This window comes from Crassostrea angulata, chromosome 6 (genome assembly GCF_025612915.1).
Source record: "Crassostrea angulata isolate pt1a10 chromosome 6, ASM2561291v2, whole genome shotgun sequence".
In the NCBI taxonomy this organism is placed as follows: Eukaryota; Metazoa; Mollusca; class Bivalvia; order Ostreida; family Ostreidae; genus Magallana; species Magallana angulata.
This window is the reverse complement of record NC_069116.1, coordinates 27,641,304-27,783,589: the sequence shown is the minus strand read 5'-3', so window position 1 is coordinate 27,783,589 and position 142,286 is coordinate 27,641,304. Positions and strand designations below refer to the sequence as shown.

Sequence of the window (142,286 nt, the reverse complement as noted above, 5' to 3'; positions counted from 1 at the left end):
ATTTACAACAATCAACGCTTTTTAATTTATTGGAAAGGATTTAAAGAAATAAAATAATTCTGTGTATTATTTCATTCCTTGCAATGATTCTTAACAATATATTTCATTTAAAAATATTTGAAATGTCAACAATTTAATTTACAACAAATAACGCTTTTGTAAATGGGAATACTTAATTTATAAACGAAAATATGCAATTTATTCTGATTAGCCAAAAAAGAAAAAATCCACATCCTCTGTATATCTAACAGTTATTCGTGTTGGAAAATATGACATTTTTAGACCCCTTCCCCTACCCTAAAACACCCACACAGACACAGGCAAAACACAATGTGAGCCAGAGTTATATCATAAATATATATATATAATAGGACGCTAACGATGAAAAATTGACTTTTTATGCATTTGGTTTACGAGTAATAGGAGCTCATTCATGACGCTTATGTGCTTTTTAAAGAACATCTTGAATACAAGTACTAAAATTCCAAATATAGAGAGCCGCTCCCTTTCTTGGTAATGTGTACATGTATAGGATTATTTTTTTTCAATAATGATAAAAAATCCACTGCACCCCAAAAAGAATGTTGACGAAGCAAGCTCTATATGCGCGTCATGTCGAAGGTGCAGGGAAAGAAAGGGAAATAGAGGTTCTCTTAACCCCCCCCCCCCCTTACCCCTAATCTATATAGCTAATGAAATTTTGTTTAAAATATCAATTTGGATAAATTAAAAAAAAAGCTATTTATATAACAGTATGTTAATTACATGGTTTTTTACATAAATATGTTTTTGAAGATAGCACAACAGTATTATACCTTTTATTTTTATTTTATTTCAACAAAAGTAGCTGAAATTAAAATCTGTTTCTTTGCCAAATCATGGGGGGTTCTAAAACTTCAAAGAATTCCACCTTTTCAGAACGGAATAATAAACGTCAGTGATTTACGTAAAATTATACATTTGCCTCATAAAATTCAATCGAAGCAAAGTTGGGAATTCAAATAAGTTTGTCTAACAACTAGCGACCACACACACCAAATCCCCAAACTGCGCGCTGGGGCTGAAACCAGAGAACTGTGCACAGGTTATTACCAACCAAACACTCTCTGATTAGGCAATTACCCCTGAAACGCACACGTCTGTTGCCATCATGTGCTGCCTATAAACATATGATTAACACAAAACAATGGTAGCAAGTTTGTCACCAATGGTGGCAACCGGGGGGACGACGAGTCTAGGCGGTCAAACGCGCCCTCGTGACGATAGCGCCGGCTTGTGCTCGGGTCGCGACATCGAACGCGCCAATCGCCACTTGGCTCTTTTATGTTTAGTGATAATAAGACTTAGCACGTTTAATAATTTGCATATACATGTACCATTTTAATCTCCAGATTTAAATAATTAATCATGATAAAAAAGAGACTTGCCTTATTTATGTTACATCTCAATGAAATCTATATATAATGATATTCATATAGGTGCGATTTTTAAAGGGATAAAAATGTACCGTTTTGCCTTGAAATTTCTTTCTTTTTTGTTAATATTAAAAGAAAAAACATTTAACACGTAACGTTATTACAATTATCACTACGGGTACTTCGAATTTTTAATTTTTCGATCACGTGAAATTACATCAAATAAAATGTAAACTTTCTCGTTTTTACAGATAAAAAGCATTGAAACAACAATTAATCTTTAAGGAATGGATTACTCCTTAATAATTCGGAATTGTTTTTATTCGCTCAATATTTTTCTAAAAAATCGGGAGTTTAATTTTAACAATGAAATATTATAATTTCTGAAAATAAATAGAAAAAGTTACTTTTATAAAAATAAAACTTAAAGGGGCATGGTCACGATTTTGGCCAAAAATTATTTTCCCGATTTTATTGTTTACAATGCTTCAGTAAGGCATTTTAAATAGGCAACCGAAATTTAAGTGTCATTCGTTGAGTTATAAGCGAGTTACAGAGCTTGCAATTCTTTGCTATGTAAACAAAGCTTTTATTTACATTTTGAACGTTTGAAGTGAAAACTCCATTTTTAGACCAAAAATGAATGTGGTAAACGTTAAGATATGTTTATTTTTGATTTGAATTTGAAGATGGAAAAATCAACTTGAAAAAGATCTTTTACCGGTATAGTGAACTAATGTAAACAAAAACAGGGCACGAGCCTTGTTTACATGACAAAGAATTGTGAGCCCTGTATCTTGCTTATAACTTCACTACTGGCTCTCCAATTTCATTTGGTCATTCGAAATGCATTTCTAAAGCATTGTAAATAATTAAAACAGAAAAATAGAATTTGACTAAAATCGTGACCATGCCCCTTTAAACAAATCGATAACGTTCATTTTTCGCCCCAAATAATATTTAGCATTTTGGAAGCTTGTGATGCATATACTTACATTGTGTGAATAATTTCACATATAATACGGAAAACGTTTGGTTGCGTAAATCAGTATTTCACTCAAGGAGGCTGAATGGTCAGCTAATTAGCCATAAGTTCTACCTTAGAATTTTAACGTTAAAACTGGAATATTTATCTACATCTTTATACAGAATTCCTCTTCTTAAGGAGATCAATACAGTCCCACTAATGCACCCATTTTTAAAATCATGATCATATGATTCCGTTTAATGCATTGGGGGCCCTTGATTAATGAATAAACATGATGCAAACATATATTTGCATTGAACATCTTAGCCAACAACTTTATAAGATATCATTCATATAAGTATTCCAAAATCAGAATGAAAGCAGAATAAACAGACATTTAAAGAGTGGTTTTATTTTCCTTCTTTTTATTTTAAAATGACATGTCCTATATGTTAAAATCACTATCTACATGTAATATATACAATCTACTATGTACACATCTCGTTCCTTTCTCCCACACCTTACTTACACATACACACTTCTTGGTCTTTGCAGAAATGCCATGTTTGTGACCCGATAAAACACGATGAAGCAAGCGAATTATTTACAGCACATGATGAAAAAATAAAACTGTCCCACTGTCTATGGTTGAAATGCCCTGAATGTAACTGCTATTTAAAAAATCATCAGCCCCAATATATCTTTCAGTCTGCAAGTCCCCCCTACCCTAAAAAAAAACCCCATAAACAAACAGAAAGCAACATTTTTTTAAGACCCTAAATTCTGCATATGTTTAAACTGGTTTCATTCAGGAGACAAGTTGGCGGTTTTCAAGAAATGATGTTGGACATCCATGTTTGTATAATCATATATCACAATCAACAGTCACATGAAATATATATGCTGTATATGCATAATTATGAATGGACAACCTGAGAATGATGTTGGATTTGATAAAACAAACACACGAAAACATATTTTAAAAAGAGTCTCACAATGTACAAATAAAACTATCAAATTAAAATGTCCGAGGTTCAAAATGATTTAAATGTACACAGCTTATAAACAGTCTACAGTTATTCATTATTGCATCTTGTTAAAGCAAGTAAATGTGTAACATTGTTTGGCGATGAATTCACAGCATAGATTGTATTTAAAAACAAAATAACAAAAATGTGTATGGAGATTCCAACAGTTTTTCACTGATAGGTTGTAGAAAAACAATTTTTATAAAAACATTTGGGGTGGGGTGGGGGGGAGGGAATGGGGTGTGTGTGTGTACAATACTGTTTTTCTGTAGGAATTTTGTTATACAACATTCAAAATATTTAAATTTTGGAACATTTTGTCTTTTTTTTTTTAATTTTAAATTGGGTGGAAAAAAGAGTGTTGCACATACCGGGTAGTTTTTTTTTATTCTGTAGGAATTTTGTTTTACAAAATTTCCAAATACACTAGTTATGAATATCAAACTTTACATGACAAATATTTTTAAGCCACTTACTGCATTGTTTGAAAAAAATTGTTCAAATACAGAACATAATCAAAATCAAGTCATGATAATTACTATTTTACACTAAAATCAAAAGTTGACGAATTAAGTCATTTCCCTTAAATGTTGATAATTAAAAAAAAATATTATGCATGATCTCTTAGTCATTTGGTGCGACATGTTCTACAGAGAGACAATATAAAGCTTCACAACACTTTTGATTTGTAAGATCATGTCCTCTACGAAAAGCACTCAAAAAAATTTACAAAGAAATTATTAATACTTCAGGGAACATAGACTCTTCTGGAAAATGTCAATATATCATTTGAAAAAATGATCAAGACACCGGAACAGCACAACAAAATGCACAGGTATAAATTATAATATGGTTTTTTGATATAGTATGTTTTCCCCCTAAATTTTCTAAACAATCAGTGAATGTCACATGAAGGACAGGTGGTGGGTGTGTTCTCAACGTCAGGGGACCATAGTGACAAAACTCCGAGGTCTGCCCTCGGAAAAAGGAACACAGTCTTACTACACTGTGAATACCAGGGACATTAATGGAGGGGGATGAGGCGGATCTGAGAGATTTAAAGGTGCAAAGGAACATATATAGACGTCCCATGGCCACTGTTTGCGCAGAGGTCCTATCACTCCAATGTTTGTTTAGAGGTCCTATTGATACAATGTTTGTGTAGAGGTCCTAAAGGCATTTGTCCTATCAGTCTTATGATTGTGTAAAGGTTCTAGCAGTCCTATGATTGTGTAGAGGTCCTATGTATGTGAAAAGGTCCTGGGGGCATTAGGTTTGTGAATAAGTCCTAGGGGCACTAGGTTTGTGAAAAGGTCCTAGGGGCACTATGTTTGTGACTGGACAGCCTGCTTCACACAAGCAGCCAGAAGTTCATCCACTTGGTCTCCATCTGCCTCAGGATCGATGTCAAACTCCTGTAAAATAATATGTACAAAAATCTCTTTAAATCATATTCAACATAGAAGTACTGGTACTTACAATACTATTAATCACTTTTTATACATGTTATAAGAACACAACCAAATTCTCACTAATACTGGTAAACATCAGTCTTTCCTCTTCCTATCCTTAATCTGCATATTGCAAGAAAAATGATTTACACTAACTGATGGTGAAGAATTCTAATTTGATACAGTTTACTACCAGGTATATCATGCTAATCTGTATATTGCACAGAAATTACTAGAAAACTTGTGAGAATGAATAAAATGGATAACTGTCGTATCCAACACTTCCACGAAAAATTAATAATAAGGGCAATACAACTCCCACTTTCAACATCACAGTGAGAGGAAACATAGCTGGTTTTCAATTTTATAAAATACATTGTACATCTTTAAAGAGAGGCACAAGGCAGTTTGCCTTTCTACATATTACCACTTGATCGACTCCATATCTCAATTAGATGCAGCGTATGCTGCCAAGACGCTTGTTGACTACTTCTCCTCTCTCCTTTTTTATGGGGAAACACAATCTGACTACACCTGGGCGAGTACTGAAAGGACCCAGCATCCTGCATATATAACAACCACCAGAGGATCTTTAACAGATATTTGTAACAGTGTGACAACAGGATCAATTTAACGTTTGGGTGGTCAACAGTCACATTAACACTCCAGCATGGAGATCCGTCTTGGATCACATTCTAAGGGTGAGAAAAAGTGCATGTCATCCTTCATCCTCGAGACAACCTCCACGGATGACATTCCCATAATTATTCCAGTATATCTTTCAGTTTAAGAATTTCCCAGTGAAGAAAAAAAAGGTCAGCGTTTTTGAAAGAATAGATCAAAAGGTCCCTCAGAAAGTTATGTTCCAATTGTTTAACCTCTCTTGATGTCTAGACTTGAGTATCATGGGCATTTCCATTTCCTTTTGTCTTTTACTCAAGAGACAAAGCAAATTACTTTTTAATCTTCCGAATTCTCAGCAGTTCTTTAACATAGCCTTAAAATATTGCCTCTCTTTTCTATTCTTGTGCAAGGTGACAAATTGATGGTGAATGATCTTAGAATGACAAAATGACTCAATATTTCACCCCATAAACAATGCAGTTACCACCAAGAGATTAATACATCCCCCCCCCAAAAAAAAACCCCCAAAAAACAAAACAAAACAACAAAACATAGCATTCTCTTGTATAGTCTTATTTTGATTTTTTATTTAAAGTGAACATTTTTTTTTGAGTCTTCTCCAAAAAGTCTCAGGAATCTTCATGAAGAATGTGCAGTGTCTGTTTTTGTAAACAAGAGTAAATTTCTGTTTTCTCAATAAAATACAAAAACCAAAAACATGACTCTCAGCTGGGTATTACAGCCTGACCAATTTCAAGAGAAATAAAATAGATATTTTTTGATGTGATATAATCAAATTTAAGCTGCGCTGCAAGCCTCTGAAGGAAAACAATTTATCACTGCATCAAATTTGATTCTTGTAGGAAACATAAAGCAGTACTTATATACAAAACACTGTGAACTGAAATAACCTCTGAGATTGTACTAGAAGAAAGAATTAATTTTTACCTATTCAGTCATTAAAGTTTAGATACTAGTACAGCTGTATCCCTAATTTGGTTATGTTTTGCCTTTTGAACTTAATGAAGGCCTTTGGTTAAGGTTACAGCCACCCTATCATTGTTTGGTTCATTCGTTTTTTTATAATGTACTGTATACTCTCACAAATCTTGGATAAAGGAAGGAATTAGTATCCCCCTCCCCATTATAAAAAGTGTAAAAAAAGACTGTAAGCCACCAGTACTACAATTTCAATTACCATACGTGTAAAATAATGCTCAAGAAATACTGTGAAATGAAACTTCTCAAAGCATAAGAAATACTGTGAAAATAAACCTTCTTGATGTAATATCAGAGAAATCAATGCCCTATGTGAAGACTTTAAATAAATTTGGTGGAATAGGTAAACACAACATAAAGATTCTGTGTCTGTAACATATACATTAAGGACCTATAAAATTTTCCAATGAATCTACAATAAACATATCAGCTTTAATATGCTGCCTTAAATTCTATCTTACTGTAATCGCCAAAAAAAAAAGTTGTCGTCTTTAAAGGCTTTAATTTAAATCTATTACAATAAACTATAAAATGACAATGCTGTTATCGGAGCAAAGAGACGGAACTGTTAAACATAAGCACATTGTTGGTGAAGTCAAACATCAGCTATCCTCTAACAATGTTCCGGATGTAACCGAATCTGAGCAAGAACCATTTAATACAATTGTGCCAAGCCAACAGAATGCTATAAACCCGATGAAAGGACAAACTCTCTGCTAAATTGGGGAGGAATTCTTGTAGGTCTTTGATGATTATATACACATCAACACTTGTAATGGACATTGTGCCCTCTTTATGGCAAGTCACCTTTCTATGATCATCAAATTTGCACGGAATACCAGTATATTTGTTCAGAACATGTATTTCTAAGCTTATTATGTCAAGTGATGACTCTGACTTGCCATAGGATAAATTTCAGTACAGTTATACTCATATCAAATAAGCATTAACAAGGAAAGCGAAACAAAGCATTATATATTTAGACAACTCTCATATTGCTGCCATTTTATTAGCAGCATTTCACAACAGATTAGAATTAGTTTTAAAACAGTATTACCCAGCCTCGGATTTCAAAGGTGTTTGTCATTCCTTATAAAAGTTTTCCAATAAAATACAGGTGTTCAAAATAAAATGTCCAGTGTTGATTTCATCACCCTTTAACTATAAGACTTCTGAACACGCATGCAATGACTGAATCAAAGAACATAAATCTAATCTTTCATCATGTTGATAACATAAAATCTTAAGGACATAGATCATGACAAAAGTTGTTTTTGAATCACGAGGGAAGATGTTATTTTTCATGAAGTAGAACACTAGTTGACAATGGCTAAAGAAAGACTTCGTACTTCTTTTTTTGTTTTTTGTTTAAATCAGACAAAAGGCTTGATTAAGTTCATGGCCGACGATGACTAAGAAAACACTGAATTACTTTATATTCCAGTTTCTTCAAATTGGTAAGTCACCTCAGCGTCTTTTTTAAGACGCAAAGTCTTTGAAACTTTTTGTCTTTCAGTCGAGAAACAGGGTTTTTTAGGGGGGAAAAATAACATAAAGAAATGTCCTGTTAATTTTTTCACAACATTAACAACAAGCAATTACACAGATTCTTATCAACCCACTCTGACAACAGACTCCCATGTCGCCAAACGGCTGCAGTCGCTTATGCCGAATATGTAGCAACCAACAGATTTTTTTCTCCAAAATCGATCTAACATCCCTCCCAGAATTAGGAAAGTATTATCCAGCGATGGGAAAGAAATGCTATCGCTCCTTTTAGCAGAAGAGTTTGTGTTCGGAAAATAATGGTCCCTGGGTGCACATCAATCATGGAGGAAGCAACAGACGACATTATCTGCAGGACGGAGGTGGCAAAATTTGCCATTGCAAGCCAGGATGTACGCCAATTAATTCTGTATTGGAAGATGGTGTATTGATATTGGCTATTAATGCTGACAATAATATGAATATTGATGCTGTAATGTATAGTCTTGTCTGAAGAGGGCCTCTCTCTTGTGTTCTTTGGAATTTTACTGCCCAAATCATGCAAAGGGGGGTCCTAGCAAAGAGATAAGTGCACCCAATAACGGAGCAGAAACCAGGTCTCCATCATCTCTAGATGGAGTTAAAAGTCAGCCCCATATATCACAGTAAAAAGCAGTGGGTGTTTTGGAGGGTTCTTACATCAACTTTCACAAGATACCAAGACCAAGCACTGTTAAATTTCACATGTGATTTTTCCACATTACAAGTGCTGTTGATAAGCTGTAAACTCTAAACTGTTAAATCTGATGGATGCCCAACATGCTTTCTGATTTTCATGGATTTACTCTCATTGTTCCTGCTGAGATTGCTCAGAACAAAAGAGGATTTAATTTTGTTATCGCATTACCCATTTGCTAATATCCTATTAGTTCAAAAAACAACAAATAACAATTCTTTAAGCATTAAATCACACCTAACTGACAATTAAAATAGAATTATTATGGAAACTGAGATGATGATACATATTTTTAGGATAAAATTTCAGGTACAATGGATTATAGAAACAGTTTGATTTTATAGGTAATGTGACAAAACAGAAATCACATCTCCATCTCTAGTTAAAATATTACAAAGGGTTTACAAGATGCACTGAATTCACCCCCCCCTTTTCTTGTTCTTTTAAAAGAAGGCATACGGGCACAACACTTATCTATGCAATATTATTTCAATAAATTAGCAATAAATTAATTTTCAAATAAAATACAGAACATAGATGTTTCTAATATAGCAAATTAACTTCACACAAATATTAACATAGTTTTTATTACAAAGATCAAAGGCCTGAAGGGCCATAATGGCTTACGGGTTTGATATGACTATATTTACATGGATCGAGTATGATTCCCTCTATTTCTTACAGAAACTTTAGTTTATTTATAGCTCTATAGAAAGTAACTAGCTACATGTAATTCATAGATCTATAGAAACTAACAGGACCAATATCAACATGCCCCATTTGTTGATTGGTCGAACCTTAGTGACCGAAACAGACAGGATTATAATCTAGACGCCTCTTTTATCAGTTGGTTGAAACCACCATTGCTTTAAGGAAAATCATAGACTGCATAAAATAATAATGATGATGTCAGACTCAAACTCCAATATGAGACAATTTGTTTCTTTTTTTTTATCCAACGACTGAAGTACATTGACTGTAAATTCATTCAACTACATGTATATCGCACACAAAAACACTTAAAACCAACATGCTCTCAAATATCAGTATACCTTGTATTCCTACGCACTATGAACTTGCGCGAGAGTTGGTGCACGGTGCAAGGTAACAGCGCCACAGCCAGCGCGAAATCAGTGCGTAAAAATAATATAACCAAATGATGAAATGTAATGCACGTTATGTACTATAATTAATATGAATTCTCATGAAATCTAAACCAACAAGTATTATTCCATTTTATTTGTATTTCATAAATGTATATTTATTCATATTTTTCTGGGTTTTTTCTACCTTCTTAAGAGGCTGACCTTCACAAGCTTTTATAAGAATACAGATTCACAAGGCAGTTCTAACACCTTCTGTTTTATTTTTTCCCCTTTGTACAGAGATAAACTCTTTGGAAGGGGGGGGGGGGGGCAAGAAACAGACAGAACTTATTACAGCAAACTTGTTTTCACACCAAATTTAATTAAAATTAATTACTGCACTATAACTTTGCAGTCAGTCTTGTGTACACAGTCATTTTCAGAGGCATACTATACGATGTCTGTGTTGTGACATCGCTTCCGTATATGACTTGCAATCAAGCTTAACTGTATATTGTTTTCTTATTTGAGTACATTTGGTCTCAAGTTTCCAATATTTTTACGACAAATAAACAGTTCAATCATAGCACAACCAAGGTAACTCCATCGAGGGAATATTGTGCTATTTTTAGATCTTGGAAAATCCCCAACATTCGATAATGGCGGAGGTGTCGAAGAAGGCACATTATATTAAAACAAGTAGTAATTGCCCCTCTATTTATGCATCTATTACCGATTTATAATCCCAGTTTCAATATATCTCAATCATAAGTTCAGTTCTTTAACCGTTAAACACTTTCCCCCTTGCTGAGTTCGATGTCGATCGAAGTTAGCGACGCACTCTGCGGGTGCAAACGTTTTCATGAAAATTTAACGAAATAACGACTACTTTACATTTACTTATCACTGTTAGGATCTGAAATAATTGGGAAAAGATTTTTTGCTTATAATACATGCAAGTATGCATAGTGGAAAGCATGGCGGCACTGTGTGATGCATAGCAGGGGCCTATACCTCTATGCAAAAACACTGCAGTTAATATTCATTCGCGTTAGATATCGAGCTTATTTAAATAAAGTCAATTCATATTGGTTACAATAACATAAGTGATAATAACATATGGAAAATATAATCTTGCTTAAAGATATTTATTATGAACAACAAACAGTTAACTTTGCAACATTCGAATAGAACTATTTTTTGTCGCGCATGTTCAGATAACTGAACTCTTTGCCGTAAAGATTATCCGGCAACTAGATGGCCGTAAGCCATAAAAAATCCTTCTATTCTTTATACTGGTGAAACACTTTCAAAAAAAAATATTTTTCAATACCCGGTATATAAGTAAAGTTTTAGACCTCAATGTGTCACCTTCACATGCCCAAAAAATGACTAATGTAGAAAGTTGGTTCCATATTATCTCTGGATTTCTTTCATGAATACTCTTTTATCCAAAAGCCTTTTAACATTACAATTATAAAACATTCTAGTCCCTTTTTTGCTTCAGGATATTTTTGTGTACACCCCCCCCTTTTCGTCTTCAGTAGGTCTAGCATTACCTCATTGATTGACTTGAGGAGCTTGGCGATGAGCTTGCGGACAGATGATAGTTTGGACACAGCTGCCTCACTCTCCTGCTTTTTCTGAGCTGCCTCTGTTTGGAAGTTCCCGACCAACTACAAGTAATCAATCTCAACCCCTCAGCATCCAAGGCATTTTCATAAGATTGTTATGAAAATATTTGCAACAATCTATAAATAACTTACATGTATTGTGTTTCATTAATATTTATTTTCATGATTTTTTTTTTCACACTTGCAACTCTCCAAAATGAAAAAAAAAGTCTACACAAAAATCATGCATACAATGAAAAATATTGGAAGATCATATTCATATCAAAGTAAATAATGCTGTGATCTACAAGATTTATTGATGTATGAAATTCTAACATGTTCTTTTCCATTTTCCTTATTAAAACAGATATAATGTCACCAATCTATAACCATACACAACATTATAATTATAGAAACTCTTACTTTACGCAGTCCTTTCTCATAATGGTCAAAGAAATCATCCAATGGGAAGTTGGCGAGTTCTTGCGGAGTCATGGTAGTAATGGTGTCTTTATCCATCACCCACTGTGGCGGCAGGAAGTATCGCAAACAGGTCCTACAACAGTCGCAACTCGGTATAAAACATCTTATGATACCTGCTTCATCAAAATCTAAAGACATCAAAAAAATTTAACCACAATATGTATCCATGATCACTCCCTCCCAAGTTTGCATATACTGTAGATTCCTAATTAAACGCGAAGAATTAATATCCGCCTAAAATCGCGAGAAGCAACCCTCGCAGATTTTAAAATCTCGCTTTCATTTTTTAGAAGTTTTGAACTATAGGAAAAGTTAACAAAAAATTGGTGATCGCGAATTGATATTCTTGCCATTTGACACAAAACAAATATCCCTTTCAAATTACGATATATTAATGCATTTCATCTAGCTGAGCTAGACCACATGAATTGTATAACTTATAAAATTCATAGATTGAATATGATCAATGTCAAAACATATAAGGTAATAAGTTTTACATCTCTGTTGTTCAAATTGATTAAACTAATTTAAACTTTTAAGATTCTCCAGTTTGGGACACATTTGGAATATGATCAGCATCAGATTAATTCATGAGTTATGCTTCATTCATGATGTGCAGTAGATATTTTACCCTTGCTATATTGTTTAGAACATTACACACATTCATTCTTACTTAATTTGTCTTTACATATCATTAGGAACTTGTGCAAAAAAAAAAGAAAAGAAAACTAAGTATCTTAGAAAAGTCATTATTCTTCCTTCAAGGTTAAAACTTATTTTGTAAGCAACCCCATCTAATTTATCATTTATATATGATGATACAGAAAATGTTTCCACGCAACATAAAACTTAACAAGAGGCCCAGTGGCCACATCGCTCACCTGAGGAACAATAGGTATGATAAAATCAGCTTAATGGAGTCATAATACAAACAATCTGGACAATGTACAATTAATACATGTAGATCCTGTATAAATAAAATCCATTTTTTCCACCTGGATATTCTTATGTTTATAATCATTAGTCCCTTTTCTAACATGATGATTTTATAGTCATATCACATGTTAAGTATTGCAGTCCTCAAAAAGATCCCTTACAATTGTTTATATATGGGATATTAAGCTACATCAAACTCTGAACCTTCTTGTGAGGCCAAAGAATTGTCCTGGAGCCAAAGTCTTAACAATTATAAAGAATCAGCTGGCTGATTAGTTTCTGAGAAGAAGATTTTAAAAGATTGACTCTATATATTCCTATGTAAAACTTTAACACCCCCCCCCCCAATGTGGGCTCACCCTACCCCCAGGGATCATGTTTTCACAACTTTGAATCTACACTGCCTGAGGATGCTTCGACACGAGTTTCAGCTTTCCTGGCTGATTAGTTTCTGAGAAGATTTTTAAATATTTACTCTATATATTCCTATGTAAAACTTCGACCCCCCATCGTGGCCCCACCCTACCCCCGGGGGTCATGATTTTCACAACTTTGAATCTACACTGCCTGAGGATACTTCCACACAAGTTTCAGCTTTCCTGGCTGATTAGTTTCTGAGAAGATTTTTAAATATTTACTCTATATATTCCTATGTAAAACTTCGACCCCCCCCCCCATTGTGGCCCCCACCCTACCCCCAGGGATCATGATTTTCACAACTTTGAATCTGCACTACCTGATGATACTTCCACACAAGTTTCAGCTTTCCTGGCTGATTAGTTTCTGAGAAGAAGATTTTTAAATATTTACTCTATATATTCCTATGTAAAACTTCGACCCCCCCATTGTGGCCCCACCCTACCCCTTGGGATCATGATTTTCACAACTTTGAATCTACACTGCCTGAGGATGCTTCCACACGAGTTTCAGCTTTCCTGGCTGATTGGTTTCTGAGAAGAAGATTTTCAAAGATTTACTCTATATATTCCTATGTAAAACTTCAACCCCCGTTGTGGCCCCACCCTACCCCCAGGGGTCATGATTTTCACAATTTTGAATCTGCACTACCTGAGGATACTTCCACACAAGTTTCAGCTTTCCTGGCTGATTAGTTTCTGAGAAGAAGAATTTTAAAGATTTACTCTATATATTCCTTTGTAAAACTTCGACCCTCCATTGTCCCCCACCCTACCCCCAGGGATCATGATTTTCACAACTTTGAATCTGCACTACCTGAGGATGCTTCCACATAAGTTTCAGCTTTCCTGGCTAATTAGTTTCTGAGAAGAAGATTTTAAAGATTTACTCTATGTATATAAATTCCTATGTAAAACTTCGAACCCCCATTGTAGCCCCACCCTAACCCTGGGGGTCATGATATTCACAACTTTGAATCTACACTACCTGGGGATGCTTCCTCACAAGTTTCAGCTTTCCTGGCTGATTAGTTTCTGAGAGAATTTTTAAATATTTACTCTATATATACCTATGTAAAACTTCGACCACCCCATTGTTGCCCCACCCTACCCCCGGGGGTCATGATTTTCACAACTTTGAATCTGCACTACCTGATGATACTTCCACACAAGTTTCAGCTTTCCTGGCTGATTAGTTTCTGAGAAGAAGATTTTTAAAGATTTACTCAATATATTCCTATGTAAAACTTCGACCACCCCATTGTGGCCCCACCCTACCCCCGGGGAACATGATTTTCACAACTTTGAATCTACACTACCTGAGGATGCTTCCACACAAGTTTCAGCTTTCCTGGCTGATTAGTTTCTGAGAAGAGGATTTTCAAAGATTTACTCAATATATTCCTATGTAAAACTTCGACCACCCCATTGTGGCCCCACCCTACCCCCGGGGAACATGATTTTCACAACTTTGAATCTACACTACCTGAGGATGCTTCCACACAAGTTTCAGCTTTTCTGGCTGATTAGTTTCTGAGAAGAAGATTTTTAAAGATTTACTCAATATATTCCTATGTAAAACTTCGACCCCCCATTGTGGCCCCACCCTACCCCCGGGGGTCATGATTTTCACAACTTTGAATCTACACTACCTGAGGATGCTTCCACACAAGTTTCAGCTTTCCTGACTGATTAGTTTCTGAGAAGAAGATTTTTAAAGATTTACTCAATATATTCCTATGTAAAACTTCGACCCCCCATTGTGGCCCCACCCTACCCCGTGGGTACATGATTTTCACAACTTCGAATCTACACTACCTGAGGATGCTTCCACACAAGTTTCAGCTTTTCTGGCTGATTAGTTTCTGAGAAGAAGATTTTTAAAGATTTACTCTATATATTCCTATGTAAAACTTCGACGCCCCATTGTGGCCCCACCCTACCCCCAGGGATCATGAATTTCACAACTTTGAATCTACACTACCTGAGGATGCTTCCACACAAATTTCAGCTTTCCTGGCTGATTAGTTTCTGAGAAGAAGAATTTTAAAGATTTACTCTATATATTCCTATGTAAAACTTTGACCCCCCATTGTGGCCCCACCCTACCCCCGGGGGTCATGAATTTCACAACTTTGAATCTACACTACCTGAGAATGCTTCCACACAAGTTTCAGCTTTCCTGGCTTTTTGGTTCTTGAGAAGAAGATTTTTGAAAATTTCTCGAAATTTTTCATTAATTTTTAATTATCTCCCCTTAAAAACGAGTGTGGCCCTTAATTTTCACAACTTTGAATCCCCTTTGCCTAAGGATGATTTGTGCCAAGTTTGGTTGAAATTGGCCCAGTAGTTCTTGAGAAGATGTTGAAAATGTGAAAAGTTTACGGACAGATGGACGGACAGACAGACGGACGACAGACAAAATGTGATCAGAATAGCTCACTTGAGCTTTCAGCTCAGGTGAGCTAAAAAGTGCAATCTAGTTTGCTATCCTATTTCACCCACATTTTTTTTTTGAAAAAAGTTAAAATATGCTGTGTAATTAATATGGTGATACATGTACTTTTGACGTCAGGAAAAAAAAACGGCATTGACCTTCATTCCTAAATATGTGGTATCTGATTTAGCTTATCAATTTCTTGATACTTGTGTCCTCTCTTTGTTTACAGAGTTTCTAGTATCAGATTCACTGATGTGTGGTAGATATTCTACTCCTGTTATTGTTTTGCACATAACCTGCATTTGATTCATTCACGATCTGTAGATATTTTAGAGCTTTCGTGTCTACACCAGAGTACAAGAGGAGGACAATGGCTGGAGTAATCTAACCTGTAACCGTTGGCGATTTCCTCCGTCACCTGATCAGATGAGGTTGCCACTGCAGTAGTTGCCGTTGACGAAGAAGGCGTCTCCGCTGCTGTGTCTTGCGAGGAAGCAGGAGATGCTTGGACATGATTGGTCGACTCTGAAGGAGGGTGACCGTTCTTTTTTTGAGGAAAGAAAAATCAAGATCAGTTATAATAACATTTCACATGTGGTTTTATACTGAGTTTTTAAAGTAAAAATTAAAACAGAAAAAAATCGTACAATGTATTCATAAAAAATATAATCTTTTGAAAACAAACAACATATGTCTTCACAAAATCTAAAATAACTAACATACTCACAAGAAGTTTAATATCTGTACTACTTTTGTCAAACCTAAAAAAATAAGACAAAAGTAATGAATTATCATGTGTGTCCACAGAATAAAAATTGTTTTTCCCTTGTAGTATTATTCATTTGTATTGTGATATAGAATGGTTGTATTTTAGAGACTTGTGTAGATTATTTGACTTTTTCCTTATATTTCCTTTTACTCATGTTTTGTGGTTTAAAGTTGAAGAGCTTGACAAGGCTAATGAAACAGGACAATATGGTCCCCTACTCTGTTCAACAAAGACAGCAAGGCAACCTGCAATACTCCACAATGCAGAAGATAAACACTAATACACCACCTCATTGAAAGGAAAGTGGAGCCAACACAACTTAATTAAGTTCTTTAGAGTGTCTCTGGAACGTGCCACAGATATGACCTGGTGGAGAAAACATCACTCCTGACTCAGCTTGGCTGTCCCCATCGACACCCCGGTCCCCACAAAACAGTCCAAATCTGGGGGTCAGACAAACAAGGAGGCCCAGAAACCCTGCCAGGAGAATATACGGCTTTCCTAATCTGTGGTCAATGCTGTCCCCATACAAAGTACGGCAACTTACAAAAGGGGTAGGGATTATCCCCCCAAGGGGTCTCCTCTACAACCCCCTTTATAATCACCTCATTATATACACCGCATATTAGCAATTTGGTTTATTATCATTACAGGGCCGCCTCCCCCGATAGGCCAGGAATGCCGATGTACAGATCAGGAGCTGAACAGCATATTGATGGTGGGGTGATAATTGTGACCTACCCTGGCTAATTCTGGGTATGGCACACGTGGCCACACATCACTGATTGATGGCCGAGGTGTATGGCATCTGACACCGGTGCCGTAATCTCTGGCCTGCTCACCTTTTGTTCCAAGGTGATATCAATATTTTCAAACAGATTCCAAATATTGTAATTTGTCACCTCCAGGCTGACATTACTGTTGACCAGGTATATTACGGAGGGAATGATGAAAAGTTATGGGTACGTCACGCAGATATTAATATTTTTCATAAGCTGTATCCATCAGTGATTGATATTACTGATATAACGATCCTTAATCACTGAGAGGTGGCTAGCAGATCACAATTTACACACCTTTAAACATTAACTACTACTATTTCAAAATATTGGCATTCCCTAAATTAGATTTCAATAAGATGTCTCAAATGTCTATGCAGATTAAAAACCAAATTGGAGCACATCAGTGGACTATGAACTTGATAGGCATCTTATTTTCTTGTGAAAATGATGAAGAAACATAATTCTATACAAGACTACAAGTAGTTATGCATTCTTATGCAATAAGACAAAGTTATTTTTTGAAAAATGATCTCTGAAACCCGACTTTCAATATGTTAAGAAATACAATGAACACTTGTTTTAATATTTTTGTATTTTGATAAATAATTACTTTATAGTTTTACTTTTAAATTAAAAAAAAAATCAAAATGCAAATAAAATCAAAAATTATTTACTGATTCAATGAAAAGTCTGAGATGGAAACACAGAAAACAGAGCAACAAAAAGACAAAAGACAACCAAATCCCCAACTGAGGGCAAATGCATTTGTATGTGCAAGAGAAAAAAGTATGAAACATCTGATTAAAATTTCATCAGTGTCGAGACATGGGTGCAATTTTGTCTCATCAAATGACCACAGAGCTTGGTCCTGGTGTCATGTGATACTCCCGTTGGAGGAGACGATCACTTTGCTACCAATCACTTCAGCCCCAGAGTCAGTATCAATGACCGCACTGGCTCATCAACAAAGCCCAGATCAAACGCTTCCCCCTTCAGCAGGGGAGCTTAATCAGGTCCGAAAGTTATCTTTTGATCAGAGCAGATTCCAAGAGTACCCTTTATTCATTACTTTATAATTCATGAATTGCCCAAAAAATAAATCGAAACCCATTCAAAGTATAGTTACATTGAAACAAATGAACAATCAAAGGTCAACACAACTCTGAATAAGTATTCTCATAAAGTTGAATAAATGAATGTTTAAAGATTGACACAGAAGAGTCTTTAAGGGTCAGAATTTTTTGAGATTGAATATAACTTGGAGTACTTTTAAACAAATGTACCATGAATAACTGTGTGTCATTATGCAATTTAAAGAAAAACAATATTCTTGTCCCAATATTACTGTCAAGAAACATGATGAGTATTTGGCATGACACTGTGACACATCCAGTTTCAGTAGCCCAGTACGCGGATCAGACAGAACAAAAATGGATATTCCATCCCTCACTCTCTCCCGAACAGTAGTTTTTTGTTGCAATAAATAACATTATCCTACAGCGAAATAATAGTGCCAGGTCCCAACAGAGATTTGAAGCATTATGAAGTACGTTTCTAAATAAAATCCTTCAGCATTTGCTAATATCAGCAAATTACACATAGGGGACAGTGCTAATTGTTTCACATAGACATAAAATTATATTGCTTACAATTGGTTAAAATTTACAACTCGTCTGTGGATGGTACTCGTAAATTTTTAATCACTTTCGCAAAGAAATAAACTCTTTATTCCCATTTGCCGAGGAGTTGTGTCAGAAGCGGCGAAAATGCATGAAATTCTCGCCAGATCTAGCCCAAACAATAATAAGGAAAACACATCCTCTGATACGCAAGCAGCTAAATTTTACAAGTTAGGTGTAGGAACATCTCCAAAAGAAAAACATCTCTCACTTCTTGCCCCTAGTCAAACATATTTCATGTCCCGAAAGAAAATAATTCTTAGGAGAATTCACAAGAGATCTCAGTATCTATCTGGAGGCAAGGTGTCAATCAAAAAATGGATTATCTGGTCATAATTCTGGAGGACTGAGGATTCGAGAATCGAAACAGCTGTCAGGGATAATTTGGAAAGAGACACACAATATTCACAAGCTTGGTGTGAAAACATTCAACGGTAATGAAGGCAAAGTTTGATTAACTGTGTAGGGGGAAAAAACAGAAAAAGGAAGAATGGACTAATCAAGGATTTCCTGACACATCGATACATTCTGATAATAAAACTTTATTCTGTTTAATGCAAATCAACTACCGGTATTATAAAGATTTGAAAAATAAATTGAGGTGGAGGTGGGGGAATATAGCAGGCAATGCAAGAAGTGGCATCTATGAAATGGAAATTATGTTGGCCTGGTAGGTGAAAGGCCTCCTGATCAAGTTTTCTTTCAAAGAAAAAGTGCAGGCATTATGGCACTTTAATCAAATCCAGGGGACATTCCTGTCTAATTTGTACGTTTCTCCATTTAAATGACCAAGAGGTGGTCCGCTATGTAGAAAGCGGTGATGAGCGTACATTTAAATGTCAGCATCAAGCTGAGAAATGAAAGCGTCAAGAAGTCGTCTGACAATAGACACAAAGGACTGGGTGGAGGGATGACTGACCCCAGCGGGTCTTGAGAGGGACCGGTCTAACGGTATAATGCTATCTGATGATGTCACCGGTGTAGTTCACTGTATACAAACTCTACAGCTTAGGACTAATGTCACAAAGAGAGTAGAGCTGGAAAAGGTCTTATCAAGATGGTAATGGAATTACTGTTAACCTGTCATGGTGGCAGTCTTTCACTTATAACAAGAAGTTACAGTGACGGGACAGGAATTTTGTTTAGAGGTGACTCACTGATGAAAGGGAAGAAACCCCTGCATATTTTTAAATTTATGTTGAACAACTACTGTATGTAATTCACAAGCAAGCTAATATCTATTGATTTTTAGTATATCAAAAGCTTTTGACACAAATGAAACAAAATTAATAAGATACATGATGTACAAAATCCATATAAAAGTCCATCTAAAAATACTAAAGAAAAAGAAATTTATTGGGAAAAAAAAAAACCAACGGTGGGCAGTCCTGGACATGAGGCGCAGTAAATCACAGAAACAGAAGATATAGAATTTTTCAGTATACAGAATGTGCCCCGTTGCTTATATTAAACAGAACCTGACAAATCTGGCAGAAATCCCAATAGGTTGGGCTGATCAAGTGGAGGTCTTGTGACAGTGTGAAATCAACTAGTGCAACTAGAACATTGAAAATTAAGTACAAAGAACTCACTGTATGATTACTGTGATGATGTTTTTTTTTTTTCCATTTGATTGCCTTAAACACTGCCTCTTACATTTCTCAGGGATGAGAATTGCTGATCTGATTTTTTTCTAAATCATACCTGTTAACCATTCAAAGCTGCTATGTGGGAAAAATCTCCCCTTACTAACTTGGCTAAAGGGGAGATTTTGCGTAAACAACGTTTTTTTCTCAAGAAATGCAAATATACAAATAATATACCGGTATGTTAGATACCTTATTTTACAATTGTAATGCATTTGCAATCATTTTACATTTGATCATTTCTATGACTGCCAGTTTGTAATTACAATTTGTGTTGCAATATTCAGAAAATTAACCATTATTAGTTTGCATGGTATAATACAAGAAGCAAATGGTGTCACTTTTTATTAAAAGTGTTATAACGGTTTGAGGCCAAAATCACAGAAAAACCCTCAGTGGTTGTTGAAATTTGCATGTAAAGATTTAGTAGTGGCTGGGGGTTTATGGGAAGACATATACGTTAGTGGGAGAATTTAGTCTCCCGCACAAGAAATTGGCTGGATGCGGGAAATTTAAGATTTTTAAGCCGTTTTATGGGAGTCTCCCGCACAATGCAGAAGGGTTAACAGGTATGTAAATGAATGTGTCCCACTTGTCACATTTTAAGTCCACTGTGCACATGATCATTTTCTTAAAAATTAATATCATTTTAATTTATTATATAACCATCAATTTTCCTTTCTTGTTATTGCTGTTAATTTTGACCCAATTTTCCAGATCACCACACTGTGGTTTGCTACTCTCTGAAACTTATGATGAAGTACACAATAAATAATGTCTGGTTTTTTTTTTTTAAAAGAGTTCATTAATTAAAAGATGAAAAGATCATTTAGTTCAAAAGTTGAACAATTTAGAATTGATTAAACAAAAACATCTTTGTTTTCTTTACCTTTAAATCATAATAAATATATCATCATAAAAGAAACTTGATCCAAAGAGTCAGATCAGGTGTAGTTGCCAGGCACAGATCATCATATCAAACTCCACACTTTGTGTCTAGTTTAATCTGATGATCCACCCCGGCAACTTTTTTTTTATACAGAATTTTACCTTTGAGCCCTCTTTCTTAAAAACTACTGGGTATATCACTAACCCCCATATTTTATTTTGCCTTTTAAATACTGAGGAGATAACTAATCAAACTGTGTAAGACTTATCAAATTAAATTTGATATTCAGAAAACCTGTATTTCAAATTAGATGGTTACTTTTGAAAAATTTAGCTAGTTTGAAGTGCAAAAAGGTCAATAAAGAAAATATGCAGAATTTTTTATTCTTCATCATATTCAAACTTATTACTGGGCATAATCCAAAACAATACTTAGTGTAATTAATCTGCTAATTTAAAACTAGAGGTACTGTGAGCAAGCTCACAATTGATACCCCCCGCTAAGATAAAAATCATAATGCGTGTATTTTTCCAATTATAGGAAATATTGGATGAATTTATTTCACCGTCCATTTTCTATAAATAACAACTGCTCTATTTTTTTTTAGAACTGTTGGTCATAAGCAATATTTGTGTGAAGTAAGAACATTCAAAGCTTCTCCCTAAGAAAGACAATGACCGGACATAAATTTTGCACTTTTTCTGCCAGTGACCTTAACCATGCCCAAATGACCTTGGGTCAAGGTCATGACCCACCCTTTGGTCCTAAGCAATATTTGTGTGAAGTTAGAACATTCAATGCTTCTCCATAAGAAAGATAATGACCGGACACGAATTTTGCACTATTTTCCCAACGACCTTGACCTTGCCCAAATGACCTTGGATCAAGGTCATGACATACCTTAGGTAATAAGCAATCTTTGTGTGAAGTAAGAACTTCCAATAACTCTCCATGAGAAAGGTATGGACTGGACACGAATTTTGTATTTTTTCTGCCAGTGACCTTAACCATGCCCAAATGACCTTGGGTCAAGGTCATGACACACCCTTAGGTCATAAGCAATCTTTGTGTGAAGTGAGAACTTCCAATAATTCTCCGTAAGAAAGATATGGACCGGACACGAATTTTGTATTTTTTTCTGCCAGTGACCTTGACCTTGCCCAAATGACCTTGGGTCAAGGTCATGACACACCCTTAGGTCATAAGCAATCTTTGTGTGAAGTAAGAACTTCCAATGTTTCTCCATAAGAAAGATATGGACCGGACACGATTGCACAGACAGACGGGCGGACAGACGGACGGACGGACAAGGTGATTCTTATATACTCCCCCAAACTTCGTTTGCGGGGGGTATAATTACTGGTTACATGTCAATGCAGCTAAAAAATTAAATTACATTAGCTTTTAACACAGAGGGTTGAACACTAACCCCTTTTTTCTTTGTATTTTCAAGTATGTTTGCTCTACAGATTTCAATGATGTATTTCTCAATAAATTAAATTGAAAACATCATATCTTAAAAAAAATTTAAATAGTTATTTAAAATAATCTAAAAGAGAATGAAATATCATTAGCCATGAACTTCATATATTTTAGAGTAATGCTACTTTAAGACGTACTGCTATATAAAGAATAGCTAGCATACTGTGTTTTTTATATTTTCAGTGAATGTTTAGTGAATTTTAAACAACCAAATTTGGCATATTAATTTTTTTGGAAATTTGCTGATTCACCATAAAAGCCTATATTTTCAATGTGTCAACAGTAATGCATGAATAACTGTACAATATACAATGCACATAGTTTGACAATGCACTGAACAACACCTTTCAGTTTCCCTTACAGAAAGACAGACGTTTAATTTTTCAATGGCCACTGCCCCTTTCTCTTTTAGTCACATTGTTTGATTGTTCAGAGTATACACATTGTATCACAATCAAAGAATGTATCCCAGTACCCATATGTAATAACATAATATACTTTTTCAATGAGAGATTTATTTGTAATCTCATCCATAACTTTTCAGGAGGCAAACAGTGTCCTTGCAAATCAATGCTTGATAGCATGGTTCACAAGTTAAATAATTTTGCCATTGAAAACTACTTCAATACAATTGATTTACAAAAAAAAAATAGTTGCTAACAGAATTTTGCTTGCAGTGCATCAAAAGGAAAGCAAAACATGAACAATTCTGAAAGATATCTGAGCCCTGTCAACAGCTTGTGAGGATGCAGAACCAAATACTGGTTACAGGTATCGAAATAACCAAAGCAAAATAAACAGCTGGTCCATGCATTCCTTTCCAACTCATTTTGACAATTTATTGTACATGTACTTGTAAATTTGACACTATAAGGGACTGTGATTTACAAAGTACATAATTGCAAGTATTTCATAAATAATGAATGCATGCATATATATACATGTACGAGGGTTGTTCGGAAATTATTGAGACATTTACTCTTATTTCCTTGGGGAAAAAGATAGATCCTTGAAATTTCACCAAAACGTACACCAGGATAGAGTTTATCAATGTAAAAAAATTAGTGTCCATAGCATGATTAGATCATTCCTGGTAAACTGACCAAATTGCCATCGCCCAGTGACCCGGCGCAACCGCAAACTTACCGCAACGTCATTTTGACGCATCTGTCTGATCCTACGTTTTAAAAACCTAACAAACAAAGGGAAATTAAAATTTATTCTTCATTTTTCATCTTTTGTTTACATTTCAAGATGTCAACATTCGCATATTCCCCCCATTCTTGATTTTTGTGAAAAAAATCGGGTCATTTCTAACTGAAAGTCCAATTACTGTGAAATGTCTCCTACAGTGATTCTGTGTACATATTTTAGAACTGTTTACATCAGTTAGTGTGTAAAAAGTACTTGATATTTAGTCACTTTGTCTGAATTCTAGCTAAACAATAAGTGAAAAAAGACGATAAACTGAAGTTCTTTATCCCTTGCCATCGTATAGTTTTTGTTAAAGCAATGGGGTGGCATTAAAAGGTCCTTTTCCGAAATTTCCATCAATATGATGTATAATCGCTGCGCCGCCTTGACGTCAAATTTCTATATACTGTCGTTTTCAAATTCCTATTGCTTGGTAAATATATCTGTACCATATCCGTATTTCAACTCAAACACTCGTGAAACTTGATCAAAATTTAGTCACAATAAATAGCTAAATGAACATGTATAATCTGATTTCTTTTACGATAAGCTGTAAGTTTGCGGACACTTAGATAGACGATGTTTTAGTTTTCTTATTCTCCGAGTTTATGCTTGCGCCGGGTACCCCGACCACCGATTTGTGTATCTACCGTTGTAAAAAAAATATTAAACATTTTTTAAATATTCCTTTCTTTAATTATTTGTTAAGGTTTCTTCAATGTTCATGCCAATTTTCACCATAATTCGTCACTTAGAAATGGAAATATCCGTGTTGTCTCAATAATTTCCGAACAACCCTCGTATATATAACAATTACAATAGCGCCCTAAAATTAAACAAAATATGTTTAAAGAAGCCTGTGAAGTCCTGTGAATACAATTTTGTTGAACTGCTCAGAGCAGAATTTTTATCAATGATAATGAATTCCTTGGACTCACCATTTATCGTATTTGTCCCTCGGATTGTTGTCAAACTTCACTTTCCATTTGTTGTCAGCGTGGTTCACTTTGACTACTCGTCCCGTGTACCTGAAATAGAAACAGTTTTGTTATGTCACCTTTCTAAATTGACTACATCCAGTAAATCTCTTTCCGTCTCACACTCTGTCCAGTAAGTTAACTACTTGTCGTTAATCAATTAATATCTTTTTACTGGACAGCACAAGAGAGCCAGCATGACAAAGATAATGATTTTATAATTCTAAGATATTTATTTGAACACCATGTACCGTATTTTTTGGAAATTAGGTCAATACTTTTTTTTCCTGACACGTGGACCTCGCCCTATTCATCGTTTCGCCCTATTTATGTTTCTTTTTTGTTGGAAAATTTGATATGAAATTTTGCAAAAATTGATGCAACCCTCCAATAAAATCATGAGTGCTTACTATAATACTGCTTGAATTTCTGTGTAAAAATCGTATGGATTTTAATCAATATACTGTAGTAATTTATCATTTAAACAAATTAAATGTGAATAAAATTATTTCTTCTTACATTTCTTACTTAGATCGTTGACTGAATCATCTTTCAATCATTATTACATGGTGTCATGCATTTTGATCGTGTGCTTACGATAAACAGGAAATTGATATCGCGTGGTAAAAGTAAAATGAGAACCGTACAAAGGGTAAATACGGGGGGAAAATATCGTCGGGTAGAAATAAAAAAAAACAATTTGTGTTTTTTCTGTATATTCAAAATAAAACTCTCAATGAAATCTTAGCCAGGTGTCTCTGAAATGTGCTACCGTAGTCATGCCTCCAGGCTAGGTTACTATCCCCCGGTTTACACCAGTTTGTACACATGGCAGGGAAGTAATAAAAAATGATCTTAAATTAACCCGGCCGTACTGAATTAATTGGTTTGAAAATTTTGATGCAATTTCAGACATTTTCTGACGATGTTTTTAAGAAATGCATTTTATTTCCCTTTTGTTTAAAACTGTGAAATAAGATTAAAGGCTACCATATGATAACGTTATTGGTTTAAACCATTTATTCATTAAAACTAGCGGTAATTTTTCGACCAATTCTTCGAAGTCGACCTATTTATTCTTTTTTTTCTTTTTTGGCTAAAAACAACCTCCATCGCCCAATAAACCATATCGACCTAATTTTTGAAAAATACGGTATATTTATTTGTACATCCTAACACAAAGGGAGAAAATTCTATAAAACTTTCTTGAAAATGACAGATCCATTGCTTGTTTGTTTTTTTTCATTAAAATACAAACTGTTGATCAGAATGGACAAGGATGATATCTTTAATTCTCAATACATCAAACCACAGGTTTTCGTGAAAATTTCATGCAGCTGACCCCAAATATTCTTACTGTATAAAAATGATGGATACCTAGGGGAAGGGGGGGATTTCAAATCCTATCTACCTTTGCGCTTGCTTATTTCATGTAGCAACACAGACAAACATGATTTTAACCAAAACAGTTTTGCTGATTAAAATGTTCCCATATTTTATATCAAGTTCATGTCTTCAATATTTATACACCAAAATGCAAAACTGATCACTACTGGCCATTACAAATGCAAAACTGATTTCAACTGCTCTACCTTATTGACAGTGCCTGGTAAATAAAATACAGCATACTGATATAAAAATATCAATATCAGACATAATTTGTATTTTGAGACTAAAACCTTTTTTTTTTTTTTATATGAAAAGGGTATAATTTGATCCCTACCGTTTCCAGCTCATTCCTGTACTTTTGCCAATACTTCCAATAATGTGTACTTGTTGAAATTCAATGTCATGTGAGACTTAAAACTTACCATTTTTTACTGACTTGGACTTCTACTTTGGTCCCGATGTCACCTATTGAAATACATTAATAAATTTAGGTACACAATTTTGATAAATTAAAAGAAAGGCAAATCCACCATTTTTGGAGCAATTTGTGCTTCACTTACTGTCACTATCAGCATCTGTTGAGGATAAACGAGCATGTATATCATTATCTTTCATTTCTTCGTCACACGATGACTACAAGGAAAGTAACAATTTTTGTCAATTTTGACACACATTTGTATTTTCATTTAAATGATATGTCATGAAAAATTCAAATATAATTTTGTGGGTGGGTGTGTGTGTAGGAGGGGTTGTTGCCCCAAATTTTGTAGATTTAGCATTAGTGGTTTTCTGACCACCTTAACCCTATTGTAGGATTTCTCTTCTACATGCATTTAAATGAATTGGTTATGTATATCTTGATGAACAGAAGATTGAGGTATGTTTGTGCTCATATCCTGTTGGTGGATCCTAAACCTTAAGCTACAAGTATTTGTGAACATTTCAAATCTTGATATTTGGTACTACACTGATAGAATGCCTACTGTATCAGCGATGGAGTTACTGAATGCAGATCTCCGGCCACGTTTAATGGGTGGTGACTCATCTTCTGTGTCATCAGCTTGCGTCGTCACAGACTTGTGTTTGTTAGAGTTCACATTGTCACTTTCAGAGTCCACAGAAGATGTGGCTTTGGATCTTTTGGCAGGACTAACTGGCTCATCAGAATCACTGGCAATCTGTGACTTCCTCTTCCCAGTGGAATTCACTTCCTCTTTATCATTAGAATTCTGTTCAAACACAAAGTTTATACACAATTTAAAACTTCAAATATTGCAGCAATTGTTTAAGACATATACATGGTAAACAAAGTATTGAACTATAAGTTCAAGTCTTCATATATATATGTAAAATTTCATGAAATATATGAACAAATGCTTTTTTTAATTGAAACCTTATTGAAATTAATTTTCTTCAAAAAGCCAAAAATCATAATTATGATAACTTGGCTATTGAGGCACTGGTCTATATGAATAATGTAAGGCATAACTCATATTGCAGAAAACCTATAATTGCAAGTTTGCTGTTGTGATATGCTGATTCCAGAATAAATGCACTAGGTACCTGTTGAGCTCCTATATCAGTCAGTGTGACTCGGGGATTCTTCAGTGATGACTGGGACACTGCTGAAGATCGGATGGCTTTTGACATAGATGAATTGTTGACTGTGGTCTTGGTTTTTGAGGCTGGGGTGGATGCTGCCCTCTTTTTTGCTGCAACAGCTGCTTCCTATAATATCCAAATTCTCCCAGTTTTACTTACAAATAAATTTAAGAAAATAGTACTGCTTATACATCTGTGAACACAGAAATATGTAAACGACAATGAAAGAAAATCAATAAGTGATAAGAGTACAGCATACCCTGGCTTTCCTTTCGCGTTCAGCCTTTTCCCGCTCTTTCCTGGCTCTCTCCAGTCTCTCATTTTTCTCCCATTCCTTCCTCTCTCGTTCCCTCTCTGCTTCTTCTTTCCTTCTCTTCTCTTCCCGTTTCCTCTTCTCTGCCTCCTTTTTCCTCCTCTCCTCTTCTTCCCTCTGTTGCCTCTCTTCTTCTTCTCGTCGTTTCCTTTCCATTTCAGCTGCCTGCCGTGATGAAGTCACTGACTTGGATTTCTATGAGGATATAGACCAACAATTACTTTACTTTATTCCATGTTTTGATCTAAATCAAATGTTTTGTGTGTGTCACACTACAGATTGAATTAATTTATAAAAATGCATTAAAAGTACATACATTCATTTTTTGAAGTAGTTCTTGTTTTTTCTTTATCTCCTACAAAAAAGAAAGAAGATGGATTAATAAATCACACACAGAAAAAACAACTTACTCAACTGTTTCCATGTTAATATACATGTACATGTATGTCTACACATTACTTTTTTAATTCTCAGTGTACCATTATGTATAGATATATGTAAATTTCATATTAAAACATCTAATGTACACCTGAAATTTTTTATGACGAGTGTAATGCATAAAATATAAATTTGAAAAACAGTAAAAAATTGGATAGGGAAAATGTGGAATCTAGAGCTCATAAAAAGTTAAAATGTGTTGAAATAAAACCCAGAGGCCACAAATCTCTAAATATCTGAAGCCGTACCTCCTCTATGTCTTTTGTTTTCTGCTCCTTTGTTTTGACTTCTTTCTTCAGAATGCCCTCCGGTATGTTCATTTTTTGTTCTATTGCTGAGCATCTTAATGGAAAATAACAATATTAACACATGTATGAGAGTATACAATTTCAATCAACATAATCAAAATATTTGTGAGCCAGTGCTCACTAGAGATTTCTGAGAATACTGCTCCAATGTAAATATACAAAATAAGCAAAGTCAACATTCAACAAGAAGTTGACATTAAAATTCTTAAAAAAAAAAAATCCACCATATGGCACACCTTAACAAGGCGCATGTTAAAATTTCAAGCACCTGCGATTAATAATTGCTGAGAAAAATGTGACAGAAATTTGTTACAGACACACAGAAAGGGTAAAACAGTACACCCTACTCCATCAAAGCGAAGGTATAAATATAAAATGCATTTAACTACTTGCTTTACTCTAATTCCTATACTCCTTATACAGAGGTTCTGAGTATCTTGCTAGATCAGACTATCCAACACTTACAAAATACTGTAGATTCCTTATTTTACGCCAGTACTAGATTCTGTCATTTTGCATAACAATGCAAAAATTAAACATTGTGAACGCTAAATTTCTATCTTAGTTTCATAAAGTTCAAAAATTGTCTGGAAAAAAAAAATAGATTTTAAAACCTGCTAGGTGTGCCTCTCACAATTTTATGTTGATTCTTATTGCTCACGTTTAATTAGGAATCTACAGTATTTGCTACCAATAAAACCATTCAAATCTGTTTTCTTATCAATGCAGATTCATAATTCAAAACATATTTTCATACTTGTTGTGTTGAACATCCGGATTCATTGCACAGACCCAGTCATCCTCAAAATCTTTGCCAATATTATTGGATGAGAATGGTAAAGTTCGCCACCGCAAGCAATTATCTGAAACAATAGTCAAACTGTGATCGATAATGTTTACTTGATTAATGCTAGTTTTATGCCAACTTGCAACATCACATTAGATCAAATATCATACTATTGATTATGAATATGATATATCAATTTTTTTCTTTCATTAAATTCTAAGGAGTCTTATTCAAAACTTACCACATTGTAAGGTAACATTGATTTGCATGGCCCTCTTTCTGACAAACTTCAAATCTTGTGATGGCGGATCTTTCCACTTTTGTGATATATAACCAAAATTCTCCCTGTAAATTAAAATGCTGCAGGTCATGTTCATATTTCATAGCAATCAAAACAGTTATAGTCATTCTTTACACGCCCAAATCAGAAAGCTTTAACCCTAGTTTCATAAACCTTAATAGTATGTGTAATTATGGATTTATGAATTGAAAATACTTACCAGAATTTTGTAACGCCTTGCTGAACTAAAATGATACAATAATAAATTATCAACACAGTATGTAAGATTTAATTAAAAAAACTACACCATTGTAGATAATCTTAACGGTAGTCAAAAAGGAATCATTTCAAAACTTTAGAGTCAACATACAGTTTGATAAGGTACATGTATATATATCAATACAAAATATATGTATATGTTAATGTAATAAAAGATCAAAAGTGTATCTATATCTGCAACAACAGAGTTCAATTACACAAATTACAAATACAGTGCAGTTTTATACAAAATGCCCTAAACCTTACATATACAATAGAAAATGGCAAGTCATTAAGAATAGACTTAAACATGTCAAGTGTCGTGACCCTACATTTAATGACCTACTGTGTGAATAAGTAAAACTTCCTTGGCGTCATTTTCTTGTGGACTGTCATTTTTTCAAAAAAATTTGTATAGATTTGCTTCTATATACCATGAATTAAGACTTTGTTTCAAAATTCGTTGGAGGTGTAAATTTTGTAAGAAAGGAGTACCCATGAAATTCACATAAATAGAGCCATCTTGCACAAATACATGTATTAAGGATTCCACAGTAAATCACAGACAGAGAGACAGACTAACCCACGCCTATGTCCTTCCAGTACTGCACCATGTGTTCTCCCATGGCCTTTAGCAGGTGTCGGTATTCCTTGGCATCAGCAAAGTCTTGTTTGTTGTGGGTGGGTTCCAGCACTAGGTAGGGAATATCCACCACACCCACCACCCCGCTACAGAATCTGTAAATGCCAAAGAAATCAATAGAGATGGCAAAGGTCCAAGGGAACTGATATCCCATTAATGACTTATGCAAAGCCTCTACCAAAATTTTGCACATGCATGTACAGGTACTAAAGCTCTTATAGGTAAAAATAATTGCTTTTATGTAATTGCCCAACCAAGTAAACTGTACCTGTATGAGAAAAATAAATTGACAAAAACCCTGAAGCAAACAAAAAAATTGGTAAAACATGCTATGTTCGTTGTGGTAATTATTCAACCATCTAATAACTGGTTGAAACTCTCTTTCTTTATCATGATAAAATATTTAAATATCTCAGACAAAATCAAACTCATTTCAAGAGATTAAAACTGGATAAAATGTTTATACATAGAAACTTTTTCATTTAATAAGTCATTGTTTCTCTTAATTTTCAGGCAACTTAGAATCAAAGAAAAAATTGACAAACTAACGGTAACTTGCAACATTTTACCTAAAAACTAAAGAGGAAGATCTCTATCCACAAAAAACCCAGAAACTTTTATCTTACGAAAGCAATACAAATAGGTATTGATTTAATTACCACATTTTATCTGCAAATTAAGAGAAGCATAACAAAATGTGTTCACAATCAAACCACCTACATACATGTTCATGCATGGAAAGGGAGAGAATCTATGCAATAAAACAAAAGCCTTTATACTTCCATCATAATTATATACTACCTACCTGCGCACAGGTAAATGTTTTCCACTAAGAAGGCAAGGAAACAATGAAACCAGGTGTTGGGTTAAATGGGACAAATAATTCAAAATAACACAGAACAGGGCACCACAAAATACATGTAGCAGTATGCAATGATGGGTAGAAGCTATGCATGTTTCAAGAAAGCCATGCATTTTCTAAAGCTAATACTGCATAAAAATTAGGTCTAATAATCAGCTACATTGTATTTGTTGTCAACTATTTGTTACCTCAAAATCAAATAAACCATACACATATCATTTAAATAATAAAATGGCAGCTATTTACTATTACACACAATACCTCTCTATCAAACTACAGACCATTTACATCCCGCATAGCCCATCCATACCTTACACAGTCTAACTTCTGAGCAGTTTACTACTTACACTCCCCCCTCCATCTGTGGTCCAACTTTCTCGTACATTTTGATCAGACGACTGCAGTTGTACACAAACACACCATCATGGGCTCGATTCTCCAGGTTTATACCAAAAATAAAGTTCAGAAGTTTGGGGTCCTTGAGAGCTCTACAAGATTACATGAGTTGTAAAACATACTGATCTGATAAATTTCAGTAAAAAGCTACCCTTCAGTATTCGAATTCATCTTCATATTTGTTGATAAATTTAACTGTACAATATCAAACTGATAGTTGTGACTTTTCTAAATCTTAAAGCTCAAATCCATCTGTACTTAAACTTTAAATGTACTTAAAATAATATTCTTAAAAGAAAAAAATTCTTTCCCACTCACTTGCTTTTCCTTTCTGCTACCTGCTTTTTTAAGAGTGCATCTCTCTTCATTTCTGCTGCATGCTCCTGTGCTTTTCTTAGCTCAGTCTACAACAACAATCATAAAAGTTTTAAATATTCTTTTTTCTAATTAATTTCTTTAAAATTGAAACTTTCTGCATAGCGTCAATTTTCAAACAGATCAAAGGGGTGACCAGTCATGAACAACTGGGTATTTACTGAGGGTGTACAATGTTTTGTTTATGTTTTTGCCCCTAGGATATGTCCAAGATAATCAGCATGAATAAGTGACATGGACAATGGCTTCGAAAGGGCCACAGAGGTGATAAAAATAAAGGTGAACGATTCTTCAAGATGAGTGTTTTTTTTTAAATTAGTAGTATTAAACCATGTCTCTTAAATGCTTATTAATTACGAAAAACACTTGATAGGCTGACTCAATCAGGCCCGGAATCAGCATCTATCGTGTAGATCTATTAATAACATCTGTAATGGCAGCGTACAAGGATATGGTGACTGTACAGGTCTGATTGACAAATAAACAGTTCATAGTGATTTAAATGGCCAATTTAAAACTATATATCTATCAGAGGATTAAGAGCAAAACATTTTCTGCTAAATACACTCCAACAATAATTTCTACATACTGTTGTAACCTAACAGAACAAGCATTCTGAGAGTATTGCATAAGCAATACACGTCCCCAACCGATTTGTGGAAATTGTGAAAACAATGCACTGTTATGCAGAACATTGAACTCGAACATTACAATATTGGAATATAAAAAATTGATTTTCTCGAAAATATGTCAACCAGACGCTACAAAAGTGTAAACTTGATCTGTAGTTTGACATTTTGAAGCTGTTTTAGCAAAGGAGTAAGTGCGGTTTTATGCATTTTTTGCCCCCAGAATTAAAGTTTTATAAAGAACTTTAAAAATAAGGTGGAAGATAGTTGAAATCATCTTGAAATTAAGGGTGTACAAAGTTAACACCACAGTGACGTTATAATGTAGAAATGACGTCATAAAGATTGCCTTATTTTGATAAATTGATGTTTTGTAGCAAAATATGGGTGTTTTCTGATGGTTTTTCGACTGGGAAACATCAAACGCAGGCTTGCTCAAGTACCATTTTTTATCATAAGGTGTATAGTTATCTAAAGAAAAACATATGTTAAAATCATACTTGAGCAGACCTGCGCTCTATACTTCCGAATGCAAAATATAAAGCAAAAATGACAATATTTTCATTTTTTTGCATGTTTGCAGGAATTAGGTCATTTAGGTGACATCTTAGATAAACAGCAAATGAGCAATGGTGACAAAAATCATGATTAAAGTGATAGGCGTCTACTAAACATTGATTTATGAAGATTTGGGTTTTATTCGATACTATTTAAAAATTGGTTAAAATTGGGGGCAGATATTTGACCATACCGCACATAGTCCTTTCATATTATTCCTCAAACGCATAAAGAAAAAAAGTGTGGAAAACTGAAGTGGGACAGACAGACGGACTGACGGATGGACAGACGGACTGACAGACGCAGAGGAAAGCTATAGTCCCCTCCGGTGAAAACCGGTAGGGGACTAATAAAGGCTTTGTACTGAATTACGATAGCCAATGCATGACATGATTTTTTAAAAAACACCACAATTTCATTGTGGTGTTTAATACGAACCCCTTTCTCACACAGAATTATTTTAGAAAAATATTCAGCAAATACAGTATATATTTGTCAAATTTCACAGTGAATGAAAAAAAAATCAATAGACTTAATTGCAGACTGCATGAAATGTTACAGTAGGGATATCATCTACAAAATTTGACCCCAATAAAGGGAACAGATTGTTTACTAGTGTTAGATCAATATTCGACTTTCAAAAAAACTGCACATGATCAAAGTTGGCTGTAATTTAATACTACCTAGTTTGTGTCATGTCAGGGGTTCAGTGAAAAAACAAAACACATGTTCATCATTTTTCAATATATACCGAAAATGCAGCGCAATATAAAAAGTTACATCCTGTAATCAAATACTAGTAATTCATATCTGACCAATTTTCTGTTCAACAGTATGTGAAAAACCACAATAAAACATGGTTGACTCTCCATCCAAACACATACACAGGTATTTTGAGTTAATTAATTAAAGATATTACATGTACCATAAATAAATTGCAGTACTAAGGACCTACCCTTTGTGCTTTTGTTACAGCATCCCCATACTTGTTTTCTAGAAATCTAGGAAGATAAAGAAAGCAAATTTATAAGAACAAATGCATGAAAATTTCATGCATCCGAATAAACTTTAAACACAGTCAAATTAATAAATTTCCACATAAATTTCTCTTAGCTCACTAATAAAAACTGCACACTTATAAAAAATTTCATTCCAGAAATAACAATGTCATGCCTAACGTTTGTAACAAATATGTTTTGATAGTTCTGTTTGCTAAAATATAAGCTGTCTCTCTCATTGATAAACCAATTAACTGTAGTTGGTTTCTTCTGCACACTCACTTGGCTTTACTCTCTGCCTCCCTCGATTTGGCTTCAGCTTGTTTAGCCTCTTCTTTTGCCTTTTGGTGCTCAATCTCTGACCGTGCTTTGAATCGGTTTGAAGAATACTTATATAGTTTTGGTTTATATAAACAACACGCTAGTTTTTTAGTCCGCACTTTTTTCCCCTGTAAGTAAATTTTCATCCTAGGATCCACATATAATATTGCTGTGTAGGCTCTGAATGATTTCTTCTCTGGCATTAAACTGAAAGCACCAGAATTTAAATGCTTATTACAAAAGCTTACATCAAAAGCAATTACAGGAGTTTACATGCAAGTTTATAAACATTCTCTTTGATTTCAGTCAAATCCATACATTTACAGAAAAAAAATATAGTATCTACATGTAAATGTATCTATATATTCAATTTGCTATTGTTATAATCAAGTGAAATTACAAAACACTATAAAAATATGCCCAGTAAAAACTATACACGATTTATAAAGTTCCTATAATCTCCAATGTATTTCTTACCCCTCATCGGAATCAAAGTCGGACTCTGGATTGGCAAGAAGAATGTCTGTTGGATCTGACAACACATCCAGCTCTGGATCTCCACTGTCTAACAGTTTCATATTATACACTATCACTACAGTTCCTGTGTTGCCCTCGATTTTATCAAACTGAGCAAAGAACTCATCCTCCGTCTTGAAAGGAGAATACTTCAGTATGATTTCCATTTCTAATCTTTGCTGTAGAAGGAAAAGAAGAGAGAAAGTCAACAAAATATGTCCTTCAAGTTCATCATTTATCTATCTTATGTCATATATATATATCTAATACATAGTACATACTTTAAAATAATTTACAAAAAAATTTGCTTTTATAAAGAAAATTTCCTGTTTTCTTATATGCAGTTACCTTTTCTTTGGCTTTTGCACCTGTTACAAGTATATTCCTTGTATTTGTTTCAAAGGATGGAATAGGGACAATAACCTATAAAAGAAAGTACATGTACTAGTAATCAAGTTCATATCACAGTATATCAAGATAGGTAAAATATCAGGTATATATGATATACAGCTTTGTTAAATCAAACCATTTCCTGTGGCTATGAAGTATATGTAAGAACAAAGCTTACTTTCTGAAAACTTGTAGTTTATACATATATAAATTCTTGTGTAAATTAGATAATTAAGTAAACTGTATTTGTTTGACTTTATATCAGGGAGCCTGAAAATATTTATTTGCAATAAAGAATAACAACAACACATATATTTGTTTATCCACAATGATTCAATATTTAGTTGTTTCTTTTATTTTCTTATGATTTGAATGTCAACTTCAACTTCACCCATATAATGTCACAGAAATAAATAACATATAAAAGAAGCAATAACCTTCCCTCCTGAACCCTAATATTTTCCCTTCATTCCACCCCTGCCCCTCACCCTTTACCTTTAAACTTTACATCATACTAAAGCATATTCTTCCTTAAGTTTGTTTCTTACTCTGATCATTTTTCAACTGACCTCGTCAATGTGTTCCTCTTCGTGAAACGATCTTGACAAAAACAGACAGGTCATCGTTGCTCCTTTCTTTGTGAAAAGAATGAGGTCATTGCCAATCCTCATGGAACCCCTGTAAGAGTTAATAATGCATTAGTGGGGAGGATTATCGTGTTGCTCAAAATCAAAATAAGTTGAAGTTTGAAAAGCCGTTCAGCAAAGTCATCTAACTGAAGGGAAAAATTCTTAATCAATTAAACAGGATGGCAGAACCCAACATTAAGACATAAATACAGGGATGTTACCCAATATATTACTTGATGGATATATATATATATAAACTATCTTTTTTTACAAGTGATTTCACAACACAGTCTAATAGGAATTAGAAATCACTTCCTTATAGCATTCAAATTGTTGTCTTTATCTTTATGTGCAGCAATTTCCATAGGTTCAATAAGGACTTTGCAGGGGGCACAAATCATTTATGGTTAAGCAGAAATTTTATTACAGGTATAAATGTATTGATCATATCAAAGTTTTCCGGTATATGTTTAAGCATCTGAACTTAGTAGATCTGAATAAAATAATAATTCTTCCTAAACTTACGATTTCAATCCATTCCCATACATTCCAATATGGGACTCATCTAAGGACCTCTTTGTGGATCTTCCAAATGTAATGATATCTGCTGTTTCATCTGAAAATATTTTTTTTAAAATAGAATGTTAAGGGTTTTTTCCCACAAAGAAAAGTACTGCACACTGTTGTCAGTGTGTTTTACACAATAATCCGACAATGAGAAGCATGATAAAGAATTGTGATCATATAGAAGTTTAAACATTGTAGCCTTCAACTTACTTGGATCCATTCCTTCCCCATCATCAACAAAAAACAACATGTATCCCCCTCGCAAACTTTCATCTGGCTCTGGATGGAAGAAATTATCATTCATTATCAACAATTACATGAATACTACCAACACTGGTTATTTCCTTAATCCTATATTACCATACAAAAATCAATATCCCGTACAATGAACAATATTCTTATTTTTTTTTTCTTTTTAACAATGAAACTTTTCATAAAGATAAATGACAATGTCACTCTTTATATGATTAAAAGTTCGTTGGCTGCATTGCATGAAAATTTAATGAAATGGCAAACCTGAGAATATGTCCATTCTTGTAGCACTTGCATCTCTGAAAATTAAAAAAGTATGTCAAAGTATATGGCATTATCAAAATGATGACTTTAAATATAGAATGTCTGGGACATTAGTAAAATATATGGTTAAATAATATAATACCCTGGAGCAACCACAAATTAAGTCAGTTATCTATCAAATTCTGAAGACTGTAGGATTAAAGATTATTCAAAAAAAGTTATTAATTAGTTTTCAGCCTTGTGAAAATAAAAATCAAACAGAACTATAATTGATATCAATCATGTTTTTCACCATGACATATATTTGGTGAAATACTTACCTAGCATTGTCAACCAATTCAGCCAGTGCACCAAACAAAAACTCATGGGTAGTTCTGAAAATTTAAAAGACTACTCTTTAATACACTAAAACACAAATAATATTTAAAACAATTTGAAACTTGAACAACTGTTTAAGAAACACTTTTGAAAATCAGATTTTGTAATCTTATCAAGATACATCATCAAAAGCTTGCTATATCTCATTAAAAATCAAGATCTGCAAATGACAACCTAGAGATTCTTTAGTTAACGTTTGAAATTCTTCATTTCAGTCAATTGAAAGATGTCTCAGCAAATATTGTGTGTGCATTCCCAATCAAACTATAGCAGACTCATACAAGGGTATGTACAAAGCTGTAAGCAAACAATATGCTATGAAACTGGAACTTACGAGTTTGTGTGTAAATATTCAAAGCTTAATTGTGCACGACTCAGTGCATTATAATTAGTGCTGGCCATTTCCCTCCTTGGGTTGCTTCTGAACGTCTTGCGTTATCAATAGTGTATCAATGTGCGCGAAAACTGTCTAGACTGAAATGCAAAATGTCCTCGCAAGTTTCTTTACGTCTTTGCAAGAACATTATCCTGCACATGCAGCTTTTCTCGATCTACGTATCTGAATTCATAATTCCAAGAATTATCAATTAAGCATGCAATGACTTAGTGAGATATTTCTGTATCTTTACAAAACTAAACACAGCCTCATGTAACCAAATCACACCATTTCCTGTTTATTAGACAAATTCATACACGTCTTATACGGATGCTTTTTATAATGATGATCTATTATAACAAAATTATAAAATTATAAAAAGAAGTATAACTTGCAATTTTACAAAGTAATTCTCAAATATGTATATGCAGAATTTATTCAGAGTGCGTATGTATATGTAATAAAGGGACTACTTTATTTAGTGTCCTGACATAGTATTCAAATATGAAAAAACGAAAACAAAAATACAAGAATAATTGACGATTTCTCAAAATTCCAATTAAATAACCAATACTTTTTTGTACTATATGATTTAAATTCATCAAACAAAGAGAATAAAAATAATATTTAAATTTATATGTTTAATTTTCGTTTATTAAAATACATATACATTCGTATTTATGTTTTGAATAAAATGGAAGACGAGTCCGACTCCGATAGCTCAGTGGATGAATTAAAAATTCAACAACTAAAAGAGGCAGCGGTATGCGCTGAATCCATCGTTACAGAATGCAAAAGTAAGATAGTTATACTGGTGCCATTATTTATTTCTTTTATTTGAAGGATGAATATATCACAAACACGTTACAGTCCGAATTTTCTTGATATGTATATGTATGCATTCCGTCAACAGTCGGTCATCATTGCAAGCTCATTGACAACTTATTCTATTGATTGTTTCGCAAAATTCAAAATAAAAAGAAATTAATGATCTTATGAAACACTATCCAAAATCGCATACAACGTTTTATCATTTAGACTTTTTGAAACGAAGATCAAGATGATTCAGCATTTTCTAAAAGACTTCTGGCACCTTTAATATCGACATAATAGCTATTTTCTTTTTGCTTTAAGCCTTAAAAAAAAAAGAAGAAAAATGCTCTCCTTTTATATGATTGCATGCATATTGCCGATAAGTTGGCCACATTTCACATGCTTAATTTTTTTTTATCCCTCAAAGTTTGCTCATTTTACATTAGTAACTTCAATGTATGATGTCTTAGAAATACTTTGTAAAGTCATAAAAATTTATTGTTTATATACATGTTTAAAGAAACTAGCACCTTCTTTTTGACAAGGCTTCACACATGTATAGATTGGTCCCTCACCTAATGCTTGAAAGATGTTTGTTGGTCCCAAGTTGTTTCGAAAATGTTTCTGATACTTCTCAAAGTTCATGGAGAAACATCTTATCAATTCAATGCCTGTATAAATATATATCTTACCTCCTGCTAAATTGTAAGGAAATCATTGGCTAACAGCAGTCACGCGGAGACCGTGTATGTTCCATACACAGTCAGTACGAAATATATCTCCCCTTGAGCATTATGACGTCATTCTTAGAGTATCGTGACGTCAGGTTTTATATCCCAATTAAAACTTGTAACTTTGTTATAAAATGCTTGATTTTCATTGTTTAATTATCTCAATGTCATTTACACAAAGGCAGTCATTAAGATATAATCGTTACATAGCCATGTAGTGACCGGGTACAGGATGATACCTGGTTTGTAAATTTCATACCTGGCTCGGCTTGGCCTCGCCAGGTATGAAATTTACTAACCAGATATCAACCCGTACTAGTCATAAATGACTATATAACTATTATTATTTGAGCAGAGATGCCCTGTTTTGAGTTAACAAATGTACTATAATTCTAGTCCAAACCAGACTGTATGGTCATGATGATGGATTACAATTTATAGATATTTTATCAAATATCTGATTATGAATAGATTGTCTTTTCTTTTTGGAATTGAAATGATGAATTGCATACATGTATCAGAATACATTGTAATTCTCATATTTCATTGCACTTTTCTTTTTGAAGAGACAGAAAACAAAGGTTATAAAAAACAGATGCCAGCATCTCTGAGGTGAGAAGACCAAATATTATTTTTTTTTTAAAAACTGCAATAGATTTAAATTTATATTTTCTTCCTCAAAATTAAAAAAAAAAATTAATTACTTTGTTATTTTATATTTTACATTGATGCCTTTCTTGTGGTTAAAAGGCTAGTTTTCATTTTGTCTTCAAAAGTCAAGCTTCCTCTCTTTAGGGTTTTCACCTCTGCAATGAACAGGGAAAAATTGAAAATCAAAAGGCAATGTTAGTGGAAGTGTAAAATATTTAAACAATGTGCTCAATGTGTAAATTTGCTTTAGGTCATCATCTCCTGTGGCTGAAACGAATCCTCTGAATACAACACCAGAATTTCGTGATTTTGTCGCCAAAAAGTTGTCAGAACTATTGGACCAGTCAGTAGTACATGTGTATTGTTATTTAATCATAGTAATATATAAAAAGGCTGAATAATTTCAATTTATTTATTCTACTTTAATGGCAGAAATCTGAAAGAAAAAGATGAGGCAGAAAAAAAGAAACTTGAAAATGGAGAACAAGACACAGGTACAGTATCTTGTTTCAAGTTTAATTTTACATCTCTTAATTTCTGCAGAACTGTAGCTCCATGAGAAATTCAAGTTTACGGACTGCATGGGAGCTACAGTTCCATCCATGCAAAAAACTGTTAATTTGTTGCACACAAAAAGTTGCGCATGTTTTTGGACCTATTAAACTAAGAATTCTGCAACTAATCTTTTATCCATTCTGCTCTCGCAGTTTTAGTGTTGATTATAATGAATTAGAATTCAATGTACATGTACATAAAAATCTGCATTCTTAGTTTCTATCAATGAAGTTCTTTTACCCCTTACAGGTAAATATATATTGAAATAGCTTACAATGATTGTAAAAAATAAACAAAGACTTTAATAAATGCAAGTTATGTACATTTTCTGCAATGCTTTTTACCTTCATAAAAGCTTTCACTAATGAGAAGATGAACTGAGTTGTGATGAAATGCAAAGCTGAATGAATTTGTTTTAGGTATAAGGCTTTTTGCTTCCTCCACCACCACAATAAGAGATAGCGGTGAAGATGGAAAAATACAAATGAAACAGAAGCCACCTGTGGTCAAGAGAAGGAAACTGAGTAGCAGCAGTGACAGGTAATAGAACCAATTTAACAAGACCTTGCATGGACTTTCAGTTGGATGTAGCTATCTATATCTTGCATCAAAACAAGTTTAAAATGACGCAGTTTCAAGCGAAATATGCACCGATTACGTAGTCTTAGCTCAAGAGCCAGACAAATCTTGTTGATTTCAAAGAGCCATTGCTGGTTGGCCTGCAATGAAATAGACAGGCCTACGTCACATTGCTGTTTGAAACAACTACCCAAAGTCCAAGCTCTCGTTAAAATTGCTCTAAACAGCATGCTCTGATAAAAACAGATATACATGTTTAAACAATACAGTGTCAAATCAAATGTTGTAAATACACTGAATCTCGATCACATGATACATGTAAATGTATTTCACAAACCCCATTGCAGAAATTTAGGAGGATGATACAATGGCATATCCATAATTTATCTGCAAAATTTATCTGTAAAAAAAAAATAACATATTGATTCATCAAGCTTTTCTATTCTATATATGTGTCTTGTCTATTGTTTTAAAAGAAAAAAACAAAACAAGGGAGTTAATTTTGCAAAATAGTTCGCGTTTGGCCTTAACATTTTTATAGAAAAACACCAGATTTAGCACAAAGGATACTTTGTGACTTAATCATGACTTTACAGTGTGCCATGACTCTGTCTCAAGGTCATTTTACTAATGTCAAGGTCATGTCATCAACAAAGCATCTATCAAAATGAGGCCCATCCGAGAGGTGGGGGGGGGGGGGGTTAGTCCTTTTTGGACAACTAATGTTTAGTTTATATGATATATCAATGTTTGAAAATTATAGATTGCTTAGATATATAGACTACAAAAATTGTTTTATTTTACATTTAGTTCTGATGAAGAAATGAGAATAGCTGAGGCAGCCATATCTGTTGAACAGATCATGAAAGAAAGTAAAACTCCTCATAATGGAACTCAAGAAAAAAGTCAAAAGACAATAGAAACTGTCAGTGAGAAAGATTCAGAGGAAGTGTTAAACCAAGTCAAAAAGAAGAAAAAGCGCAAGAAAAAGAAAAGTGAAATTAAAATACATGTATCATGATTTTTAGAGGTTTTCTGTTGTTGTCCATTAAACACTAAGAGGTGGACCTATACCTAACCTAAAAAGTATGTGCACAGAAATGAAGGAAAGATTTTGAAAGTTTAGTTGATGAGGAAAGAGTAAATTATTATGATGTGTCTTTTTACCATAATGAACTCCAATGATACCTCAAACAACATACGCAATACCACTAGGCCACACATACAACAATTTTATAGGATATCTTTCCAATATTTGTGGCTATACTAGATTGTTTTTGAAGAGTCTCTATTGAAATATTAGTCTAATTTTTAGTACGATGATCAAAATATAAACCAAAATCGATTCAACGTAACGTGTACTACAATACCTGTAGAACATAATTTTAATAGAGTTTGGTTTAAAGTGGTTCATATATACATGTAGTTAAATATCTAACTTTTTATTGCATATTAACTATTTTCCTATATACCTGAAAATTAATGATGTCGTGTAAAGCCTCAGTCACAACTGGTCGTACGTGCTTGTACGGGCGGATTTTCATGAAAATTTTGCGAGACTCGCAAGTGCATCTTAAGATCCTGGAAGGATCGACGTACGCTTCCCGTAAGCACGCACGGTGGATGTTGGACATGCACAACAATTACCATGGTTTCCATGCGAGATCTAAAAATGTACGCTGAGTTGCGCTTCACCCAAGGAAGCCGTAACACGGCCGTAGTGCACCCCTGTTGTAGTTGAGGCAAAATGTACATGTTTTCAGTTTGAGACTGTAATCATCGTTTCGAACAAGAAATTAGGGAGAGTAGTTCTAGAGCAAGGCAATAGAATAACCTCGAGGACAAACAAAGTAAAGAAATCTAAAAATTTCAAACAATAATGTTTCATGCGCGTATAAAGGTAGCTAACACATTGCAGAAACAATGCTAGCAAAGTACATAACCCGCATGAAACACCAACGATGCATTTTACCTATTTATGTTTACTGAATCATGTCGTGAATTATCCGTAAAGAGTTATTAAAATTCTAAATCTCATTATTGCCGATCAGAAAGTTAAACAGAAGGGACAGCTGATTCTCCTTATACGAGGGTCAATCAAAAAATACGAAGACTTTTGTCATAGCTATGTTACTTAACGTCATATCATTACTAAATTTGGTAGTCATAACTTAGCAATAGTTTTAAACAATTTACAAGAAAAAAGTTAATAAATTACTTTATTTCTAAGAATTATTTAGAATCTTATCCTGCAAAAATGAGGTCACGGCGCACGGTCAAAATTTGTGTAATGTCATCAATAAACCATATAATGTTGAAATTAATATCTCTATAAATTGGGCTTAAAACCAAATAATATTGAAACCTCATATTAAGTATAGTCATGGTATTCTATGTTCCAAATAATGACAGGATATACCGTTTTGTCGAACAGGTATTAGTAACTAAAGACAGATAGTCCTCTTTAGAATTGACTAAAAACATCGACGTCGCCGGACGTCACGGCGCAACGAGAAGTACAGACAAAATGGATTTAACTCTGGAAAAAGCCGATACATGCTGTGAAAATGCTCAATGGTGCAAAAAACAAGTCAACATTTATTTGCAAGTTTGTGTTTAACTGTAATAAATTTTGTGGGGTGGTGGTAATTGTATTTTGAATATAAAACAGTCTGAAAGAGAGTAAAATATCTGTAAATACATGTAGTTGGTCTACAAATAAGTAACGTCAACCGACGTTCAGGGTTATCCATACTGTAAACTAAAAGATACACGGTTAGAAAATGAAAACTTTGAAGAACTAAATTACGATTTTCGAACAAATGTGTGCAAATAAGATGTTAAGTGGTTCAGTGCCATTTTAAATTGTAAGGAGAAAGGTACAAGAGACTAAGCGTGATATAAAGATGAGGTATATCTATAAACTGTGCGTGTTTAATCTTGACGTCATGTTTTGAACGTTACCGTGCGCCGTGGTGACAAAGACTAAATTTGGGTAGTTTATCTTTTAAGGAGCCCATGGGCCATAAAAGTTAGACGATCTCATTTTTTTTCATCTCAGTCTCACTTTAAAAAAAAAGATAAAAGTATGAGATAGTGGGAAAAGTGAGACTGAGATTAAAAGTGAGCATGTATAACTCTTACGATCCCGGGGCCTAGTCCTCTTAACTAGAAAAGTGATGGGTCATCTCATATTCAAGATATTCGACTTTTAATTGACTTGAATTTTAACCTGTTAACTGTCTGAGCACAGTGAACATTCAAGTTATTTAAAAGTGGAATACCTTGGATAGGGGAAAACCCATATCTATTCTGATCAGACATGTAAAAGATGCCAGCTCCAGTTCTATAGATCTTGGCAGAATCCTCCGTGAAGTTACCAGTCAAATAATTTTTTTTTTTTTTTTTTGTTTTTAAGTTAATATCACTAAAATTGTTAAGAGACTGATATGTATATTTTAAATAGTTCTTAATGTCCGTAACAGGCACGTAGCATCGGGGGGGGCGGGGGGGGGGGGGGGGCAGGGGGGGCCTGGCCCCTCCCCCCCCCCCCCCCCACTTTTTCTCGCAGCAACAATTTTTTTTTAAAATTTACATATAAAAAATGGAATTATCATTGAGTTGGGCCCCCCCCCACTTTTTTGGGAGTATGTAAAAATTGATATGAAAAATAAGGAAATGAGTAGTGAAATTGAAGTTATATAGCAAGCCCCCCCCCCCCCCCCCCCCAGATTAGGATTTTGAAGATTTTGGGAAACATAACATTTTCCTTTTTTTTTTTTTTTTTTTTTTTTGGCTTGTCAAGATTTTTTGGATGAGTCTGCCCCCCCCCCCCCCCCACTTTCAAAAACGATGCTACGTGCCTGCGTAACAAGTACTACCACCAGTCTTGCGTCACTAGCAAACAGTGAACACATCTGTGCTTAAACAAACTTTACGAGTGCAATAGTTGCATTCCCATTCCGTCATTAATTAAAAAAGAAAATAATAGAAAAAACACCCCACTTTTACACAGTAAAAAATTAAAAGAGACTGTGTGATAAACAACGAACAATAATCGTGAAAGAAACATTATTGTAATAATACATGTACATGTATCAGCAATATTTATTAGTGAAAAAATCGAATCGTAGAAGAGCCTATATTTTCGTGAAAAGCTAGCGTAAAATATTTTTCCTTCTACTTATTATATATAAATCGATATGTCTATGTATATTCTATTCTAAAAACTTAAAAAAAACTCAATAAATTCTGTTTATTCATACAGGAAATTTTTTAATCAGTCTGTCTTCCTTGAACATTTGTTCTTTTTCTCATTTCCCCCCCTCTAATTTGTACTGTACGTTTACCTCTGATACTATATCTACATTTGTAAATATTTATACATATAATATATAATTATATGTGCCTCTGTGCCGTCACGTTGACGGTTTTGAGTAAATGTCCCTTCTGGTATAGGTCTATTTCATTTTATCAAATCAAATGTCCTTTCTGATATATTTCATTTTATCAAATCAAATATACAACATGACTACTTTAAAGTAGTCGTGTTGTATATTTGATTTGATAAAATGAAATATTTACATTTACTTTCTTTCCCCCTATCAAATTGCATTCATTTATTTGAGTGATATTTACGCATAACACAGAAGACCCAATCACCAAATCTGGTGCGTATGAATACAGTCTTCCTTTAGTATTTTTCGAAGAACATGACTCACTCTCCTCGCGACTTCAAGCCAGATCACGACCTGATATTATACTTACGCTGATAAATACTTCTTGATGTAAACATATTTTAACAGTAAAATGAATTCAATTGATTTATTTCTTAGAATACCAAAAGTAAATCATCAAATTACAGAATGAAAAATAAAATTCTCTTATAAGTTATCAAATTTCTGTGCACTTTTTTTGTCAGCATGATTCGGCTGTTCCAATGGCTCTTCCGTTAATTACACATTACTCGTTGAATAAGGCAGAGATTTTAAAAAATAAATCATGTTTTCGGAAAGAGAATTAATGTCAAAAAACGTAAATATAAGCATTGAATCATTATTTTTTGAAAGATGCGGTCTCATAACTGCAGCGGTGTGTGCAAACAAATTTTCATAACGCGCTAGCGCGCGTTATTCAATTTGTATGCACACACCGTTGCAGTTATGGGACCACATCTTTCAAAAAATAATGATTCAATGCTTAAATATATCAGAAAGGACATAAAGATGAATTGAATTGTTTGAATCGCAGTACCAACATCTGCGTCGTGGGTCACTTGCCAGTCGTATCGACGTCTTACTTTGCCTCACGACAGCTGCATAAAACAAGTACATGTATTAGTTTCCCCGTTCAGTAGAAGATATTTTTTAGACAACTACTAGAATTAAGCTTATTAAAAATCCGTTGTAACCAAGTGAAGATTGAAATGTCAAAAAAAAGATCTCTAATAGGAGGGACTGTAACACTTATTGCTGCTCTGGTGAATAAACTGGTATTAATTATAGACCCTTGTTATTTGTTGTTTCAAATAAAGTTGAAAACCCCCCCACAAACTTTCATGTATGCTAAGCCCTTACAATATGTGATAGTTAATTGTTTATGATTTTAATATGTTTGACACCTGTTCTGTCTGGATTCCACTGATTCCGTGGTCAATGGTTGATTGCTCAGCAAGTGTGTCCATGATGATCGCTCACCGCTTGGTGCACCTCACTGTCCACGTGACCTAGAGCAAGGACTACGCACTGTTCTGGACAGTCTTCGGGGGACAGGACACGGTCTACCAGAACAGGTTGATTTTAAATCATAGAAGTGGAAAAACATTCAAAAGGTACGTAAATTTTCAAATATTTCTGCACTAAATGCTCGCTCTTTTATGTCGTTTGACGATTTATTTTTGCGTTTAACAGTCGATCTGTACAATAATCAAAAGCTTTTTCAATCTTGGGATATGGTATTTCTCTATATAAGAATTTATAAAACAGATTTAGAATCGATAAATCAAACTTTTTCAAGGGGATTCGAGAGCTAATTTTGTCGGTGAGATCAAGTGCTTATTTCCGTCAACTTTACTCGGTGAATCTAATAGGTTTAAATTTTCACGGGGTGGGGGGGGGGGGGGGGGTTATATACGAATCTTCCGACACACCTCTCTAGATCCGATGCAGCTATCGTCTCTTTGAATGCGCTATTAACTTTTTTGTATATAAAATAATTTCTTTTATTTACACTGCCTTTCTTTCATATTACATGTAGAAGAAATTCCTTATTCTTTCCCCGCCTGTGCTCATGCTGACAAATCATGCTGGGAAATCCTTTTCAACGAATACTCCTTAAAAACAATATCAATGCAACCCGGTTCTTCAATGGTAAGTTACATTACTCAGCTGTTGCTTTAAATACATGCAGTTATAATCTGAACGGTAGCATCAGATGGGGTTAGGGAAGGAGACGGGGGGGGGGGTCCATCAATTATTTTCGAAACAATTTTTTCTATTGATTAAACAGCTGTTAAATATATACATGTATAGAAAAATATTTTTTTAACGGCCTCGCCCACGCATTAATATTAGGATTTTGAAGATGATCGGCAAATTTCGTCTATTTTTTGCTTGTAAAGATCCATGGTAGTTTTGCCCCCCCCCCCCCCCCCCCCCCCTTTTCAAAGACAATGCTACGTGTGTCTGATAATTTAAACCCATATTGTATTTATTAAAACGGAATGTATAGCAAATATGTGGTAAGTGAACTTCTATACGCAGCTAATGCCTAAGTTGGGACATGTTTAAACGTCAACAGGAAAAAAAAAACATCGAGAAAACAAATTTTCAAATTCAAAAGTTTCTTACCTCTGAGGGTGCCGTCTGAGAGCCCACAAATTTAAATGAGTAGTCAAACTAGACACATATAATAAAAGTATAATTTTTTTAAATAGATCTTGAATCTACCTAGCCTCCCCAGCAATCACCCCCCCCCCCCCCAAAAAAAAATGCAATATCATTTTATCTTTTGTAGAATTCAATAATTATTTGATTAAATACATCCCTTACACCAATATCTAAACCCGTTCAAATTTTCAGGACATCTACTGTACGTAGAATAATCTACATGTGGTATAAAATACAAAATTTAATGTCTTAATCAAATAAAAAAATTTCTCAGATAGGCCATTTTCCCTCTTACAAATGCATATTGATCCAAATTCGATCACCGATTACTTGCTGTTTGTTTAATCATCAATAATTATAACTTATGGTATTTTAAAGGTGAGCTTATTTTTTGGGGAAAAATAACTCTATAAAAAATGTAATATTATAGAACAACTCTACGTGATGAACAATATTCGTTGATAAATTTAAAGCACTTCATTAATATTATTGATGTTGGATGACAAATCTTGTGGGGGTTCTACATGTACCCCCTCATCCTCCTAACTATAACCATATTTTATTTAGTTTTATTGTTGTTATTTCGATCTGTACATGTGGGTGTACTTGCAAACATTTACAGTTTTTGTATACACTATACAGTATATTGTATGAGATTGAAGCCATTTGTTCAAATTTTAGAGGTTTCGAATGTTTCAATCTGATTTATAAGAGTTTGTGGAATTTTTTTTTTCTTTTTCTGGCAGGCGTTATCTATTTAGTCATTTTCATTGCTTTATGTGATCTGTGCAATGAACCTGAGAAGAAAATTGGCATTAAACGATTAACATTCTCAATTATGAAGATCTTAATTAGGTCACCTGTGTCACTCAGGTGACCTATTGCCATTGGTCTTTGTCCGTCGGCGTTCATCATCTGGTCATAATTTTACATTTTTAAAACTTTTCCTTGAAAACTACAAGGTCAATTGTTACCATTTTTAGCTTTGTAGATTCAAGTTTGTTTTGAAATCATCATCCCCGGGGGTGGGGGGGGGGGGTGTAGTTGGGGGGCCACAAAAAAGGGATGGGGCAAATTTTTACATAGGAGTTTATAGAGAAAAAACTACTTCTCAACCATTTAGCCAGAAAAGCTGTGAATTAGCATGGTGCATCTTATGATACATATACAGCTGGAGGAGGTTAAGGTTTTTGGAGCAGGTTCAAGTTTTTGGAGCAGGTGCCCTTTGATGTTTATATCCAAGTTATTATTTGTTCTGTCTTTACCAGGCTTAGATGAATAATGCATCTTGTGATACTGATTCACTCGAAAAGCTTTGATGCTAAATCTAAGCGATAGGTTTCGGATATGCTGGAGGAGGTTATGTTTTTTGGAGCAGGTCACATGTTTAGGTATTTAATGGTCCTTACTAATTCAAACTTCCTTGGTTGATTAATCAAAGAGCTAGCTCGAGCTTGTTACATAATGATGTCAGTCTTGTTCAAACCTAGTCGGACTTGCACATTTTTAAAATATAACTATTAAATCAAATATTGGGGTGGCTTCAAATACAGCACTTGATCTCCGTTTTGTTGAAGGTGGAGCAGGTGTAAGTTTTCTGAGTACCAGTAGTTAAATTCAGATTTATATGTTGAAATAATTCTGTCCCGACCAACTTTCAAGGTTCATGTAAATCTGGATATGAAACATAAGGCTAGCTTCAGATACAGAGCCTGATCTCCATTATCAAGATGCAACAGCACAGGTCTTCGAGGACAGGACTCCCTCCACCCCCTAGATTAGTTGATTCTCCTGCTAGAAATTCCTTAAAAGCATGTTTACACCATATCTCTTTCCAAATATCTGAAAATTAAAGGAAAATAATCGATTTTTGTGTATCCACTTTATTTATTCAACAAAAATGATATTATCGCAGTTAATACAACATCTTTTGGAGATGTTATGTGTACACCATTATATGATAAAATTTGAGAAGTCTTTTTGCATGCAAATACATGTAAACCAGTTTTCTCTGATGTATCCTACCACAGTGACAGAAAGATGTTTACTTCCATCACAGTTACTTACCAGAGTGGCATACCTTTCTTTTTGAAATGCCGGTTGGGGATAGTTTTATATAAATCATTTATTTTAATTAATTTTTAGATATTTGAAATGGGACATGTTGTGTACGTGACTTTAAAGAAATTTTCTATCAAAAATGAGATTCAACTACTCTGGGAGTAGATATTGGGGTTGGAAGTTGGGGATGGAGGAGGTCCTGTCCTCAAGCATCTGTGTGAAGATGCTGAAAAAACCTTGTCCTACCTCACTCAAACTTGCTTTATAGATTTGACTTTTGATATGTGTTATATCATTATTCCTATGATATTATATCAAATAATATATTTTATCATATAATATTGTATCAAATCAATTGATGCAATATTGTATTGTATTATACAATATCATATCATATAATACAATATCATGATTATTTTAATAGAATACAATATTAATTATAAATCTTCATACAATGTCATGATACAATATACATTTATTGCATGATTGTGAGGGAAATTTGAAGATTCATTCCTTATGATTTTTCTTGGGGATTAAATTTTCATATTTCCCTTACAATCATGCAATAAATATTTTATTATACCAAACGACAAGTGAGAATAAGAATACATTTAATCGTTTTTCAATTCTAGAAAAGCAATAATGAAGTGAATGTTTAGTGGTTTCTTTCTACTATTATGTCAGTTTTCTGATGTAGAAAGGAATTATAACAATATTTTTATTAGATTTAATCATTAATCACAATTTGTATGCTCACCCTTGAGATTTTTCAGAAGCATTGAATGACAATTCGAAGGGGTGGGATATGATGAAAATATGACAATGACAGGGAAATATGAAGTGTTATTGCCCGTACACATGACTGTCTAGAGCAAATCAGATGCCACAATATACATTTATAGAATAATCATATTGAGGTATAGCAATATCATATTGTATCATGATATTATACAACAGTGTATTATATCACATGATATCATATCATATGACACAAAATTATATAATTTGATACAATATTGTATAGTAGTGCAATATTAAGAAATATTGTATCGTACAGAACAAGGGTTGTCCAAAAAGTTCGTGGACAATTTGTCAAAAATGTACATTGTTCTAATTTTTATACATATACATTATTAAACTCACGATCTATATTAAAATATTATAATACTTTCCTGATACATGTAATGGCCCGTTATTTTGAATAAAATTACATGTGTCCACGAACTTTTTGGACAACCCTTTAACAATATGAAATTTATTGACAAACCGCATATTAACATACAATATGTTAATAGAGGTAAAAAACTGATTTTCATATGATATAATGATAAAGGTGATCTGACAAAGTAGATGACTTGTCTAGGTGAGCTCTGTAATCTTGGATTGCTTTTGTTTTCTGTTTATTTAATTTTTGTGTGTGTGAAAAATGTTCTTTTTTTCCTTTTAATGGAAACAGCCATAGATTTTTTGTTTGACATGTCCCCTTTTTAGCTCACCGAGACGAAGTCGTGGGAGCTTATAGTTATACCCTATCAGCATCTGGACCTGGTTAAAGTTTTTTGTTGCAGGTCCTGTATCTAAGTTATTACTTGTCCTTTCTTGACCAAACTTGCATGGGTGATGCATCTGGACATACTTATGGACTTGAATGACTTGGATGCTGAATCTGGGCCATGAATTTCAGATGCTGGGGGAGGTTATGGTGTTTGGAGCAGGTGAAAGTTTTTGGTGCAGGTGCCCTTTCGATAGCCATTTCTAACTTACTACTAGTCCGAACTTCACCAAACTTATCTTATAATACTGATGCACTTGACAGGCTCGAATGCTGAAACTAAGACAATTTTTTGGAGCAGCTAGATGCCCTCTGGTGAATATATTTAAGTCACTATTGGTCCTAACTTCACCAAACTTGCATTAATGTTGCGTCTTATGATATTGATGCACTTGACATGCTTGAATACTGAATCTGAGCCATAGGTTTCAGATGCTGAATGGGGTTAAAAGTTTTTTATGCTGGTAAAAGTTTTTGGAGCAGGTGCCCTTTGATGATTATATCTTATAGTTATTACTGGTCCTAACTTCACCACACTTGCATGGATGGTGCGTCTTATGATACTGAACTGATGCACCTGACTCTTCCAGCATCTGAAACCTATGGCAGATCTGATCTGCCATAGGTTTCAGATGCTGGAAGAGTTTAAAGTTTTTAGAGCTGGTTAAATTTTTGGAGCAAGTGACCTCTGATGATTATATCTTATTTGATACTGGTCCTATCTTTACCAAACTTGCATGGATGGTGCCTCTTATAACACTGATCCTTTTGACAGACTTGATTGCTGAATCTGAGCCATAGGTTTTGGATGCTTGATGGGTTCAGTTTTTTAGAATAGGTCACATTTTTAATAGATATTGATAGTACTATTACAAACTTGCATAGTTGATTTAACTATTATATAAGTGAATTGCAGAGGTAGCTTAAGATGCAGAGCCTGACCTCAATTATCATGGATGCTAAAAAAAAACCTCCTACCTCACTCAAACTTGCTTGATAGATGTGTTTGTTGTGAAATGATATTACATGATTCCTATGATATAGTATTGTATGATATGATATACTATAGTTTTATATGATACAATATTATATCATAAATTATATTGTAAAATTATTATGATGAATTATATGAATTTGTATATCATGATATGATATTGCATCATGGTATTGTTATGTAAAGTATTATATATTGTTATATTCAGTGGTATATTCTCACTATATAACTCTATATATCTATATAGACAATTCAATAATTGTAATTTTAGCTGGAACAAAAATTATTGACAGGTCAATATTTTTTTAATATTGACCGGCTAGGAATAATATCTAGAGAACATTCCCTTTATTTCAATTAATCGCCTCTGATTTTTTGATTCGTAAATGGTGACATAAATTAATCTTCGCGACTCCAAAACAAGGTGACGGTATAATATTGTCAATCTGTCATTGAAGGCAAGTAAACAACAAACGCACAATGCAACAGTTTGTTATCATAACGGGGATATTGAATTGTGAAGTAAAATCAGGTAAAACATCTTTAGCTTATTTCCTATGGAAGGTGGAATATCACCAGTGACCTTCTGATGCCAGCGATTTTTTTGGAAATTAACTTTGCGCAAAATTAAATTTTTGAATTCTATGTAGAGCCAAGAAAATTACGGCGATCTGTTTTCAAATTTTTTCTTGATTTTTGGTTTGTTCCTTCTTATAACAAAACAAATATTGACTAGGGTTGGCAATGGGTAACACAACGAATTGTTACATGTGCATAAATATTATGCGCGTACGGTTCGCCTAAAAATTCACGCCATTTCTGTATATAAAAGCAGTAAAAATTTCTCTGAATTAAGACATTCAGTATAACAAATTAAATAGAGCCTGTTTGGGGTGATAACAGTTGAAATTGACATTGGTGACGTATAGTATCTAAGACGAATATATTGCCCTCCGCTTTTCATTGGGCATTATTTTGTCCCTTTGGGGCTAATATAATCAATGTTGCACTCAACCACAGTCAATATTTGTATAATACAATATTGTATAATATGATATTGTATTACATATTTTTGAATCACATGATATTGTATCATATGATATTATACAATGTTGTATCAAATTATATCCTATATATACATTTCATATTATACATCATATATCATATGATACAATATTTTTATTACTCTAGCATACAATATAATATCATATATTACAATATTATGATGTATTATGTGCTATGATATTGTATCATATGATACTCATAATATTTATACTATATGATTCTATATTGTATTAATATATCTTATGATATATATACTATATGATATATAATATACAATATTATACTATATTATTGTTATGATATAGATACTATATGTATGGTGGCATATCTCTGTCCCTTGTGTGCAAGTTATTTTTCGATCAAATATGTCAACATGCAAGATAAATATGTTGACATGCAAAATAATTATGTCAACATGCAACATAACTATGTTGACATGCAAGAAAATTGCAATCAAATAAGAATTATGAAAGTTTTCAAAAAATCTCAAATATCACCAGCATGTGAGTTCCAAGATGCTAGATGCTACTTTCATGTTAACATGCACAGGGGCCAAGCCCGTTTTGACATTAATTTCAATGTAACCATAAATAAAATGGGCTTGGCCCCTGTGTAAACATGCAAGAAAAATATGCTGACATCAAACTTATCTATGTCAACATGCAACTTGGTTATGTTCACATGCTACTTATTTATGTCGACATGCAACTTAGTTATGTTCACATGCTACTTATTTATGTGGACATGCAACTTAGTTATGTTCACATGCTACATATTTATGTCAACATGCAACTTAGTTATGTTTGCATGCAAGATAAATATGTTGACATGGAACTTTTAAAGTTGCATGTCGACATAAATATGTTGCATGTCAACATAATTATCTTGCATGTTAATATAACTAAGTTGCATGTCGACATGAATAAGTAGCATGTCAACATATTTATCTTACATTTAGCATCTTGGTGTCACACGTTGGCGATATTTAAGAATTTTAAAAGATTTTTTCATGTTGACATAACTATCTTGCCTGTCAACATACTTATCTTGCATGTCGACATATTTGATAGAAAAATGACTCGCACACAAGGGGCAGAGGCATGCCACCATATGTACATGATACTATATTGTATCATATATTTTATGATATTGTATTATGTGATCAAATACTATATTGTGTAACATGATACAATAACCTATCATATTATGAGATACAGTATCACATCTTGATACATTGTCATATCATATGTAACAATACCATATTGTATCATTATATATAACAGTATTTTATTGTATGATTTGATATATATTACATAGTATCATAGGATGAAGTATCATATTTTATATTATTGTAGTGAATATAAATATTGTATCTTATAATACGGTATGATATTAACATGTTACTATCAAACAATTTTTGTAACATATGATATGTACAATATTGTGTCAAAACAGTATCCATGAATATCCACGATCATTAACAATGATATTCATATAATGTAATAAAGGTGATGCCTCATAAAGGTGATGCCTCATAAGGGTGATGCCTCGTCTCGATGAGCTTTGTAATCTGTGATTACCTATGTTTATTCATCAAGTGCAAATACCAGTGTTTTCCCAAGCATGATTCGCCTAGGTAATTTTTCATCTACAATTAAACTTTATGCAAAATTTTAATTTTTCACCTACGCCAAGCATTTAGAGAAAATAGACACGATTTATTAGATATCAATATCATGCATTTATTCACATCAAATTTTAAACTTTTCAGTGCGTTACTTGCAACCAAAATAGATTTTTCTACTTTTCCTAAAAAATACAAAAAAGTTCATATACAAAAATTAAGGGCATATATTCTTCTTTGAACAATGCAATCTTGCTTAAAAAATGATACTCTAACGATTCATAAGATAAATTTTGGTGTAGCATTCCTCCTAAAATATTTCACAGCCATAATATTTTGAACTTCAATTTTTTATAGGAGGGGTTCAATTTTTCGCCGCAAAGTACTGAACCTTGGTTTAAAATATCGCATAATATTTTGAAAATTTTCAGAGTATCAAAATATCATATGACACTGGCTTCTTGAATAGTCATATTCACCAGACCCTTAGGAATGCAATTAAATTGTATATTATAAATTAATCTTTTCTGTATTCATAGTTTGTGAAGGAGGATATTTGTATTAAGGTGGAATAACACATTATCACAACATGGCTGACCTCTGATTGAAACAATTGTTTTTAATGATTTTATCGACGGTAACATACTCCATAGCCTAGTGGATAAAGTGTCCGGTTTATGATCCGTACATCCCGAGTTCGAATACCGCAGGGGTATTTGTTGCTGCTTAGTGAATTGAATTTTTTAAATACCCGGTATTCATTTTTTTATCCTCAAATTGCAAATTTTTCACTTATTTGACATATGTACAGTCTATTTATCTTTATATTTTTCATAATAAAAATTTTTTTCTGTTAATTTGAGTGACTTTCAGGTGTGTTATTCCACCTTAAGGTCAAGATCTAGTAAATGAAAGGTGCCTACAGGTTAATGAAATTCAAAATATAAATTCTTTTAATGATGCTTCATATCAATATATATGCTTTATAGGGTGTACCGGGGCTTAAATTTTTGGTAAACACAATGAAAAATCATGATTTTAACCACCATTTTCTATAAAATATGAACGATAAAAGTAACAAATCTCGGAGTTTTGTCCATTTTTGACTAATGAAATATATAATATATAGAATGCCCACAGTCTCTCCAAAAACGACATTACCGTAAACAAGCTCTTGACCTTCTCATTAAAATGATGTCAAATTGAATATATAGGTACCGGGATTACTTTATCTGTGATTAAATATAGAATGTCAAAATATTGTTTTATTTTCTACATAATTCTTTAAAAGCCGTAAAATATGGGAAAAGAATCATCAAATCAATTATATTAAGTCATAATGGTTCTAGCACCAAAAAGATAGTCTTGAATCATTTACTAGATCTTGACCTTAATTTTTTCATTATGAGAAATTAGCAATATGTATTTAACAATGAAATTCTAGATACAGTTGAACTTCGATATCTCGAACACTGATATCTTAAATACAATGGATATGTCAAAGTGATTTGTAAGTCCCAACTACTTACTTTTTAAAGTAATTTACCGGTACTCTCGATATCTCGAATACTCGGATATCTTGAAGTTTTTAAACAGATCTAGTTTGAGATAATGAAGTTTCACTGTATATTCATGTACTTAATTATTCATGTTCATTACATTTGTAGTTACCCAAGAGAATCAGGCATCGGAACCTATAGTGGAGCATCAAGAATAACCAGTACATGTACAAAGGATTCATTAGGGTTAAATTGTGTTTTAATGTTTCAATTCTTGACAAAAATATAGACTTGCCATTAAACTCGAATATTAAATAGCTATGGAGCTTAGAAAATAATCCAAAAGACTGTACTGTAGTTTGTTTTAGACTTGGATATTTATATGTTTGAAGTTATTTTAATAAAGTTTTTGTTTTGTTGTTATCTTTTCACTCTTACTGTAAATTCCTTATTTTACGCGAGTACTTAATTCCACGATTCCACTGTTTTGTATCAAATAACAAGGATATAATCACGATCACCAATTTTTTGTGTTAATTTCTTATAGTTCAAAAGTGTCTGAAAAATAAAAGCGAGACTTGTGAGGGTTGCTTCTTGCAATTTTACGTGGAAATTAATTCCTCACGTTTATTCAGGAATTTACAGTACTCTCGGTTGCCCCACTCTTCCCCTTTCACTCGCATCAACTCTTCCTCTCTATTACTCTCTCCCACTCTTTCAGTGGGTGAGTGAGAAAGGAAGAGAGAGTAGGGGAGAGTGGAGGTAGGGAGAGGGAGTGAGGTGAGAGAGAGTGGGGAGTGAGGTGAAAGAGTAGGTAGGGAGGTGAGAGAGAGTGGGTAGCGAGGTGAAGTGGGAAATGAGGTGAGAGAGATTGAGGAGAGAGAGAGGGGAGTATGATGAGAGAGAATGGGGGAATGAGGTGAGAGAGTGGGGGAATGAGGTGAGAGAGAGTTGGGAGTAAGGTGAGAGAGAGTGGGGAGTAAGGTGATAGAGATTGGGGAGTGAGAGCAGAGTGAGTAGAGAGGGGGGAGTAAGGTGAGAGTGGGGAGTGAGGTGAGAGAAAAAAAGTGGAGAGTGAGGTGAGAGAGTGGGGAGTAAGGTGAGAGAGAGAGAGTGAGGAAAGAGTGTGGGGAGTCAGGTGGGGGAGAGAGTGTGGGGAGTAAGGCGAGAGAGAGAGGAGTAAGGTGAGAGAGAGAGTGGGGAGTCAGGTGGGGGGAGAGAGATGGTAGTAAGGTGAGAGAGTGTGTGTGGGGAGTTAGCTGAGGTGAGAGAGTGGGGGAGTGAGGCGAGAGAGTTAAGTGAGTGAGGTGAGAGCGAGTGGGGGGTGAGGTGAGAGAGATAGTGGGGAGTGAGGTGAAAGAGAGAGAGTGGGGAATTAGAGAGAGAGAAGTGAGGTGAAAGAGTGTGGGGAGTGAGGTGAGAGAGGGAGTGGGGTGAGGTGAGCGAGAGTGAGGTGAGAGTTGTGAATGAGTGAGGTGAGAGAGAGTGAGGTGAGAGAGTGTGGGGAGTGAGGTGAGAGAGGGATTGAGGTGAGAGAGTGTGGGGAGTGAGGTGAGAGATGGAGTGAGGTGAGAGAGTAGGGGAGTAAGGTAAGGTGAGAGAGTGGTGAGAGCAAGTTGGGGTGAGGTGAGAGAGAGTGGGGAGTGAGGTGAGAGTTGGGAGTGAGGTGAGAGAGAGTGGGGAGTGAGGTGAGAGCGAGTAAGTGGGGAATGAGGTGAGAGAGAGTGAGGTGAGAGTTGTGAGTGAAATAGAGTAAGGTGAGAGAGTGTTGGGAGTGAGGTGAGAGCAAGTGAGTGTGAGGTGAGAGAGAGTGGGGAGTGAGGTGAGAGAGATAGTGGGAGTGAGTGAGAGAGAGTGTGAGGTGAGAGTGGGGAGTGAGGTGAGAGAGATAGTGGGAGTGAGGTTAGAGAGTGGGGAATGAGAGAGAGAGAGGAAAATGAGTTGAAAGAGGGTGGGGAGTGAGGTGAGAGTGAGTTGGGATGAGGTGAGAGAGTGGGGAGTGAGTGATAGAGATAATGGGAGTGGGTAAGAGAGTGGGGATTGAGAGAGGGGAGTGAGGTGGAGGAGTGAGGTGAGAGAGAGTGGGTGAGTGAGCTGAGAGAGGGAGTTAGGTGAGAGAGTGGGGAATGAGAGAGAAAGGGGGATTGAGGTGAGAGAGTGTGGAATGAGAGGGAGAGGGGAGTGAGGTGAGAGAGTGTGGGGAGTGAGGTGAGAGAGTGTGGGGAGTGGGGTGAGAGAAGGGGAGTGAGGTGAGAGAGAGAGTGGGAAGTGAGATGAGAGAGTGGAGAGTGGTGAGAGAGAATTGGGAGTGAGGTGAGAGAGTGGGGAATGAGAGAGAGAGAGGGGGAGTGAGGTGTGAGAGAGAGTGGGAAGTGAGGTGAGAGTTGGGAGTGAGATGATAGAGTGGGGAATGAGAGAGAGAGGGGGTGAGGTGAAAGAGAGTGGAGGAGTGAGGTGAGAAAGTGGGGGAGTGAGGTAGAGAGTAGGGAATGTGAGAAAGTGGGGGAGTGAGGTAGAGAGTAGGGAATGAGAGAGAGAGAGAGGGAAGTGAGGTGAAAGAGAGCGGAGGAGTGAGGTGAGAAAGTGGGGGAGTAAGGTGAGAGAGAGTGGGGAGTGAGATGAGAGAGTGTGGAGTGAGATGAGAGAGAGAATTGGAATGAGGTGAATGCGATCGGGGGGAGAGAGAGAGTGGGGTGAAAATGGGGAGTGAGGTGAGAAAGTGGGGGAGTACGGTGAGAGAGAGTGGGGAGTGAGATGAGAGAGTGGGGAATGAGATGAGAGAGAGAATGGGAATGAGGTGAGAGCAAGTGGGGAAGAGAGAGTGAGGTGATAATGAGGAGTGAGGTGAGAGAGTGTGGGGAGTATGGCATTAGCGAGTGGGGGGGGTGATGTAAAGAGAGTTGGGAGTGAGTGAGAGAGAGTGGGGAATGAGGGGGTGGAGTGAGTTGAGAGAGACAGTTGGGAGAGAGTGGGAAAGAAGTGAGAGAGTGGGGAATGAGAGACAGAGAGAGGGGAGTGAGGTGAAAGAGAGTGAAGGAGAGAGAGGGGAGTGAGGTGAGAAAGTGGGGGAGTAAGGTGAGAGAGAGTGGGGAGTGAGATGAGAGAGTGGGGAGTGAGATGAGAGAGAGAATTGGAATGAGGTGAGAGCGAGTGGGGGAGAGAGAGAGTGAGGTGAGAATGGGGAGTGAGGTGAGAAAGTGGGGGAGTAAGGTGAGAGAGAATTGGGACTGAGATGAGAGAGTGGGGAGTGAGATGAGAGAAAGAATGGGAATGAGGTGAGAGCAGGTGGGGAAGAGAGAGTGAGGTGATAATGAGGAGTGAGGTGAGAGAGAGTGTGGGGAGTGAGGCATGAGCGAGTGGGGGTGAGGTGAGAGAGAGTTGGGAGTGAGTGAGAGAGAGTGGGGAATGAGGTGGTGGAGTGAGGTGAGAGATAGTGGGGAGAGAGTGAGAAAGAGGTGAGAGAGTGGGGAATGAGAGAGAGAGAGAAAGGGTAGTGAGGTGAAAGAGAGTGAAGAAGAGAGAGAGGGGAGTGAGGTGAGAAAGTGGGGGAGTTAGGTGAGAGAGAGTGGGGAGTGAGATGAGAGAGTAGGGAGTGAGATGAGAGAGAGAGTGGGAATGAGAGAGAGGGGAGTGAAGTGAGAGTGTGGGCAGTGAGGTGAGAGAGAGTGTGGGGAGTGAGGTGAGAGTGAATTGGGGATGAGGTGAGTGAGATTGAGGAGTGAGGTGAGAGACAATAGGGAGTGAGAGAGAGTGAGGTGAGAGGGTGTGGAGTGAGGTGATGAGAGTGATGTGAGAGAGAGAGAGTGGGGGTGAGTGAGAGAGTGGGAAGTGGAGAGAGAGAGAGTGGGAAGTGAGGTGAGGTGAGAGGGAGAGAGTGGTGGAGTGAATTGAGAGAGTGGGGGAGTGAGGTGAAAGAGAGAGTGGGGAGTGAGGCAAGAGAGAAAGAGTGGGGAATGAGAGAGAGAGAGAGAGTGAGGAGAGAAGGGTGAGTAAGGTGAGAGTGGGGAATGAGATGAGAGAAAGAAAGTGGGGAGAGAGTGGGGAGTAAGGTGAGAGAGATTGAGGAGTTAGGCGGGAGAGAAAAGGGAGTGAGGTGAGAGAGAGAGAGTAGGGAGTGAGGTGGGAGAGAATAGGGAGTGAGAGAGTAGGGAGTGAGGTGAGAGAGAGACTGAGGAGTGAGATGAGAGAAAATAGGGAGTGAGAGAGTGGGGAGTGAGGTGAGAGTGAGATGAGAGAGAGAGTGGGGAGTGAGGTGAGAGAGAGAGAGTGGGGTGAGGTGAGAGAGTGGAGGAATGAGATGAGAGAGTGGGAAAGAGAGAGTGAGGTGAGAGTGGAAGGGGGGTGAGAGAGAGTGGGAAGCAATGTCAGAGAGAGAGAGTGGAGGAATGAGATGAGAGAGTGGGGAAAGTGAGAGTGGGGAGTGAGGTGAGAGAGTGGGGGAGTGAGGTGAGAGAAAGTTGGGAGTGAGGTGAAAGAGAGAGATAGTGGCGAGGGAGTTAGTGGGGAGTTAGATGAGAGAGAGAGAGAGAGAGCACAATGATGTTGGAGAGTGAAAGGTAGAAAAAGGTGAGAGTGCATAGGGAGAGTAATTCAAGAGAGTGAAGTGAGATAGAGGTTAGAGTGAGATAAGAATAGAGAGGAGAGTGAGTTAAGGGAGAGTGGGGAGAGGGAAAATTGAGAAGGTGAGTAGGGAGAGAGAGTGGGAGAGAGAGAGAGAGGAGAATGAGATGAGGAGAGAGTGAGTGGGAAGAGTGGGGTGAGAGAAAGAAAGAGGGAAGAGTTAGATGGGAGAGTGAGGTAAGGTGTGGGAGTGAGATGAGAGAGTGGGGAGTGACGTGAGAGAGAAAGAGTGTGTGTGTGTGGGAGAGAGGGAGTGAGATGTGAGAGAGTGAGGTGGAAGAGAGAAGGAGAGAGTGAGGTGAGAATGTGGGAAGATAGGAAGGTGAGAGTGGGGAAAGTGATTTGAGGGAAAGGGTAAGATGGTGGGGTGAGAGAGAGAACCAGAGTGGGGAGATAGTAAGGTGTGAGGTGAGAGGGAAGTTGAGGTTAGTGAGGAGAGAGTGAAGTGAGGTGAGAGTGGGGAGAGTGATGCAAGGAATGTATAGTATACATTAGAGATTTTCATACATAGAAATTGACAAACTCATTATTCCCGTCTTAAAACCTGTGCCGGTATTTATTTTCTCTGATTAAACTGCATGTATTTAAGGCTATCATGTCTAACAATTGGTGTTTTTGCAACTCATTTGTCAATTTGGTACAAATGTCAAGAGAGCATATCGCTTTTCAGTTAACTCTTTTATGTTCAGTACATCAAACTGAAGCGCATCTAGCAGCCTAAGCCATTCAACTTCCTATTTCTGAGTTGGTCCAAATAAAAGTGATTGCAGTTTTCGAATACCGGTATGTATTGGTAATCAGCTTGAAGACTTAGTCAACTATCTTTGACGACTCCATCATGGAAAACACAACAATCAACAAATTCATCACTTTGTACCTAAATTCTAATCTTATTGCCAAATTCCAGGCTTATAGTAATATCAAAACACAGACAGATTGATTTCCTTTTATGTGAATTTATTGTAACTGTAGAAAGAGAAATTTCAACAAAAGCTTGAAGTAAACATCTGTAACAGTTTATAAAAAAAATAATCTTGAATCATCACAATCAACATGGAATGTTTATATACAGTTAACATGATTCCAAAATATACAAGTACATAATAAAAAAGAAAATGCAACCCCTGTTTAGAACTGATATACACTGAGTAATTATATAAGGTAAAATTTCACACCTGTTGCGTTCTTTTGTCGTCGGAAACCCACATTCAGAAACAGATTAACATAGCAGAAAATGTCTATAAAGCAATATGACAAAGCAAATTTTATTTTTATTTATGAGAATTTGAATTTTTTTAACCTTATTGTATAAAAAAAATGTTTCAACATGTACATATATGTACCTTGCAATTGATTTTCAAATATCAATTCAACTGAATATACAAAATTTCAAATTATCAAAAATGTAAATGCACTTTAATTCAATATGATCTTGCTATATGAACATGTACTTCGGAACAGTTTGACTTCCAACCCTTATTATATATGAAAAGATACACATTTCGGTGCCTGATTTCATCCTAATCACACACTCGGATTCACATATACAATAAATAACAAATAATAATGAAACCAAACACTGTACAGGTAGAATTTCCGAGGACTCCAACCGAGTTTGATCACCAATAGTATCATCAATGTTAAACTTCTATGTTGCTGATAATTTATTTTGCATTAGAGGGTTGTGATATCTTTAGAAGATATGTATGTACCGTATAAAATTTACCTCATAACCAAGACTGCTAAAATTAAATATTAAGCAATCTCTTTAGGACAAAGTGTCCTTGTTTTAACCCACGAACATTTTGAAAGGAACTCCTATATTACCGGATATTTAAAGGGCAATATCTTCTCTTCAAACCATTTAATTTAAATATTTAAGTATCAAACAGTATAAGTTTTGTAACTTATTTTAAGAACTTAATGACAATTCAATGAAACAATAAAAATCTATATCATCAAATAAAATGAACACATTAACATGTACATTGTATATGCAACTAAAATTTACCTGTACGAATCATATAAATAACATTTACTTCCCAAATCAATCTTGATGAATCTAAAAAAAATAGCCAACATACGTGTTTACACATCAAAATGAATTAAGAAAACCTGGAGTACTGTAATTGAAAATGGAGGCATATGAAAACATCTTCACCTTTCACTGTAATAAAGTCATTATCTAAATTTGTAGAATTTCACACATTTTAAAAATTTCAAACCCCCAATTACTGTAGTAAAATACACTGTCTTCTCTTGTAGAGTGGAGTCCTACATAAACTGCTATGGCTCATGAGATCTAGTGATCATTACGTCCCATAACATGATGTCCAGCAGAAGTAAGCACTATTGGGAGATTCAAACTGAAACAATTCTGCCTCTTAACATCACAGTGGTATAGGCACATATAATGAGCAAACAACAAATGGAATGTAGAATTTGTTTGTAATCAAAATATTGCACTTGTTCTGAACTGTGTTGTGGCATATCTCAAACTTTGGTCGACACCTTTAAAATAAAAACAATATATGAATGAGGTTCATTATAACATATCAAACAAAACATTTCACATGGCCAATCTGATCATGAAATTATCAAAATACCACACGGATTGACGTCGAGTATGATTTTTCTCAGAAAGATTAACAACCACTAAAATCAATATTTAAGTTTTATTTCACAGTGGTAATATTGATATGATGAGCATAAAATATTCATGCTCATCAATTTTCCAGATGAGACTACTGTGTTACCTCTGAGTAAGACCCGGACTTGTTTTTGTGAGTGGCAGGATGGCCTCTGATAAGGGCATAACAGATGATGGTCACAAACATCACAAACAGAAAGTAGGTGGTGTGCATGAGGTGGAGGTTGATGATTGACCTGTCCTCCTGCAAAAACATGTACAACGCTAAATCATATGATCTCAATTACTACATTTATTACCAGGATTCATTGTATGCTAGCTAACTGCCACATAAAACAATTGGTGTTTACCCTTATGTGGTTTATTATTTATTTGATATCTTTTTTTTTTCTTTTTTTTTTGATTTTCTCCAGTTATGTAGATTTCTGAAAAAATTATCAATTTACATTTCCTGTCTTTAACAACTGTCAGAACAAGGCTTTTATTTTCTTTCGGTATTTCCATCCACATATTTTGAGACACCATAAATTATTACTAATTCGTCATTAAACATTTCCTTCACCGTACTAGTTTTCCGACTCATTGATTTTGACAAAGACCAAACATGAATCGTATAGCGCTTACGAGTGTCAGAAGCATGTTCATGGTGGGATCCAGTTTGTACTTCATGGTGACTCTGGGTAAATGCGCACAAAGGTTTTCCTCCGTGTAACTGCGAGGATAGCCCACCATCCGGGAACTGTAGTCCGTCACCCCTTCTGTCACGCCGACTGTGCTGGTACATCCCCCAAAGTGTCTGAAAAATCACAAAATTACAGTGTGATTAAAGGCTGTGCCTTGTGCAGTATTAATGCTTGTTATTTGTGCATACTGCTGCTATCTATTGAATATCTATCAATTATGAACTAAGTATCATTAAAGCACTTAAAAAGACTACAGTGTATGTAATTATTTGATACATTTTTGAAGTGAAACTGGGTTAATCAATACATGTACGAAATATTCATAAAGCATGAGTGTAATTAAATGCCTGGTTTTTAGAATTATCTGTGGTTTAAGTACGGGTAGGGTAGACGCTGATATTGACCAAACAAGACTAATCACAGGAACTTTAGTTTTTTATTCTATTCAACGTTCACTGTCCCACCTTACATTACCTTTTGCTGGGGAAAATTGAAGCTGGTCCCTGGAAATTAATGCAGGTCAAAATCTGTATTTTCTGACAGTTTTTGTCTGTGCAAACAGCTTCATTCCATTTGATAGGCAACATCATGGACACGTTCATGCTCATCTTAGAGGCCATCCCTAGAGAAAAAGATAGCACAGATGAACCTGAATACCCAAACACTTCTCTGACCTGACATACTGTATATTACATACATATTACCTTTAAAATTTTCATGAAATAGGTACAGGTACTATTGTTTAAACATAGCAGTAACCAGATTGCATGCTTCTGATAGCATTTTAAATTTTTTTTATATAAAATATACATGTCTTCATCATTTCAAGTGAATGTACATTGTATATATGATGATCACCTCTGAGTCCGAGTTCACTTCCATTGACGGCTGCCAACAGTGTGGTCACGTTGTTTGATATATTGAAGAAGCTGTCACTTTGAGAGGGTGTTACCTCTATCAGCATGGATATAGAAGTATTCCTGTAAGATCATGAAAAATACATTACTTTTCTATGTATATGTATTAACACTTAAAAGTTTCTTCAAGTTATCATATGAATTGTTTGACAAAATGCAAAAGAGAAATACTGTCTTCTATTAAAAACTCCATCAAAAGAATCATTTGTCTTGATCTATAGATTGTTTTTATGGGGGTTCATTTATTTATTAACAGTTAAAGTAAAGGTTGCTGCTGCAGAAATCTAAATTATTATATGATTGATTAATTCCTAGCTCTATGATTGGCTGATATCCAACAATCTAGAAAAAATATAATGTTATATTCACCTGCACATGACCTAGAAAGTCAATATAACATTTGATTATTTCTACGTTGGACTAAAAATAAGTCAGAACTCAGGAATTACAAAATGCTACCATTGGTTATCATTATTTGTGTTGTCCAATGAAATGTTGTGTCTCTTAATTTGTTCCTGTTTTGTTCTCAGTTGTTAATTTGTTTTCAATTTGAACCCATTGCTTCAAACTAAAATTATTTCCTTAATAACACTCAATTTGATATGTCTGTATCAATCTGTCACTGAATCATAATAATAATAAAACAATTATTGCAATTTTTTTTATCAATATAATGGTTTAGCTACCCAAGAGGTACAATATTCACCACACTTTCAGCTTTGGCTAGGTGAATATTGTACTTCTCGGGTAGCTAAATTTATCATATTGACCTCAAAAACAGCAATTATTGTATAGGGTTATCCAGTGGAGGAAAAAGGTCTTTCACTTACACAACGTGTTCATCTATAGGAGGTGGGGTAGTTTTGATAACTTTATCGTGAAGCTTTAACAATGTGTCTGAGAGCTTTGGTTCTGCGGTTGTAGTGATTGTGTCTTCTGTTTGATTTCCTAACACACAAAATTCTACTTCAGCAAAATTTTCAAAAAAGTGGTTCCATTCCTGAAAAAGACAAACAAAATTTCCATCATAATATGTTCTTAGTGCTGTCAAATTTGCTGAAAATCACAATCGATTAATTGGCAAAATTGGTTGTCTCATACCAACTGTTGATAGGCCAATAATCAAATCTGTAACAAATTGTTTTAAAATAGAGCACTAAATTTTATGCCATGATTTTAATTTCAAATATATGAGTGTAATTTGCACTTACCAGTACTTTTTAAAGCTAATAAGATGTATGTTGTATTGTTATCAATTAAAGTGTTACATATTTTTGATTGATTGAAAAAAAAAACCAGTTTGGAAAAGTTTCATTTCATTAAATATAAAATAATGAACAAAAGATAGGTATAGTATTAATGTAATAAACCGATTATAAAATCTCAAATCGATTATTATAAATCGACAATCTTTCCATCCGATATTTAATTAAAAATTGATCATCGTGACAACACTTATGCAATCACTATTTCTAATGGCCAATGACATCATCACACTCAGCAAAAAAAAAATCGTACCAAGTCAACCCATAAGACTGTACATGATATGTTTGAGCTATCAGGCAAAAAAAACCCCCAAAACCCTAAAACAGTTCGGTACCTTTGTGAGATCAGGGTTAGGTAGTTCTTGCACTTTGATTATGTATGCTAGAGTTAAAAGCACCAAGGCAAATGCTCCCAGACTTATCACAAACAGGACCATGGGTGGCTTGTTTTTGAAAAAGCTCTTCAAATTTTCACAAATTGCACAGTCAAATGCCATGGCTGTGATGTTTTTCAGTCCCTGGAAAAGTGAAAAAATCATTTTATGAATAAATTTTCCATGCATCTAATAGGAATGTTTTACAGGTCAAAGGTTACAAAAATTTATATGGTAATTATAACTACCAAAGATAAAAGTCTCTTCAAAACTCAACATTAATGCAAACATGTAAAACACTAAAGTAAATGTTATTTTTTAAAATTTTTACAAAAAATACCAGCCACTTTACAGGCAATACAAATTTTTTGTTTATATTTTGTTTGTTCTATCCTAGTATGTTTTTTAAACAATGAAGGTCATACCTTTTAAAAAATTAACCAAAATGGAAATAGGGACAAGAATTGCACTGTTGTTCAAAATGTTATGCATGTAGTTTTAAAAGAAGGGGATAGATACTGTGAACAAAATTTTCAAATAATTTTCACAGTGGATAACCTTTAGTAGTCATATTACATTGCATAGAATATTAAAAAAATTGCCTCATAATGGTTCTGTCAGCAAAAATTGTAACCTATCGGTAAGCTTTCAGTAAACTACATCATTCTTTACAATAAACACTTTTTATAATACATTTTGTATGGTGGAGGAAAATCTCACAAAACAAATCACTGTAAGATATATCATGTCTTTGTTGCATTAGGGGGTTTCTCATTATAAACAAACAACGACTGCTCTTTACTTTGCACATAGCTGATAGTTTTAGGAATAAGGAATCATTCTTTGAGTATTATTAGGTGATAACTTTGATTGGGGCGTGGTCAAAACACATCCTGAACTTCGTGTTTCTTCAAACTTACCTTTAAAAATTGCCTGAAACGCCTATGATTCTTTTTGCGGAATTCAAATTTCATTGGGATGAAGTAGAACTCCTAGTGAGCTAATACCGTAGATTTGCAGAGTTGTTCTGTATATTACAAATAATATTTAAGCTAAATCATGCAGATGATTTTAATACTTTAAAACATGCAAATACCTACCATGATAGTACAAGTGGATAAAGAAGATCATTAAATTTAATTATCATCTTCACAATAAAAATTTTGCTTCCGGTGCATTACTCCTTCTAGAAGGTTTTTTTCAAACAATAATTTTCCTTTAAAAAGGCTTTAGCCCTTTAATTGAATAAACTGAAAAGTCCTTTACCCAAGGGTGCTTTATGCTAAGTCAACATTGATCTTTTGGGTTCAGTTTTAGAATAACTCAGAATTTTAAAGCTTCAAAGCAGCATCTTAGATATTACCTTAACTTGCAAAACATCACAGGCACTCTGAAGTATGCAAGCAAAGCAAAAGCTATATATGTTTATGTTGTCTGCTAGGATAGGTCCAGGGGAGATTGATATTATGAAAATCAAACAATCTGCTACTGTCATTTTGAATATAACCTTCCTTTTTCTTTAAAGCTTAAACATGAACAGATCAGCAGACAACTACTGGAAGTCTAATTGTAATATACATATAGTATTTGTCTTTAATGTGAATTCATTAAAATTGCCTGTTAAAATTTTATCTTCCAGCCTCTCTAGGTTTAGTATTTTGAAATTATCATTACACGAGAATTAACTTTGGACAGTCTTAAATAAAACATGAAATCTTTTGGATAGTAAATTCTGCTATGACTGTGACACTTGATTCAATGTTACTGCACACCCTTTAATGTACAGGCAATCTTTTGGTTAAATCTGGGCAAGATTGGGTCAAGGAGAGAAAAAAATATCATGATCCAAAATTTAATTTCAGGGCTGCTGTGTTTTTTAACATTTGACCTCACACTTTATCTACAAGCATTCTTTAGGATTTTAAAATCTGAGAAGGATTCTCTCTCAAGGATTTTTACTGTGATCCTCTTCAACTTTAACCTTTGAAATAAAAACTTTGTTCACTTGTTCAAAATAATTAAGCATCCTTTACCGGGCTTTACCCAAAGCCAAAATATGTACGGTAGATGAAGTGGATGCCAAATAAGCCATAAAGAGTGAATACATATAATTTAGACAAGAATTTACACTTAAGTAAGTCTGCTACGTATTTTGAGAAGTCAGAAACTAAGCTGAAATTCATTGCCCTTATCATAGCCTAATAAAATGATAACCAGTAAAATAACAGCCAAAGCATTATAAATTTATTTTAGTCTTCAACAAGCTTGTATTAATTTACTTACAAAACTAAGACTCCAGGATGTGCAAATTCAGTTTTGTACAATGATTTAAAATCAAATGGTCTTTAGTCATGCAAGATTATCATATGAATAATAACATACCAACAGCTTAAGAACATCCTTGATTTAAATATGACCTCTGACATTCTATGTAACATTCCTAAAATGACCTTCAGAGATGGGGCCATATCGATGTTAAATTTACATGTGTCTTCCAAAGTTTTTCAATGAACTTTGCAGTGTGAGCATAAAAAATGGGTTACGAATTTGAGGAATTAATATGTAATGCAGTTAATTGAATGCCATATGGTCTTTCCATCTCATTATAAACATTTCTGAATGTGTCACATATACTTTAAAGATAATCTAAAGGAAGTTTTTGAAGTTCTTAAAAGCAAATTCCAACAAACAGCTTCATTTCACTCCATAGAAGCTAGGCTAAATACTGGCAACAACAATATTAATGAGTGTTATTCTATGGTTACGGCAATTTACCTCATAGCTAGGATAAAGGAGAAATTGCATTTACCGGTACTATTATAAAAGAAAGGGTTTACAGAAATCTACATTTTTAAAATGTTCACAAGAGATTCAGATTGAAATGAAGTATTAGCAGGATATCATATGCAAATTGTTAACTGATATCAACTAGCTTAATGATAAGACACACATGAGGATGAGAGAACTTTTATCTTTGTTATTTTGTAATGTTAAAATAAGGCCACTCCAATTTTAATTTCTTGTTGATCAGACATCTGATGCAAAAAGTACGAGCAGGCGAGGGATTAAATAGTAAAATAATTATTTTTTGTAAGCAAAATTTTTAGGTGGTATATAAAGAAAATTGAGCCAATGATTATATTATTTCTACCTTTTATCTAATTCATAAATAAAAACAATTTAATATACGAAAAATAGAGCAGAAATTGAACAGAACATAGAACAGATTAAATACAAGCGCAGGTCCGAAAAACAAGACAGTAAATTGGTGTGGCCAGTTGATTATGCAAGTCTAGAATTAATATACAAAAAAACAAAATGTAAAACTAAACAATTGAATTATCAGTCTGTAACATTTAGTACATGTATATCAAATAAACAATGTGTACATGTATTTCACTTTCATAAAAAAATAACAGATTTTGATAGTCACTGCCAGTCCCAAAATAGTAAAATTCTAAATATCAATCAGAAAATAGATATCTATAAACTGTTTATAATTAACATGAACACTGACAGATACATGTAAATGAGTAATTTTGCCCAATGAAAACTTTGACCCTTAGCAATCTGAGGTTGACAGTCAAATCAAAGTATTTTGACATAGTCATTGACATTTAAGAGTGTGACAAAGATAGTGCTGGTATATATGTATACATATTGTGCTTTTCGACAGTGTATTAATCTGGAAAGAAAGTCTTGAACTGGGCTATCACTAAAATTGTTTGTTTTCTCTTTATAAAGATTTAAAAAAAAAAAAAACAATGCGTTTGCAGGTAAGGAATTCATGATTTATTTTTTTTTTGGGGGGGGGGGGGGGGGTTATTTTTGGGGGAGGATAAATTCAAGCTGATACCATTTCAAATTGAACACAAATGTGTTTTTTCTCTTTGAATAATTAATGTGAATCAATAAATCTGCATCAGTCTATTGGGAGAAAACAAACCGGTGGTTATGAGTTGTGTATACTATTACTTATTAGGTTAGTTACTGATCACTACGGAAATATATTGGGTTGATCAATCTCATAGATTGCGAGGCGAAGCCGAGCCGTCTATGAGATTGATCAACCCAATATATTTCCGTAGTGAGTCAGTAACTAACCTAATAAGTGTTTTGTTTTCCCGAGGACTATCAAGTGACATATTTATTCACAAATAGCGATATTCAATTTTAGATGTTTTTCCCTTTCCTCGGCAGAGATCGACGCTGCCATTTTGTTCTGCTCCAGACAAAACAATGTGACGTCAATATTCTAAAGGGCAACTACTCTAATTTTAAAGAATTTCAAAGGGCAACTACTCCGAATACTTTAAGAACTTACGGCATGCGGTTTATGTATTAAATACTATGAAATGTTGAAATGAGTAAGCGAAGCGTCGGCCAATGACGGCCATATTGCTTAATATTATTTCTCACCGAACAAATATAGAGATATATGAGGCAATCACGTGCTATGTTTAAACCAATGAAAGTGTGACATTTCAGTCCAAGGGAAAACAAATGTATGTTTGATGTGCAAAAATATACAGTATAGTGCTTTATATTTACATCCTACTGTGATTTTCCATTGAATTTTGTGATCTTCAAATGCCTCTAAATGCAACAAGTAGTCAAAGGTCAAATCGACGAGTTTTATTATGACGTCACAAACGTTGAACGCTGTAAACTGCAACGTCATAAGCGAAAATCAAAGTTCACGCTTGTGGCTGTTACTGTGGCTCTTCCATTAATATTAACTTACCCTTAGGATAAGATAGGAATTTTAAGGTATGAATCACATTTGCAGACAAGGCAAGAAGTTAAAAAAATGTAAATATAAGCATTAAATCATGATTTTTTGAAGTATACACTCTCATAACTGCAGCGGTGTTTGCATACAAATTTTCTTAACGCGCTAACGCGCGTTACTCAATTTGTATGCACACACCGCTGCAGTTATGAGAGTGTATACTTCAAAAAATCATGATTCAATGCTATAATGTTTGGCCAAAACTGTTTCTTTCCAGTCCATCACTCAAACATGTACCAAAGAGCTACAGTTTAAAGTTAGTAAATCATTTGTAAACTTACTGAATTCTTTGACTTTACCATCTTATTCACCTGAAAACTGTTTTTAATGGTGGAATGAAAATTAATGTACATAAAATGCAAGCCAAGTTAAAAAATGTAAACCAATGTGAACTGAATTGAAACATATTTTCACAGCCAACAGTTTACAAGCCAGAAAAAGATCGGCAAAATGTACTACTCTGATTGTGAAAATTGAACAATCAGTTTTGAAATAGCTACAAAACAGCAACATGCATAACTCTGCGCAGATGCAATAACAGGTTCCAGGCATATTTTGCAAAGCACATCAAATCCCATTGCAGCACTTTAAATAAGTACTTAATATATAATATATTTTACTTTGTATGTAAATTAATCATGCATAAAAAATTCTTCTTAAATTTTCATCCAAATCGATAAAGAAATACTTCTATAAAGTCACAGCTAGATTTCTAATCTGACCAGACAATCTTAATTAAAACCATCATTTTTATCCTCTTTTTTTTTTACACCCTTGCTTTTCTATGAAGACATGTGCAACAGGTTGGGACCAATCGCCCAAATGGGATATAATAACCCGTTTGGGATATAAATTTTAAGCGCAAAAAATAAAAACATGTGAAAAGGAGATGTTATGATTTGCATCTCATTAAATCAAACTGGGGGTTATTGGTGTTGTCTAAGAGGTATTCTCTTTAGAGAAGTGGACAGGCATAGCCTGCATCCACTTCAGTGTAGGATATGCCTGTCCACTTCTCAAAAGAGAATAGTATAGAGGAATATCGGATTAACTGTTATACTCTGTCCCGGGTTTTTGCTTCCACCACTTTTTGCTTGATAATTCGATAATCATAAATACTTTTGTGCTCAAACTACGTTCATCCACTTATATGAAAAATGTCCAGATTATCTGTTTTGAAACTCCCCCTCTACCGCTTCAGGTTTCTATACACATCCCAAAATAAAAAGTCTACGGGAATTTTGCATTGCATCAGCCATTAATAAGCCTGGATTATAACGTTGAAAAACTGCGCGAGGTATCCCGAGTACTTCCGAATGGAGAAAAGATGTAAACAATTCCCATTATAAATCTCCTTTAGAAATTTGTTTTCGTTCCTGTGAACTTTTATGAGTGAAAAATGATAATTGTTCAATGAAGACATCTAGGATATATTCTCTTTCATCGATTTCAACTGTATTTCTTTCACAGGTATGTGTATTTTTATTAAAAATCATCAAAAAGTGATGGAAGCAATAACTTGGGACAGACTATAGTAGCTAGCTAGTTTAGAGTCCAACAAAATGAAATGCAAACGACAAACTAGTATTTTTCGAACAAGAATTTGCATATTGTTATTAATATTTCATTTATAAAGCCTTAAGTTTAAGAAAGTCTTTTTCACAATGATTTTATTAGTATGAATATTTCTAAAACTTTCAAATTATTATGAGCAGAGACATAAATAACATTATGTCTCAGTTATGAGCCTGGGTGCTGAGCATGCAGGAAATGAGTATTAAAATTGTATGTAGACCTATTACATGCTTTAAGAAAATTACCTGTTTTTCTTTCTTTAACTTCTTTCTTTTACATTATCCTAACTTTGACAGTTCAATACTTTAAGGCTCTGTTTTAAGGATGTCGCCGAAGGTAGGTTCACGTACGTGTCCGATGGCATCCATAGTTGCTGTATACTTTCAAAAGTGACACGGAATGGATGATTTATTTCCGGCAATATTGTGTAAAATACTGTTACTTACTTTTTATATGAAAACCAATATGTACAAAATTCATTATTTGTCAATAGATAAGGACTTTTTGAATGTTTTCCGTGCGTATACAACTAGCATTCCAGAAAAATAGCAAAACCCACATGAGCGGGTCATGTAATTTTCTTTGTATTTTTTCGTATGAAACGAAGTAAAACTCATATATTATACTTACTTTAATTAATTAACTAAACAATACATTTGAAAGCAGCTTTTAAAAGTAAAACGAATGCGTGCATGTACTCCTACTTAAACGTCGTTTTACTCGAAGGCTCGTCAGTTCAAAACTGTATGAACTATAATCAATTTTTTTTAAAAAGAAATGTGAGTAGAAAATACATTGTAGATGTTATTATAAATCTGTGTTTTTAGCGATACTGCTTAATTTTATGTATTTTTTCTTTAATTTTCCACATGTTTACTCAGTGTAGTAAACATCAGATACTGAAGGGGAGTACAATGTACATGTACTTTATTTCGATAAAAAAAATCGATAGGGTTTTTTCATATAAGAACAAAATTATGGGACGCAGTACGAAATTCTTTAAATAAGCAATTTTAAAAGCAATTATTTGAGATAATTACAGTATTTCTATTATAAATGGGAAAAATTGCCTTTAAATAGACATTAAACGTTTTCAAAAGAATTCATTTGTCCCAGAGAAAGGGGGGGAGGGGGTTCTAACCCCCGGAACCCCCCCCCCCCCCCTTCTGGATCCGCCAATGCAATTGATATGCAAAATAACAACTTCCAATCTAGAAAACTATAGGATGAGTTATCCGTACAATAGGGGAACCCTTTTGGCAGCCGACCGGATTTTTCTTTGGGAAACCCGGTTTAAATACACGAAGATATGTACCTCGACAAAAAATCGACATATCACAAATGAAGTGAACGAACTTGCTCGTGTTAGGTCCGTCAAAAAATGTACAAACGTTTCTATAAGTTCCTGTATAGTCTGACCAAAGATATTTATGCAGCATATTTGAACGATTTTTAATGAAAATACATATACATGTGAAAGAAATATAATTGAAATGAAAAGTTTCCAATTAAGATAACTTCATTCACATATTATCATTTTTCACTTGTAAAAATTCATAGGAACGAAAACTGAATTCTTAAGGAGATTTGTAATAGGGAATATTGACATTTTTTCTCCACTCGGAATATCTCGCACAATTTTTAACGTTCATCCGGGTCTGTTGCAATTCAAAATTTCCGTAGACATAAATTTGTTTAGCCGTGTAATTATACCTGGTAAGTAGAGGGGGAGTTCTAAAGGAGAACTCTTGGATGCATTTCATTCTTTTGAATAAAAATCGATTGAACCCTGAGGTATTTATAAATATCGAGTAATTAAGCAAAATGCGAATCGAGAATATCTTGACACAGAGTATAGTACCCACATTTCTTTAAAAAGCGGCTTAATTAAGCCTACATTTTATTAAAGGGACTTAGACACGATTTGAGATCAAACAAATTATTTTTTTTTCATGTATAAAATGGTTTACTGCATGGTGCATTTCAAATGATTGACCAAAATATCGAATTTTAAAGTCAAGTTACAAGCGAGATACAGAGGCAAGAATTGATTGTTATGTAAACAAAGCTCGAGTCTTATAGTTGTTTACAAAAAATGGAATGTAGAGAATTACCATTTCTTAGACAAAATGACATGTAAAAAACAATTTAAAGTAATTCAATATCTTCATAAATACTATTATCAACAAAAGAAAGTTACATTTGATTGAAACTTACACCAATACAACACATATATATATAAAAATGACAATATTCGAGCTTTGTTTACAAAACAAAGAATTATGAAATCTGTATCTTGCTTATAACTTGATATTTGCTTCCAAATTTTGACATAGCATTATAAACTTTTATATTTATCATTATAAACATTGAAAATGGAAAAATAAAATTTGAAAATTTTAAGTCAAATCGTGTCAAAGTCCATAACACAGACGATGACTTTATACATTTATTGCATGATCATGAGGGAAAATAAGAAAATTCAATATATGATTCCCCCAGAAAAAAAAATCACATTTCTCGTATAATGTTCAGGAAATTGAAGATTTTGTTCTCCTAGTAGAAACATCAAATATTTTCAAGGGGAATAAATCTTCATTTTCTTGAACAGTCATGCAATATAAACGTTTTGTTTTAACGAACAACATATATATGACTATACGATAAGCGTCGGGACCGGGTGGGTGGGTGGGGGGGGGGGGGCTAGGGGGGCTTACCCCCCCCCCTTTTCGCAAAGTTTTACATAACCATGCCCAAGAACTTTTTTTCCTGCATGTCAAGATTTTTGATCAGACTAGCTCCCCATTTTTAATTTGCTTCTGACGCCACTGTATACAAAATACGTCAATTTCTAATAGTTTTTCGACTTTTTGAAAGCAATTACGTCGTGCTTGTTTGGTTAATTTTCTACATTATTGTTATCTTTCCTTTCATAAATTCGAATAATATAAATATTTAAACTGGTTTTTGTGATATATATATATATATATATATATATATATATATATATATATATATATATATATATATATATATATATATATATATATATATATATATATATATATATATATTATAATTAAAATGTTTAAATATTTTCAAATATATGATAATATTTGTCTACATCTTATATCGACTTCATGCTTCCAAGATTTCCAAAGAGGTGGAATATAATATTTTTCCCCGGGAGACACGACGTTTTGTTCGCGCTGTCACGTGACTTATTTGACCAAAACGCGTTATTTATGAAGAATTAGATATATTAAACTCTCTTGGTAAATTTTTACAAAAGGCATTGCCTTAATTTGTATTTCCTAGTCAAATATTGGTTTTTATCTTTTCAATCATATGATAAACTATTTCAGATTTGTATTTACATTTGTATTTTGACATATTTATGCATGTATTGTGTTTAACATAAATATACAGAAGACATTGTATTGAGTGTATAGAAACATACGTATATATACTAATTAAATGTTCATGTCTGTCCTAGCTCTTTCAATCAACTAACTCTTTAATTCCCTCTTGTGTATGTTTATTGAATGTTTTATGTACATTGGATGTTGTATGTACAATCTTCATGTTGCCCCTTGAAGGCCCTTAATTGGTAAATAAAGAAATTGAAATTGAAATTGAATTGTAGGATAATCATATTGAAGTATAATATGATATATGGTATTCAATTAAATGGCGTCTAAATATCAATGCTGGTGTCTACCCAGAAATTTGAAAGGAATAGTGAAGGACCATATGCAGTGTTATGTATTCCCTAAAATTTAAGCAAAATACTACATCGGAACCCCCACCCTCGGAAACATGGACTAGTTTTCAGTCCATAGACCATTGATTAGTCTGTAATATGCACAGATAGGGTTATTGGAGTCGGGTTTTATATTCATTTAATATCCTTAATGAATAATGTTTACAAACAAATTGGGGGAGGGGATAAAGGTGCCCCTCTGCCGAATAAATTGTGGCTTCGCACATGTATGTATCGATCTTGCTTCATCCATTGAAATTCTTATCAGTCAGCATATTTTCACTATTATGCCAGAAAGGGGAGGGGTTGGCAGGCAAGTTGTTAATTATAAAGATGTCGAAGTCTGCATGCACGCCTACTCTATATATATATATGCAATTTATTTATCCCTTCGACGAAATACTATGTATAAAATATATAATACGCATATCTGATGACCTAAGTGAGACTCAGAGAATGAGTGCATGAAAGAAATCTAAAACAGCTAGATTGACAGGTGCCAATAATAGAGATTCTGCTAACATATCTATTTAAAAAAAAACTACATAAACATTATTGGTCATAAATTTTATTTTAATTTCACTTAGCACTTAAAATTTTACAGATCACATAATCGAACAAACATGAAATTAACATTATAATAAATGTGTTGGTATTACATTGAAACCATATATGAAGTACCAGTAAATATTCAACATTATTATTTTAATAATCAGCCTCGTTAAAGATACATTTAAAAAAAATTGCCCACGTGATTATATAGATAGGTTAATTCCCGAACACCTAACGTGGTCTGTTTATCACGTGTCACCCATATATGGGCATTACCACGTGGTTTTTACCTTTCCACAACAATTATTGCCAAGACAACGCCCACTAAAATATTATTGTCTGCGGGCATCTGCTGGAGCTTAGACACTCAGAAATTTTAAAATGCTAAATCAGAAGAATTCCTGAAAATACTATCCGATTTTATATTGCTCTATAAGTTACAGAGGTTAATATTTTTCGTGTACACAAACCAAAACAAAGCATGTGATTTTTAACGTGGTGTCCTGATGACGTCAAAATGTAAAGTTTTCATTGGCTAATCAATGACAGGTGTCACTCAAAACCACGTGGTGCATCGATATTTTCCTAGCGTTGAGTGTTTTGGTCGGGCCGCGCCATCTTCCTCGAATGTGCGTTGTTTTGCGTTTTTTCCGTACAAAAATTGCAGCCCGACCAATTTCATACTCTGCAAAGGATATATTCATACCACCAGTTTCTCATTTTACCTAATCGAGAATTGAAATGAGTCTGGATACTTTGCTTGAAGCTGCTGAATTTCTGGAATGGCGTAACCAGTCCAAAACACGTGGTATGTTTAGCACATGGCAAATATTCGGATTTAATTCGGTAGTATTTAGTCATATGAATTGTCTTCTTTGCTTTGATATTGTTTGTTTAATCGTTGTCTTTTTCTGTCTTGAGATTATATTGAGTATTTTAAACGTTACGACGACTTTCTTCAGGTTAAAATTTGTACACAAAATTGGTGTAAATCGTCCGGTCTCGCTTTCATTGTCTCATTTGCATATGTATGAGTACGCCATGAAAGTGCTTATTTTACATTCCTTTAGTTGATGAGTCTGCGGGTCGAGTATCATCAGCAAACGGTTCAGACACCTCTCAAGATTCATATAGCTCTGCTAAAATAATTTACATGGACCCAGACGATGCAACACTTCGTCGCCGTGCAGGAGGGTAAGTCGAAACAAATGTAAACACGGCTGACCTTGCGGTATCTTCCACGTGCTTGATGACGAAACAGTCTATACGTAGATATAACAATATTCAGGAAGAGATCGTAGTTGAACACCCATTAAATAAAAATAAATCATTAAGGGTGAAATGATGGTAAAGTTTAACTTAAAATGTCAAACTTTAAAAAGGAGAGGGAATATTTTTGAGAATTTCTTATTTCGAAAGACTGATCATGAAAGCACTTCCCTGTTAGGAAATAACTATTATAGTGTAGCCTATAATAATATGATTAACGTTAAAATGTTTGATAAGTTTATGATTCTTGACTGTTTTTGAGAGCACACAATTTGATGGCATTGATTAACATTTCAGAGCTGGGACCAGAGAGGTTCACAATAAATTAGAGAAAAACAGGTGAATATAATTAGTATATATATAATGTTATAATGTCATGTTATAGACACCATTGTAGCAATTTAACTAACAGTTGATTACATTAGTGTCTGTAATTTATTCCTAATTATGTATTAAATCATAGTCTTAGTCAGTTGGATTAAGAAATGATCTCATAAATAGATAGTGGCAAGGGAACATATGAAAAAGACAGTAGCAGTTTCTGTGTCTGAATCCATACCTTGATTTATAATTTGAAATTAATCTTTGACTGTATTGAAGATTTAACAACATATACATAAGAAATTGGCAAACTGAATGATTAATTTAATGCTGAATTCGAATTGGTGTAGATTTTAATGATTAGAAATTTTAATGCATGAATAATGTTTTAATTTTCATTTTGCAGGCGGGCACATTTAAAAGAATGCTTTGACATTTTAAAGAAACAAATTCCAACACTAGAAGATAAAAGGACATCAAATCTTTGTATTCTACGTGGCTCTATTCGATATATTCAGGTAATTTATGCAGGAAATTTGAAATGAGCCCATATATTTTTGTCTACCATACTATTAACAGCCAAGGCATTGACATTGTAAATGAGCGATCTCCTCACTAAAATAAATCTGTCTATGGTTGAAGAAAGTTACAGTACTTGATGATAAGATAGTGTACATGTATAATGACATGGACACGCTTATGCAGGATTTTCTAAATTTAGAAACATCAGGGGCGGAGCCTAGACTTGGTACATTTATGTAGGTTAAGCTGGCAACCATGGCTTAAAACCCATTACATGGTGAATTTTGATTGGTCCATCATATATAAACACTAACACGTGAGAGGTCACCTGGTGATGCGTTAAAAGCAAAGGGAGGCAATTCAATCAGGATATAAATGTATTTTCTTCTTTGGTAGGCTGTGAAAAGAAAAGAGAAAGAATATGAGCTTGAAATGCAAAGATTAGCAAAGGAGAAGATAACTCTCCAAGAGAGGATACAAAGTTTAAAGTCAGAACTAGCCAAAATGAATATAGAAGTAGATTTAAACCAGTGGATTACTCTTCCAGATGAACAAGACACCAATTCTACTTCAACGGCAACAGGTAACCTTCTTTGAATTTTTAATGCAATATGTTGTTCAAACTTCTCATCCTGGTGTTCAGGGTTGGAAATAAGAGCCCGCCCGACCGCCCGAGACGGTCTGTTTCTTAGGCGGGCGGGGGCGAAACTTCAAAAGACAGCCCGGCGGTCGGGCTAATTTTAATAGCCAGTTCCTAGTTTAAAACCGACAATTTCTATTTTTAAGTTATTTACCTCATTCACAAAAAGTACAGACTGTCGGTTGTTAGGTTTCGTTGAGAATTAGGTAAGCTCTACAAGTTGTAATCTATTCGCTCATTGGTCTGAATGATTGTTATAGCCAACCAGTATTCGCAATACAATTTTGTTCGGCACTATTGCAATATGAGCAACATGCTAGATGATGCGCAAGTTTTTGAGTTTGTTGATTCCCAAAAAGCGTTCCTTGATTGACGCTAAGGGAAAAAAAGTATACAATCAAAACAAAAGACGCCGATGTACAGTTGAAACACATGGGAAGCTCTATTGTAAACAATGTCGAGGGTGGATAGGTTGTACACCACTATTATTTTTTACGATATATTCTGACCAAAATTACGCATATTTAGGCCCTAGATGTGGGTATATAGTTGATTTTAAACAATCTTCTGGCGAAATCTCCCTTTACAACTTTTAAAACAATAATTCATACACGATTTAGTAGCAAACAAAAATACAAAGACACAAGTTTACTCGGAGACATCGAAGTTACTCATGTGGTTGAAATTCAAGTACAAGCATTTTCATCCCCTGTGCAAGTAATTGGCATAAGAATATCAAGTTACCTCGTATTTTTACAAAAGCGAAAAAAAATATGCGTTTTAAACGTTTTTATCTCATTGAAAACAGAGCCCTGTCACTGGCAGAAAACACCTCAAAACAAACGAGAAATCTGGAATTATTTTGCTTTGACCATGATATTTTGAACCTACAGAAAAATAGTGTTGCGAGACCAAAACACCATTAGAAGTTAAAAGGAGTGCATCTGACCGAATAAATAGATTTTTATCACATTTATTTACAGTTGTTTTAATTTAATCCCTTTCAATATTTGATATCATATTATTGTCAATCTTTGAAATTGTTTAGAAAGCTAGTTCATGATCATGACATTGTTAGTTGGCTTCTAAAAGAGGGTTTATAATTATATAGTACATGTAAATAAATTGTTTTATTTTTTTAGGCATGTTAAACTTAATAATAAGCATTCTTTGGGTTATGTTTAGATATGGTTTCAAATATTTGCTTGTAAAAGTTAAAGATTTCGAGGGGCCTGTGTTACAGATGTAAATATTAAGCTTTATGTATAGTTCATTCATTATAATGAACTTTTTTATCAGGACTGGCAGATTTTGGGCAGGGCTGGTAACTTTTAAAAGTAGCCAGCCCTGTGGCTGGCTGCTATTTTTGGTGAATTTCCAACCCTGTGGTGTTCAGAAATTGCGTATTTATTTATATTAAAAGTTTATTATAGAATAACATAGGAAAAACCTGTAAAATATTTATTTTTAATAAGAACAGAGGATAGAGACGTTGAAATTATTGAAGAAGCAAACTATTGCATACCCTATTCAGGTTTGTTTTTTATTGAACCCTGTGCAACAGAGGAGTCCAGTACAGTAACTAAGCGAGGGGGTCCAATTTTTCTCAAAAAATAGTATTAAAATGAAGCTATTATTTTGGCCAAAATAAAATTATTGCTTGTTTGAAATAGCCTCCCGCCTCATTGAAATACCCCCCCCCCCCCCCCACCTTTTGATAAAATTTTATTAGAAAAAAAAAAAATACTTTTTTGAAAACCTTTCTTAATTAGTTAAACTTCAGGTTTGATCTTTCCTCCCCCCTCAGTCAAGAAACCTCCAGGCAGCAATTCCAAACAAGCATTCTTTTAAGGATGACCCTAGAGACTTAAAATAGAACCAAGGTATTCTTATAAGGAAATCTTTTTGAAATTTGTACAGAACAAGGAAGTCCAATATGCAGTGATGATGATGAAGATGACATCCGAAGTCCCAGCAAGTCCTTTATGGGTAAGTTACAACTTTTATTTCATATTCAACTCAAGAGTTTATTATTTAGGTTGCTACCTGTACATGTAGCAATATTTAGAAACTAGTCAGTCTAATCTTCTATCATTTAAAAAAATCCTGAAAAATTATATGATCTCGGGTCTATGGGAGCTGATCACCTATAACTTCAGATAAAAGTGACCCATATTTTAACATTGTATAGTATAAGTAGAATCTTCTAAGTTTACCATTGCAGTGTCTGTACTCATAAGGATCAGATGCAATGAATGAAACTGCTGTTATAATGGATATACTAAGGCCAGCATTTTTTGAAATTTCGATTTACAAACCCGCCGACCCTATTTTTTTAAAAATTCAAATAAAAATAAAAGGACCTAAACTAGCTATTAATTTTATTTTTTCCTCCGACCCGAAATTTCCTTTCTGGTAAAAATAAAAATAATGTTGATGCAATCACGTATTATTGTTGTTCATGCATTGATTAAAAAGACCAAGTTCTTTCCGATCAAGTCACAGGCACTAGAAGTCACAAAAAACCACCATTGGGCCTACTCCTGTTTGCTCTCGTCCAACCCTACAATTTATGACTCTCTTAAGTTTTGTGATCGGCAACTTAGCCAGAATTTCCTCAAGAAAGAGAAGTTGAAGTCTTTTTCTATCACAATTCCGTAAATTAAAAAAAAAAAACTCCTTGGCAAGAAAATGATAAGTTACTTATTTAAAAAACATTTTTGCGAAATAAATTCTAAAATAATCATAATTTAACCGTTTGGAAATCGATCCTCTACATAACGGTTGTAAGTGGGTCATAGGGTTGGACTAATAACCCTAAACACACTGAACACAGGAGTCTTATGACTGAAGGAAAGAGAATTATTTTATGTGTCATTAAGCTAACAAAATAACGAAACATTTCCTTTATAAAAGTTATAATTACATAAATAAATAAGATTACTTCTTCCTATTTTTCTGCAAGGAAGAAGTGAAAACTCCCTTAATTTTTTTGGTTTTAATGTATATGTACAGTATGTACTTGTATATATATAAAAAAAAAACCTTCGTTTTTATACATGCATATACAATATATTAACACAAATTTTCAGTGCCCATGGATAACATATGTTATGATAAGAACATCATCAACAACCAAAATTACTTGTATATTTAAAAAAAATGGCAGCTCCAGGACATGTGTTCTTATTTTAAAAATAAAAAAAATATTGTTGAAAAATTGTTTTATTTTTATTTTTTTTCTCGACGGACAAATTTTTCAATTTTATTTTTATTTTTTTTCCCTCCTCCTACCCAAATAATTTGAAAAATATTTCGTAAATCTAAAAATTAAAAAATGCTGGCCTAATGGGTTATTTTGGTCTGTGTTATTTTATTCCTATACGTTTGTAAAAATGTTTTGAACGAAATTAACATTGCTTAGTGACAATGTAGGCAAAATGGGTCAGATAAAATAAAAAAAATGTTATATATTATGTATTCAAATGAAAATGCTTAATGATTGCACTAGTGACAAAAATTGTAATATTGGGACTATGATATTTCTGCAGGTGAAAGAGATATAGTAAAGAAATTATTCCCAGGCAGCAATCATAACTCTATCAATCATCAGCGAGAAATGACAGTATTAAAGGTCGCAAAGCCAGACCATATAAACGTGCCTGCAGCCACCATCCTCAAAATTCCAACCTCCAAGTCCCCACTCCAACAGCATCTCATGTCTCCGCTGGTGGGAAACTCATTGTTGACAAAGCCCTCAGTACCAGTGAGGTCAGAGGCCATGTCGTCAGTCCAGTCTGTTGTGACCACTTCCAGTTCTGTGGACACACGAACACCAGTCACGCAGCTATTAGCCAGGACATTAGAGAAAAGACAGAAACAGCAACAAAGTGCCATCGTAACAGGTAAGCTGCTATCGAGAGGACACCTATGGTGAATTCATCGCAGGCATGTTAAGGCTTCCCGATTGATTGTACAGCGATGTGTAGAAAGTCACTTAACTTAACAATTAACTTTGACGCAACAATCTGCATTCCTGTCGATAGTTCTCAGGGAACGTATCTAAACGTTAAAAGTGAATTATATCAACCCAATAATAAAAGCACATGTTTTGTTTACATAGATCCTGCCGTTAATGCTAGACCTACAGAATTCATTCATATTTATAATCAGTATTCAATAATCGGCAGTTTTAAAGCTTCGTTTAAAGTAAAAGACTATTTATAAACTAGTAGTTTGGAGACTCTCCCTGCTACGTGTAAACAACTGAATGAAATTTTAATGCATGTAAAAACCAGCTTGGCGCAGGTGAAAGGTCAACACAATTTTAGAATATTTTACGTAAAATTGGTAGAGAATATGAGTATCAATGTGAATCGTGCTTGGGAAACCTATGGATTTACCCCAGTTTTTTATAAATCGCTTTTGATAAGTAAAAATGTGCATTATTTTGATGATTTTGTGGAATGTTTCAACAATATCTTCCATAAACAAAATATCTATTTCAAGCCCAAGCAAGAACTTCAAAGTATATGACATAACAAAGGATATTTCTTCAAAATATTTATGATTTAATGTCATTAATCACCTGCACTGATGCGATTTATATAGATCATTTGCAATATTAAGATTCGTCCGACACATGATTACAAAGTACATATGACGTCACAAAAATGCATCAAATATAATGTTTAACATCGTTGTCAATAAATGTAACAGAGATATTAAGAAATACCCCTGGTCAAAGTATTTTTGCAATGATTCAAGTAATATCGTTTTCCAGCCATATTTTAGCAACGGGATGCCTAAACATTACTGCGATGATAGAATGATTGGGAAATTCAGCATCTTGCTTTCTCATATCCTAAGCAGTGTTCAATTACTCTTGAATGTTGGAAAATTATTTGTTCAAACTGAGTTGTTGTAGCCAAAAACTTTTTAAAACACTAGAATACCAAAGGATTTTTTTTTTTTAAAGAAAATCATTTTATATATGAAGAACAAGTAACATATCAGGGATGATACCAATTTGAAGATTAATGGACTGATGATCCAAGAATCAAAAAACCAAAAAGAGCTGAATATCATAAAAAGAACACATTGTACTTTAATATTAACTGTTTGAATTCCTTTGTCATTTCAGTGACCAATGTTAGTCCTAGTGTTAAACCACCAACTGTACCACTAAAGACCATTCCTTTGAGACATTCTTTGGGCATTCCTATAGCAACACAGTTTGTGGCTGCCCCAGGTGCAGCACAGTTAGCAGCCATTAACAAACTAGTATCCCAGGGTACCCTTGCCATGCCTGTAACAATGGCCAAAGGATTTGCCCAGCCAATACTGGTGTCTACCAACTTAATGACAGGATTGACATCTAGTCAGCAACAGCAACTATTGAACAATGCTGCAACACAAAGTTTGGCAAAACAATCTGTCATCACCACATCTTCTGTTACCAATGCTACAAGCACTGTCAAAGTTTCTGCATTCTCAGCGGCACCATTCTCAGCTTCACCAATGACTGCTACACCACTTTCAGCTACCCAATCCATGGGTGCCCTAGGAAATATACCTAGCATTAGACCTCTTGCAACTAGTGGAGCAACTCATATGCTTGGACAAATACCCTTCAATATTCTAGCTCAAGCATTGCCACGGACATCTCTAGGACAAGTTGTCACACCTGTAACTAGTTCAATATCTGCATCAATTCCATCTAGTCTGCCACAGAGTGTAAACATGCAGCAGCTAATGTCACTTGCTCAAATAACACAAGGGACACAACTGGTGTCTCCAATGACGGTTATGTCCCCAGGTGTGCAGCTGGCACAAGGACTGACACAGACACAGTTGAATTCCATGCTTTCGAGCCCTCTTCTGAAGCAGATTCCGTTGTTTCCACATGGGTTCCTTCAGGGTGCCCAGGTGGGTGGGGTTTTGGGTCAGCCTGTGGTGAAACCAGTGGTTGTGGTTAGCCTGCCAAGCGTAGTGACCACCACTGCTCCTACATCCACCGTCGCGGTTACCACTGCCACCACTACATCATAGTCTCAATATTTACTCATTATAGACCTCTTATTTACTCCTATTTGAAATCCATGCACTTTGTATTTAATTTGATTCTCTGTTTCACATATTTGTGTATGTGAATCAGAATGTCTAAAATCACACATGTTAACTTGTTGTAAGAATGGTAAAAAAAAAAAAAACTCTCATCAAAGTTATTCTCCATGAGAATGATAATTACATTTAATCAAAATATTAAAGTCTAGGTTTTTGTATGTTTCTTTTTAATACATCTAATGTATATTTGTAAAATATTTTCTGCCTTTAGTCCATAAGTCAAGCTGTACTGATGTACATGTATATGATTAATGGAGTAATATTTACCCCATTTTATTTTAGCAAGTCGTGTCTGCATTTGTTACCTTTGCTTTTTATCATTAGACTAATCTTATATATTCCATTGCTTGACAAAGCAGTGTGTACTAGTTACAGTTGTAACTTTATTAATATTTAGCCTGATGTGTAGTCTAGCAAAGTCAAATTTTGAAACAATATTGTGCATGGTATTTTGAACAGGATGGAAAATCTGAATTTTTATTTTAAGTGCTAATTTTGTATTTTGACAGAGCTGTATATTTTTGTTGAATTTGTTGTTATTGTTGAATATGAAATTAAACTGTAAATATTTCAAGTTTTCTGTTTAAACATGCCAAATCACCATTGTCTGTGATCTAGATATATTAATTATGTTGAACATATTCACTGTCAGAGCATTATGTAAATCTTGTGGTGCAGAAGAGCTGAAGTGTTCATGTGTACTGTACATGTATTAAAGTAGTGCAAACGTATGTGTGGAAGTGGGTGTATGTCAGATGATAAGGAGAGCATGAAGTGCAAGAAAGGTGAAATTCTTTTATTTATAAGAGTGAATGGTATAACTTTAAATGGTGCATTAGGTGTCTTTGTGGTGCATTCTTTTCATTGGTGTTAAATGGCTCGTGTTCTGTTGTGGAACTTCATTATTTATTTATTTTCTTTTTGGTCTTTGAACAGTATACTAAATTCAATTCAAATTTTTTTTTTTTTATAAAATATATATTTGATTATTTTTGACTGACATAACAAATATTGTAAAAAAATAAATATACAAATTATTGTTATTGGTAGTACATGTACTATGTTGGTTCGAAATTTGTCTTTTTCTTTAAGTCATGCTTGCATCCATCGTGAGATATACTTCAAAATTAAACTTTATTTGTTCATCGTAAACAATGTCATTAAATATTTTAGATATTCTTATTATCATTTCTTTTTCGGTAGTTATGTCAGATATCTCAAAAGCATCATATTCAGAGTTTTTCAGCTATCAGTAGTCTACTTCAGACTGTTTGCAAATGTACAAAATAAAGACAGTTCTGATGAACGTGTATCAGAAAAAAATTGTGTCATTGCTTATTGTTAATTTTATTTAAAATAAAATTTAACATTAAGATTTGAAATCCATATTTGTTACTATTTAACATATTAAATTAATGTACATGTGAAAATAGAGACCAAATCATAGAGCAAAATTTTTACTGGAAGTACTCTTATTAATGGAACAAGTGGTCCATGGATCAGACTGCTCACCCTAGAAACATTAAAATTTGGCCAAATATTTAACAACAACCCCCCCATTTATAACCTTAATATAGATTCACAAGAATGCCTCTTGTTAATGAAGTTTGAAACAATTGCATACAGTATGATTGGCATGATCATTCAAGTGTGCTATCTTTACATCTTTGATATTTTCCACCACATATATAATGAGGTAACATTAAAATTAGGTTTTAAAAATTATTGCCATGGGAAACATGAGAAATTATCATACAATAATGGTAATAAAAATTTTTATAATTGAGGAAGACAATAAGCAGCTTCTGAGCTTTTTGGTATAAGTTGGCAGATACAATGTACTGGAGTTTAATTTGTCTTTAGAATTTGAGTAGATGAAACTAAGACTATGCACAGGAAGACATACTCCATTGTAACTTGTACATTCTACATTCAGAAGGATCAGCTTTCTTATTCAATTACTTGAGTTAATTTATAACCAAAAGAATTCATAATGCCACTTGTTTCTATATAGTAACACTTGTATTTCGGAGCAGAAATGATGCATTTCCTTTTATTTCTATATCTGTTGTACAAACATGTTCATGTATATTTAGAAAAAAACAACAAGACAGACTTAAACTTTTGGTGTAGTTATGCTTACATGTACTAGATAGGGTTTCACAGCAACGTAAACAACTACCTGAATAAGCCAATTAGATATTCCAAATAGGTAAATTTTTAACTTGTTGCTTATTTCTTGTGTATTAATTTGCTTCCTGGGAGTAGGGATTTCTGTAGCAGCATTTACAACTGTAGGTAGACTGCGTGTTGGAGGTATTTTTAATAAAGCATTGCAAATAGTTTTCATCCACTGGTGAGAGCTAACGCATAATTATTAACACTTCAAACACATTTATTCATAACAATTGGGAACATCCTGATTCGTTTAAAACTGAACTCTGGTCATGTCACCTATCTGTTATTCCTAGTTTTCTTTGGAAAAATAAACCATCTCCTTGAGTTGCTTGCTGAAAGGGAAAAAAATAGTCTGCGTTATTAAATTGCACCAGTGTAATCGAGCCTTTTTCATCAATTTAACGTAGCTTCAATAAGACTGGTAATTACTGCATCGATCAATACATTCATGTAATAGAAATGCAACCTTGAGAAATCTTAACAATGAGTGCCTTAGTTCTGGGCAATGCAGTGTTGAGTTTTACAGTTTACAGTCAGGGGATTGATATTTAGATGGCTAGATAGCGAGCATTTATAAGTTAGCTGATAGATGTCAGGATGTCAGTTAGGTTATTTGAAAATTCAAAGTGTCTTCTCTTAAACTTCATAGTAATGCATTAGAATTTTTTTTACTGGGGGGAGGGGGGATGTCTGTCTTAGTAAGTGACAAATAATTAAGTTTACTGTCAATTTATAATTGATTCCTGGCCATAATTATTTACTTTACATGTATTTCAAATTAAAATCAAAGTAACATACCATAATTTTACATCAATCTATCAAGAAAGCTTTACTTAATCATAAATACAATGGTTGATTGTTGCTTATATTACATTAGAGATTTTAATAAACGCCACAGATGCAATATCATAGGAATAGAAAACATATGATGTATCATATATCAACAATCAACCATCAAACAAGTTTGAGTGAGGTAGGACAAGAATTTTTTAGCATCCTATGGAGAGTAGACTTTGTATTTAAAGCTAGCCTTTAACGTTTGTTTAAGGGGCATGGTAACTATTTCAGCTATGGTCCACTTCATTATGCAACCAGCTGCAAGACTCTGACACAATTTGTTGTTCTAGAATCCCAAGCCTCTGGATAATCAAGATCACTCTCCATGTCTAAAACTAGCTCTTTTCAGTTATAGAGTTGAATCAACCATGCAATTATAAACCTTTTGAATAATTACCGGTAGTAAGAATCCCTATTTACCTAGGTATGTTACATGCTTCAAAGACTTTATAACCTTTTCCAGCATTAGAAATCTACAACTCAGATTTAGCATCTAAGCCTGTCAAGTGCATCAGCATCACAAGATGCATCATTCATTCAAGTTTGGTAAAGATTGAACCAATAATAACTCGGATGTTCATCAAAGGCTGCTCCAGTAACCTTACCCTCTTCAAGCATCTGAAACCTATGGATATGATTTGGCATCCAAGCCTGTCAAATGCATAATTATCATAAACTTCACCATTCATGCAAGTTTGGTGCAGATCAAACAAGTAATAACTTTTTTATTACTCTTTATTTGCTCAAGTTATACATCTTATGGCATTATGCACAACATGAGTAAATATACATATATATATGTATATGATTTACATTAGGTATTGTACAATGTCAGATATATAATAAAGACACAGTAGTATAGCAGAAAACAAACTATAGAATACCACTGGCTGTTATGAAAAGCTAAGTGGAGATATTTCCCCAGATTACACAATTTTGATATGGCCATCATAAGGCACCTGCTCCAAACACTTAAACTTTCTCCAAAAAAAAACTTCACTTCCTCCAGCATCTGAAGTTTATGGCACAGATCCAACATCCAAGTCTGTTGAGTCAACAAGTAAGCCCAGATACAATCCATGGCAGTTTGGTGAAGATAGGACAAGTAATAACTTAGATATAGGATCTGCTCTTAAAACTTAAATCAGGACAACGACACCGAGGGTATAACATTAACTCCCCCTGACATTGTCTATGCAAGTTAAAAAAGGTGCACATGACCCAGGATTATGTCTGACACAGGCCTGCATTTATTTCATGGATAAAAAATTAGTTCAAATTTGGCCATACAGGACATCTATAGTAATACAAATATAAAGGCTAAAGAAATTTCTTTAAGCAATAAATGTACTGGTAGTAGAATTCATATCATTTACATTTTGATCCTAGTTTTTCAGTATTCAGCTTGAATATAACAAATCTGTACAACCATATGACAACATATTGTACCTTGTTGATTTCTTGGTGGCGTTCTCTACTCACAATCTCCTCCAAAATCTCTCCATCTCCTTTTACCAACCTTTAAAAACCATTACAAGATTATTAAATTAGTGATCAGTAAAAAAAAACCTCCCATTTAACATTATATCTTTAAATGATGGGTTTGCATTTATGACAGAGAAAAACAGATTTCATCAATAACAATTAATGAATCATAACATGCATTATAAGCTCAAAAACTTGAATTAGTTGATTTTACCTTGTGCGACCAGTCTCTGGGTCTAACACTCTCCTCACCACACTCTGCTGTTTCTCCCACTCTTCCTTTGTCATAGGTTTCATAACTCGGGGCACTGGAGCACTTCCACTTGCATCTGTAAGCAAAGTCAGCAATTGCTTTACTGAAACTGCTTTTCAAAGTAAATGTTACAGAAATCAAATTTAATAAAGATGAGACTTTTTCCCTTTTAATTTCGTTAAAAATATCTTAATTTAATTCTGGCTCGTTTTAAGGTCAGACAACACATTCTTCGAGAATCTTTTTTGTATCTCCTTGTAATAAAGAGTTCCAATAAAAAAATACTAATTTTATAATTACTTTAAAAATGATCAAAATTTACTTAGATGTGGTTATATGTCTAGATGGTCGAGTGGTTATAACCGTGGCCGCTCAGTGTCAGAAGTGAATAGGTTCTAGAGATTGTGAGTTCAAAGCCCCGCTCCGGCGGAGATATATTTCTAATATTGTGAATTTTGCTGTGGTATAGATGTATTTATTTTTATATAAGAAATTCAAGTGTATTTTCAAGAAGATTATATAGGAAATTGCATACTCTATTATTTTGCAGAAATGCCTGGTAAGGTACCCTAATTTTTTGCAAGAAGGCTTGTCAAAGTAGTAGTAAACCATTCACAAATTCCTGGAAAAAGTTATCTAAAATTGAGGAACGTGTCGTCTGACCTTAAAAAATATGCTATCCCAAAGGTTATAAATAGTTACATGTACTTAATTTACCTGAAGGTTTTTTGTTTAATTTTTTGACTTTAAGTTCTTCCTTCTGTGCTGACTTCTTCTTCTTTAGAGACTTGTTTTTCTTTTTCTTTGATTTTTTCTTTTTCTTTTTTTCCTTTTTGTGGTCTTTCTTTTTCTTCTTTTTTCTAACAGGTGATGATGATGAAGATGATGATGACGAAGATGAAGAACTTCTAGACCTGAGAAAATATTTGCTCCTGGAGATATGTAAGTAAGCACTCCTTATCTAATGGTGCCCTGGTCCTTGCTGACAGACAAGGCTAATAATAAATTACGGTAGCTATGAATAATTATACATCTACAGGTAATCAAAATTTGATTATCAAATATAACAAAATCAAATGATTCACTGAATAAACTATGTTTCTTATATGCCAATTGAGTCAGAATTGAATTTAGTCTCAATGTTACTTAGTCTATATCTTAAAAGATTGGACCTCTGAATCTCTAATCAGATGATCAACCAATTAAGTTAGGGACCAAACTGTTTGGCAGTCACAAAATGCCCTAGAATTGTTCTCACTCTAGCTGCAGAACTGTAGCTCAATGAGAAATTTGGGTTGACGGATGGTAGAGCTGAAGTTCCATCCATACAAAAAGCTAGATGGTTATTTTTTATTGTGTACAAAAAGTTGTGCATGGTTTTGGACTTATTAAACTTATTTAGGAATATATTCTGTAAATATTTTTATATCAAAAAAAATTCCTGAGATAATTTACAATTGATTTAGTTACCACTTTCCTTGCCTCAAATGTTTTTTCTGACCACTCTAACTGACCTAGGAAAGTAAAGTATGTTAAATTCACTTTGAGATTAAGAGTTGTCAGTTTTACCACTCTTCACTTTACAGGGCTGGTGATGGCGTTTAAAAGATATTTAGAGGCAAGTATAATAATGGTATCTAAAGTAAAAACTAAAAAGTCTTAAAGTATGAATCAAAATATTTACAGAATATATTCCTAAATAAGTTTTATAAGTCCAAAACGGTACACTATTTTCGTGCAAAATAAATATACAGGTTTTATTTTTGTATGGATGGAACTGTAGCTCTACGGTCCATCCCGTGGAGCTACAGTTCTGCTCAGGACTAATTCTTGCTCCTGTCTTCTTTCCTGGGTACTGTATGAATGAAACACACTCTTTTAAGCTTAACATATTCTTACCGTTTGAGTTTCTTTTTCCGTTTATTTTTCTTGCGCTTTCGAGAACGACTGTCGCTCTCTGATGACGAAGATGAGGAAGACGAATCACTTGAACTAGTGTCACTGTCACTTTCTTCTGAAGAACTGCTACTTTCGCGGTGTCTCTTCTTTGATTTTTTCTGCTTTTTTGAAGTAGACCTCGATCTCGAAGACATCCTTTTGGAATGACTTGGTTTAACGTTCAAACTCCTAAGTATTAATCGATGAGCCGTCCCATGTTTACTTTTTAATTTTTCTTTTAAACTCATGGGGGCTGACATATTGGTTTATCAATATTTAGGAACGAAATTGTTTTCATTGACAAAAGAAAATTATTATCAAAATTCATGATATTTATTACTTTATAATAAAAATATTCCTACTTGTTTTATTTCACTTACATTATAATTTTATTTTAGCATAGACTTTTTTATTTTTAAAGTAAGAAGTAGCCCATTTGTTCGTTTTATGAAAACTTCCCTGACAGCGGAAGTGAAAAAAGAGCGTCAAAATGGAGGACTAGGTTACCAAAACATAAAAATTACCGCGAAAATGACAGCAGTTAGCACCGAAAGAGCTTACTCTGCATTTGAAAAACAACTTAGAACTTTATGTTTACGCGAATTTCCATGCGGAACTGGTTCTTGGGTACATTAAAAGAACTCCTTTTTCTTTTTTTTGACAATATTGCATTTTCAATATCTCAACACTGTTTATAAATTGAACATTGTTTTAGGGAAAGCAAAGCAAGCTTTAAATTGCACATTTTTATCGTATATGAATGGAAAATCATAAATATGTATGATTCAACGTTTGTGTATGTTTAAAATACATTTATTGTTAATTTTTGTTCCAGAGAGAAACTAAAACCAAAAATCTTCAATTGCTCAAATCAAAAGACAATGTGGATAGCCGATTTTCCGTAACATTAAAAGGTGACTTAAATGAAAAAGAATTTTTCACTATCCGCAGCCACATGAAAATTTTTAAAAGATATCTTAAATTAACATTAAAACTCAAGGATAGGTGTGTTAATTCCATGGCCATAACCCCCCTCTACTCCCATGCTGCTATTTCCTACCTCTCGCAATGCATACATTACAATTTTGTGTTAAATACTTTTTGAATCAAAGAAAAGAAAATGGTTGTTTATTCTTAACTTTGTGTCAACTTGATTTTAAATGATATTGAACTAGATTTTGGTGCTGATCATGAGAAGACAGAAAACTTAGAAGAGCATGTTACCTCCAAATACTCCCCATGGCATTTGGATTACAGCTGGAGTAAAGAAGCGAAGAAACTTAGAGAGCTGGCTGTGAAATCCCCATGGCTCATAGATGACAACTTCATATTAAGTTTTTTCAAAACACTTAGAATCTGTGATAAAAATGTGAGTAAAACCCTTCTAGCTGCAATAATGAAGCCCTCTGTGATTTTTTTTTTGAAAAGGGAGAGGCTACATTATTGCAGCTAAACCCTATGTTATATCACTTTGTTACTAAAACTTTAATTTTGGAATTCTTTATAATAGTGTGACCAAGTAGACTCAAAAGAATTTTATTGATCAAATGAAAAAGGTGGCAGGAAAACAATCTGTAATATAAACAAGAACACAATATTAAGGTGAAAACATAGTGAGAAATGAATGGATTTGATTTATTTATACATCAAGGTAACTGAAGTTGATGAAAACCTACTAAAATTCAAGGCACTTGAAGAGTTAACACTAAGTGCTAACAGAATCATAACAGTCAACTCTAAAAATTTACCAACATCTCTAAAGGTGAGTCTCAGTACATTGTGTATAGGATTTGTAAGCATTGTTATGTTTTTATTTGGTTTTTGATTTTTTTTGGCCAAATTACACTTCCCTTGTAAGATTCAAATTTTCTAAAGAGCAGATCATATGTATTTCAAAATTCCTAGCCTGCTTACAATAGAGGCAAATGGGGCAAAATAAAGGGGGGGGGGGGGGTGTCTGTGAGAGAGAGAGAGAGAGAGGGGGGGGAGAGAGAGAGAGAAAATTTTGCATCAAATTTGCAAAACTCCAGAAAGTTCATATAGCTTATTATCATGCACATTTTTGTGGTGGTGGGGGAGGGGGTGACACTGGTAGTTTTTGCTCTTAATGAATGTTATCAGGATTTGATAACATGAAAACAGTTAGATCAAAGGAACATTAACATTCTACTGGTAGTACCTACCATTACTAGAAGTAAAATATTTGGCAGCATGCATTATGGTATGTATATATAATATAAATCAATATGTATTTCTTCTTATTAATGTAAACATCATTCTCAATTGACAGGTTTTGGAATTGTGTGCCAATCAGATCAGTGATATCTCTGCATTATGTGTCCGTCCACCCCCATTGATCCACCTAGGGCTAGGCTCCAACAAAATCTCTTTTATTGGAGATTACCTGACTGGAGATTATTGGTATGCAAATACAATGTACAATATGTACCAGAAATGAAATTGTTATTAAATATCAATTTTTAAGACAAGAAAATTACTTGTCTGTGTCGCCATTCGTTATAAAATGTACAGTTTTCAATAATATGAAATGAATAACAAATATTTAAAGCTATTTTTGAATAAAAAATTTTAATATCTAAATTATTTGATATATAGCATTAAGAAAATTCTATTTCTAGAGAGTAACATGTATGTATGGCTTTTCAATAATAGTTCAGCAAAATGGGTTGAAAACTAATATAATTACATTTACTGATAAACTGTTTTCTTTTTTTTTTCTAGGCCAAATCTACTCTCTTTAGATTTAAGCCATAATAATTTAAGTGACCTCCTAGATGTCATTAGGAAACTTGGATCCTTGCCAAAGTTACGGAACCTTATTCTACAAGGCAATCCTCTCTCGGTATGTCTGTTTTGGGTACTGATTTTAGTTTTAGCTCTTTGAATTGGTCAGGGACTGTAGTATATACATGTAGTAACTTCTTTAATTATGTCATCACCTGTCTTGATTTTGTGGTCTATTAAAATATAAGTGTAGCTGATATAGTATATGTACCACACTAACAATTGAACAACTGTATAAGATAAACTGTGGAATCATTAGATTTCGCTGTGGCTCAATTTTCGTGGAATTCGTGGGAACCTCCACAAATTAATAAATTAGGGTTACAAAGTCATATTTCCTTTTTAGGTATAAAATAAAACACAAAATTACGTCCCCACAAACCTGTAAACTTTAAGCAATCCATAAAATTGGCCCCCACAAATTTTAATGATTCCAAAATACTTTTCAGTATACCTTTGCCTTGACTACATATATATTGATCTTATCTCTTATTGTTAGATTGAAATGAACTTCACTCATCTATTCAAGTTGACAAACAGATTGATTAATGCTGACCCTATTGAGTCTTGCTTCTCTGTTTCAGCTCATTCCAGGTTACCGTGGTTACACCATAGACAGTTTACGGAAGCTGAGCATTCTTGATGACATCATGATATCAGCTGATGAAAAACATCACTACAAAGGCTTGGCTAGAAGACGAGGTATGACATTTTCACCTGATTTAAACTTTGACTTTATCTTGAAACAAAAATATTTTGGTGTTTTTTGTTTAATATTTACCTCAATGATATGTAGATTTCACATCCTTATTAGATGTGCAGATTGCTTACCCAGATTTAGCATGTAATTCTTACTTGCATTTTGCATACACTGTTAATCTTGTACTGTGGAATCATTAGATTTTGTGGTGGCTCAATTTTCGTGGAATTTGTGGGTACCTCTCATCCACGAAATAACATCCTCCACGAATTGATAAATAAGGGTAATAAAGTCATAATTACTTTTGTAGATATATAAGAATATGCGAAATTACGTCCCCACGAACCTGTAAAATTTAAGGCATTGCACGAAAATTGGCCCCCACGGAATTTAATGATTCCACAGTAGTTAGAGTTTTGCAAATATTAATGTGAAAGATATCAAGATGAGCTAATTTTATTTGTTGTTGAAATTCAGAGTACATTTTGGATGAAGCTAAAGTGTCTTTAGAAGTTACATATATCAAAGGTGTCCCCATGCCAGATGAACTGAAGGTTTGTAGTACAGTATATAATATCAATCAAACTATGGATTGATGCATCCCAATAATATATCTTGTTAAATTAAGCCACTCATTCAAAGAGAAATATGAATTTTATATGGTAACCTACTTAATGTACCAGGTAGAATGTACATGTATATATTTTCTTATAAAAAAAATGGACAATCTGTATTCGTCAAAGGCCTTTTTACATTAGCTTAAATATTGGATACACATACTCATCCAAGTACATGTTCATGGCTTTAGAGGATGGCGAAAATTGCATGAACTAAGAGAAAAGGAGTTCTTATTTACCCGTAATCCAAGATAATTCAGGAAATTCATTTATTAATGAAAAAGAAGTTTCTTTTGACTTCATATGTATGTACAAAATTGTATTGTTAAAACAAGTGTCACTACTGATAACTCAAACTTATTATATTTCTCTAGAATCCAGAGGAACAACCAGAGTTCCCCAAGATTGAAAGAAAGTATTTCGTACAGTTTATGTTTCCACAAGATGTGTCTCAAAAAGCAGAGATCTTCCAAATCTGTGATGACGACTTTAATGGCCTTTCACCTCTTCCAGTCTCCGAGGGGTCACAGTTTACACCACAGCCTGTAAGTACAAGTCTATATATGTATATGTATATTTTTTGCATTAATTGAAAAATAACAAAATCAAAAAACCACAACAATTTGTTATTACTGGTACATGTCTGATTTTTATGCAAGAATGACAAGACTGCTAAAATACCGGTATGTTATGTATATACACATAGTAAATTAAGTTTTTCTTCATTTACATATTATAAAAATTGAGTGCTTTTTGAATTTTTATTCTTCAAAGTATCATATATTATTATATGTATACATCATAATGTTACATAGTTAGGGAAAGTCCTATTTAAGGTATGTCAACACAATGGAGAGGCTTTTTATGCCATCCATTCAGCAATTATTTGTGTTTTAAATTATTTAGTTTCAGTGCATGGCTTTTAAAAAGTTGAAGTGTGTAAAAACATTATTTGAAGGTTAAGGTTTTTTAATTTTTCATATGCTTTTCAATTTTTCATTTATTTTCTCTCAGCTTGGAATATCATTTTTTTTTTCTTTTGCAGAATGCAATTTGTTTGTATTTCTTAGACATGGCTAGTACATGCATTGATGACAACATTATCTAAATATTTTTATCTAATTATTTTTCTTGAATTAGTCATAAAATATTGTTTGTTATTAAAGATATCTAATTACAAGTACACATGTAGTGGGTTTTTATTGGGAATTTTATGATGAAGGGACCTACTGGTAATTGTCTTGCTATGCTATAACTCTCTTATCTCTTTAATTAAAAAGGTATCTTTTTATTCCAGGAGAATTATGGATATTTATTAAAATCCTTATCAACTTAAATTGTTGGACTTTTTAAAAATTTCGTATAGTTTTGTACAAGCAATACTTTTTTTGCATTCTACAAATTCTGTCCTAATCCTATTTTTGAAACACCAAATCATCCTCTCATATCTGTAGACGAGTCCAATACTGGAGGAAGGAGAATTACGAGTATACTCACAGCAGAGTCAGAACACGGAGGCGGTTAAAAATGTAAACTTCACCGCTCAGCCAGAGGTGGTGTCTGCCAGAGAACCAACAGGTAAAGCAGGATGTTGTCCAGTCACATGGTTATACCTGTTACCGTAGTATAAAAAACAGCTTGAAGTTGCCATTTTACAAATGATGTGAACAACAAATACTGTGGAATCATCAATGTTAGTGGGGGACCAATGTCTGTGGCTTTTGTGGGTAACCCTTGCCCACGGATTTATATCCCCACGAATGTAAATAAATCATTTGTTTAATATTTATAAAGATTATCCTGAATACACTACCAACAAAATTACGTCCCCACGAAACAGGAAAATTTTGACTACCCATGAACATTCACCCCCACAAATAATGATTCCACAGTAATTTGACACGTGTCCATGTATGGGCAGTCAAATAGTAATGTGTTTTATATACCGTTTTTATATCATTCCTTACTATTGTACATGTAATGTGATATGCAGGTACACCAGGTGTGTTCTGTCAAAACATGAATTCCAATAATCACTGAGATATATAGTAACACACTCGTCGCACATTTTTAATTTCATTCCATGTTTCATGAATATCTAAAGGGATAGATATTTATGGATTTTGAAAATTTAAAAACTTTAAGGATGCGTAAATCTGTGAAGAATTTTGTGGAATAATATCTATGATACATGAGGTATAATGATGAAATCAAAGTGTACAAATTGTTCAATTTTGTTCCTCAATGATGTTAGGGATTCAAATTTTCTCTTTATATAGCTGAATATGAACGTCCTCCGGATGAAATTCCTCTTTCTGTGACTCCCAAGCAAAGCGAAGAAGCAGAACAGGATGAAACGATGGAAGCTAAAACAGAAATTCAGCTAGAAGCCATAAAGTCAGAAGGCGGAATATGGGCTGAGGAGATTGAGTTAAACTGGTCTCAAGTAGCAGTGCGAGATGAACTCTTGACCCTGCGAAACTTCTTGAAGCAAGGAATGGATTTTTCTGTTGTAGAGGAAATGGTAAATTGTATTTGACTTATTATTTGGAGTTTTAAACATTCCAAAATATCTTTGATTTAATTCATTTGAATACCATTGTTGTAAAATAATCAAGAGCAATGATTGATAGAAGTTTATGTATAATTTTAAAGAAAGTTATTTGTTGATTAATTAGTGATGCATTATGTACTTTTTCCATCTTTCCTTGCTTTTCATATCATTTAATACATTATATTATGAATTATATTTTATTGCTTCATTTTCTCTTAGTTAGTGCCTAAAGTTATTGTTAGTTTCTATTTTTTGTAATTTTACTTAATTTTTCCATTTGGCAGCTTCTATTTATGCTACCAGTGATAATGTAAATGGGATTTATTTTTGGCTGCAAGAAAACTATCATTTATGTTAGGCCCTATATATCTAAAGCTGTAAAATGATTTCTGATAGAAGACTGGCTAATTTTAGACCAATCTGATGCCCCTGTCTCCTGAGAATTCGGAAGTTGGGTCTCGGCAACACTCTCCTGTTGACAAAAAGGTTGTTCGTTTGTGAAACCAGATCATTGGTTTGGATTGAGTGATGTGTCTCTCTAGAAACCATTCTAGTGGAATACATATAGCTACACGCTACAAGCATGATTATAACACATTTATATATGCTTGCAAAATAATCAGATGGACACAGACATTTTGTTTTGTTTTTGTTTTAATCCAGAGAGTTGTCTTTTTGGTGGAGGAAAGTTACATAATTCTTTGCATTCTTTTCTGTCCATCTGAAATTTTTAACCATGCTGAATATTACTTGTAAGTTTTTAATTTCTACTCATTTGAGGATCCAGGTGCTTAAAAAATATTCTTTAATGAGAGTTGCACTAGCAATTATTATAATCAACAAGCATTCTTAGAGTATTGCATAAGCAATACATGTCCCCTACCGGTTTGTGGAAATTGTGAAAACAATGCACTGTTAAGCAGAATATTGAACACGAACATTAAAAAATTGGAATATAAAAAATTACTTTTCTCGAAAATATGTCAACCAAACACTACAAAAGTGTAAACTTAATCTGTAGTTTGACATTTTGAAGCTGTTCAGCAAATTTCATATTATTCCTCAAATGCATAAAGAAAAAAGTGTGGAAAACTGAAGTGGGACAGACAGACGGACAGACAGATGGACAGACGGACTGACAGACGCATAGGAAATCTATAGTCCCCTCGTGAAAACCGGTAGGGGACTAATAACTTTCTAAAGAAAATAGATTGCTCAACTACATTTGAAATTGTGTTTCAAAGGGGAATAACTCTTCTTCGGATAAGATATTTGGTCTGCATGGAGTCACAACATTCATATATCACATTGCTAAGTAGTCATAAAAAGCATTAAGGATACAAATAGAACGCTGCTTTCAGAATTGTGCTATGATTTTTGTCTTTTTGCTTCTGGTGCTTTAAACTGCTGCTTGATTTGCGCTTTTTATTTTCTGTGCTCGCTTCTCTCTGTGCTTTGCTGTGTTTGTGCTGTGTTATATAAGAGTGTGTGTTACAGGTCCTTTGCTATCAAAATGATGACCCCTCAAACCCCAGTTCACCCACAAGCAAGGGCAAAGAGGGCAAAGATAAGAAAGATGCCAAGAAATCAGATAAGAAAGATGAGAAAGGAAAAGTAAGCTGCATCGGCTACTTAGTAACATTTTGTTGCTTTTGTATTTGAGTTTTTGTATAACTGTTTACCCTGTGTGAATTTTGACAACAGTTTAATGGTAATTATTTTTGTAAACATGACCATTGATTTAACTTACATGAATACTATAATACCGGTATTTCTCGATGTTTGAAATAATTAGTAAATACAATTAAACGATTAAATACTTGAAATTAAACTAATTTAATTCACCGTGGTTGCAGAATGTAGAATTTTCTATACTGTTGAAATCAGTCACTTTTATAAAGATAATAATTTCAAGCTTTTAGATAAAATTTCACAAATGTACATCAAATAATTAAATTTTCTCTATGATTACATAGGGAGGAAAAGATGATAAAAAAGATGACAAGAAAGGAGGGAAGAAAAAGAAAGAGCCAGAAGTGGAACTAAAGCGGATGCCCCCCACATACACCACACTAGCCATGTGGCACATTCCACTGGTGGATTTCTTGGAAGGGGAGTATGAGTTCCGCTCCGTGTTCACACAGGGAGGAGTGGAAGTGGCATCAACTATAAAAAGTCTGGACATTGGAAAGGTAAAGGACTCCATATTGATCTCCAACTGGTACCATATATTCAGGGTTTTTTTTCCCGTTTCACAAAACTTGCGAGAATGGGAAAAATGTGTATCATTTTTAATTTGCATCAGTCATTTGTTGCGATTTAAAAAGTTTCTTATAGAAAATGATACAGAATATAATTTCTGCATATTCAATAATTTGCGATTTAAAACAGATTGCGAAAACTAGATCATCGCGAAAATTACCGGATATACGGTATTTAATTCCTCACAAGTACATGCCTATACAATACATAGGGTGTTAAAAATTGGAATATTCCAAATTATTTGTAGAAAGACAAAGATAAGAAAAAACCTGGCTCCTCAAAACCAAAGAAAGATGAAAAAGGAGGAAAAGGTCAGTATCATACAGGAAAACTGCACACAATTCATAGCATGTTCCTTCATCATTTTCTTTTTTATTTGATTTTTTTCTTGGTTCCAATTTTTTAAAAGTTATAATTGTTCTTTACCCAATTTACTGACAATGTCATTTCAAATTCCAGGCACCCCAGGTAATTTCTAATTTTTGTTTTCCAAAGACTATGTTCTGTAGTACTATGTTGCCATATAATGTATCGTAACATATATATACTTATAATATTTCTTCCCAGTACATTCTAATATAATGCATTCATATAATATAGTACTGAGTAACATCCCTTGAATTAAATTACACAGATAATAGGTACAACCAAACATTTGATATAATATCTAATAACATATTGCAACCCTGTATGACACTGGGTATCTCTGAAGTAAGAAAAAATCATGCCTATACTTGTTTGTGCATATTTGGTTTGTAATTCCACTAAGTTTCACACCGGGCCTAAAGTATGGCTTGATTATTGAGTAATGAAACTCCTGGAGCAGTCTATTGCATATACACTGATTCACTTAAAAGAATTTGCAGGCTGCATGGCTATGAGTCTCTTATAAGCTCCATCCTCCCCAGATACTACCAACAGTATACAGTTGGGCAATGGTTACCACAACTTTAATCTAACTGTCTAAATTATAATACAAACATAATACCTGTACCTCATTTTGTCCTTTTTAATCACTGTAATTAATAACCACTCAGCGTCCATGTATTATCCATATGTTGCACTATACATTTAAGATTTGTGTAATGTTAAGTAGGGCTAGTCGTAGTTGTAAAATTAATTATCGGTAATTTATATCACATTACAAATATGTCACACAGATAATTTTTTCTGTATTTTGCATAACAATTCTCTACCTTTAAGTTAACTTTACTTTTATCTCATTGGATTTGTCATGACCTTGACCCTATGTTTTAAACAAAGGTCAGTGTCATATTGACGATCATCTATATTTTTTAAATGAGCATATCTTAATTACAATATATATTAAAGCAATGTACATGTACTAGCCTGAGAGGATATATGTATTTGTAATTATACTTGCCAGTACTTAAAATTGCATTAAATGGATTCTCTTTGCCTTAAGGAGCTGTAACTGATACATGTAATAGTTTGCATACATTGAAATGAATAATGAAAATGTAATTTAGCAGCTTGATCAATTTTCTATTCCATTCATTGCTTTATAGTCCAAATACATTTGGAACATTGAGCAAAATCCAATTAGATTCTACAAGGGGACACTGCTTTGAATAAATTAGTATTAAATTGTGTGCAAAGTTTCATTCTAAGTAAAACTTGTCTTTTATTGCAGATTCTAGACGTTCCAGTGTTATTGGAAAGATGAAAGGCATAAAACTTTTGGTTTTTTGCTTGAATTTCAAACTCTCTCTCCCCTGTTTATAATTTCACTCTGTGTGATGTGATTTTTATTTCAATTGCTCTAAGAATTCACCCCCTTTTCATTTGTATTCATGAAAAGTTATTCATAAATATCTATTTTTGTTGAAAAGTTTTCTTTTGATATTATAACTTCACTTGATCTTCAAATTTGATTTTCACAGATTTCTAACTTTTTTCCTTTAGTGTGATTTGTTTTCTCTTTTTGGCTATGACAGAATCAACAGAGTTTGTTAATTTTATTTTCCTTCAAAAGAAAGTGATGCAAATAATTTGAAACAATGACTCTCTCTTCAAATTTTGTACTATAAACACATACTGGTACATAACTACCATATTATACATATATTTCATAGTAAATGCCAATGAACATGGTTATTTATTCGTACAGTTCTAACTTCCCATCACATAGCTCATTACACAACGTTTAAGTAAGATAGCAAGATTACAAAGTATAGATATTGTCTCTTTTCCCAGCAGGCAGTGCGAGGTCTCGATCAGGTGGAAAAACTCCTAGTTCCGTCAGCTCACGTATGATTTAATTGATATTTAGAGGAACTTTAGAAATTAGAGGACATTAGGATTAGGCTGCTGTTACATGTAGATTTGGTGTTTAGGCTCCACAGAACTATTTATTGACTGTGTAGTTTTTATTTTCATAATTGGTGGTTTTTTCAGATGTGCATTATAGAAATCTGCTGCACTTTTTTTTCCCCGTCATGATGTGTAAAACTTAATCAACAAGCACAGTGAAACATACAATTTTGATCCGTAATCTGTTTTAAAGGTGCATGGTGGCAATTTTAAATTTTTAAAGTAAATCAAATCATAAGTAAAATAGTACCGAGAGAAATTAAATTTTACAGATAGTTCAATTCATATTAAATTTCATAACTACCTCTGTAATGGTAAAATTATTTTGTAACAAAATGCACATTATTATGTTAAAAGTTTACCAAAAAGTTATTATCATCCATAAAATTTCACATTTTCAAAAACATCAGAGTAGTATTATTGATAAACTATGTAGCGTACTTCTATATTTTATCAGTAATAAAGATGGATGACTACCTTGTCAATAGACTTTATTCAGAGAACAATTCATATAAATTAAATGTTTGTAGTTAAACATGACAACAAGATTCATTTATCTTTTCTTGTCCCAAGGTATATACTGTTTTTCAATAAAGATACATTTTAAAATGCATTCATTCATACATCATCATAGGTATAATTTTCAGCTCATTAACCAGGGGTAAGCTGTTTCATTAATGCAATTTTTGTATTTTCAGATTTACAAAGCACTTGTTCTTTGTAGATTACAACTTTAAATTTGAAGTTATAAAATCATAAATTGACTTTTAACCGTTTTCTTTTTTGTGATACAAAATAACAGTATTCATATTCTAGTACTAATATATACTTTTGCTATGTTCTTTTTGAAGATGGGGGAAGGAAAATGAGTGCAGCTGGTCAGAAAAAGGATGATAAGAAAGGAGACAAAGGGAAGGGTGGTAAGGCCGCTGCTCCCGCTCCCGAGGAAGAGGAGGACCAGGGTCCACCACCTCCACTGGAGGTTCAGGTAGCAGTCAGGCTTCATCACTGGAAAACAGCCATGGACTCTCTAAAAGAGGAGGAAGAAAAGAACAAGGCAATGGCTGAGGAGCAGCAACAGGGGTGATAACTTGTATGTTCAGTTTTTGAATTGCTCTAAATTTTTAATCTAATGACTGATGTTAAAAACTGTAATGAGATGGTGAACTCTAATTTAAAAGAAAAAAATGATTAAAATACGCAGAAAGATTAAATTTGCCATTTGAGACTTATGTCCTGGGATTTTGCAGACTGCCTGAAGATTAAGAAGATTTTAAGGAATCATGGAACTGTTTTGGAAAGACAATCTAGTGAATAAAAAATTCTTATGGAACATCAAGAGTAAAAACCTATTATCAAACAGAAACCAAATGTGCTGTATAAAGAAATCATGACTTTATATATCTAAACATGTATGATCACTCACTTCTAAGTGCATAATAATGTGAAAATCCTGAAGAGTGCACATTTATCTTGAAGATTTTTGTCTTTAATCTGTGATAATTCTGTGCAGGTGTTGTAATCTATTATGTGATATTAAAATGATTGTTATTTTTAATATGTTGTTTATTTATTCTCGAAAAGTGAACATTATCATGAGGTTGGTAATACTGCAGCACAGCCATTCTCCTGATGGAAAATTCATGATGTGTGCATTTATATTCAGATGGGCATGCATAATTAAGACATGGGATAGGTAAAGATACCACTATACATTTATTCTCATTAGAGATCAATATTGTCATGGCAGTTCTACACTGTATTGTGCAAACACAGAGCCAATTATGAATAAACAATCCCAACCCACTGCAAGAATAATGACACTAAATTCCAGAATGTTAATCTTCATTGATAATGTGTAATAAAACTTAACAGTTGTATGCCATACATTCATATACATGCTTATCATGTACAATTTAAAAGAGACTGTAAGTCATAGATCCCAAGTAATTTGAAATTATACCATAACATACAATATAAATAGATGACAGAGGTTTTATCAATAACAAATCTTGAACAAAAAGCAGATACTATTGAAAAATCATCCCAGTTTAAAATGTTCAAACAAGAAAAAAACCCAGTTCTGTTAAAAAGATTACAGCATAAATGTGAGTTCTTGGACACTTAAACTCAAAGTTATACATGAATTACAGACATCCTCAATCATCAAACATGGTTGACTGAGGCCCGCACCTTATTGTGAGCACTGCTTGCATCACTGTTGTACTCTCAGGCACACAGTGCAAGCCTGATTTGGGAATTTATCACAGGTCATTCATCAATAATAAAATGAAAATGTCATATGTTTTCCTTCTTTGATTTTTTTTTCTTCTTTTTTTCAGCCTTCTACAAAATAAAACATGCAAAAAGATATCAATACATGTAGTAATATTATTAAAAGGAATATCTGGGGTATTTAAACCATTTAATTTTCCCAATATGGTGGTTAATAAATCACTTCCAAAAAATTCTATGTAAGAAAAAATTCTTCTGCATGCAGAGCCATAAATATATATGCATGTACAAACCTTGCTTTTTTTAGACGATGTTTCATCTGCAGTCATTTTTACATCCTCACTTGTTTCATCTAACCCATTGAATGAAGCATTCTCTGTCACACCATTTTCTCTCTGTATATCTGCATCCACCTCCATGCCCTCTACTGCCAGATTTGAATCCTCTTCTGCTGTTGGTTCATCAGTGAACTTGATGTGAGATTTCCTCTTTGTTTTCTTCTTTTCCCAAGACCCCTCTTCACTAGAAAGAAATTTTTAGAAAAGCTGTGAAAACAATCAGCATAGAACTTGAAAATGGAGGTCAAGTAGACATGAACAAGAAGAAATAATCACTTTGTGGTACATGATGGAAATATAAGATTGCCATGTTGATATAGGACCTTAAACTTAGGTGTGTATCATGACACAACCTTAAGCTATGAGCAACCTTTTTACGAGTCCTTTATGTTAATTCTTTAAAAAGTTGTGGAGTGCATGGTTCTGAAAATATCATATCATGTTGAGGATATACATGTAAATAAAAGAAATGATTAAAGTAACTTTCAGACAATTTGAACAAGCCTTTAAAAAAATGTATTTTGACCGATCACAATTTTTTATCTTGAATTTTTCCTTCATGTTTTTTTACATTTTACATGTTTAACTTAGATTAAAGGGTCATACTGCAAATATCAAAATATTATGCACATGTATTTTGAATATTCAAACTAACTCGACTGTCTCTGAGGAAACATGATAATCATTTTCATTTTGAAGAGCCAGTAAATTCTTAATGTTATCAGAGAATTTAATTGCACAGCATTACAGTAAACTGTGTAAAATTGGTTGCAAACTTTCTCGATTGACATTTGAACAATCTGCACTTACATTTTCTATATGTACATGTACCTAGCCTTTATAGAACATGCTACATGTATATTCAACTGCAAAATATTAGCAACATCTGACTGTGAGCATACAAGATTATAATTACCTCCATAAAGATCCATGCATAGACAATATTCTGTTGTTGACATAAATCCTCTCCACTTTAAATTCGACTTCATTGCCCTCCATCAGTTGATCTTCATTCAACTCTGACTTCCTTATTGAGACATTGAAGATTCCATACACCAGCAAACTGACATGGTTTTTGAACACTCTGTGCACAACACCGGTGAGAGTTGAACCAACAGTAGGGCTATATGAATCAAGACGAATTTTTTAATTTTAAACCATTGCAGTCCGTCCCAATCTGTAGCCAGGTATTAAAGTAACAGTATCTTATCACATTTTCATTACCGGTAAGTCACAAAGAATGTACACGCATCTATAATAATGATCTTAGATATAGGCCATCAATACAAGTTTTCTGAATGTCATTCACCCGCATGCACTTATATGGGACAAAAGACTGGGCCAAGGAGAGAGAAATTATCATATATTACAATTAAGTCATATAAGATGCATATTGTTGTCTGAACAAACTGATAACTCAAGGTCTCCATCAGAACAAGACCCTAATACCCTGAATGTCAGATTATATTCTCTAGTAAACTATTGATTGAAAAAATACAACTTTTAAATTAAAAATGCCTTTTACAACACTTACTTAAACACAATAAAATCTGCCACGATATCAAAATGGATATAGGGATCCACAATAAGACCCATGGCTTGTTGAATTCTGATGTTGTTGTAGGCAATTAAGGCACCACCAAATCTGAAAATAATACGGAGAGAAACTACAGGTATCTGTGCTGTAATTCACATCAGATGAACAACCATTAATATTTAATTAACATTATTACAACAGGATACAAATAAACAAATCATAATACAAACATTTACCAGAGTATTTAAAATCCCCCAAAAAACCTTAAAAAAACCCTCAAAAATCTAACCCCAGACTGAGTAGCTAGCAAGTTAGCAAAACAACTCTCATTAGATAACAAGATATACAGGTTTTTTTGTGTATAGAACAACAGAAAAACCAATACATGTATTAAAGTTATGAAAAACCTGTCACCAAATCAAAAGGACACGTTTTTGTTTTCCCTTGGACTGAAAAGTCACACTTTAATTGGTTTAAATGTGATGTGTGGCTGCCCGATATACTGGTATACCTTTGTGTCCATTTGGTGAGAACTAATATTTGAATTTATGGCCGACGCTTCGCCTACCCATATCGACATTTCATAATATTGAATACAAAATCTGCATTCTGTAAGTTTGTAAAATATTTGGAGTAGCTGTATTTTAAAATAATTTCTTAATCAAAGTAGTTGCCCTTGAATTGATATCACATTGTTGTGTTTGGAGCAGAATAAAATGGCAGCGGCAAGATATGCCAAGACCTCTGCGGAGGAAAGGGAGAAAATGTTTAAAATTGAATAGCCATAAAACATTGTAAGTGGACAAGAATGTAGCAAAGATTTTTAAAGATTATTTGAAATGTGAGGATAAGAATATGAAGAGCTTGACTGTGTTAAATTGGACAAGGTGTAAGGCACCTATGGATAAAATATGGATTTTTTAAGATCATTGCTTCTTGTGAAATAAGTCTTATTTGATGATCACCGGGAAAACAAAACACTTATTAGATTAGGCCATTGCGAGTTTTTTCTTTGTTTAGCGTCCACCCAAAACTCAAAAACCGATCTTTCTATCAGGAAAAAAAACACAAACCTTTGAAAAAAACACAACTTTAAAAGTTCAACAAAATAAAATTTGTTATATATTTTGAAGTATTTTTCTTCACTTTGTAACAACAACAACAAATACCTAATATATATGATTGCCATTTTGAATGTTGTTATACTAGTATTTGATTTCTGATCTGGATTTAAAAATGCGATCCTGAGCCCGACATATGAAAAAGCAATCTAATTTTATGAACAAAAATTGTGTTTTGTTTATTTTTACATCTCAAAACCAATCTGTCTGCGTACGCTAAACATAGAAAAAACTTGGAATGGCCTTAGGTTTGTTACTGACTGATTATGGAAAATTATCAGGTTAATCATGCAATCTCATAGATGGCTCAGTTTCGCCATCTTTGAGGTTGATCAACCTTGTATATTTCCGTAGTCAGTAACAAACCAAATAAGTAATAAAATAATATGGGCTCAAAATAAGTCTATAGATAGATCTAAATTTTTTCCAAATTAGAACCACCTTGGGCATCAAAAATTACATATTTAACAAGGCTTAATAGCATGATTGATACAATAACAAACATTCACAGATAAAATACGTAATGATTGTATATATTATCTACATTACATGTTTTATGTATTTTGAAAAGAATAAAATATATTTAAGCTTTTGTAAATCGATTGTCAAAATCATTTGTTATTGAATGATTTATGTCATCATTATTCTCTTTCAATACACAATATAGAAACATACTCTTCTGACACCAAATTTCTTTCCGATTTCAAAGCCTCTTCTATTCCCTTCCTTGTGTTTCCAAGAAATCGAGGATGAAATATTACGCGTTTGCATTTGTTAACCTTTTCAAATTGTGAATGGTCTTTAGACTTCATTATGTCTTCAGCTTCTTTAAAACTTATTACATTGTAGTTCATTTTCTTTTCAACATGTGGTATTTAGTAGGAAGTACAACTCGCTCTGTAAAAGAAGAGTTTAAAAGCCAACTCGACTATTTCCGGAATACAAGATACGACGTCTTTAAAATTAAAGGCACGTGGTATCGGTAGGGGGTAGCCCCTTTCCAAATTTTTCTTGCAGCAAATTCCTGTTCTCAAATTTACATAAAGGCCTAGAAAATTGATTTATGAAAGTGTTTTTTGGGCTGGGGTGTAAAGATTAAAGTAAAATTGACGAAAATTAACATTAAAACTGAAGTGTCAAGCTTAAGGCACTTACCCCACCCGGCCCCGCGGGATAGGATTTTAAAGTTTTAAGAATCTGGATTTTTTTTTTATCTTATGCAATGATCTCTTCTTTCATAGTGCAAGCCTGAAAGGCATTTACCCTACAGATCCATGAAATAATACATTTCATGGTGGCTCAATTTTCATGGAATTTGTGGGTACCTCTCATCCACGAATTAACATCCTCCACGAATTAAATCTTATGGGTTTTAAAGTCATATTTCCTTTTGTAGGTAATTAATAATACCCAAAATTACTTCCAAACCTGTAAAACTTGAGCAATCCACGAAAATTGGCCCCCACAAAATTTAATGATTCAACAGTATTTAGGTGTGTCAAGTTACCTGAAATAATTTTTTCTTTGAAGTTGGAAGATAAAGAAATATATTGAAATGAATTTATAATAGGTATAGTTTTATTTCGAAAATTTGAAATATGATAAAAGACTAGTTTACACTAACACCTTACGTAATGGAAGTATACTAATTTACTACATCAACATAGTAAAACTGTTACAAATCAAATTTTTCTAATGATGTGTCTATAAAAATTGCTAAAATTAATACACCTGACACATGTTGAAAATATATTGGATTCTTAAAAGTCTGGTAAATGAACATGAATCATGATGTAAAACTTAAAATAATGAAAAAAGACATGCATTACTCATTAGATTTGCAAATCAGTCTTTGTCTGTGTCTAATTCATCCCAAATACTTTGCAACTTTTGCTGAGCCACATCATCTGGTATTTTACTTTTACGAACTTTTTTCTGGTCCCATCCCCTTTTGGCTGCTTTTTGTTGTCGTTTCCTTTGCTTTATTTGTGGGATATGATACAAACTTCCAAAGTCTATCAGTCTTTTCAATTTTCTGGCCTGTTTCGCAAGTGAGGGAGACTCTGAAATTGTCTCTAAAGCTTTCAGTGGTGGTGGCAAATAATTTTTCGCAGTATAGATTTTTGCAATGTCTTCTTCAGATTCCAACTTTTTTCTTTTTCTTGGTGCTTTCACTGGGGCTGTTGTACCATTTAAATCTTTCAAGACACTACCAAAATCTTTCTTTTCTTCCTGCTCTTCTTCTTTTGTTTCACTGGGCTCTTCTCTACTAGCTCTAAAAATTTCAAAAGACCTTCTGCGGAGTTTCCTGGACTTTTTCTCCTCAGCAATTAGTTCCTCCTTGCTTTGACCATCTTCACACTGGGTGTTATTGTCCTCTGTAGTACTTGCATCATCAGTAGGTGATACTGAAGGGCAGGACACTGGTAATGCACAACTCTGGTCATCTGATAAGCTCTTCCTTGGACGACCTCTCTTTCTCTTCACTTTCTGAGATGTACTTTCATCAACTTCTGCTGAGTGCGTTTCAAATTCATTGCAAGTGGGAATTTCTGTTCCATTTATTTGAGAGTCAGCTTCCACATCCATGCATACATTTCTCCTCTCCTGCACACTAGCATTGCTTTTTATCTTGCTATGGCTTGTTTCATGATCTACTCTTTCTGAAAATCTTTGCATGTTGGTTTTACTATTTGTTGAATCATCTTGAGAAAGTTTCCTAGGTCGCCCTCTTTTTGCAGATTTCACCTTTGATTTAGTATCAGCATTTGAATTTATCAATGATATCTTTAGCACATTAGAATTCTTTTCAGTTTTTTCTTCCACATCTTTCACCTGAATCACTTGTGGTGAGTTTTCTTCTGGCAGGTCTGAACAGCTGATTTCTGGAGATGGAAAAACTGATGCATCCATATCACTAGTTCCTTCAGGTACAAGACCATCAGAACTTCTGTTTTCTTTCCTGTCCTCCACTAAGGATTTTTCCAGTTCAGCATTTTCTGTTTCCAACATTATATTCTGTTCATTATATTCTGTATTTTTTTGTAGTGATTCTGTAATGATGGGAGATGATTCAACAGTTCTTGGACTTATATTTAACTCTACATCTGCAGTTTGATCGGTTTTATTATCATCTAATTGATTTTCAAAGTCAATATCATTGTCATTAAAATTATTTTGTGTACTATCTGTCGGTAGGCTGCCTTTTTTCAGCAGTGCCAGTTTTTCTCCCAGCGTTTTACACACCTTCATAAAATGGGTCTTGGGAGATGTACACATAGAATCTCCTTTGTTGCTGTGCTCATTAGATTTCAAACCTACATCAGAATAATCAGCAGATAGCTGCTTGGGTTGTAGCTTTGTCCTGATTTTCTTGTTGGAATATCTTACAACCCTGGACTTTATCTGAGACAGGGGAGTAAAAAACTCCCCATCTGAGGCTGGTGAATTGGGGCTTACAAGGGAGCTTATAGTAGGTGATTGAGAAATATCAGCAATAAAAGGCTGAGAGGGAGAATATGGCAAGGAATCTGACAACACTGGGGGAGCTATGGGAGTAGAATAATCATCAGGGTGAGGTTCAGGAAGAGGAGTTCTTTCTTTTTTATCATCATTTGTCACCTTTTCACTATGTTGATTTATCATCTCTTCTTCAATGATCACGGGAGTTATTCCCACACTCTCATGTTGACCAACGCTACTATCGGGACATCTGGGTCCCTCCACATCTGACAGAGAAGTATTTTGGAAGTCTAGAAGGCTGCGACGATCAACTTCACTTGTTCTGTCTGGGGTTTCTGCTATTCTGAACTGCTGAAGTTCATCTGCATTGAACATTTTGGATCTCCTGCGTTTCTTTTCTTTCAGCTCTGACAAACGTCGAGACTCTGGAGATGGCTCTTTCCAAACACTTCCATAATTGCCTCCACATATTTCCTGACAAAACAAATGTATATAATCAATTTTATTAATGTGAAATTTACAGATATTATAAATTTAAATCAACATTAAATCAAAATGAACAGTGATGTCCCTGGGTAAGGGGAAATAACAAGACTCTCACACCACTTTTTGAGAAAGGGGCCATAAAGAAGTGGAAAATAACTTTAAACCTTTTGGGAAACTTTTTCATTTCTTTTTGGATAACCAATATACTTTAAAATCGTGATATGCTGGGTTTCTGGCCTTGTTGTTATCATCTAAATTTTGTTTAGCGATACATCGGAATTTGAATAGCAAGTTAGTTATACGCATGTATATCTAACTACATGTGATATATTTTCTTAAATTTTGGGGAGAAATGACCATTGGGAAAATTAACACTTCAATATGGAAATGACGAACATGTACTTTTTTTTAATTTGGCCCTTTATTTGCCCCAGTTATAGACCATTGAGAGCCCTGAATAAAGATATTTTATACTTTAAATTTGCCTTTAGCAATCTAACAGAAGTAAAAGAATTTTGATTTATACTTGTCAATTAATTCTTACCAAGTCCTGTGAGATTCTTAGCGAGCGTCTTCTCTTTTTTTTAACATCTAGATCCATGCCTGCATTCTATGAAAACAAAAACATTACAAAAAATTAAAATTATCATAATAAAACAAACAATACATGCCAGGCTTCAGAGGTTTCTGAGATTTGTATCACTTACACATTCTATAAGTAAGCACTTAAAAACTATTTATTGAGAGGGGGGGGGTTTAATTTGCTTTTTTAAGGTGCTATTGCATTTATAATACATTAAAAATTTCATTATTTTGTACAAACTATTTTGCTGACATCACAACAACTTATTGTTATTTAGTTATGAGGAAACTGTCTAATTTTTGCAAATAAATTCAATAATGAATAGTTACAAAATCTATACTCATATGATCATATCCACTGAGTTGGAGTAGTAACTGGCTTTCTGTTATTTTTTTTCGCAGTTTTTCAAAAAAAAAGGATCATGCTTAACCTTGTGTAAATTTTGAGCCTATGGAATTAATTTTTATGAAAATTCTGATACAAAAATGTAAATTATAAATGAAAAATTATTTAAAGTTTTGAATAAATGATCAAAAAATGAAAATAGGGATGCAAATACTAATATATAATAACCCCTAAAGATTTATTCTTTTAATTTTTAATGACTATATAGTACGAAAGCCCATTGAGCTCATTTTCGTAGGTAAAAAAAATATTTTTTTAGCGAATAAACGCGAAACTTTCGCGATTAAACGCGTAAGTTTCGCAAATAAACGCGAAACTTTCGCGATATTAGGCGTAACTTTAGCGAATAAACGCGATATAACGCGTTACTTTCGGGAATAAACGCGTTACTTTCGGGAAAAACGCGAAACTTTCGCGATATAACGCGTTAGTTTTGCGAATAAACGCGAAACTTTCGGGAATAAACATATTTTAATTATAACCATTTTAATTCGAATTAAACGTTTAATTAGGTATCATTTTAGAATTTAAAGGATATCATTGTTTAAAACGTTATGATATATATTATATCGCTGCAAATTAACTTAACATCTAGTTTTATATCAGAGAGATAAGTCAAGCTGTGAATTAAAATTTTCAAGCTTTTGTTCAAATCTAGATGACGTAAATTCGTCCTCCAAATTTATCACATATGTCATTTAAAAATTAATACTAAGATTTAAAAGGTTTGTGACGGTTAAATTTATATCAATTTTATAAGAAAAAGATCATCAATGAATGCCTGTTCGAAAACAGGGTCGGCGAACAACTGAAAATCGTAATATGATGCTCAAACTTATTATCTACTTTGGACATATAACATATAAAAATGTTGTGATAAAGTTTTATCAGATTTATTAATATCTATATGCCAAAAAGATAATTTTGTCTTCATAAATCAACGTAACACGGATATTATAATAATGATGAATAATAGGTATTTATTATATAAAACTTAAAATGTGTTTGTTTTCCATCGTTTTTCTTCATATGGGTTCTGTATGAAATGACAATATTTATATAACAGTTTCGCATAAATTCGCGAAAACTAACGCGTTTATTCGCGAAAGTTACGCGTTATATCGCGAAAGTTTCACAATTATTCGCGAAAGTTACGCATTATATCGCGAAAATTTCGCGTTTATTTGCGAAAGTTTCACGTTTATTTGCGAAAGTTTCGCGTTTATTCGCGAAAGTTTCGCATTTATTCGCGAATGTTACGCGTTTATTCGCGAAAAAAATATTTTTTTTACCTACGAAAATGAGCTCAATGGGCTTTCGTAATATAGTTATGATATGGTCTTAAAAAAATAGCTCATTGTTTGAGAAGTTTTAAGAGGGTTGAGAAGGGGAGCCATAGAAAAATTTAAACTTTTTTGGTAAATCAAGGCTCAACGTTTATCAACTGAGTCAGTTTATCTACTTGGAAACCTACGGTTGATTATGCATCATTCCTCTACTCATCACCCGTGGGTCCCTTTAAACTTTGACGCTTGTTTTAATGACCAAATATTTAAAAATATCATCCAATCAAATAAGTCATTACAGTAATGGAACTCTTCTGTTTTTAAAGGGTGCACTGTTGCCTTGCTATCAATGCAAATTAATCGTTCTGCGATCGCCAATTGAATACTGTAAGGAACGACCGTTTAAAGCGAATTGCTGATTGGACCAATTTACTCAGGGTATAATATGAGCCACCAATCAATTTGTATGCTTCAATACGAGCATCAAAGTTTAAAGGGACCCAAGGGTGATGGAGAGAGGAACGATGCGTAATCAACTTTGGGTTTCTGACTATGCTACTTGTAATGATAGTAGGAATATGACTACATTTGTTTAATGACAATTAATATGCACTCTACTATCACATGATAAATTCACTTCAGCAGCTGTTCAAAAGTGTATAATTATGGCGTAATTACATATGTTATTATGACATGTCACAAAATAATAACTGAACACGATGGATGTAAGAACTGAATGCAAGACTCATGTTTGTTAAGTATCAGCGCTGCCACTCCATATGAAAAAGGAAGCATACACGATCTGATAAGCATGGAAAATTGATTCAGAGAAACGATTTTACATATTCTTGAAAAATGAGATACAATGTTAGGAAAATTCAAATGGTAATGCAATACACAACAAATACCGACTGGCTGCTACCTGGCCTGAAAAGACATAAAGAGAAACGTCGAATCTATTTAGACAAATGAACTGATTGGTTTGTGACTTTTTACAGATAGTAATATCTTAACCAACATCAATACCCATTTCCTTATAATCAAATACCTTTGATAAATATGCGGAGCTTCCACTTTATAACAAGCGCCCAATTTCTGAGCATGCGCAGTGAAAATAAAAATGTTTTATAATCCGATCCCGACTTCATTGACACATTGAATCGTCCTCGCACTAATTCGTACCCCCACGATTTATATAGAAGCCCTAGAAAATGTGCGAACAAACCACTGATAATGGGCGAATAGGATCAAATAATTTTATCATTCTGTCTGTAATTGGAAATATTCTAGGGCTTGTCTGAAATGAACTTCATATATCAAATTTTTTTTAAAACTATTATACAATATAATGTTATAAATATTAATCATATTATGAATCATGGTATATTATATCAACATGAAATGGCATCTATCAAGCAAGTTTGGGTGAGGTATGTAAGACAAGGTTTTCTCAGCATCCTTGACAATTTTAAAATCTGAATTATTAAATCTGAAGCTAGCTCTGCGATTCATTTACATAGTGAAATCAACATTATGCAAGTTTGAATAAGTATACCCAGTAAGTCCTATTATTTACATAAACATGTGACCCACCCCAGTATCACAAAATGCATTTAATATCTATCAAAATTTGGTAAAGATTAAACCAATAATATGTAAACGGTGTGACCGTTGGACCGAGCGCAGATTTAACACAGTGCAGTTTGATTTTTGTATAATAAAATCTATTTAAAACGCACAAAGTAGGATCCGCCAGTATGGTTGCCTACTCAAATCATTCGTCAAAGTTAAACTAAACGTCGCGTGCTCAGTCTACATTATGACGTCATATTTCAGACGTAAAACGTTCGTTTTGTCTTCGGAAATAGCCGAAGAGAGTTACGTGATTCCGAATTTTTTTTTTATTCTTTCATTGTTCATCAATTTAATTCATATGAATGTCAATGTAATAAAATTTAATACTTTATTCAGAATCTAAAAGATCAGTTCCTTGACGTTAATGTTTTTATTTTCCATCTGATAATTGATAAGACATACATAGAACAAGTCGTGTTTAGGGGCAATAAACATCGATAAGTACCAGTCAATCAATGATCGAACTAACTTTTAAAAAACAAAATGGCTGCCAATATGGCGGCGCCCAGGGCTGGAAGAAAAATTTTTTGGCCTTAGTACCCCTGACTCAACTTTCATTTTTCACTGATTTTCTTATATATACGTGTTACCATTAATCCTCGCTTCGCGAGGCGGGCTTCGCCCGCCTCTCGCTGCGCTCGGTAATATCTAAGATTTATCTATCAAAAACTTTTACCAGCTCCGAAAAACCTCATCCAGCATCCAAAACCTATGGCTCAGATTCAGCATTCAAGCCTGTATAGTGCACAAGTATCATAAGACACGCCATCTATACAAGTTAGGTGAAAATAGGACTGGTAGTTAGTTTGGCTATCGAATTGCACCTGCTCCAAAAACCTGATGCACAATCCAAGCAAGTCTGGTGAGGGTAGTATAAATGATTAATATGTTTTACGGTGCTACCGTTCTGGCGAGCGCAGCAAGAATTACACATACGTTACCTTGCATCATTGCATTGTCAACTTATAGTTTTATTTAGGTATCAACGAACGTCAAAGAATTTTTGAGAGAGTATTGCTCTACAATAAGTATGCCAAATGTACTAATTTTAATGGTTATGATATATACAGCGCAACCCCCTACCCAGAGAGAGAGAGAGAGAGAGAGAGAGAGAGAGAGAGAGAGAGAGAGAGAGAGTCCGGTACCTGTTTGTAGGTGTGTAATTTCCCACTTTTATTTAATGGTATGACTATATGCAATATCTACATAATTTTTTTACCTGTTTATTTTTTCATTTTATTCCTTTTTATTTAGTTCAAAATGTCCTATTGTTTATTTCCTCCCTACTCATATACTTACCTGCCTACTGCACGGTACATGCATGCACAATTACTTTAAAATGGATCGACATGACAGTAAAGTATGGCCCTTGCTAGTTTATATATATATATAAAATCTCTATATTAAAAAAAGATTAAAAACAAATCATATGTCAATGAGGCAGGTATCGCAGACTATACTGAAATAGCCAGTACACTCATTACAGATGTTTGATCCACCTCTAAATTTTTCGCGGGAAATATAGCGCGAGTGCACTGTGACGTCATCCATGACTTTGTTCGTCTTTGTTTACGTTTCTCGACTCAATACGAAGGTATGGAAGCATGTAACAAATCTTTTGAGTCTCGCCAAAGCATATGCGGTACTCAAAACGTGTTTTCAAACTTTAAGTCACCGTAAATTACGAGTTAAAAGTCGGCCATTTTTGGCATAGCACCACGGGTGTAAACATTAGAGAGCATTATGGGACGTAGACAAAAAATTTTGTTTGATGAACTGTAGGTTTAGCTCGTTCTTTTTCCCGCGCACACTGGTTCTTAGAGCTCGCTTCGCTAGCCGGCGCTGCGCGCCGGCGAGCTGCGCTCGCTATTACATACAGGACCTGCTCCACAAACTTTAACAAAGGGTGCATATGCTCCCCCTGACTTTATCATGGTGTCACAGCTGAATATACAAACAAACTCGCAGTACAATTTTACAATTTATTTATCCAAGAAAATTTTTCGAACATTTAAATGTACACAATGTATACATTAAGTAACAATTTCCTTTAAACAAAGCTTTCTATAGCCTAATTCACGTTGAAAAAAAATATACTGTACACAGGGTAATTTTCGCCATGTGTAATTTTCGCTCTTCTACACCTGCGAACAGTTTCAAACCGTATTGAATTTGCCCAGATCCAGTTGTTTTTAAAGAGATACAATGGAATCATTAGATTTCATGGTGGCTCAATTTTCATAAAATTTGTGGGCACCTCTCATCCACGAATGAACATCCACCACGAATTGATAATTAAGGTTTTGAAGTCACATTTCTTTCGTAGATACGAGTATACACAAAATTACATATGTCCTCATGAACCTGTGAATTGAAAGCAATCCACTAAAAATGGCCCTCATGAATTTTAATGATTCCATAGCATTACCTGCAACAATGGAATTCCCCTAGTCTTAAATACACTGTGATGAGGGCGAAATGTGCAAATATAAAACGAGGCGAATATTTCCCTGCATACAGTAATTATTAATGTTTTATTCTCTTGGTGTACCACTAAGTATAAAGTGATAAGGGTAAAAAATAGGTCATTCACCAAGCTTATCACTTCCAAACAATGGTGCAATATTCACTGCACAGTATTGGGTGGTCTATATTTTGTTAGTTCCTACTTGAATATTTTTGAAAGCATGCAAAAATGCAATAACATGTACCAAATAACAAATATTGTATTTGCAGTACATGTACATGCATTGATATAAGTGATTCACTCAAGTTCAACCTATTCAAAGTAGATCATTTATGCATCTTGCTGTTAGGGTAAATACTGATAGCGGGGTACCGTATATCCGGTATTTTTCGTGATCATCTTATTTTCGCTTTTTTCGCAATCTTTTTCAATCGCAAATAATTGAATACGCAAAAAATATATCCTGTATCATTTTCAATAAGAAACTGTTTTAATTGCAAAAAATAACTGACGCAATTTAAAAATGTATTATATTTTCCCCATTTTTGCAAATTTTGTGACACGCGAAAAAATACAGATATACGGTATTTAGAGCAGAAAAGATCTAACTTGAATTAAATCGATTCAATTTACACTCTGTGTTGTTTTTTGTTTTTTTGAGAACCAAGGGTATGCATGGCTTTAATCAAATTATATCATAACAAACAAGAAGTGAAGAATATTTCTGTAAGTATGAAGTATATGCACACTATGGTATACCAGACAAGAATGTCACTCATAACATCTAAGGTGTGATATGTCACATTATGGCACAGAAAAATATCTATCAATGATTCACACCAGTCAAAAGTTCCTTTCATTTCACATAAAAAATGATGAAAGGTTATTTAAGGTTTTTGTTTATATTATTTGCTAATAAACCTGATGAGAAGTACAGACTGTACAGTAATCTGTACTGAATACAGAAAAAAAAAAGGAGTCGAGAAAAAATCAACTTCATAATAACAACTAATACATAAAATTCTAAATACATTCATTTTAAAGAACCATCAAATAGGGTATTAAAATAAAACAACAACCAAAAACAATAGATGTTAATATAGGAGATATAATACTTCAGTATTTGTACTAGAATTCATTCATATATACATGTAAATTTAGAACAGAGCTAACACAGCCTTTCTCTAAATGACTAAAACAATAAAGAGTCTAAAATCTCTATAAAAAAATTATAATATTAAATAATATTAACAACGCCATTAAATCAATGTATTAAGCAATTTTACTAAATGCCTAAATAATAAAAATGTATATTCTTTCACTTCAAGTGATATTCTAAAATACCAAAAAGGTCCTTTTAGATTTAGAATAAACAGAAGGGAAAAATCAGATAAGATCAGATCACAAACAAAGCAATATACATTTATTTTACCTCGTTGCACTAACTAAAAAGCATACATACCGGTACAACCAACACATTGTTGCAAAATACATTTAAACAGAAACTGTATACAGAGAAATAAAAAAAGACCTGTGTTGGTAATAAAGATTCAGTAACTTTGCAGAGCACTTGTTCATAACAGAATAAAATTGTTTATAATAAAACATGTATGTCTAAAATTGCTTTTCGAAAGTTATTAGCAAATCAGTTGATACTTGCAAACCCTATTTGGCAGTGATACTACACTAGACTACAGTGCTTGCTTTCAGAGTTTTCAGGTTCATTGTTTGGCACCGCCTTCTTCTTATCAGAGGTTTTCTTACCGCGATTGCGTTTGGCAGAGCGAGATTTCTTCTTGCGGGGGCATATCAGCAGACCATCCCCAGAATGGCTGCTATGGCTACTACTTTGAGAGGATGACTTATGAGAGACAGTGCTGTTGTTTCTTTTCACGGAGGATGAGGACGATGATGAAGCAGCTGTATGCCAATGAGTATCACAGATTTCAGAACCACCACTACGTGAGGGAGCACTCTGACTACAAGCATTAGATTCAAGAGACGAAGCACCAGGACAATGAGGAGACCTAGTAGATTGTTCATTCCTAGACTTAAGCTCTTCAATGAATGATAACTGTCTAGCAGGGACAGAAGAGGACCTGCAAGCTTTCCTATTGTAATTACCATTGCTTTGATCATTGTGATATTTGGACTGTGGAGATAGTGTTTTGTGTTTCTTTGATTTTGTTTCCTCCCTTCTGTTTGCTTTGCTACTAGAATCTGAGGAAGAATTTAACACACTATTATTGTTTCGCTCATTGGATGACAAACTTTGAAGTGAACAACATGAATGATTTGGTTGTGAACCAGGACTGAATCTTGCACCATCTTCGCTTGAACATCCATGAAAACCAGAGGAGGACTCCATATGGGAGGATGTATCACAGGAACCACAAGTGTCTGAGATCCCACTGTATGATGGTGTTTCTGTTCCTGTAAGCCTAGATGGCATTCTTCCAGAACATGGATATTGAACATCATTACTGAGAGCACTTTCTTCTACAGTCGAGAGCTTCTTTTCACCTGTCTCTGAGCAGACTGACAAGCCAGAGTGAGAGGAATGAGATTTCTGAATGTTAGGATAATTAATCACACAAGAATGCCCACAGGCTGTGTCAGAAGAATCTGAACTTGGCTGTAAGAGTTTGGATAACCTTAGGATTCTAAGATTTTGTGAGTCATAAATTTGCTCCATTTTCCTAATATTGTCCTCTGCTTCCAAAACAGAATCGTTTTCTAATACATTAGTGGCTCCAACACCCTGCTCATTGCTGATCTCAGACGAATTATTGTAGGAGTTGTGGGAGACTCCCATGCTTCTTGCATCACTACCTTGAAAACTGACTTCATCTAGAGAAACGTCTGGTATGGCATTACTTTCTCTTCTGGCAGGTGGTTGAGGTCTGTTTGCGTTAAAAGTAGATACTGCGGGCAAGGAATCATAACTGTGACGACTAGTTTGGACATATCGGTCAGCAGGGTTTCCGCTTTCTGTGGACAAGTCATCTGTATCACTTAACTCCGCTATTTGTGAGGGTTGCATGTATCTTCTCCCAGAAGCAGGCAGTCTAGGCCGATCTTGGATCTCTGAAGCAGTAGTGGCAGTGGACGAATCTTCCCAGAGTTCTAACAGATCTGGAGAGAAATTAACTTGGTCAATAATATGTCTGTTAAATGTTGGCAATGTTTGAGAGCTTCTTTGAGCTTCCCTACTGTGTCTTTTCCAAGGGAGGGAAAACCTTGTATTTCTTTGCCTAGATTCTTGAGCATGTGCATTTTCACAACCTCTTGGCGGTGCAGGACTGGAAATATGGTCCGAGTATCCTGGAAGACTATGGTGTCTTGATAGATTAGGATTACAAGGACTTGAGAGAGTTGAGGTATTTTCTGTTACTCTGCCACTGGCTGAACAAGCAGTACCTAGAGCGGCACGAGGTGATGTCTGACACCCGATGTTGTTGTTGTTATTTGGACAAGGTAAGGAAGTATTGTTATTATTGGAACTGTCTACAGCCTCATAAGGAGGGGGAGCTTCCCTGGGATACATTTGGTCTGGGGGCTTTGGAGGGGTGTAAGGAGGTGGGGGATCATCGTACGAGGGACATTCAAAACCAAAGAATTCTGGGGATATGCTGTCAATATCTCCATCCTCCAGCCTCTCACGACGTCTACTGTCTCTGTATCCTGGATAAAAAGAAAGATATAAATAAACGTTTGTGTCAATGAAATATCAATTTACCCCAACATGATCTTTTTAACCAGTAATTATTTACAGTTATTGAGATTTAAGTTCAAATTATGTAACATATTTACCAGGAAGCTTATAATAAAAACAATGGTAAATGACTCTAAATTACTTACTACGCATGGCCTGGAGAAGCCGTCGTTGTCTTAGACGATGACCCATAAAAAGTAGAAGAGCAAGCACGAGGAAGGAAGTGATGGTACTGGCGACTAGTCTCAGGCCTAAAGTTGTCATGTTATCAGAGTTTCCTGCGAAAGGTGTAAAAGCATATTAATTTCTCTGAAAAAATGGTCTCATTTGATGGATATCTCTCCCTAATACAAGCTTATAAAAAAAAAATGCCCTTGGAATTGCACTAAACCCAATGCTACTATGCCTAGATTTGAAGTTGCAGAACTATAACCTAAAGTTAGAAATATCTTTCCACTTACACTAAAATATGTTGATAAAAAATTAACATAGCTAAAAACTACCATTAATGGGAAAGAACATTTCAACATGTCAACCAACTGATGGACAGTGCCAGCCAACATTCCCCTTTTCTCATATACCAGAACATTATTTTTAAAAGGAATGAGGGGACAAAAATTAAGAGCTAGTAAAAGGATGTAAAATCCAACAAAGAAGAGAGACAAACCATTAGCATCATTATTCTTGGTTGGGTCAGTGGCGTTAGTGGGAGGAAACTGTCCATGTCCCCCGCCCCCATCATCTTCACAGCGGAATTTGCAGCATTTGTCATCGATCATAACCGGGTTAAGACAGCCAGTGGGAGGAATGCAGGACACCGATTTACACATGGTAGGGAAGCCATCACTACAGGTACACTGATAACAGGGGTCAGGCTTGGGCTGGAAGACCTGGCCATTGGAGATCTCCTTCCCAAAGTGGTCTGTACACCTCAGCTCTGATAAGGCTGGAAAACCAAAATAATACAGTATAAGATTTCGGAGAGATGATACATGAACTGGTATTTCATAAAATCATGGACAACTATACTGCTCTACAAAATGACTTTGTGACCACATATACTTTTTCATTTTGTCAAATTATTTTTTTTCTCCATTAAAAAGATGGAAAGGAATCGGTAAATCCAAGTACCACTTGGCAATTTCACTTATCATTAAAAGGAGTAAAATAGCTGGTGCAATGTCCAACTTGAAGATTCAACTTCTAAAATGAATAACAATGACCTTATTTACACATTGTCTTACAATTACCTTTTAATCATGTTTAACTCACCCTACCGTTAAAACGTACTACTGGTCAGAATCATTTTAATTTTCAAATCGAAGGTATACAAACGGTGTCTTCCCACTTAGCCAACATTTTGAAAAAATACAGGTAAAATACAGGTAGATCTGTGTTGGCTAAGTGGGAATGGGGTGCAGGTTGAGAACAAAAGAATTTAATGACAGGTAAGCTATAGTCTGTTTTCACATTAACAGGGAGGAAAAAATATGTTCACCTTCAGAAGAATAAATATGATTTGAGCTTCTGTCCCAGTATATTTTTTTATTTAATTAACTCCAATGTAAGTGTTATTTTCAAATTATGATTTTTACGTAATTAACTATTACATTTTTCCTCTCAATGTATGCTTTTAAATTGAGCTATATATGTATATCTTGGTTTGTCTATTTTCATCATATTTTGAATTAAATTATATTAGTTGAGTTAACTTACACTAAGCCTTGAAATGTAATGTAAATATAAAAATCCCGTTTGAAATTATAGCTATGAATCAAATGGGTTTTATTTCAATTTTTTTCTTCTATATTCTATGGTTTCTAAAGTTATATTGAGTATTTCCAATATACACAATATATGAAATTAACAAAACACAAAAGTGCTAGAAGAAAGAACTCACGTTTTTGATGTTGTATACTTCAAACTTAATAAGATCTGTTGTATGATGATGTAATTTTAATTAGATGAAAAGATAAAATCCTCCTCTGCCGTTCTGTCTGAAGATAGGCCATTTTGATTTGATTTTATTTTTTAATATTTTTCAACTAACAGTCCATAAAACGGTGACCCATAAAACAGTTAAGAACTTATAATTTTGAGGCTTTTGATTTTGTTAACTAATAACCATAATTTTGCTCATCTTTCTAGTCTATTTTCTTTAAATACTACCGATCGATCTCATTTATAGAATTATACACCCAATTTAAACAGTTTATAATTATTTACTTAAATGTTTTAATCATGCATGTACGTGTATTGGTTAATTCATACAAAAGGTTTAATTTAATCATCTTGCAGAGAATTGCTTATCTATATTTTTTAAAAATATTTTATAGTTATTTTTATCTATTTTTGCTGATATGGGCAAAATAGTGCTTTTTTATATAAACAACATAACAAATTTAAAGAAGATTTTCTAGTATATTTAATTTGGTATAAAAGTATATTTTATTAAGTATTACCAGTATTTCTCTAAATAATTTCATGCATCCTATTTTATTTTTTTATAAAAATGCTAACGTTAATTTGTTTTTTAAACTATTCTCCGGTAATTGATAACAAGTACATTTACATGTGAAAACAAACTATAGCCCTCTGATCACTCAGGTGTGAAAATCAAAATGTTGGCCAAGTGGGAATTGAGAATTTCAGAATGTTGGCTAAGTGGGAATAAACCATACAAACATCCAAAATTACAATATATCTGTGCACTTATGATGCATGTAATGGGATGTCTTTAATTCAGAATTTTGTTACAATTACCGGTACACATTGACTTACTTGGGTATGAAAAGATGTAATAAAAGACAAACAGGTGCAAAATAATTTGCCCCTTTGTCTGGTATAAAAAGAAAAGTTCATTAAACCTTATCTCTTTGTATGTCTCTTTATCCAAACTATCTATTGTTGACCCTTCAAAACTCGCAAAGGGCCAAGCTAATGACAGTCAACCTTTGTCATGGTCACTGGCTACTTTATTAATTTTTTTTCACAGCTCTCCCTTTATGTTACTTTCATTTATTAACAGTAGGGGATATGTGATTTTTTACTCTCCTATTATACTTCCATTCACAAGAGGCTTACTAAATTTGTTTAGCTTTATTTATTTGGTAACAATTGCCTATTTTATAAATACACCTGGACTCAACTTGGCTAGCCGAGTGTCAGATTCATTTTTCTCATCTCCCCTTGAGAAGAATGAGTCTGACACTTGGCTAGTGAAGATGACCTGGACTATGGTTTGAAAATAGTGAAATAACAATACTTTTCCTTGAGTGTTAAATTTTACAACAATACACTGTACTAAATAATAAGCTAAGAATTTGTTGACTAGTATCTGCAGGTTGAAAAAACTTTTTATTTTAGTACATGTACTTTATATATAAAATATCATCTGCTCATCAAAAGTTCAATGAACCAAAGTCCATCAGCCAACACTTAAGACCCAGACAGAAATCATCTCTTTAAACACTACAAATTGTCAATGACTTTATCATCCTAGCTACAGTACATTCACCTTTTATAAACACCCCAGTCATATTTAATGATATTTTGTTCTTTGTCTAATCCCTATCAAAATTAATTAAAAGTTACTCATCTCATCAAGCCAGATTAAAACAAAAGTATGTAATAGGTACTTTGACTTTTGAAAGATTAAAATTAATTTTTCAATATTAATTTTCAAAATGCTAGAGAACATATCCAGCTAAAATTATACTACATGTAGTCTACTAACTTAGCAAAAATGATCCAACAACTGAGAGATACTTTACATCATTATCGATAATAATAACTACACAATACAAGTACTTACGAATCAATGACATTTTTCAATTTTCCCTCAAATTACAACCATTGAATCCATTCACAATGTATGGTAGACTCAAAGACTGTTAGATATAGTAAGTCTCCTAAACTCCACCTTAATCTTCCAAAGTTCCAGGGAGTTGTTCAAAATATTTAAAAAATAACATCAGTGGTGACAATAGAGTCCCTTTTGAAAAGAACTGATAATATCAGGTTTAATCTAAGGATTACAACATAGCTCCCTGTGTCACGTCAACTTCTTTGATTTCTCATTGTTTCGCCTTCAACGATGCATCCAAAATCTTTTCTCACTATCTCTTTAATTAGTTTTCTCCTCAAAAGCAAAAAGATGAAAATCACCTGTTTGCTCTGATGTGTAAATAGATCAGTGAATTTGTTTTAAATCTAGACAAATGGATTGCATTTCACTCTATAATGAGGTTCTTTGACGGATGACTGTCCACTTTACTACTACCGATAATACTGCTGAGTGATAACGATCTCCTAACATGGAGAGTTAGTCTAATGCTCTCTCCCCGCTCTATACGGTTGGACTAAAAACAGTCCAGGGTAGGATCTTAGACTTAGTCTACAGATTAAGTCCACATTCCTATATATGGGCAACTCTGTCCATTGTGTGGTATCTCTTGGGTGCAATAACAAAGATACAGAATGAAGGCAAGCTAAGACTCGAGTTAATCATCTCAAACATGTTACTCAATGGCAATCTTATCAGGTCATCTCCACTTTAGAACTGCTAACAAGACCTCCCATTCAAGAGAGAAAATTAACCAGTAGATGTAATAGGCTCCCAAAAAGTACCACCAAGCAAAAGATAAAGGAACCAATTTGATTTAACCGGAATATTTAATAAGATGCATAACATTAACCATTTAACGTGACTAAAAAAATCATTTTAAACAACACAAAATATAAGACTAATGGTTACCATCTTTAAATTTACATAATTATATTAAATGTTTTTTTGTTTACCAAAAAGTTGGGTGATAAATAGTTGTCACACTGATTGATGAGCTTCCTTGATACAGAATGCACAAGATCAACTGATAATACTTTGAACAGTTATGCAACATTCCGTTCCAGCTTGTCTGGCCTCATTCTTTCCAAATAATGTTATTTTATTTATAACCCTGGCTTCCCTTTATTGACTGAAAAAATCGGGCCTTTTCAAAGTTGGTATAAAGACCTGAGTAAACGTCACCTTCTGAAGGAAATACAAATATCTCAAATTTAACACATAAAATTCATTACTTTAGAAGTATCCTCTTGAAATACCTCTATTCACACATACCATTGTTTTAGTTATCAAAATATTCTTTCATCAGACCCTCTTGAACACTGGACTTCATTCCAGGAGATGTGATGGTCTCCTTAGGGAAAGCTATCACGCATGATAAAGTGTTTATTTTGTCAAAAGGCAGTTGATAAGAATGTTTTACTGTCATATTATAGTTAAGATAAATAATTAACACTATCTGTTTCAAAATCAAAGGAAATTTTGAAAATTTGTATTTTGTACTTTGTACAGGGCTGCAGAGCTTATGCTCAAAAACAAAAATTTTGCTTTCAAAACATTTTCATTTTAAAATGATGTTACAGCAGCTGTTATTACATATACTGAAGTTATTACAGAAATCTATAGATTATAAATTAAACAAACTTTGTTATAAAAAAAAATACACAGTTGTGGGTTCCAAATATATCGATCTATCTGTCAAAATGTGTATTTCTGAGAGTACAGTATATGTAATTCAAAATACATCAATGATCATGGTGTAAATTTCTCATTTTTGATAGCACACTGGCTACAGAGAGAATTATGAATTAGTTTCCATTTTTTTTCAGTGGAAATCAATACTGTACAAATAATGTCTGAAAATACGATATAATTTTGCCTATGAGCTATATAGCTGTTGACTAATAAACATTAATACAATATCAGTACCTACATATACAAAATAGCACAATGATTACTAGTAATTAACACTTAGCACAATGATTACTAGTAATTAACACCAAGCCATATTCACAAGCAATTTACTGTAATTAAATATGACCATCCTTTGATTTCTGATATTACTGATTCAGAATGAAATGATTAAACTCAGGTTACTACAATGTACCGGTAGAATCTACTTGTATCATAGACTATATAAACAAATGTTTGACAAAGATCCATGAGAATCTTCTTTTCTATGATTAATTGTTAATTATCACACCTCAGTTCAACTGTTAAGATCACTAAAATCTTCAGAAAACAATCACTCTAAAATTTACCATCTTCATTAACATATCTATTCATAATCAAAACATATATTCATAATCAAATATCTTTGAAAATTTTTCAATTTGATTGATCACAATGATCACATTTTGCCTTCGTCTTCCAGGTTTATTCTTTTCAAAAGTAATATCAACCATTATTTACAGTACATCATTCAAATATTCAGAGACATATATAACAGTAAGTATATACGTCCCTGAAATATTTTAATCTTTTGTAATCATGCTACAAAATGAGTTCGATTTGAGGGTACAATTTTAAAATGTGTTACTTGATTTTCTTATATAAATGTTCTAGTAGTTTTCAAAAACAAATCAAGATTTCTTTACTGACACGTCATCTTTATATTTACCAGTAGATATTGACAAGAATGAAAACAGACTTCCAATGGGGAAAAATCAGACATCTTTTCTCCAAACTGAAGTCTCTCAGAACACCTCTTATTATTTCTCAATGCTATAACTGGGGTACAATGTACTTACATGACTAATGTTGTTAAAAAAAACTGTAGAATGTTCTTTTTAGTTGCATTATTTAAAGGGACATGGTCACGATTTTGGTCAAAAATTATTTTTTGATTTTAGTATTTACAATGCTTCAGAAAGGCATTTCTAATAGGCAAACAAAATTTGGTGTTATTTGTTGAGTTATAAGCAAGTTACAGAGCTTGAAATTCTTCGCTATGTAAACAAAGCGCGTGTTTACATTTTGAACGTTGAAGTAAAAATTTCAGTTTTAAACCTAAAACGAATGTGTTAAACGTTAGGAACTGTATATTTATGCTTGAAATAAATAAAAAGATAGACAAATAAGCTGGAAAATGATTTTTTATTGGTATATTGAACCTATGTAAACAAAAACAGGGCACAGGCCTTGTTTACATGTTAAAGAATTGTGAGCCCTGTATCTTGCTTATAACTCTACGAATGACTCTCAAATTTAATTTGATCATTAGAAATGCATTTCTAAAGCATTGTAAATAATAAAAACATAAAAATAAAATTTGACCAAAATCGTGACCATGCCCTTTAACACAACAAGTTAAAGGAGGTGTTTCAAAGGAGAAAGTCTGGGATTTGTTCATAGTACTGAATGAACACATTTGGATCTTAAGGTATTACTAAATATCAAATAATTATGGCAAAATGTGAAGCAAACACAAGTAAAATAATTTTCACTCATCTTTGATGAATATGACTTACTATTTACTTGCTAAATCTTATATAAAATGTATTGGTAATTGAAATAATTTATAAAAATCATGCTATGTTAATACCTGACCTGTCACACGAAATTATTCTTATGAAAGTATATTATGATCTTTCATATGAAATGTGAAAGTTATGATCTTTCATATGAAATGTGAAAGTCAGAGGTTCAGTTGCAAGAAATCGATCATATTTACTTTCATTGAATTAATGAAAGCCTGTGAGCCATCCATGAATTTACTTCGGCATAACAGCGGAACATATCATGAACATATCATTTCATTTGATTTCAGGGTACTGGTTGTACTTTCTTGCCATCTTAAAGCAACTTCTAAAAAATATAGATATGTGCAACAAAAAGTTTTAATGTGTGATTTTTTTTTATACAGCCGTATGTCTGGGCTCACCTGAACTCAATCCCGTGACGAAGACGATCACTGTGAAGACTATCATGTCTTCTTTTCACAAATAGACTCACAATCGGTCTCGGAATCGAAGTTTTTCATCCATGTCTGGTCAGTCTCGCCCAATAGTTGACTGACATGGCTGCCTAAATAAATTAATTCGGAACATCTCGTTCGCTACATTGTATGTCGATAATAATCCATGAAAATGTCCGAACGTCGACACTTGCGAGACTTTCCGAGAAACAACATGTCTGCGCCCATGATAGGTCAGAATCGGGAATGAAGAGTAAAGCATTATCTGCAAAACCTACGACCTAATTTTGAATACCAGCTGAAGCAGTAGGAGAAGAAAAGAAAATGAGTCTAAGCAAGGATAAAGGGGATAAAAACCCACTGGAGAAGGCTCTTGCTGCATATATTAAAGCCTTGCAGACAAAACCTATATTGACAAAAGCTATCACAAGGTAAATATTGTGTAAGAAACAAACGAATTAAGCTGACTTATTTGTAATCAGCATGTATGAAATATGTTTCCGTTTTCAATTAAAGGACATTCAATTATTTGTTCTGATTTTATTCTGAATGTGGAAAGTAGCTACAGTGCATGGTTTACTCTTCTACTTTCATTTTCCTCAAAGAGTAAGGTTTGAGGTCAAAAAATGGAACAAAAGACAACCAATAGACAAATGACAATAGACAAGTGATGGATGTATCACAAAATATAAAAAGCAGGTGTCAGAGAACATAAGATGCAATTAAGGTGGCTCACTACATCGTGAAATATTTTCTCAAATCAGCAGAAATTTACTTGATTATGATAGATATCTTATAATGGATAAGAAGTATTTAAGTCTAAAATGCAAAAAATGTGCAATTTTGGATGAAAAATTTATAAATTTTCAAAAATTTAATTAAGTTAACATGAACTAAAGCTCCGGGTATATTCGAACTCATGATCTGCACATCAGAATCCCAATACTTTAACCACTGAGCTACGACGATAAACAATCCAATCAAACGATATAATCAGTTTAACAAAACATTTAAGGTAATGATCCATACGTCACAAAACAACGTCTGACGTAATTCACGCGTTATTACGTTTTTTCCGTGCCCGATCTAATCGAAACCTAACGCTACGGTGTACATGTGTTTCAAAACAAAAAAAATCAAGCTGATCTAGAAATTAATTCAAAACAAATCTATTAAAAATCCTGAAAACTGCAATCAATTAGCCTATTACTCAGCGAAATGAAAATTTGACTGGGTTGTGTCGATTGAGTACTCGTTTTGAAAATATAGACCGCTTACTTTTGTCCTGCATAAACATCAATTCATTAAAAGGCTGAACTTAATCCAATTCTTTGAACATAAATCCCTGAAAGTCCATAAACATCCAAAATGAAATCCTGACCGAGATCTATATATATTCCAGTTCATAAATAAGGGAGATAAATACACAAGGGGAAATAATTTGACTTATTTCATCTTTATCCTATATTCGCTTAGCAACGAGCATAGATATATTTTCAACAACAAAAAATGTTTTTAGAATTAAAATCATGCGCTGAAGAAAAGTTATTTCATTTTAAGAACAGTCTTTAAAACCATTAAAAAAAGGTTGAATAGAGGTTCTGTCGTAAAGGCATATCAGGTAGTTAGCATTATCCACGCGTGTGACTGCAATTTCTAAATACCGATCTCGATCCATAATACTTACCGATATCCAAAGATACAATCTTTTGCGGTTTAAATAATACAGATTAATCAACAGTTTGTTTAAATCATGTTTTCTAATTAACAATAATTTTAACATATTTTTTTAGAATGATGAAATAATAAACCTATGCACAATTTAAATTTTACGAATCTTTTTTCAAAATATATATTTTAATGATTTTTACCCAAAATACGCCCATTGTGATCCTGAAAAGGCCGGTCCCTTGGGTAAATTTATTTCCAGTTGATTAAGGGCGTTAAGGTTTAAATAATATCAAAATTTTAGAGAATTCTGTACGTAAATAAAATTATAAGAGCTTAAATTCTCTTTGAAAATTTATTTCATTTTATCTCATTTGTATGCGGATTTATCTTTTTTTGATAAATAAGCAAGTGTAACATAAAAATTTTTGATTTGAAATAATAATTCCTTTATTTTACATAGGGCCAGCATTTTTTTATTTTTAGGTTTACAAACCCGCCGCTCGGTTTTCTGAGTTTTTAGAAAAAAAATAAAATTACAAAAAAGATCTTTTTTTTCTCCCCGACAGCAAATTTTTTCTAGTAGGAAAAGTGTATCGTCATTGTTATCACAGAGGCATAAAATCTGCTCTTTTTGTGTCATGATAGCCTAAAAATTTCTTACACATCTTTTTCTCGTGCTACATTCTTCAGAGAAGCTTCTACAAACACTCTGCTGTAAGTTTCATACTTTGAAGTTTTACCGACAGTGTTGACCAGTGGCTAGACGAGATAGCCACACCTCACTGAACATGGCTTCGATAGTTACCTGTGCAGCTGTTTTCAAGTACATCACCTTAAAATGATTCCCTTTCTTTTTGTGTTGAATTGGCATATGTATTCATTGGCTTTTTTAAAAATTTATTTTACAGAGAGAGAGAGAGAGAGAGAGAGAGAGAGAGAGATGTATTAGAGATATTCTGCAGTAACTATTCTCATGAACACATTTTAAAGTGACCTGCCTAAAAAAATCATATTATTGTTTGTGCATTTTCCGTTATTTTCAATTAAAATTTACCATTACATAATTAATTGCATAGTTGTACTTTGTACATGGAAATTCAACAGGATAAAATACATGCACACATATAGTTGCAGTGATTTTATAGAGTCTGTTCATATTCACAATGTTATGTTTGAGTTTTCTCACATATAAACACCCAAACCAATTTTGTAAAAAAAATGTGAGAGATCAATGAAGTTGAATATTTTTTAACTGCAGAAAACATGAAAGTAATAAATATTTTGTATATTAATAATTAAATACTAGTATAATACAGGAGAAAACATTATTACTTTATGTACATAAAATTTAGGTTGTTTTTTATTACCTAAATGAAATGTTGACATGTCCGACAATAGTTTGACTGGTAACTTTGAATCTTGGGCTAGTAACTTTGTGGCCAAATTTTGTAATTGCACACCCCTGACATTGCTATAAGTACATGTAATATCAAAGCTGTATGTCTAATATTCTATTGTACTATTTCAGAGATATGTTACACAGATGACATACTTTTCACATGCTACACTTGATGCAGTTACACACCACTATCATGAAGTTGTCATTCATTATATTTATATTAGAATAAAGATGATGTCATAAAAGTTTTTTTTTCTCCTATAGAACTTTACAATTTTGTGATTCGTAAACCTAAAAGTAAAAAAATTGTAGGTCAAAAGAGATTTTTATTTTTTTTTGTTTTCCTCCTCCTACGGAACTTTATCATTTTGTGGTTCGTAAACCTAAACATAAAAAAATGCTGGCCTTATATTTATATTAGAATAAAGATGATGTCATAAAAGTTTTTTTTTCTCCTATAGAACTTTACAATTTTGTGATTCGTAAACCTAAAAGTAAAAAAATTGTAGGTCAAAAGAGATTTTTATTTTTTTTTTATTTCCTCCTCCTACGGAACTTTATCATTTTGTGGTTCGTAAACCTAAACATAAAAAAATGCTGGCCTAGGATATAAGTCAAAAAATGATTTTGTGAAATTCAAATTTCAGGCTTAGGCTTATATTCTCTATGTATGAAAAAGCGCCATTTTCTGCAATCGGTTCTATTTTTAGCAACGACCCTAGCTCTTATAATACCGATGGACCACCCAACAGGGTAAAATTTGATGAGAAGATATCCTCAGATACATGTTTGAAAAATATGAAAAAATTCTGTACGCATTTTATTTATCTAGTGGGGTATGGACCATTACCTTAAATTGCCATCTTGTGATGTAGTGTCTTAAAAAATATGTGTAGGTGTAGTGAGGTACCTTAAAAAAATGTTGTTTTTAATAACGTCACCTGATTAGATAAAGGAAACAGATTAACAGTGTGACTTAATTTCACAAAAAATGTAAAAGTTTGACGTGAATAAATTTAATCCATATAGATGCAAAAAAAAACAAAACTGATAGTTTGACAATAGAAGGACCAAGCCCAAAACTAAAGAATTTTCAGTTGAAGTATAGATATTTAGCAGAAAAATATTGTTAAGAATATGCTTAATGAATAATTATTTTACATTTAGGTGTATTTACTCATTTTCAGGGGAAAAATGTTTTTAAAAATTACATAATATGCATTTATCATAGAAACCTAAATACACAAGCATTAGGATATGAATATGTTCCTTAGATTCCTAGATTCTGTGTGTCTTAATAATCATGTTAATATGTATTTAATTATTTCAAATATAGAATCAAAATCATCCAACTTTTGCTATCACATGTATGCAGTGAAAAAATTACTGTCAAATTTGACCGACGTGAATGAAAGGATTAATATTTATCTATTTCATCAAAATATGAATGATCACCTTCTTATTCTACAATGTAAAATGATATCAGAAATAATTTCATAAGACCTCTTTTTTTAAAAGAAATCAAGTAATGACTCAGATCCTGAGTTTGAGTACATTGATAAAGAATTAAATAGTTATTGCATCATTTATAGCTTTTCTACCTGTATCAATCTGACAGTAAATTATAAAAAAAAAAATCTCACCCACCTGACTATTGATACATGGATTCTAGGATGGATTCCACAATCTCATCTTATCACTTCTATAATGATTTTTACTATCTACAATTAACTTTTAATACTTTATAGTATGTGCTACTTACTTCTTGGTAATATTGACATACCAAAGACAATAATTACATGTACCAGTACATGTTATAAATTTGACTGTGTATTAGACTGAATAATTGTTTGTATTTCAGTGGATGCATTGCTTCGATTGGAAGTTTGGTCTCTCAACTGATTGTTCCTAATCCAGCAACTGGTGGAAAAATTGCATGGAGGAGTGTTGCTGCTTATGGAGCATTTGGGTATAGTGTACACTGAATTATCATAATGTATATATATATAAATGTAAAAAGTGTAATTATTTTTCTTTCATTTTGGTGTGAAGAGGAAACAATATTTAGAATTTTTAAAGTGGGTTTAATGATAATAATCTGGATATAGCACAAAATTTGTATCATGCTAAATTGTTTCCACTAAAACAGTAGCCGGCTCAAACTTGATGATTTGAAGCAGATTAGAGCAGAGGACACATGACAGATATTTATGTAACAGCTAGTGGATCATGAGGAAAAAATTAGATTAGATAAAACCAGTTAAGGATCATCATCAGAAATCTAAGGCCAGTTTTATACAGCTTACTGATAGTGGAGTAACTCAGTGATATTTTCTCATTCAGATAAACAATTCATGCCTTATTTCAATTGGCTCCTTTACACTTTCATGAAGGCATCAAAGCAATCTTGGTAATACAAAATGTATTTACAAATGCCTTCAGGAAACTAACAAGAGGCACATGGGCCACATCACTCACCTGAGCAATGATGTCTTGACCAAAGTATATTGGAAATTGGAACCAAAATATAAAATTAGAATCCCTTTTGTAACCCCCCCCCCCCCCTTGCCTCTGGTAAATATGATATGAATGGATTTGAAAATTCCTCATATTTGCTTGTTTCGATTTTAGTTTCAAAACTGATAGCTTCATGACAAATGATACTATTTGCCTACTGTTGGTTAAAATACTGGTAAAACTGGTCCAGTAGTTCAGAGGAAAAACTTAAAATTCATATCACAGACCCCCAACATCATCCCCACGACCCCATCCTAGGAGTCTCTAAAGGGGTAACTGCAGGACTATACTTGAAAATTATGTAAATCGACTTACTCAGTCTGGTACATGTATATATACTTGCTTTGATATGTGTATTAATTTCACAAAATATATATTTTGAACAAATTAAAATTTACCGTATATTAGTATGCTTTTGTAAATGGTGACAGATTTTAAGCAATTGATTATACCTACAATTGACAAAAATCTGCCGCAACCCAGAAAACCATTGCTATAATTATATCTATACACTACAGTTTTTGAACCAGCTAGTTTAACAATTTATCAAAATTATATACGGGTTATAGATTCTAACCCTGAATCATTTTATATGTATGTGGATCATAAGTTGAACATCATCATTCTATATACATTTTGAATTTACATATGAAGTCAAAGTTTTAAGATAAACATTTATTTTACATTTCAGATTTGTTGTGAGTGGTCCTTTAATTCACCAGTTCTATATCCTGTTGGACAAAATGATGCCACCAAAAAAGGAAAAGGCCACAGCCCTTGATGGCATCAAGAGAGTCATTGTGGATAGACTGGTGTTTGCTCCACCCTTCCTGTTATTGTTTTTGTATGTCATTACAATTCTAGAGGTGAGTAGATAGTGTATTTTTGTTTTCAGATTTTTTTCTAATCAATCACATAATGCAATTATTATTATTTTTTGTTTAAAAAAAACCTATTTTGTTTACAAAATGAAATGAGTGTATTTTTAAATTAGGATGGTACTTTATATTTTGTGGTACAGTAATAGAATCGTATACAATTAAGAACAGTATGTTGCATCTTATGAATTGTAAGATTTGAGAATTGTAGGAGTCGTCATTAATATGAAACAACTGAATTTTGTGGGTTGTCACTCAGATATTTGTTGATTCAAGATTACCTGATCAGATTTTTCTGACACAAATACATGAAAAATATTATCCTTTCTCACTTAAAAAAGTACTTTTTAACAGGGTCAAGGTCACCAGGCAGCCATTGCTAGAATCAAAGAGTCCTTCTGGCCAGTCTTGAAGTTGAATATACAGGTGTGGACAGTGTTTCAGTACATCAACATCAACTATGTTCCACCAAAGGTAACCTTTTTATCTGGATGGTCACACATGTGCTTATAATAATGAAATATTCAGGAAAAATGTTAATACTTCAAAAAAAATTTATGCTGAAACAAATGTCAATTACATTTTATTCTTGAAATGAATGTATCGGTATGTACAATTGTAAAAAAAGGTAGTGAATGAATTGGACTTTATACATTGTATTTTACTGTGGTTTTCTGAGAGAAGAGGGTGTGTAAGGTGGAGGGAGGTTGTTTAAAAATTGACATAAAAATGAAAGAAAATTTACATTAGACTATGTATTGCCAGTGGGTCAGAAAGAAACTGAATCAAAGTCTGGATAAATGTTTTAAGTTGTAAAGGGAATTAATTTTGTTTTACTTCTTTGTTCTTTCAGTATAGAGTATTATTTGGGAATGTTCTGGCTCTGGTTTGGTCTGTATTTGTGGCGTCTAAGAGAAGGAAGATGGCCCTTGCTAGCCAGAAGTAACCAGTGTGTTTGATGAGAAAAAACAGTACAAACGTTCACATTCCAGCACCATTATGAACTGTCATTAGTCATAGTTGCCAAACCTTTGTTACTTAATTTGTACATGTAATCTATGTACAGTTTAGTAACAAATACATTATTTTTTGATACAAGTGAAATCCCTAGAATTATGTATGGCATTTTTATATAAACATTTACCACTTTTAATTTCTGTGTAATTTTGTATAATATTATCATTTTACTCAGATGTATGATTTGTTGATTTAATTGACTTAACAAAGACAGCTCTTGATATTTATGACTTTTACCAATCATCTTTGTTTTACATGGGGATTTGAATCCTACTGTCCCTGTTTTCTTAAAACCATTAAATGTACTACAAACAATAATATATGCATCATGTAGTAAGTTAATTTAACTATGTTAGTTTTTCTATGATTATTTAAACCCACAAAAAAACTTTAATTAGGAAAATTAAAGGTACACAATTAAGTACATGTACTACTTTCTGAATATCAATGAAGATTTGAATGTGTTTCATTCGATCTGATGGATAGATAAATGAATCAGCCAATGATAAATCTTATATAATTTATCCAACAAATATGGGAGAAAATTACTAATACAGATACCAATACTTGATGTTTAAAACATTTATTTTTTGTGGCATGATATCTTCCTTGTTACAACAATAACATCTACCATTAACAAAAATATAGGTGTTTTAATGTCAAGGGTCAGTGGAGACTGTACCATTTGTCCCACTTTGAACAGCTCTAGCCTTTCACAGAAAAACACCTGTCTGTTGTTCTGTAAAATGTTGGAGGTGTTCCAGATGCCATTTGTCCTTGTTCAGTAAATTGTTACCGGTACCATGCACTGATAAACTTTTGTGATATTTGTTGTGTTATTTTCTTACAAATGGGAACACATTTTGTATTATATTTAGTTAAAAGTTGTTCCAGTTACTTCAAACTGGTGAATATTATATAGTTAGTATATATGTATTATAATGATAACAATGTACATTTTTGATTACTGCAATATGTTCAAAGAAATCAATATCACAGGCGATATATACTAAAGTATTGATACTATAAATAAATGCATTCTTATTTTTTTAAGTGATTTTTTTTTTGGTATGATGAATGAATTATCCATCTATGTCATCTAGCTATCTCAGTGGCGTCGGAAGCAAATTGAAAGTTGGGGGGGGGGGGGTGCTGGACTAATCCTCAGAAATCTTGACAAGCAAAAAAAAAACAAAAACAAACTTAATTCCCAAAACCATTAAAATCCTAAATGGGGGGGGGGGGGGGGGGGGGGGGGGGTAGTATACCTATGACTCCAAGGTAAATTTAGGAACAATTATCTTTGCTGCAAGAAAAGAAAAAGTGGGGGGGGGGGACTGAACCCTCTATGCTGCTATGTGCCTCATGGTTAGGTCTAACTTTGCCCAAAAAAGGTGGAGGGGCTTAGCCCCCCGGTTCCGACGCCTATGTATCTCATCCATATTTCAATTGATGTTTTTGGTTATTTTTAGAGATTGGCCTAGCTTCCACAGAATTAATATATATGTAAATTTAAAGATATATCCACAAAATAATATAACAAAAGTATGAAATTATTACACCAACTAAAATATTTTAAGATAGATAGTGAATCCCCTCATTTTAGAGATGTTAATTATTCCCAAAAAAAAAAATTGTCTTTTTACAAAATGGGGGTGGGGGTATACTTAAATGTACCTATGATCTGAATTGGCAATTCATATATTTTGTAAAAATCAGTTGTTAGAGTAATAAAATATTTATATGAATTTATGTATAAATTTGTTTTTTGTTTTATTTCATTGACATAGAGAAAGAGAGAGTATGACATTTTTCTCCAATGAGTAATGATTGATCTTTCATGGAATGCCATGTACAGCATGTGTCAACTGAAATTTTTAGATGATTAAAGCCTTGGAATTATGAGAAACAGTTATTGATGTGGAGGTTATATATGTTATTTATGTCTCTGATATTAATTTCCAACCATTCAGTATTTATGGAAGTATTGCCCAATAATATGACAAGTTATAACTTACACTATAAAAGTGCATGTGCACTTACATGAAATATTTACATTGAGAGGATCTCTTGATTTTTTCCAAGTAATTATGAATTCGTCTTCAC

The 142,286-nt window shown here is 33.7% G+C and overlaps 9 protein-coding genes and 1 pseudogene across 21 annotated transcripts; 4 read left to right on the top strand and 6 right to left on the bottom strand.

Moving 5' to 3' along the window:
- Nucleotides 1-2,774: 2,774 nt before the first annotated feature.
- Nucleotides 2,775-38,938, bottom strand: LOC128187856 (ATPase MORC2-like). Its single transcript, XM_052858502.1, has 29 exons — nt 38,584-38,938; nt 38,192-38,245; nt 37,872-37,906; nt 37,566-37,634; nt 37,314-37,404; nt 36,729-36,837; nt 36,118-36,192; nt 35,731-35,948; nt 35,215-35,460; nt 34,890-34,935; nt 32,691-32,776; nt 32,324-32,464; nt 31,055-31,209; nt 30,434-30,458; nt 30,175-30,278; nt 29,904-30,009; nt 29,087-29,180; nt 28,717-28,755; nt 28,347-28,595; nt 28,049-28,213; nt 27,469-27,714; nt 27,046-27,118; nt 26,908-26,950; nt 25,058-25,147; nt 16,406-16,439; nt 16,068-16,222; nt 11,827-11,959; nt 11,350-11,466; nt 2,775-4,825 (listed from the first exon to the last, which is right to left on the bottom strand). Exons 1-29 carry the CDS (start codon nt 38,649-38,651, stop codon nt 4,736-4,738), a joined length of 3,156 nt encoding a protein of 1,051 aa, XP_052714462.1. The 5' UTR covers nt 38,652-38,938; the 3' UTR covers nt 2,775-4,735.
- Nucleotides 38,939-39,294: 356 nt separating this feature from the next.
- LOC128186742 (protein CUSTOS-like) lies at nt 39,295-43,205 on the top strand. Of its 2 annotated transcripts, XM_052856620.1 has the most exons (6): nt 39,295-39,422; nt 40,736-40,781; nt 41,071-41,163; nt 41,253-41,314; nt 41,795-41,915; nt 42,765-43,189. In XM_052856620.1, the coding sequence occupies exons 1-6, from the start codon at nt 39,320-39,322 to the stop codon at nt 42,973-42,975; spliced, it is 636 nt and encodes a 211-aa protein (XP_052712580.1). In that variant the 5' UTR covers nt 39,295-39,319; the 3' UTR covers nt 42,976-43,189. The 2 variants fall into 2 exon arrangements, with proteins under 2 accessions (XP_052712580.1, XP_052712581.1); XM_052856621.1 differs by lacking the exon at nt 41,071-41,163 and having other exon boundaries at nt 42,765-43,205.
- Nucleotides 43,206-64,538: 21,333 nt separating this feature from the next.
- On the bottom strand, nt 64,539-74,898 carry LOC128189557 (transmembrane protein 248-like). 4 transcript variants are annotated; one of them, XM_052861211.1, is made up of 10 exons: nt 74,758-74,897; nt 73,219-73,255; nt 69,066-69,172; nt 68,107-68,289; nt 67,337-67,506; nt 66,448-66,569; nt 66,064-66,211; nt 65,531-65,702; nt 65,013-65,150; nt 64,539-64,767 (listed from the first exon to the last, which is right to left on the bottom strand). In XM_052861211.1, the coding sequence occupies exons 3-10, from the start codon at nt 69,117-69,119 to the stop codon at nt 64,750-64,752; spliced, it is 1,005 nt and encodes a 334-aa protein (XP_052717171.1). In that variant the 5' UTR covers nt 69,120-69,172; nt 73,219-73,255; nt 74,758-74,897; the 3' UTR covers nt 64,539-64,749. The 4 variants fall into 4 exon arrangements, with proteins under 4 accessions (XP_052717171.1, XP_052717173.1, XP_052717170.1 ...); XM_052861213.1 differs by lacking the exon at nt 69,066-69,172 and having other exon boundaries at nt 74,758-74,898; XM_052861210.1 differs by lacking the exon at nt 73,219-73,255 and having other exon boundaries at nt 74,758-74,898.
- A 4,007-nt stretch (nt 74,899-78,905) lies between these two features.
- On the top strand, nt 78,906-89,031 carry LOC128188627 (max-binding protein MNT-like). Its single transcript, XM_052859788.1, has 8 exons — nt 78,906-79,635; nt 79,898-80,021; nt 80,394-80,435; nt 80,824-80,935; nt 81,336-81,522; nt 83,500-83,568; nt 85,131-85,484; nt 86,723-89,031. Exons 1-8 carry the CDS (start codon nt 79,569-79,571, stop codon nt 87,628-87,630), a joined length of 1,863 nt encoding a protein of 620 aa, XP_052715748.1. The 5' UTR covers nt 78,906-79,568; the 3' UTR covers nt 87,631-89,031.
- Nucleotides 89,032-90,079: 1,048 nt separating this feature from the next.
- Nucleotides 90,080-94,662, bottom strand: LOC128188628 (ADP-ribosylation factor-like protein 6-interacting protein 4). Of its 2 annotated transcripts, none has more exons than XM_052859789.1 (5): nt 94,358-94,662; nt 93,176-93,372; nt 92,420-92,567; nt 92,170-92,239; nt 90,080-90,215 (listed from the first exon to the last, which is right to left on the bottom strand). In XM_052859789.1, the coding sequence occupies exons 1-5, from the start codon at nt 94,654-94,656 to the stop codon at nt 90,156-90,158; spliced, it is 774 nt and encodes a 257-aa protein (XP_052715749.1). In that variant the 5' UTR covers nt 94,657-94,662; the 3' UTR covers nt 90,080-90,155. The 2 variants fall into 2 exon arrangements, with proteins under 2 accessions (XP_052715749.1, XP_052715751.1); XM_052859791.1 differs by having other exon boundaries at nt 92,420-92,534.
- A 206-nt stretch (nt 94,663-94,868) lies between these two features.
- Nucleotides 94,869-107,226, top strand: LOC128188569 (leucine-rich repeat-containing protein 43-like). 7 transcript variants are annotated; one of them, XM_052859703.1, is made up of 18 exons: nt 94,869-95,023; nt 95,232-95,310; nt 95,572-95,765; nt 96,048-96,158; nt 96,687-96,817; nt 97,139-97,259; nt 97,786-97,903; nt 98,379-98,455; nt 98,893-99,063; nt 99,973-100,096; nt 100,798-101,042; nt 102,570-102,686; nt 103,049-103,264; nt 103,582-103,645; nt 104,989-105,024; nt 105,555-105,605; nt 106,520-106,761; nt 106,919-107,226. In XM_052859703.1, exons 1-17 carry the CDS (start codon nt 94,928-94,930, stop codon nt 106,753-106,755), a joined length of 2,187 nt encoding a protein of 728 aa, XP_052715663.1. In that variant the 5' UTR covers nt 94,869-94,927; the 3' UTR covers nt 106,756-106,761; nt 106,919-107,226. The 7 variants fall into 7 exon arrangements, with proteins under 7 accessions (XP_052715663.1, XP_052715662.1, XP_052715666.1 ...); XM_052859702.1 differs by having other exon boundaries at nt 105,552-105,605; XM_052859706.1 differs by lacking the exon at nt 102,570-102,686 and adding an exon at nt 101,487-101,558 and having other exon boundaries at nt 105,552-105,605.
- Nucleotides 107,227-107,496: 270 nt separating this feature from the next.
- LOC128188570 (DNA-directed RNA polymerase I subunit RPA43-like) lies at nt 107,497-111,804 on the bottom strand. Its single transcript, XM_052859710.1, has 5 exons — nt 111,575-111,804; nt 109,776-109,886; nt 109,158-109,364; nt 108,197-108,425; nt 107,497-108,014 (listed from the first exon to the last, which is right to left on the bottom strand). Exons 1-5 carry the CDS (start codon nt 111,751-111,753, stop codon nt 107,967-107,969), a joined length of 774 nt encoding a protein of 257 aa, XP_052715670.1. The 5' UTR covers nt 111,754-111,804; the 3' UTR covers nt 107,497-107,966.
- Nucleotides 111,805-112,447: 643 nt separating this feature from the next.
- On the bottom strand, nt 112,448-118,239 carry LOC128190458 (uncharacterized; annotated as a pseudogene).
- Nucleotides 118,240-120,724: 2,485 nt separating this feature from the next.
- On the bottom strand, nt 120,725-132,838 carry LOC128187020 (protein starmaker-like). 2 transcript variants are annotated; one of them, XM_052857052.1, is made up of 4 exons: nt 132,666-132,838; nt 125,606-125,884; nt 125,085-125,216; nt 120,725-124,907 (listed from the first exon to the last, which is right to left on the bottom strand). In XM_052857052.1, the coding sequence occupies exons 1-4, from the start codon at nt 132,709-132,711 to the stop codon at nt 122,905-122,907; spliced, it is 2,460 nt and encodes an 819-aa protein (XP_052713012.1). In that variant the 5' UTR covers nt 132,712-132,838; the 3' UTR covers nt 120,725-122,904. The 2 variants fall into 2 exon arrangements, with proteins under 2 accessions (XP_052713012.1, XP_052713013.1); XM_052857053.1 differs by lacking the exon at nt 132,666-132,838 and adding an exon at nt 128,753-129,656.
- A 43-nt stretch (nt 132,839-132,881) lies between these two features.
- LOC128187021 (peroxisomal membrane protein 2-like) lies at nt 132,882-141,229 on the top strand. The gene is made up of 5 exons (XM_052857054.1): nt 132,882-133,129; nt 137,630-137,737; nt 138,977-139,151; nt 139,518-139,637; nt 140,017-141,229. Exons 1-5 carry the CDS (start codon nt 133,023-133,025, stop codon nt 140,107-140,109), a joined length of 603 nt encoding a protein of 200 aa, XP_052713014.1. The 5' UTR covers nt 132,882-133,022; the 3' UTR covers nt 140,110-141,229.
- The last annotated feature ends 1,057 nt before the right edge of the window (nt 141,230-142,286 follow it).

What these genes read in the sequence shown, in the direction of transcription:
- LOC128187856 (XM_052858502.1), bottom strand. Translation starts at nt 38,651, where the DNA reads ATGGCCAGCACTAATTATAATGCACTGAGTCGTGCACAATTAAGCTTT. An exon ending in AACAGATGCTGATAGTGACA is followed by an intron (nt 26,951 to 27,045) that starts GTAAGTGAAGCA and finishes GTATTTCAATAG; the next exon opens with GTGACATCGGGACCAAAGTA. An exon ending in GTCCAAGTCAGTAAAAAATG is followed by an intron (nt 25,148 to 26,907) that starts GTAAGTTTTAAG and finishes TTTCTATTTCAG; the next exon opens with GTACACGGGACGAGTAGTCA.
- LOC128188627 (XM_052859788.1), top strand. Translation starts at nt 79,569, where the DNA reads ATGAGTCTGGATACTTTGCTTGAAGCTGCTGAATTTCTGGAATGGCGT. An exon ending in AATAAATTAGAGAAAAACAG is followed by an intron (nt 80,436 to 80,823) that starts GTGAATATAATT and finishes TTCATTTTGCAG; the next exon opens with GCGGGCACATTTAAAAGAAT. An exon ending in GCTCTATTCGATATATTCAG is followed by an intron (nt 80,936 to 81,335) that starts GTAATTTATGCA and finishes CTTCTTTGGTAG; the next exon opens with GCTGTGAAAAGAAAAGAGAA.
- LOC128189557 (XM_052861210.1), bottom strand. Translation starts at nt 69,119, where the DNA reads ATGAAATTTGAATTCCGCAAAAAGAATCATAGGCGTTTCAGGCAATTT. An exon ending in GTTTCAGGCAATTTTTAAAG is followed by an intron (nt 68,290 to 69,065) that starts GTAAGTTTGAAG and finishes TCACTTTTCCAG; the next exon opens with GGACTGAAAAACATCACAGC. An exon ending in TCAATTTTCCCCAGCAAAAG is followed by an intron (nt 65,703 to 66,063) that starts GTAATGTAAGGT and finishes GTGATTTTTCAG; the next exon opens with ACACTTTGGGGGATGTACCA.
- LOC128188628 (XM_052859789.1), bottom strand. Translation starts at nt 94,656, where the DNA reads ATGTCAGCCCCCATGAGTTTAAAAGAAAAATTAAAAAGTAAACATGGG. An exon ending in CGGAAAAAGAAACTCAAACG is followed by an intron (nt 93,373 to 94,357) that starts GTAAGAATATGT and finishes ATATTTTCTCAG; the next exon opens with GTCTAGAAGTTCTTCATCTT. An exon ending in CCAGAGACTGGTCGCACAAG is followed by an intron (nt 92,240 to 92,419) that starts GTAAAATCAACT and finishes TGGTTTTTAAAG; the next exon opens with GTTGGTAAAAGGAGATGGAG.
- LOC128187020 (XM_052857052.1), bottom strand. Translation starts at nt 132,711, where the DNA reads ATGATAGTCTTCACAGTGATCGTCTTCGTCACGGGATTGAGTTCAG. An exon ending in CGTCACGGGATTGAGTTCAG is followed by an intron (nt 125,885 to 132,665) that starts GTGAGCCCAGAC and finishes TTGGTTTTCCAG; the next exon opens with CCTTATCAGAGCTGAGGTGT. An exon ending in CAAGAATAATGATGCTAATG is followed by an intron (nt 125,217 to 125,605) that starts GTTTGTCTCTCT and finishes CACCTTTCGCAG; the next exon opens with GAAACTCTGATAACATGACA.
- LOC128186742 (XM_052856620.1), top strand. Translation starts at nt 39,320, where the DNA reads ATGGAAGACGAGTCCGACTCCGATAGCTCAGTGGATGAATTAAAAATT. An exon ending in CAGATGCCAGCATCTCTGAG is followed by an intron (nt 40,782 to 41,070) that starts GTGAGAAGACCA and finishes AATTTGCTTTAG; the next exon opens with GTCATCATCTCCTGTGGCTG. An exon ending in AAATGGAGAACAAGACACAG is followed by an intron (nt 41,315 to 41,794) that starts GTACAGTATCTT and finishes AATTTGTTTTAG; the next exon opens with GTATAAGGCTTTTTGCTTCC.
- LOC128188570 (XM_052859710.1), bottom strand. Translation starts at nt 111,753, where the DNA reads ATGAACTACAATGTAATAAGTTTTAAAGAAGCTGAAGACATAATGAAG. An exon ending in AGAAATTTGGTGTCAGAAGA is followed by an intron (nt 109,887 to 111,574) that starts GTATGTTTCTAT and finishes TATTATTTTCAG; the next exon opens with ATTTGGTGGTGCCTTAATTG. An exon ending in ATGCATGGATCTTTATGGAG is followed by an intron (nt 108,426 to 109,157) that starts GTAATTATAATC and finishes ATTTCTTTCTAG; the next exon opens with TGAAGAGGGGTCTTGGGAAA.
- LOC128187021 (XM_052857054.1), top strand. Translation starts at nt 133,023, where the DNA reads ATGAGTCTAAGCAAGGATAAAGGGGATAAAAACCCACTGGAGAAGGCT. An exon ending in ATGTCATTACAATTCTAGAG is followed by an intron (nt 139,152 to 139,517) that starts GTGAGTAGATAG and finishes ACTTTTTAACAG; the next exon opens with GGTCAAGGTCACCAGGCAGC. An exon ending in TCAACTATGTTCCACCAAAG is followed by an intron (nt 139,638 to 140,016) that starts GTAACCTTTTTA and finishes TTGTTCTTTCAG; the next exon opens with TATAGAGTATTATTTGGGAA.
- LOC128188569 (XM_052859702.1), top strand. Translation starts at nt 94,928, where the DNA reads ATGACAGCAGTTAGCACCGAAAGAGCTTACTCTGCATTTGAAAAACAA. An exon ending in CCATGCCAGATGAACTGAAG is followed by an intron (nt 98,456 to 98,892) that starts GTTTGTAGTACA and finishes ATATTTCTCTAG; the next exon opens with AATCCAGAGGAACAACCAGA. An exon ending in TCCTAGTTCCGTCAGCTCAC is followed by an intron (nt 105,606 to 106,519) that starts GTATGATTTAAT and finishes TTCTTTTTGAAG; the next exon opens with ATGGGGGAAGGAAAATGAGT.